Source organism: Apodemus sylvaticus, chromosome 18, assembly GCF_947179515.1.
Source record: "Apodemus sylvaticus chromosome 18, mApoSyl1.1, whole genome shotgun sequence".
NCBI classification, from domain to species: domain Eukaryota; kingdom Metazoa; phylum Chordata; class Mammalia; order Rodentia; family Muridae; genus Apodemus; species Apodemus sylvaticus.
The window spans coordinates 44,118,354-44,262,532 of record NC_067489.1 but is presented as its reverse complement, the minus strand read 5'-3'; the positions used below and the strand labels follow the sequence as shown (position 1 = coordinate 44,262,532).

The 144,179-nt window shown below is 43.9% G+C and overlaps 1 protein-coding gene and 1 long non-coding RNA gene across 8 annotated transcripts; one reads left to right on the top strand and one right to left on the bottom strand.

Annotated features, from left to right (window-relative positions):
• Window positions 1-23,662: 23,662 nt before the first annotated feature.
• On the bottom strand, window positions 23,663-126,091 carry Irf2 (interferon regulatory factor 2). 7 transcript variants are annotated; one of them, XM_052162684.1, is made up of 12 exons: window positions 125,895-126,091; window positions 125,655-125,766; window positions 125,486-125,563; window positions 74,588-74,680; window positions 62,231-62,330; window positions 61,420-61,596; window positions 61,067-61,113; window positions 49,995-50,112; window positions 32,151-32,315; window positions 30,710-30,772; window positions 25,554-25,600; window positions 23,663-24,524 (listed from the first exon to the last, which is right to left on the bottom strand). In XM_052162684.1, the coding sequence occupies exons 2-12, from the start codon at window positions 125,757-125,759 to the stop codon at window positions 24,216-24,218; spliced, it is 1,302 nt and encodes a 433-aa protein (XP_052018644.1). In that variant the 5' UTR covers window positions 125,760-125,766; window positions 125,895-126,091; the 3' UTR covers window positions 23,663-24,215. The 7 variants fall into 7 exon arrangements, with proteins under 7 accessions (XP_052018644.1, XP_052018646.1, XP_052018649.1 ...); XM_052162686.1 differs by lacking the exons at window positions 125,486-125,563; window positions 125,655-125,766 and having other exon boundaries at window positions 125,895-126,090; XM_052162689.1 differs by lacking the exons at window positions 125,486-125,563; window positions 125,655-125,766 and having other exon boundaries at window positions 126,034-126,055.
• Window positions 126,092-126,209: 118 nt separating this feature from the next.
• LOC127668869 (uncharacterized) lies at window positions 126,210-135,650 on the top strand. The gene is made up of 3 exons (XR_007974228.1): window positions 126,210-133,053; window positions 134,054-134,301; window positions 134,434-135,650. It is a non-coding gene; the product is annotated as an uncharacterized LOC127668869 (long non-coding RNA).
• Window positions 135,651-144,179: the final 8,529 nt, after the last annotated feature.

Sequence of the window (144,179 nt, the reverse complement as noted above, 5' to 3'; positions counted from 1 at the left end):
TGTGTGTGTGTGTGTGTGTGTGTATACATCTGCATGTATCTTTCTCTGTGTGTCTCTGTGTATATATCTCTATGTGTGTATTTATCATGTGTGTATGTATCTGTGTATATATATTTGTGTGTGTATTTATCATGTGTGTATGTATCTGTGTGTATATATGTATATCTGTATGTACATTTATTATGTGTGTATGTATCTATGTGTGTGTATGTGTGTGTGCATTTATCATGTGAGTATGTATATATATATATGTTCGTGTATGCATTTTATATGTATGTATGTGTGTGTATATGTAAGTATCTATCTCTCTGTGTGTGTATGTATCTGCGTGTATATATGTGTATGTATGTATCTGTGCATATCTATTATGTTTGTATATGTATCTGTGTGTATGTGTATCTCTGTGTGCATGTATCATTTGTGTATATATCTGTGTATATATATATATATATATGTATGTATGTGTATCTGTGTGTGTATGTATCTCTCTGTGTGTGCATTTATCATGTATAGATGTATCTGTGTGTGTATGTATCATATGTGTGTGTTCAGTGTATGCCTATCCATGCCTGTCTTTGTGTGTCTGTGTGTCTGTCTCTGCCTGTCCTTAACAAAGGACTTTGCTTTGTTGCTATTGAATATCACAGAAGGCATCGCAGGGGAAGGAATGGGATACCTTAGAGACATCTTGAACAAGGGATTAAGTCTCTAACTCCAAATAATCTCAACTGACTCAGACAACAAACAATATGACAGATATCATTGTTTATTAACCAATATCCAAATACTATACTCAAAATTTATGGTGGATATTAATTTTGCAAGGTTGCTTCCAACCTGAGAATTTGCTGTTTCAGCAAATGATACACATGCATTGTTCTGGGTCACAGGCATGGAAGAGCACATAATTTAAGATTACAGCTATGTTTTAGATTAGGTTACAAAAGTTGATTATATGGGACATCTCAGGCAAGAACAGGTGATTGTTACTCTGTCCTCTTAATAGCAAGTATAACAAACAGGCTGCATACACAGTAGACTAGCAGTCTCAAGTCTTCAGTGATTTTAGGTTGTATTATTCACTATGGCCGTGAGGTCCAGCAAGAGTTCTAGTCTCAGAATATAAAGTATTTTCATAATATTGCATGACCTTAGGGCTGTATGTTCATGTACCTGTGTACGTATGGACATGTGAGGCAGAAACCATGGGAGAGGTCAGAGAACATCACACTTCCTAGAGCTGGAGTTACAGGTGGTGTGGAGCCTTTGGGTTTTGGGAAAGGAACTTCGGGCCTCTTCCCGAAGAAGAGGTGCTCTTCACCGACGGACCTCTCCAGCCCTGCTCTTGAAACATCTGCACACTGCTGGTTAAAGTGAAAAATGGTCCCTAACTCTGGGAAACAGCTTGGAGGTCAAATAAAACCAAATATCTACTACCTTAGTCATCTGGAGCTACTGTGATAAAATACCATGAAAGTAATAGCCTAAAGAAGAGGCATTCTCTACAGTCGGAGAAGCTAGAATTTGGCTCAGTGTTGATTTCCAGCAAGGGATCTACTACTGATTTACAAGTTAGCTCCCTTTTTACTGTGTCCTCATATTCAATCTATAACATACACATATTTTATACATAGAACCTCATTCATAGATGTTTTGCCAAGTGAAACAAAAACTTACATTTACACAAAAGCTAGGATAAAAATATTTGGGATGTTTTATTCATCATTATTCCAACACAGCTGGCCTTCAGTGGATGACTGGACCATCAAATTGTGATCTATCTATACACTGTAGTTCTACGTAACAACAAAACAAAACAGATGTCACCTACAACAAGATAGTAGAGGTTGTTTGTCTTAATCAGGATTTCTATTGCTGTCAGGCAACACCATGACCATGGCATCTTAATAAGAAAAACATTTAATTGGAACTCACAGTTTCAAAGGTTTAGTCCATTATTATCATGGTGGGAAGCAGGGTGTCATGGTGGGAAGCAGGCAGACATGGTGTGGAGAAGGAGCTGAGAGTTCTACATCAGGAATGGCAGACCGCAAGAAGAGAGAGACACAGAGAGAATGAGATTGGGCCCGGCTTCAGCATTCAAAACCTCAAAGCTTGCACCCAGTGACACACTTTCTCCAACATTTTCTCCACACATACTCCAGCAAAGAGACACTAAATCCCACCTGCAGTGCTGGTAACACATTTTCTCCCACAAAGCCATGCCTCCTAATAGTGCCACTTACTAGGAGCCTATGGGAGCCATTCTCATTCCAACTACCATTGCTGATAAGTAGATTTTGTAATAATGATGAAGAAGAAAAAGAAGAAGAAGAAGAAGAAGAAGAAGAAGAAGAAGAAGAAGAAGAAGAAGAGGAGGAGGAGGAGGAGGAGGAGGAGGAGGAGGAGGAGGAGGAGGAGGAGGAGGAGGAGGAGGAGGAGGAGGAGGAGGAGGAGGAGGAGGAGGAGGAGGAGGAGGAGGAGGAGGAAGAGGAAGAGGAAGAACAAGAACAAGAAGAACAAGAAGAACAAGAAGAAGGCAACAAGCTAAAAGATGACACACTGTATCATCCTGTAGTCAGGACAGTAAACACAAATCATCAGCAGTGGCACTACCTGACAGAGACAGACAGGTCTCAGCCTCAGTTCAAGTCAGCAGGAGGGACCAGGAGGAATTCCAGGAAAAGTTCTGTTTGCCTCTCTAAGCAAAGTGAAGATCAGCGGAGAAGTAAGGCCAACAGTGTTGCACAGCTAGCTGTACCAGCAAGCCAAGCTCAGTGCAGTTCCTGTCCATTGAGTTATTTTTATATTCCCTCCAAACATCACATGTACTCCACATGTCTCACCTCAGCACATGCAGCTGTCTCGGCTGACATCACTCTGCCAATCAGCCCACGTCCATGGAAGCGGCAAGAAACTGCAGCACAGCACCAGAAGCTTTGAGGTATATTTCTCTCTATGGAGTCCCAACAACTGCAGCTCAGCTACACAATGTAAGGCAGACCAATACATGTGTGTTGTTAGCAAATAAGCAGTTATCACATGTCCTTTCATATGCTTATTATAGCAGAACCTCCTTTCTCCTGTGTCTGCTTCAATGAAAGATTCCTCCACGAGTTTGCCTTAGTTTTTCACCTGTGTCCATTTCAATGAAACACTCCTTCACATATTTTCCTTAACAAAACACCATCTAACACAACTGACTTTCCAAAGAACCCTTACATTTTACTCCAATCCTGCTTCCTGGGAGAAAACAAGCCAAACTTCAGCTATCACTGATTCTGAATATGAAAACTACCCTGATAATGAAGTTGTAAAGCCAGTGAGTCTTTGCCTATGACATTTCAGTAGTGGAAAGGTTTGAAAAGTGACATGTATCTGCCCACAGTTACATCAAATGGATTACCTGGAAGGGGAGCTGGGGATGGATGGGAAGGCAGCGAGGAAAGAATGAGACCAAGACAACAGTTGTTGATCAAGGCCCCAAATTTTAATGGGTGACTCAGAATTTAAGGTTGGGGGCAAAACCCTTCCCCCAAGGTTTGAAGTTCTGCTCGGCAGGTGTTGGCTCCACTGCTCCACAGTGGGTCACCTGCTTAATTCAGGAAATTGTAGATCTGGAAGAATAATGGACTTCATCTTGGTCTGAGTGCTCCACCCTAATGAGATGTGGTCACTTTCCATTGAGTGGAAAGTGGGTGAGATTATGGCTAGCAGTGAGGTCTGGAATTCCTACTCAGAAGTCTGCAGAGAGAGGGGGCCAGGAGGAGAGGGCACAGTGACACCTGAACATAAGATAGGACAAGGAACCCAATACAGTTCAATCAAGTCCCTGCTGGAAGCAATTAGGAATGCCAAAAGAAAGTTCTGGGTCCTCAGCTCTACTCTTGGATAGAAGCTATGCCTGAGGATGTGAGTGAAACTGAGAAGAGGCATCTGGATACTTCATGGTGGGCTCAGCTGGTCTGAGCACCTCCCCATGCCTATCCCTAGTTCTTCCATCAGTGTTCCGAGAGACCCCAGACCAGCAGCACAGTGGTACTCCGTTTCCTGGTACCCACTGATACTATGAAGATACTCTCTGTCTTCTCTTCCTCATAAGCTCCTATCTACCAGTCTGTAAGATCCTTCTTCCTAGGATCCCCTCTGTAGTCCATGAATTTCATTCTTGTGTTTCCAAGAATCCAGAGTCTAATTGACCCATTGGAAGCGACATGCGACTGTGAGCATCAAACATCAGAGTTAAAAGCCCATTTGAGGTGTCTTAGTTAAGGTTTCTATTGCTGTGAAGGGACACCATGACCAACTCTTATAAAGGAAACTCTGATAAGGCAACTCTTATAAAGGAAAATGTGGGAAAACTGCTAATTAAGGTCAAAGTCCACCATGACCAGATAGCCTCTGGGCTCTGCACCATATGGGACACTCCCTTCATTACTGGGGCCTCTCCTTCTCTGACCTTGTCTGGTGAATTCTAAACCCACACATAGGCCTCTACCTTAGGAATGTCCCATAGCCTCAACTAGGTTACAGAATCAATTTCCTTTCTTCTGATAAAACTTGTTCAACCAGCACCTGAGATTCCTGAAATGCTTCCTCGTGCTAATGAGACATTCCAGGTATCTTAAACTCCAGCCATTTACCTTTGCCCATCATGGATGTCCTTATGCTCAGTCCCTCAAGCCTTATAAGCCTTGAGTCACCCTAAGTAAGTTAATCTGCCTCCTGACAGCTAGTCCTGGTATGGTCACTCACTGTACATACTCATGGAGTACAGCTTCTGAACCCCGTTGTTTGATGTGTCTGCTCCCACTGTGCACATGGACCATAAGACCAACAATCCACGAGACCCAGTAGAGCAAAGGGAAAATGTTTAATTGGGGCTGGCTTACAGTTCAGAGATGTAGTCCATTATCATCATGGCAGTAAAGATGGCAGCATGCAGGCACACACACTGCTAGAGAAGATGCTGAGGGTTCAGCAGGCAGCAGGAAGAGAGAGTGACACTGAGTCTGACTTGAGCATCTGAAACCTCAAAGCCCACCCCCCCACCCCCGTGACATACTTCCTTCAAAAAAACCACGCCAATTCCAACAAGGCTATACCTCCTAATAGTATCACTCCCTATAAGCCTACGGGGGAACCGTTTTTGTTCAAACCACCACAAGAGGCTAGAAGAATTTAAATTCTGAAATGGCTCCTATTTCCCATATCAAACATGCAATTTTAAAGGCCTGAGGGATTCCAGGATATGGTCTTCAGTCTGTGCTGGAAGGCTGAAGAAGCCCTGCACTGGGGTGTGGATGGGGTGCTGAGAGCAGGGTGGATGTACTCATCAGTGAGGAGTGGAGGTCAGGAGACAGCAAGCTGCATGGGTCATCTCTCAGAGACCTTCATATCTGGGCCATGAGGAGCTCCTGACTGTAGAGAAGGGTCTTCCCCATTCCGTTCAGCCTTCCAGAAAGTACTGTCACGGACCCAGGCAGAGCTAAATCTCTCACTTGATCCCAGGTCCAATCAAGCTGATGATTAAGACTAACAGTTGCAGAGCACAGGGGAGCTTGTACTTTATAACAGTTTCTCAGATAATCAGCTTAAAATAGTCCTCATGCTAAGGAGGCTTCTTAGGGGGTAGCACAGTCAAAATCCCACAAGCGGATTTCTAGGTGGCACAGTCTTGCTTCCTCAGAGAAAATCTCTCTGAGAAATGGAAATGCAGGCAAAAATGTGAGGGGGATAGGAACGAAAGCCACGTGACTGCTGTGCTGGTTTTGTGTCAACTTGACCTAAACCGGAGTCGTCAGAGAGGAAGGCGCCTCAGCTGAGGAAATGCCTCCATGAGATCCAGCTGCAAGGCATTTTCTTAATGGGGAGGGCCCAGCTCATGGGGGACAGTGTCATTCCTGGGCTGGTGGGCTTCGGTTCTATAAGAAAGCAGGCTGAGCAAGGTATGAAGAACAAGACAGTAAGGAGCACCTCTCTGTGGCCTCTGTGTCAGCTCCTCCCTTGCTTGAGTTCTTTGGTGATGAACATCAGTGTGGAAGTGTAAGCTGAATAAACCCTTTCCTCCCCAACTTGCATTGCAGTCATGGTATTTTGTTGCTGCAACAGAAAGCAAAAGCGATGATAGCCTAGCAGGGTAGGAATGGCTGTCCTGGTGGTGCAGCAAGGGCAGAGGCTCTGTGGCCCAAGGAAGAGCTTTCGAAGCTGTGGGACACCTGGGAGTCCCCTTCAGTGCCAAGGACCTGCAGTATGTGTGCATTTTCTTTAACTATTAAATGAAGATGTTCAGCAATGGCGTGGACATGATTCCGTCCATCTTGAAACTAGATGTCAAGTGTCTAAATTCTTCTCCTTATCATCTTCTGAGGCAGCGCCTTGCTTTGTCACCTCAACAGAACCTATGTGGCATGTTCCAAAACTCCAGTTATTTTTACCTCTATTCACTCCAAAATGGGTTGAAAGGACCCGTCCTTTCCTGGTCCTCCCCACCCCAGCAATGGAAACCCTGACTGTGACACTTGGTTATTTGAAATCACCTTCATCCTTTACCCCCATCATACCCCCCCAATGGTTACAACTAGCCTGGAAAATGCTGGTATTCCTCCAACCTCAGATTCCATTACTTGTATGATGCTCTCTCGATTTAACAGTGGCCTTTTGGTGGTGGAGGGTAGTTCAACAAAGTGAGATTTAAGAAGAGAGAAAGAGAAAGAAAACTGATGGGAGAGAGAGGGCGGAGGGGAGTAGAATACAAGAGGAAAGATGAGGATGCTGTGAAGATTCTCGAGTGCTCTTACCTCATCTACGTGCTTGCAGACACTCCTGCACCAAAGCAACCACAGTAACCTGACTAACCTTTGGCTCATGGTTCATGAAGGAAAAGACCTGGCAAAACAGGGCTACTCACCATAACAGGAGCAGTAGCGAGCTGTTTGTGATCACTTGAAAGACCAAGAACCAAAGAGGGAGGCAGGAGCCAGGGATAGCTGAAAGATACCCTTAAACCTCTACCACTAGTGGCCTACTTCTTCCAGTGAAGCCACATATCCTAAAAGTCCCCAGGGTGACACCACCAGATGGGGAACTGAGCTTTTAAATGGTGAACCTGTGGGAGTTCAAACCATAACACTGCACAGTTATCCGCTGTTTTCCTTTTTCCAGAATTGAACTACACCGCATTTCACAGCCAAACACTAACTCTTCTAAATCATTTCAGACACTCCACAGCCCTGTGGAGGCATGGCTCCTGCCTGCTGTGTTTGTGAGCTTGGTCTCTTCAGTGCACTTAAGATTCATAGCATCATGGAGAATCCTGGCAGTGTGTTAATGTGTTGGTCAGTTTTTATCAATTTGATACAAACCAAGACGCATCAGGGAGAGACTCTCAACCCTGGAATTGATTCCATTGCATTGGACCTGGGGCAGTGTGTTTGCATTCATTTTCTTGATTGATAATTGATGTAGGATGGTCCAGCTCACTGTAGGTGGAGCTATCCCTTGGCTAGTAGGCCTGAGCTGTATCTGTCCTGGCCAAGATGAGCGATCTAATAAGCAGGGTTCCTCCATGTCTTCTGCGTCAAGCTTCTGCCTTGACTTTTTGTCTTGTCCTCCCTTGATGGTAGACTGTCAGCAAAAGCCAAATAAGCCCCCTCTCCCCCGTGTCTTTAGATCTGTGTCTTATCCCAGCAATGGAAAACAAACCAAGACTGTTAACATACTTCTCATTTTGTTTGCCTTTTCTTAAAGCTAAACATCAAGTGATTTCTTTTTGAAGATCACTGGAAGCTGCTGGTAGGATTTGGAGCCCGGATAACTGTTTCAATGATGGCTGAGGTTGCCATGCCAACTCTCTCCAGCTTTCCAAGGGTGCATCATTTATTCAGTTACAAGGGGGCACTGTGCAATGCCACTGTGCAGCCAACGGCATGTGCCAGGCAAGCCAAAGCACACATGGTGACTTCTGTTCAATAGAGTAAAGCAATGTCAACTTTGGGAGGACATTTTCCATGAGAGTTAGGATCATGAATCTGGGCAAACGTTTAGCTACCACTGAAGCAGCGGGCAGGATGGGAGTGGTGTGATCAGCTAGAGATCTACGACATGGGCAAAGCTCGTGTGCCGGAAGGCAGTGCCAACCGTGTTAGTGAGCCTTCACTCTGAGGCTCAGCAACTGGCAACCATTTCTTTTGACGGCCAAGTTTCAAGAAGGTTAACATGTGAACCAATGAAGCGAGACAAACCAGCAGAAAGAAGGCGGTTTCCAGAGATGCGGATGCTCTGAGAGTTTCACTTAGCCAGCGGAGCTAAGCCGTTCCTCAGCTGGAGACTTAGGGTTCTTCATTTTCCATCTTCACAGCATCCCCCTCCAGCTCAAATACTAGAGCTAAGCAAGTTCAAATCTCAGCTTTGAGGGAAAGCCATCTGAAAGGAAGCGACAGTAATTAAGCTTATTCTAAATCTGCTCAAACTTCCAGTAGAGTCATTTCTCAAAGATCGGACTTCATTGCCTGGAGGCTCATGGGTAAATACATATTTTCATGGCTTGCTAAGAAGAGGAGATTCCCCGGTCTAGACTTTTTAAACCTCTGAATTAATATTGACAAATGGCTGTGTGAAATAACCCCCTGAATCTCGTGGAGGAATTAGGACTTAATCCCATGAAAGCATTCTGCAGTGTGTGTGCTCCTGTGGGTGGTTATTTTTGCTTATTGTGAGTACTATTTTTTTTTCCTTCCACCTTCTTCAAACAGCCCTTCTGTGGTGGTTGAAAGTTCACACATCAAACCCCTCCCTTCCTGTTTCACCAGTAATCACTTTGCTTTGTAGATTCTGAAACAATTCCCAGCCAGTTCTGTAAAAGAGGGGGAAGAGGAGGGGGTAAAAACTGCAGTCTGGAAGCATGTGATAAGAAACTCTGGGAGCGTGGGGGTGGGAGACCAGAGCAGGCCAATGTTCAGAAATCTCTGGAAGGAATCTACAAAGTCCTAGAAGGACCATACAATGAAGTTCAAATGTTCCTCTCCCTCAGTCAGCCTGGAGGAGGAATAAGAATGGCCTGTATGTCCGAGATGGCCAGTTGATTCTACAGCTCTGTCAAGCCACAAGCTTGTCGGATCACAAGACTAGCAAGTAGGATCTCAGAGGCCGTGGCTCCTCAACATCAGCCACACTGCCTGTACGGCAGCTCATCCTGGGACAAGTAGACTGTCCCTCCTGGTCACAGACTCCACATTGATGCCCCTCGCTAATCACACAGGCATTCAGATACATCTCTTATATATTTATATATTTAGGTTGATTTCCTTATTAATACAGAGACCCCCCTCCATGTATGTGTGTGTATGTGTGTGTGCATGCGTGTGTGTGTGTGTGTGTGTGTGTGTGCGCGCGCGCGCGCGCGCGCGCGCGCGCACACGTACCAGGGATGCCAGGTCAACATTGGATATCTTTCTCAATCCCTTCCCTCAGCCTCTTATTTCTTTTATTTATTTATTTTTTATTATTTGAGGTGTCTGAGTATTGTATCTGCATAGCACTTGCATGCACTGCCCGCAGAAGCCAGAAAAGAAAGACAGATCCCCCAGAATTGAGGTCATAGTTGTGCAATGCCACATAGGTGCTAGGAAAGGAACTGAGGCCCTCTGGAAGAACAGTGAGTGTCCTTAAGTGCTGAGCCATCTCCCCAGCCCCCTTTCCCTTTGATTTCTTAAGACAAAGTCTCTCATGGGACAGGGAGGCCACCAAATTGGTTTTGTTAACTGGCCAACAAAGTTCAAGGTCTCCTCTGTCTCTGTGTCCCCTCTGCTGGGATTATAGTCACATCCTTCAATTGACTGGATTATTTCATGTGGTGTGGGTGCTATGAGCTCAGGTCCTGTCACCTGACCAGCAAATACTTTACTAACTGAACTGTCTACCGGGCCTCCGAGGCCCCCAAAGTCATTGTTGACATTGTTGACCGTGTCTGTGGCATGGTGGAGTCTCAGACTGTTTGGTCCTATCCACACCAATGGACGTTCACCAGGGAAGATGCACTACTGAGAAGAGTTGAGGCAAGGCACTCAGAGGAACAGATGTTTGATCTAAATAAAAGGCAGTGCGACTTCACAGGACTGAGCAGATTTTCCTTCCACATCTGCTTATGTTATACGTTTCAGCAAAACCTTCTTAAAATAACTCCTAGCTTTTGAGATAGATGCTATTTCTTTAGAAAATTTGGTCCCCAAGTTCTCTTGTGGTCAGTGATATCATCATGGGCCCCAAGGGGAGGGCGGATTCTAAACATATCTTCTGCAAATTACATATTTGCCACCAGCCTCTTTGAGAAACCAAAAGACAATAATCATTTCTCATTAAATGAACACTTATTTATTATTATTATTTGAGGAAACCAAAAGAAAGCAATGCTCTTTCCACTGTGTACATTTATATATTTTTTATTTTTAAAGATACGATTTAATTTTAATTATGTATATGTGTACGGTCTGTGTGGGTATATGCCACATGAATGTGGGTGCCCACAGAGGCCAGAAGAGGGTGCCCTATCCCACTGGAGCTGGAGCTGCAGGTGGCTGTGAATCACTAGACATATTTGATGACAGCCAAACTCTGGGCCTCTGCCAAAGCAGCACAATTTTAGCCACTGAGCCCTCTCTCCAACTCCAAGTACACACTTAAAAAATTTCTACTGCTAAAATTATTTACTAAAAAGACAAGGAATTACTAAATAGCAATATAAATAGTTATAGATGCACATAACTAGAACTTGCAAAACCACTATTGTACAAGTATTTCGTATTTCGTACATGTGCTAAGAAAGGACATCTGCTCTCCTATCTTCCATAAATATTTTATATGCCTCTGACCTACATTTTCCATGCTTCCCGCTGATCCTGTGAATGGAACATGACCACACTGTGCACACCACAGGCCACACCACGAAGCATTAGTGTCCCACGGAAGCATCAAATACTCCTATAACCAGGTCATTTCATGCGGCCACAAAAATCAATGTTCGCTAAAATGGTACATGTGGAAATACTTTCTTCATCTTTAAGCTGTATTATGTATGTACACACACACACACACACACACATAAACAAAACTGATCTATTATTAGTTGAATGGCATATGCTTCTATCTTTACCGTGTACTGACTGTATTGAATATGGGGTGTTAAAATCACCTATTATTCATGTGTTCCTATTTCATGAGATTTCTCTCTCAGATGGTAGCTGCTTCATTTGTGCCACAAAAATAGTTCTAACTGCTGTCTTCATTGTGTGACCTGAACTTTCAACATTTTATTACATGGCTTAAATGTAATCAATGTAGATTTGAAAACCTATGTCACGGAGGTTTGGGGGCTGGGTTTACTTTCCTGATTTGAATCACCATTTCACACTCTCAATGTTTTTATTTTTTGAATCACCATTTCACACTCTTAATTTTTTTTTTTTTGGCATGCTTCTGCTAATCTGGGCTTTTGATTAGGGGCTCTTGAATAAACCTATTTGAGGTGTGCTTGTTAAATATAGTACCTGCTCAGGTTTTCTGTTATGAGTCAAGTTGAAAGTTGATCCATTTGTCACTAAAATGAGAGAAAGAAGGAATGTGAAACCTATTCCATTAATTAACACGACTGCTGTACTTAGTCCCCCACGTCATACTAGTTTCTAATTATTGCATGTGTTATCCCATATTTTCTGCTGTAATTGCGTGTCTTGTTTGCTACTTTTTTTTTCTTTAGGCACTTCAGGATATTTGTACATTTGTTACATGGTTATTTTCGTTTTTATTTGATGTGTAGGACACACCATTCCCTTCATGCTGAATGTCTCAGACTATGTGTAGGCTCCCCATGGTCTACTGTTTGTAGAACCGTCCATGACACCAATTCTACTTTCCTTCCTCTCTTTTGGCCCTGTAATTGTTATTTTTATAGAACATACAATATTTACATATTACTCTGAGCTATGCGAATAAACAGTGTTTTTTTTTTTCAGTGATAGAACTATATATAAAAGCACGTGTGTGCTATCAGTCACTCAGGTTTTCCCAGATGCCTCTTGTTTGGGTAAAAGCCATCTTCAAAGGAGTCAACTGATACCTAGACAAGTCAATAACTTGCTTCCTCAAGTTATTTCCAAGCTGTTTTTCTTTGCAATGTGAGGGGCCACTTGACGTACAAAAGTGCCAACTTTCACTCTTTGCTCTTAAGTCTCTTAAGAAGGTGTTCATATTGTCATTCCTTTTTATGTCATTCATGAGAAGCCCGCAGTTCATAATTTGACCTAGACGTTCCTGAATGAGCCGAAAAATGACCCCAGAAAGGTATATCCAGCCCCAAAGTATGTGTGACTATTAGTGTAACTGAAAAAAAAATAATCTTTGTAGATCTTATTGAAAGACCTAGAGACAAGATGTCCTAGGTCATCTAGCGGGCCTTAAAATCAGAGAAAAATTTTATAACAGGGAGTCACAGGATATAGATCTCATGGGGGGGGGCAGGGGGTAGAGGGGGGAAGAGACAGAGACAGAGACAGAAACAGACAGAGACACAGAGAGAGACAGAGAGAGACAGAAATAGACAGAGGGGGAGGAAAGGGAGGGAGAGAGAGATAGAGAGAAGGACAGAGAGAGACGGAAGTAGAGAGACAGAGAGGGAAAGAAAGAGAGGGAGAGATTACAATTTCAGAGTCTTCTAGAAAAATCCAGGATAGTAAAAACTATTCTCCACAACAAAAGAACTTCTGGGGAAATCACCATCCCTGACCTAAAGCTCTCCTACAGAGTAATAGTGATTAAAACTTGCGTGGTATTGGTACAGGGACAGGCAGGTAGATCAATGGAATAGAATTGAAGACCCAGAAATGAACCCACAAATCTATAGTAATTTGATCTTTGACAAAGGAGCTAAAACCATCCAGTGGAAAAAGAAGACAGCATTTTCAACAAATGGTGCTGGTTCAACTGGCAGTTAACAAGTAGAAGAATGCAAATTGATCCATTCCTTTCCCCCTGTACAAAGCTCAAGTCCAAGTGGATCAAGGACCTCCACATAAAACCAGATACACTGAATCTAATAGAAGAGAAATTGGGGAAGCACTGGAGCACATGGGCACAGGGAAGATTTTCCTGAACAGAACACCAATAGCTTATGCTCTAAGATCAAGAATTAGCAAATGGGACCTCATAAAATTGCAAAACTTCTGTTAGGCAAAGGACACTGTCAATAGGACAAAATGGCAACCAACAGATTGGAAAATGATCTTTACCAATCCTACATCCGATAGAGGGCTAATATCCAATATATACAAAGAACTCAAGAAGTTAGATTCCAGAAAACCAAATAATCCTATTAAAAAATGGAGTACAGAGAAACACCTAAAGAAATGTTCATCATCCTTAATCATCAGGGAAATGAAAATCAAAACGAGCCTGAGATTCCACCTCACACTTGTCAGAATGGCCAAGATAAAAAACTCAGGGGACAGCAAATGGTGGAGAGGATGTAGACAAATAGGAACACTCCTCCATTACTGGTAGAATGGCAAGCTGGTCAAACCACTCTGGAAATCAGTTTGGCAGTTCCTCAGAACTCACCACCTCACTACCTGAGGAACCCAGCTATACCACTCCTGGGCATATACCCAGAAGATGCTCCAACATTCAATAAGGATGTATGCTCCACTATCTTCATAGCAGCCTTATTTATAATAGCCAGAAGCTGGAAAGAACCCAGATGTCCTCTCAGAGGAATGGATACAGAAAATGTGGTACATTTACACAATGGAGTACTACTCAGCTATTAAAAACAATAAATTCATGAAATTATTAGGCAAATGGATGGAGACAGAAACTATCATCCTAAGTGAAGTAACCCAATCACAAAAGAACACACACGGTATGCAATTGCTGATAAGTGGATATTAGCCTAAAAGCTCAGAATACACAAGATACAACTCAGAGACCACATGAAGCTCAAGATGAAGGAAGACCAAAGTGTGGATACTTTGATCCTTATTGGAAAGTGGATCAAAACATCCATGGCTTACACCCAACCAACAGACTGAGCATAGGGTTCCCAATGAAGCAGCTAGAGAGAGAGGACTCAAGGAGCTGAAGAGGTTTGCAGCCCTGCAGGAGGAACAATATGTACCAACCACTACCCCCAGAGCTCCCAGTGACTAAACCACCAACCAAAGAGTACACATGAGGGACCCATGGCTCCAGCTACATATGTAGCAGAAGATGACCATTTCAGACATCAATGAGAGGAGAGGCCATTGGTCCTGGGAAGGCTCAATTCCCCAGAATAGGGGAATGCAAGTCAGGAAATTGTGAAGGGGGGAGTGGTAAGAAGGGGAAGGGGGGTGGGATAGGGGGTTTTCGGTGGGATAACATTGAAAGGGGTTAACCTTTGAAGTGTAAATAAAGCAAATATTTAATAAAAATAATAAAAAATTTTAAAAAAAGAAAATGCCTCACAATTACTCTCTTTAGTAACTGTTTTTTTTAAAATACACAGTGGGTCTTTTCAATGTATAAATGTTCATTTTCTCTTGTTTGTAGAAGGTTTTCTTGGATCACAGTCCTGTTCCATTGATGGCTTCTCTTCTTCTAGAACTTTCGTTATATGTCTATTAGGTCTTATTTGACCAGTACATGGGAGGGGAGTGGTGCTCCATGCAGGACCCACAAAGCAACAGATGAAGGAGGAAGTCTCGCTAGAAGAAACGAACATTTCCCCAGCATTGTAGTCAAATCACAACGAAAACCTTTATTTTCATTATCAAGTTATACTCGGAATGCCCACGTGTCTCCCAGCCGGCACTCACATGAGGCATCCTAATCCTCCAGCTGTCTTCACCTCGGGCCCAGCAAGTGCTACAGTAGCAGCATCTCTGCACCAGAGTCCTGTTCCTCTCTGTGTTCTGTTCTCTGCCTCTGTGGATGGATCAGGGTACTACACCAGCCTCAGAGCGGCATCTGTCCTGGTCCAGCTCCTTGCCTTGCTTCCCGTCAATCATCCCTCACCTAAGGCTTCGGCCTGCTCTACTGTTGTAGTCAGCTGAGGAAAATGTAACAATGTAGCTCAGACTATGTGATTTACAAGAGAAACGTATTGTTGACTTTTTTTTTAAAGTAGGTAAGTTTTAAGATTCAGGTACCAGAAAATGTGTGCCTTGCCTGCTGGAGAGGCACACACAACTCCTTGTGCTTCTTTTATAAGGACGATAGTGATAATTCTAAGAGACCCATTTTCAGGACTTAGTTGTCTCCATTTTAGTCTTGTTGGTCTAGGACAGTGGTTCTCCAACTATGGGATCATGACCCCTTGGGGGTCTGCCTAAGACCATCTGGAAGATATGAATATTTATATTACGGTTCATAACAATATCAAAATTATAGTTGTAAAATATAAGTGAAAATAATTTTATGGCTGGGGTGGGTTGCCACAACATGAGGGATTGTGTTAAAGGGTCACAGCATGAGAAAAGCTGAGAACCATTGGTCCAGGAAGTAGGTTTCAACACACGGAAGGGGGAGGGTAGACACACATTCACACTATAATAGCTACCTATGTGGTGTGTCCTAGTTTCATTTATGTTGCTGTGTTTAAAAAACAAACAAAAAAAACTGATAAAGAACAACTTAGGGAGAATGGGATTATTTGGCTTATAATTCCAGGTTAAAATACAATAGCAGGAAAGTTGAGACAGACACTCAAAGCGTCAGCTGCGTCACACCCGAGAGCAGAGCAAGAATAAACACACCTCACATGAAGCTAGCTTCCTCTTCTCCTCTGCTGTCCAGGAGTCAGACCCAGGCGATGACACTTCTCATCATGGTCTGGGTCTTCCCACCTCAATTAACTCAATTTTGAAAGAAATCTCTGATAGGCCCACCCACAGGACAACTTGGTTTGGGCAGTTCTTTACTGAAGTTTTCTTATCCTAGGAGATTCTAGTGTGTGTCAAGCTGACAATTAGAACAGTCCTATTACACAATGTCTGGGGACTTCTATAGTATAGCCACCAGGCCTACCTTAAGGAAGGTCTCCTCTCTATTTCATAATCACCAAGCTTGGACCACTGAAACCTCCACTCAGGAAGGATAGGCAGAACATTAGCTATCACTCTGAACAATTTTTTCTTCAAGGTTTGCAAGCCCTTCACAGTAGGTGTCATCGTGGGATTCCATAGTCACTTCAACCTGGTACCAACAGTTGCTTCTTCCACCTTCCTGGTAGAGCTGGCTCAAGCTGGCCTCATCCCTAGATTATGTTCGTCCACTGGAATTCAGTTCCTGACACCCTGGGACAGCTCCTTTACCAAGAAGTTCATGTATCCCTCAATTCATTTAAACAGCTGCCGGGGCCGTTTAGATGAGATGTCTCAGCAGTGAAGACCACACTGTGATCTCACAAAGAACCGAAGTTTGGACCATATGCCTGCAACTCCTGCTCCAGAGGATGCCACACCCTCTTCTGGATTCCACAGGCACCTGCGCTTACATTCACATAGCCCACATCTCTCTCTCTCTCTCTCTCTCTCTCTCTCTCTCTCTCTCTCTCTCTCTCTCACACACACACACACACACACACACACAAATAAAAATAAACCTTTGTAAAAAATCATCTTCCTCATGAAGTTGATCATCCTGTCCCTGAGCTAGAATAAGATTCTGTTGGAGTGAAGAAATAGCAAAACAGCAGGAGTTGATGCTTTGTTTTAATAACAATAACAGTGTTAAAATGTTTCTTCTTTCAAAATCACTGGGTCAAGGTATTCTGCATCCACAAATCTGGTGAGAACTATAGCAAAAAGCTTGCCCTCAATGGAAACTTTATTGATGACCCAGAATGAAGCAAATTAGAATATGCCAATTATCTCAAGTTAATGTGATTCTGTCTAGTAGATTTTTATAAGACGTTTAAAATTTTGTTTAAAATTAAAACTACCAGAAAGTTTTTGTCTCTTCTCTGTTTACAATAAAAAAATTTACCCTTTGATTCCTTTAAACCAGTTCCATAATGGAAGTAGTTTTTAAAAATAAAGTTCAAGACATGAGGTTGTGGGTGGGGGTTATATAATAAATTATGTGTGTATGTGTAAGTATGTATATATGTGTGTATGTATGTAGTATACTAGTATATACTATATATGATATATAAAGGGCACACACACATACCTTACAGTCACATTTGAAATTGGAGTTCCTCACTGGTAAGCTCTTGAGTCCAGGAATCTATGGACAATTTGGAACCAATTCTCCAAACTGTAGTCTTAGCTATGTTATACACAGAGTATATAGAGGTTACAAATGAGTCTACAGTATGCTCCATACATTACTAGCTTTATCATGCTTAATAATACAACATCCTTACAAGGAAGGTGTTAACAGCCCCATTTTCAGAAATAAACATTTCTTCTGAAATATCAAGAGGGTTTCCTAAAGACAGTAGCAATTAAGAACTGAGTAAAGATGGTCTAACTTTAAAAGCCTACCCTGCACTTGATGCGGTAACATCTACAGGCACCTGGAGGTACAGCGAGGACTGAGTTCGTGGCCAGCTTCAGCAGCATAGCAAATACAGCAAGTATGAGGCCATCCTGGGCTATACCATGGGACCTTGTCTTAAGAACAAACAAACATCATCCAGAATGGAAAGATTACCCAGAAGTTAAGGACACTGGCTGCTCTTCCAGAGGACATGGGTTCAACTCCCAGCACCCACACAGTAGCTTATAACTGTCTGCAACTCCAGTTCCAGGAGATCCCATGCCCTCTTCTTGCTTGAGGGCACACTCATGGTACACAGACATACATGCAGCCAAAGCAATTATACACATAAAATATGAATATATTTAAAAAAAAACTAGTCAAACAAAAAGCCTTATTCTGGCCACTCTGTAGTATTATTGTTTTGCCTCTGTTGAAGTGTGCAGGATAAAGTTGCGTCTCTCTGGCTAGTTTCACCAGCTTCGGCATTCTTGCGATGGTTTCTTGAGGTTGACTAGATGTCCTGTAAACAGCCCGTAACATTTATTCTTACCCTTCCGTGCTGTGCCCTTCTCCCTGCTCAGGCTGGAGATCTGGAATCTCCTTCCTCATGTGTGATGCTCACTGCAAGATACGTTCAGCTTGTACACAAGTGAGGCAGAAGCCATATTCCTGGCTCCATGGTAACCAGTCCCATAAGTGACAAAGAGCCTGGGGACTTTCTGGAGCACTGGCTCAGTGTTCCGTTACTAAAGTCGGAGGGGTCTCAGGGGACAGCTGAGGTGGCCTATGACAGGAACTCTGTGATGATTGAAGCTGGTGCAGTGTGCCTACAGAACTGATGACCTGATGACCTGGGATCCCACCTCCAGGGATGGAGTTGACGCTAGCCCTACAGGGGCTTGTCCGGGGCTCGCCCACATAAGCACCTGCTTCTCTCTAGTCAATGTCTTTGTGCTTAAAATAGCCCCTGTGGTTTTTGCTTCCTGTAACAGAGCACTGCTGATACGAACCATTTTCCCTCTTTTCCTCTAACTGCTGAGCTCTGCAACTGCCATCCCTGCAGCCGGGTGTGTAAACACCAAAATGACTGGTTGCCATGTGACACCCCCCCCCCCAATAGTCACTGGTTAGAATTTGAGCAATAGCTTTTGGCCGTATTTCACACTTCCCGCTAAAATTCTAATTTCCCTATCGGCTAACTATTGTACAGCCGGGGCTGTGAACCCTCTTCCTTGCATTTCACAGTCACATTAAAAACATGATCTATGGGCTTCCGAGAGCAAAGATTCTACAGATGAAGATAAGAACTGGATTTACAGCCCTGGAGAGGGACCGTTGACAGACAGGATAGGACTCTCTGTAGAGGACATTTGTCAGTGTTGATGCTCCGTGGATAAGGCCTAGCTCATCACTAGCCGTAGGAATCACCCCATTCTCCAAAAAACTTCAGGCACATCCCCAGTACAATCTGTGGGTTTAAATTGTCCTGAAGTTGTATATTGGGGAATTTGGGGGCAATGGGAGCAATCCCAGATAGAAGGCCCAAACCTCAATCAGACAGAAGACATTTGATGTCTTTTCCCATTGACTGCTCCTGCAGATGCATGTGAGTAGTTCCTAGTCTTCTCAGCACATTTGGAGTTTAGAGATGTCAGTGACCCGGACCTTTTCTTCTGGACCTGCACACAAGGCTGTATTGTCACTTCTGTGACACTGAACAATGAACATGCTGGCAGTGACTTCAGCCGTGAGCACAGGGGGGTTAAACAAACAGCATTTGGACAACCAAGTGTTTTCCTCGGGGCCAGCAATCTGCCTGAGCGCGTTACACAGAAGAAAGTGAGCGAACGTTATTTAGAGGCTCAGGCTACACACTTTTCTTTCTTTCTGAAGGAACCTGATGGAGGATTCTAGAACGGGGTCTTTCTTGCCAGACTATATAAGCTCTCTACTTTTAGTTTATATTTAGTTATTTGTTTATTTTTGTTTGCTTGTTTCTGCGTTGCTGGGGATTGCACAGGGTCCTGTATGTCAAACAAGCACTCCACCACTGAGATGCACCCCCCACTCTAGACGATGTGAGCTCTCAGATGGCCCCTCCTCTTGATCTTTTCACAACATGACCAAAGTCCTTGGACAGACTTAACATTTTTGCTAAAACCTGACCACTTCCTTCCGCCCAGGCTCTATTTTCGGACAGTGCCTCGGCACCTGTTGTCAGAATGGCCACAGAAGCGAATCTCTTTAGAGTCCTCATTCATGCTCACAGCAAGGCCTGCAGGGCCCATGTCCATCAGGGAATAGTGTCTGAGTTTTCTAGGGCTGGTAGAGGCACAGAAGCCAGCAGGCTTCAGGAAGAATCCCTCTCTACCACCACACAGAGTTTTGTTTTGTTTTGTCTTGTTTTGTTTTTTTGTATCTCCTTACCCAAAGCACTACACACCCAAGCTCCACACACCCAAGCTCCACACACCCATGGCAAGCCTCTTTCTCCAGGTGTGCAGCTGGTCTCCAGGTCATTGCTGAAGGGAGTATCTGAGGATTGGCATGGTCCTCACGAGCAGTGGTGGGTAGGTATTGGCATAGGAGATGCTGGTGTGATTGTCTAATAGATACATGCCTTGTGCCTCTTCCAAGAATGAGAATGTGATGTTGACTCCACCCAAGGGGCTTTCAGTCCCAGGAGAGATAGAGAATCACCGTGATCCCTCTGGGAGGGCTTGACTGCAACCTGTGCACAGTGGACATGATGCCCCCTGGCCCTCTGACAAGTCAGGTTCCTGTCCCCATGGCTCTGATCATTCACCTTGGCCCTAGAGCTTATCAAGAGGTGGAGTTTCAGGATGAAATGGTTGATTAGAACTGGTTAAAAGTAGTTTCTGCCTCTGTTCCTTTTCTAAACCCAAACTGGTAAAGGTATTGGATACTCTGCATGCCAGAGGCCCATCTATCTACTTGCCAGCCTTTTCCTAGTTTTTTAAAAATTTATTTATTTATTCACTTTATATGCCAATATCAGCCTCTCCCAGTTACACCCTCCGGGAGCTCTCCCCCACCCCGCCCAGTTCCCCCCTCCTCCCTAGGTGTTTTGTTTTGTTTGTTCTGTCATCAGTAAAATTCTGGCAGAAGACTTGGGTTCTGAGTTCCTCCTTTTATCTGGGTCTGTTTGTCCCAAGCTAAAATAACAAGGGGCTCTTAAAGCCTAAGGAATTCAGGCACTCAAAGGACAGCCTCTAGTGACTGGGCTGGAAGGTCTAAAGTTTCACCTCTCAGGTTTGAAGGCAAGAGGCCTTTGGGGCTTAACACTCTTTTTTTTTTTTCCATTCACATAGCAAATACTTTTCAAAGCACCAACTTGAAAACTTAGAATCCTGAAACCAAATCACTAATCTTCCTCATTCCTAACCTGTCTGTCTCAGGAGTGGGTAACATGATAGTGCCCTTTGCATTTGGGGAAACAAAGGGGTATCATTTTAGGACTTTGATGTTCCAAGGGTCTGTATTTCTTAGCCATGTATTTCTAATACACTCAAATGGAAAAAACCTGCCTTTGACACCTAAATTAGGAAAGGCAGCTCCATCTGAGGATGGATGTATTTAAGACACCCAAAACAGCATGGAGGAAGCCCCCCACATTAAGGTGCTGGGCTTGCTCTACCTTAATGCTGTCAGTGAATCCCCCAGATCACAGATGCATAAGGAACTCTGTTACAGGTGTGCCCTACCTACGTGCTTGCTACTGAGAATGGAAGCTATTGTCCCAAGGGCAATTATATAGCTACTAAACACACCCACAGCAAAACCAGTCATAAAAACCATATTGGCACACACAGAGGCTTATTAACTTAATCACGTGTCCCTAGCACTTCCTCTAAGTGACAAGGTCTGGGGCTCCTGTTACTGAGTTGTCCTTCTGGGTTGTGTGCCTCCCTCGTGGCCCTCCAGGCTTTATGTAACTCACTTGTTTTCCTTTACTTGCCTTCCGTGGGGGATGTTTTAAATATCACTCTGTTTTGTCATCTTATTGGCATCTATTGCCAATAAGCTAAGACTCTGTATTTTACCTTGAGCACCTAAATTATGTATCTCTGAACTTGGTGGCCAGTCTGCATCTCACCTCAGGAATGGTTGCACGGGAGTGTGGTGTGGCATCTGGGGGCCTGCAGGACTCATTATGGTTGCGGGGGTAGAGGGGTAGGGGGAGAAGGGGGCACGGGCGGAGTCATAGAGTCCAAGCTATCCTAGACCTGCTGATGACCAAGTGAGTCAGGGCTAATTTCTACTTTTTTTTTCTGTTTTTGTTGTTTGGCAAACAAAACAAAACAGGGTGATTAATGAGATTTTTGTTTTAATATAAATTATCAAAAGGGGAGGCTCGTATAACTGAAGACCTTATGATTAATTACTCCTAGGGAATCAAAATAAACACCTCTTACATCGGGTAATCAATAGATATACCAATTCATCAATAAAAATAATAAAATAAAATAAACAGAAGAAGTAATTGACCACCTGTGTGAGACACTTCCAACAAGGCACCAAACAGTAACAAGTTTCCAAGGACTTATGTTCAGGAGCGATAATTTTATGGCCACAGGTACACATAGCCCTAGACTTAAAAAAGAGCCCTTTGTCCTTTCATAAACTGAAGGGACCTTTTCAAACATTAACTTAGCGATCTTTTCCCAGCCCCCAAAGGTGGCAGGAAGGCAGCTAAGTTTTTAATAACTGAGTTTTCATGGGAGGGGTAAGGGAGGTGATCTCCTCAAGGTCAGGGCTGTACCTTGAACTACCAAGGTGTGTGTGTGTGTGTGTGTGTATGTATGTATGTGTAGGAAGGCAATAAAGGTAAATTCAAAAGGAAAGAAAATAAATTCCAACTAGGTGGTAGAGAACGGTGTTCTCGAAGTCCTACTCATTACGGGCGGGGGCCCCAGGTCTTAGAAGACAGACAAACAGAAAGGTAGACCCTAACAACCATTTCCCTAAGAGTGTTTTGGCTCCGTGCCCGGGGAATGTAACTCAACACAGACTCAAGTCCGTAAGCATGAGCCTACAAATGGAGACAAAAAAAAAAAAAAAAACCTACCAAGAGGAGTAGGCTCGACTTACAATAAGAACAGTGAGCAGGGAACACTCTCTCCAGGGGCCCATCAGCATCCTGGTCTTTTGTTGCCTAGGTAACCCCAGTAGAGGGTCTTCATTTCAGATCTACCATTTCTACCATGTGGAATAGTGATACACACCCTTTCTAGACACATCAATGATGAGTGAAGACGGGAACTCAGGTAGGACACTGTGCGCAGGGCCCACTGCAGTGGGGAGAGGAAACTATTCACAGTCTCACCACGGGAACCTCCTCCTCCTCCTCTTCTTCTTTGTGGCTAGGAGAGGAAAGCATATCTGTCTCCAGGAATAAGCACTTTGTCAGCCCTGATCCGTGACTGTGCTCTAAATAGACACACATAAAGCCAGAAGTGATATCCATTAAAAATTTTAACTATATACCATATTCATTTATTATCAATCCACAGGATAATTTGATTGCTACATGAGCTCATAAAAGTTTTTTTTCACCTTTACAAAATTAAAAAAAAAATGTGCCACAAGGGATGTAATAACAACTGCTGATAAACAAGAAAAGGAATCTTAAAATTATAAATTTGCTGTAGAAAAGATAAAAAACAATTATATTTTTATTTAGAATTTTTTTTTACCTTGAATAAAATATTCCCCTTGTATAAAAAAATAAAAAAGCTTGCTCTGGTTAGAATTAGAGTATTTTCGTCTTCAGATCTGGGAATTTGCATAATATTTCCATGACAGTTTTCCTTTGTACCGCGTGCCATTCAAGCGTAGCAGATTAGAAAGATTTTTTTTTTAATTCAAGCAGTCTTAAAGTGGGACAGCGGTAAAGAAATTCATTTTCTTCTTCTTCTCCTCCAAGATGTAGAGCCTTGCCTTTGAGGAGAGGAAACTGGAGAAAAAGAACCGGGTGGGCTGGGGTAGACTGGTCTGAGGAGAGAGCGTGGGTAATGGGCTGGGATAGAGGAGTTGGGGAGGAAAGGGGTGGGTGGTGGGCAGGGGTAGGAGGGGTTGGGAGGGGAAGGGAGGGTAGGGGGCTGTGATGGGATGGGTTGGGGAGGGAGGGGTGAGTGCAGGGCTAGGATGGAGGGGTGGGTCGTGGGGTAATAGACACAGAAGGGGATGCCAAGTGTGCCGTGAAGAGAGCAAGATTACAAGAAGGCCTACTGTAAGTGCTTCAAGATAAGGTGCAGAAGCAGACCGCGACACAGCTCATACTGCCCTATGTACATATTCACAAGAATAAAAAATTCCAGCTAGTTCACATTTTCTCCTCCGTTCCGAGGCATCCACTCCACCATGCTGGCCTTGACTGTAGGCAACGCAGCACCTCCACTGCCCGTGTGGCTGTTGGTCCTTGAAACTTGAGGGAGTAGCCCTGGCAGATCCAGCAGGTTCTAGAAATACGCATCTACCGAGGGGGGAGGGGGGCTGGAGTCCTGAGTTAAGAAGACGTTCCAGCTCTGGAGTCGGACACAGCAATCAATATTCTATTGTCAAGGCTTTTCCCCTTAGATTTGTCTAAGATAGGTATCATAGAGGGAAAAAAATAAAATACAAACAAATAACAACACAAAGCTAAGAAAACCCAACAACCACCAGGAAGAGTCAAAGGCTTAACAGCTCTTGACACGGGCCTGGGTGATATCAGATGTCTTCTTGATGACGCTGGCCCGGGTCTCCCGGTCTGGCCGACTGCTGCTGGACGTGGGGGTCACTGGGGCAGGAAGGGAGATGTCTGTAAATGGGGGCCAGGAGCTGTTGTAAGGCATCGGACAGCTCTCCTCTTTGATGGTGACTTGCAGATCTGGCTTGTTGGAAGTGACGAAGGTTGCCATGCTGGGCAGCAGATACGTGTTTCGTGTCCCCATGTTGCTGAGGTACTGCTTGCCTTCGACGTTTCTCTTCCGCCAGTGTGGTCTCCCCTTTCAGAGAAAACAAGACACATGCATTCTTTCCCTTCTGTTGAATGTCATATGCCTTCTCTTACTTTTCAAATGAATTCCCATGCGCTATCCCTGGTCAAGACTCAGAACACAGTGGCATCTGGCTCCTGTGCCCAGGCTGCCCAGGCTTGGTACTGGACAGTTTTCATCCATAAAGGACGGCCCACCCTAATGACTTACCCTGACTTTTCAGAGATACAGTAAGGAGTTTACAGACAGACAGCAAATGCCCTCTGATTGCTTTTTAAATGGATGGGGGCAGAGACATGGGTTTTTGAACCACAATTGGACTTACTGGTTGCCAAGTAGAGAAGGAATTAAGATTCTTGAAGAAACCAGGTCATAAAATATGCCATCATAGTTGCCTACTGTCCTCTCAGAATCCCCAAACTCGGAATATTAGGAATTCTAACGAACATCAGCTTTTGGTCCAACTCCCTTTTCTCCCCATCAGCTTTAGAGCCACTTCCTGCCATTGTGTGAGCCTGGCCTACAGAGGGAAGCAGGAAGCGGGTTGGCTGGCAGGGAACGGAGTCTGGACACACACCCTCTCTGCGGGACCACTGAGAAGGGGACCGGGCTGTATGGAGATAATTCTGCTTAGCTCTGTCTGATGCTTACTTCTGTTCACTGCTTTGGGCTGGGCAGGCCATTCTATTCCTGTTGGCAAGTCAGGATGTTTACAGCCTTAAGAATATCAACATTTCCTGGTCCTCACTTCTATTTCCTCTTCCTGCCGTCTTATATTTGTCTCTCTTTGTGAGGGTCACACTGTATTTCCCCTCCTCAGCAGTACATTTTAAGATTAGAATAAAAAAAACTAAGGTGAATTGTGGGATATGTCTATTCTGCCTTGCCTCTGTCTCTCTCAGTCTATCTGTCTGTCTGTGTCTGTCTGTGTGTGTGTGTGTGTCTGTCTCGCTCTCTTACAAACACACACACACACACACACACACACGCACGCACACGCACACGCACATACACAAACACAACTGAAAGCCGGCTTACCTCTGCATTTTCCTCATCACTGGGCACACTGTCGGTAGTTTCGCTTTCTGTATAGAAAGAAAAACAGACAGTCTTGTTGCTCAAGCTATTTTGAGGCTGCAGGAAGTATCTTTAAAAACCTATGCCAGCACTTCAGAAACAAGAACCTGCACGAACCCTCTCCCTCCACTTTGTAAGGCCAAACACTTCCCAGTGGAACATGCAGAAGGAAGTTTCAATTCTCCTCTTGGTCCCCAAGAAGGAGTGGGCTTTGGGGCTGAGTGCGGAGGCTCACTTTCCAAGGCTATGCTGCCACAGTCTCTGCCTTCCAGGGTGGGGTGCTGTCCCCAGGGCACCTCCTCCCCACTGAAGCTCTGTCTACAATAAAACACCATCTTTTCTTCTAGTCCATGTCTCTTGTCACAGGAAGTCCAGACTTGGGGAAATTTTCCAAGAAGCCTTCCCTTGGCTCCTCCTATTGTTACCATCCTCCTCTTAGATTTATAGAGATCCAGCTTCCACTGGAGTTATAGCAGGCGGCCCTGCTGTGATGCCCCAGTACTTTCACTGAGTCTTTATTGTCTCTGGGACCTGTCCTCCTCAGTGCGGGTAGGAGCTGCGACTTGCTTTTAGCCAACAGAACAAACACATCAACGGTGTCACAATTATATGAGCACACTCATGTCATCATATACGATTCAACTCGTCATTTATGGATGCTTTCTTGCCTGATAGCAGTATTAGGAAGGCCTACACAGCAAATTTAAGCTAAATTTAAATGATAGCAGCTTTTCTCTGATTTACGATCTTGGTAAGGGATGAACAAGTAAAAGTGTTCTTCTTACTTGTTCTTCCAGGTAAAAGCTAGCTGTTCTTCCCCACTTGCAAGGAATTCAATTCTGGCCAATTCCTTATGAGCCATTGGCTCAACGGCTGAATCTCAGATGAGCTGCAGCACTAGCTAAGGCCTAATGACAGGTGAGCAAGGCTCTGCTGCAAAGGACCCAGCTAAGCCATACCTGAATTCCCAACCCAGAGACTGTGAGTTTTGTACTGTGGTAAGCCATTGTATTTATGGTCGTACTACTACAAAGCAATAGATAATATAAACCCAATGGGTATAAACCTGCCAGCTATGAGACACCGAGAACAGTTCTTAACCACAGTGAGCTACATCTTCCACATCTGCCACCTTCCAGAGAGGATCAGATGATGAGAGAGAGGGTGTTTGAGCATTTGGAAAGGCCCAGCACAGAGCAGACACACAGTGCCCGTAATGTAATTGCTATTTAACTCTGAGTTTGCATGTTGGGCTGGATTCAACAGAGTCAAATTCAATAACTGGCAACTATACATCATCTGTATGTTAAGCTTTATAAATTTAAAAAAATAAATGATACTGAACAGTTATTTCTTCAGTATTTAACAACACTGCAAAAACTAATGCACAGAGGGTAGACCATCTAAGACGTTAGACTTTTGTAGGTTATTTTGTCTGGTTTATATACTGACAAGAGCCAAGCATTGGGGCAGATCTAAGGCTAGACTCTGCTGCAGCCTTGGAATGCAGGTCTTGTTCATCCTACACCAAGATCCTAAATCAGAGAAAAGCTGCTATCATCTGGCAATATATTCTCTAGATCCTTCTAGCCTCTTCTGCCTTGGGTTCAATGGCTCCAGGTCAACTAGAGCCCTTTCGATCATTCAGAGAATAGCCCAGAGACCAGGCTCTCCACATAGAGCCAATTAAAGAGCAAACTGTACCCTCCAGTGCATTCCTGAAACAGACAACAAGCATTTGAGATCCAAAAGTCTCCTCCAGGAATGAATGTGTTTGCATTACTCTCAGCCACTGTTCTCCAGAGACTTCAGACAGGCTTGGGTGATTGCCACGGGCTGACCAAAATGTCAATCTTTGACCCTCTACCTCACAATGTTCCGCCCCAAACATCCCCGTGTCCCTACATGTCACAAATCCCACAAGTCAGCCTAGGTCTTGGCTGACAATGATCTGAGCTATAGAGACAAATTGACAATAGGCACAAGAAATGTTTTCAGGCAGAAGTAAACAAAGACCAGAAAAGGAAACTTCTCTCCAAACACAAAAGCCACATCAGCTCAGCCTCCAGAGGAGGCAGGACAGCCACTCCCAAGAGGAAGGAAAAAAAATGGGGAACAGAGATGTTGAGAACCTTGCCAAGTGGTGGACTGAGTCAGCAGAGAAAACAAAACTGTACTTCAGATCCCAGAGTTGCAAACAGAGCACAGAGCACAACACCTCCCTGCTGGCAAACCTTCAAGAGCTCCTTCCTATTTTCATGCTTGGCTTTGTTTGTGCTCTGAAGCCCAAGTTTCCTTTCCTTCCACATGCACCAGGCACACTCCCCTCCTAATGACTCTGTGTAAATCCTAAACTCTCCCGTTCCTTTCCCCTTCAAATAAAAGCAAACACAAAGACATCAGGCAGGCTTGAGAAGGCAGGAGGTTGAAAGAAAGAAGCTGTTGACATCAGGGTCCAATCCACATTTGTTGGAAGCTTTGGAAGTTAGATGCCAGGTTAAACTTCTAGGTAAGACTTTGAATCCGGCAGGGGATAAGAACGTTAACTTCCTGTGAGTACCCAGCATTCAACTGGAGGGATAAAGTTGCCGCTAAGGCGCACATTCTCTGCCCTACACAGACACTGACTGGAGAGAATCATTTCTAAATTAAGTTCAGTGGTCTCTGGTGTAGTCATGGAACCCCTCCACTTCAGAAACTTGGCATAAGGGTTTGCATCTTAACTGTCTCCCAAAGACTCAAGCGTTGAAGATCTGGTCCCCAGATGACAGTGATATTGGGATGAGTTGGAAACTATAAGAGATGTGACCACTGCACTCACACTTATGCAGGAAGTGTCCTTCCTGTCTTTCTTTCCCTTCCTATCCACCATGGTCTGAGTAGCTTTGCTCCACCACGTGGTTCATGTTATGTTCCATCATAGTCCCAAAGCAACGGACGAAGTAGCTTCAAACTGAAATCTCTTGAAACTGTGAGCCACACCGTCTTTAGCTCTCTTAAAGCTGACTGCCTCATGTGTTTTGTTACAGAAACATGAAGCGTGCTAAGATACCAGTCTCTAACTCCGATTCTTTTCGAGAAAGTGGCCTTGAGGGGCCTTCAGCCTAGGAGGTGCAGGAGTTTCCACCTGAGTGTCCTAAAGCTTGCTTTCAGATCAGTGACAGTTGTTATAGCTATTACCGAACAGTATGCTCCAAGTCCTCAATTCTGTTCTCTGGATTTCTACCCACAATGGCCATTTCCAGAATGACTTTTTACATGACATATGAGCTCGCTGTAGCTGCAGCTTCCAGATCAATGTGACTGCCAAGATGTCAACGTGCATTATGTCACTTCCCTCTTTTATTAGTTTGGATACTTTTCAAAGTGGCTTCCAATACAATGGGATAAAGATGATGGAAGTTACTTTGCAAGAGTGGTCAGAATAAGCGGAAATATTTACACAGTAGTAGCAGATACATGAAGAATTGATCTAACCTTTCCGGCCTGCTTTCTGACAAGCAGCTAAAAGGGAGGAAAGTGATCTGACTTGGAGCAGATGATCTCAAGGGCTCTTCCAGAGCAACAGTTCCAGAATCCTTAACATCATCCAGGCAAACCCTTCACATCCACCTTGGAATACATATTGCCAAACCACCTGGAGAACGTCCTCCAGAGGGAGATGATATATTTCACGGAACACATTATTGTATTATGTGATAGCTGATATATATTTTCTGGAAGGCTCTATTTCCACCAAATCTGATCAGCATTGATTTCTTTCCGTATAATTGCCTCAGTTATGCTGACTTAGAAGACGTAACTGATCACTCGGTGGCTCAAATCAGTGTGTTCTTAGTTTCCACACTAATATACCTTTGCCTCGTTCACGACATGCATACAGTTCCCGGAAGAATGGTGGGGTTGCTTGCCTACACAGCCTCTCTTCTCTTGATTATATAACCAATTAATTCTTACATGCTTCCTACTCAAACCTGTTTTCCACCTCCTAGCTGCTGAATCACCATGATGGTTTTCTTTTACTAAACCACCAACAATCCTAAATCCTAGTTAGATCCAAAAAAATATGAGATGTATGGCTACATCAAAATACAGTGAGTGCTAGGGATAGAGACCAGCGGTGAAATGTTTGCTCCATCATGCCCAAAGCCTTGGCTTTGATCTTCAGCAGTGCAAAAATAAATAAGTAAACAAACAAAGTGACTATGTCTTCATGCTTCTCCAGGCTGGGAGAAGCATACTTGAAACATACTTCCCCAATTTTGATTTTACAAATCCAAATTTTACAAATCCTTCCACCCAAAGACAATGTCTCAACTCCTTCTCACCCTGACTGTTAAATCACACATCAGAGGACAGATCTTCAAAGTTGAACATGGTTTTGCGATATTCCTAGTGATCCACTGATTATATTTCAGTGAGCTCTAGGAAAAAATAGTCAAAAACAGGTTCCAAACGCAAAGCATTGTTTACTGAACAGGCAAATAGAGGTGGCTGACGTTTGGATGAATAGTCCGCACAAAGGAACTCGTCCACGAGCAGCAACCAGTCTATGGTATTGATGGCCATACAATGAAAGGGTGAGAAGAGAGGACTACGGAATGTTATAAATTTTCTGATGGAAACACTGGAGCTAGCCGAGAACTTCCCATTATGTCTCCAAGTCTAAAGAAGAACTAACAGGGAAAGATTTTTGGCTCTAGCCAGTAAAGCTTCTTCTACAAGATTCTGGAGAATTCTGGCAATGAAAATAATAGATGAATCAAATAAGAGGCTGGAAAGCTGAGCTCTCACAAAAATTCATGCTGCCTCTGACCCTGGAGCCAAGAGCCCTCCTTGGAAATCTATGCAAATGTACCAGACAGCGCGATGAAATTTTCATTTCTCTCTACGCACATCAGCTGTTCTCAGAACACCTCTGCTAAGTCGGAATGCACTGCCCACCAAACAGCAAGAAGGTCTTTTCAAAAATCACTGAGGAAACCTGATACAACAGGTAAACCCAGCTACATTAAGGCTCCACCCCCTCAGACCCCAGCTCCTGTTTAACCACAAGAGCAGCTGGTTACTTAGAAGAAAGTCATGGATTTAGCCTCAGCATAAACATTTTGGTCTACCTCTCTGGCAGGTCCTTTGACAGTCAAATGAGACTACAGCCTGGGATCCCACGGAGTACTCTGCTGTGTGGTTAAGAACATCAGACACTATGTCACTAGTTTTTCATTCCTAGACTCACATTAGCCTTGGAGTCTTCATTTTTGAGAGGAGAGAATGACATTTATTCCTTTGATAATTAAGCAAGTCAATCAGTGCCAGTTCTTACAAGCATTTAGTGTAATTCCCAGAGCACCATAAACACACAACAAAGAAGAGTTACTAGGCCCTGGCAAAGACTATAAAGAGATGGACGCGTATGAGAGTTCAAACCATGTCTGATGAATGAATGACAGCGAGTTGTTAACAGTGGTAAACCTATGTTATATGTGTTTTACCACAATTCAGAAAATGAATCAAAGAGAGAAACCGGGCAGTTGGGCAATATGAGGTTAATCTCTCTGCTGATAATTTACACCTGACGTTGGGATGAACTCTGCCACGGAGTCTGTGCTGTTATCAAGTGGGCTCCAGAGACAGCAAATAAGCTCAGGGAGAAGGTGACCCACTAGCTGGAGCTGACTGGCCTCTGTTTTTTATTTTTAATAGCTGCATGCAATAACAGTGACTCAGGGGTTAGATTTCCTAATTGTGACTGAGTTCCAAGATCTTAAATGGAGATGGTCAGGAAGTGGAAGATGATGGAATGTCATGGTAAAAGGACCCACCATTTTCTCAGTCCCCTTCTAGTCTTGTGACGACTCTATCAAGACTTACACTGCAGTGATGGGACCGGTACCCAGGAGAAGTAGAAACAGCTCAGTTCAAGCAGAAGCAGCACTATACAGAAAGGGAAGGAAGTGGGGAGGGAGAGAGGGAGGGGAAAAATATGTGGAAGTGGCAAGAAAAGCCAGAAAAATGGACTGGATTTAACAATCACCTCAAAGCTGAAGACTGAGTTCTAGTCCTGGCCAGGAGACTTTGTTGGCCTGGTGACCTTGAAAAAAATTCTTTTACTTCTACAAATGGAAACTCTAGAACAGATGATTTCTGAAGTCCTATCTGCCTAAATAAAATCAATATTCCATCAAACCACTCTGCCTGACAAATCCACAAATGGATTAGTGGAGTGGATTTTAACTCATGTGTGCCAGTGCTTTTTTGGTCCTTGTTAGTTCTCAGTATATCATTTGTTGTATGTTTATGATGACAAGGAGGCATTTATCCCAGGAAATGTTATTGGTAGTCCATATCATGGGCAGTCTAGTAAAGGAATGCCATGAATACATCTTTTAACAAACGTGTCCCAAGACATTGTCAAGAACATAAGAGTAAGAATAATTCCATAGTAATAATTCTAATACAGAACAGAGATCTCCTGTGGTGTGGCGAAATAGGATGATGCTAGACTTGTGGTCTGTTCCCCATTCAGTCTCCAAGTCACCCCCGGCCTCAGCCCCTTACCTGCATAGGAAGACACAGGAGAAATCTGTAAAGGGTAGAGTTCACTCATGCTGACTGGCTGGTCATCACTCTCAGTGGTCACTTCTACAACCTGACAGATGTCTGGTGGGTTAGTGACGATCTCTTGATCTTCGATGTTGCTGTCCAGATGGGACTGTCCTACAACTTAAAAGGACAGGAGACCATCATCCCTCAGACATCATGATTACATCACACTCCCAAAGCAGACAACCTTCCCCAGCTCAGGCCTGCTCCCAATTTGGGTTCAGACTTCAGACCTCCCCATGCCACCTGTCAGGAAACTGAAAACCAAGCTTGAGTTCTGTGTTGATAACCTGAAATGGGTTGGCCCAGGTGTGTCCCCAGCATGCTTGTTGGTGGTCCATCCTGGGGACAATGTCCCGAGTCTCAAACTCAACCTGGTCATAGCTAAGACCTCGGGCTGCATCTCGACCAAATCTCAGGCCAGATATCCTAATGCTTGACACACAACCTACTTCTCTTCTCTGCTTGTGTTCTACAGGAAGATACTAGGCTTATTTTCAGAATTCTGTAGCTCAGACAGACACCATCAAACCTTTACAGGAAGGCGAAGACACATCAATCCACTCACTGAGCCATTTTTGGCTGAATGGAAAGGGAAAGTTCTGCTCATACTTTCTTCCGGATCTGAACATAACCGACTGTCCAAAACACCAGACCAATGAATCGGTTCCTTGATTCTAACAAATGGTAATAGCATTACCTGCCCAAACACTGATAAGGTGAATCTAATTAAGCTTGGTCTGAAACAGCTTCTATTTTTTTTTTTAATTCAAATCTTCAGTTTGGTGAAAAGAACAAATGTCGGTGAAATACCCAGACTCAACTGGTCCATCTAGCACCCAGCCCTACACCGTGAAATACCCAGACTCAACTGGTCCATCTACCACCCAGCCCTACACCAAGGCTCAGGCAACATCACAGAAGAGAGGGCAGCAAGACTGTGAGAGGCAGAGGACTGTGGCATCTGCTGTGAGATGGGTTCTTTTATAGAAGACAGGAAAGTTGCACCTATGAAATCTCAATAATATGGTTAACTAAAGAAGCTCTGAACAGAATAACAGGTGATCCAACACTGTAGATGGTGGAAATCTTATGTGGTCCTCACCTCTAGGTAATTAATGACTACTCAGAGAGGGGGAATCAGTTTTCTCACCTAACTGGTTATCCAGTCCAAAGTGGTCATCCCTAAACACACACACACACACACACACACACACACACACACACACACACACACACACACACAAGCAACACTAAATGGACTCAGAGAGGCATATTTAGTATATATTTGTGTATATATAATTAAATAATAAGAGGTAAATAAACTAAAATAACATTTTTATTTACAGACAGTAAGAAATTTATATGGTTATAAGAATCAATTAAAAAAAAAAAGATACTGTCTGGAACCTTTACCCAGTTTGCTTCAGGCAACACTTTGTGAATCCAGTATCTCCACCACAAGACTGACAATCCACCATCTTGGTCAGACTGCCTCATCTCTACCTGGATTCCTAGGTGTATGGTGAGTGTGTGTACCTCCTTATAATTCTATCACATATAAAGTTTCACGTACCGACCACCACCACAGCTAGAAAACTGACTTCATGACCACAGGTGCCATTGTAGCTCTGTAACTTTAACTACCCTTCTTTAATACCCTCCCAGACACCTCCTGTCCCTTGTCCCTGGCAGTCGACAACCTGGTCCACTTTTCGGTAACTTCCGTCATCTCGAAGATGTTATACAGACAGATCTTCACAGCAATCCACTCAGCTTGGCTTTTTGCACTTAACATAATTCCCCAGTGAGCCACCAAGCTGTGTGTAGCCATAGCTGGCTCTCTATTGCTGGTGTACATATTCTGCTATTCAACTACTGCAGACTGTTGGAGAACATATTCCATCTGTTTAACTAGCCGCCCGCCCATTGAAGGATGCTTGGGTGGATACCAGTCTTTGCCTCGTACAGACAAGGTTCCTGTGAACATTTGTGTTCAAGTTTTCCATAAACATGTTTCCACTTCTCTGGGATAAACATCGGAGAGTGTAATTGCTGGCTCATACGGAAATTCCATGTTTAGCTACATGAGAACCAGCCAAACTATTTCCCAGGGAGGCTGCATGTTTCACATTCTCCCCAGCCGTGTCAGCATGATCTAATTTGTCTACATCCTTGCCAGCATCTGATGTGGCTAGCATTTTTTTTTTATTTTGACCATTCTTCTAGGTAAATGGTGAAAATCCACTGTATCTTTAATTTCAATGACTCTGGTGCTATGTTCTAAATTTAAAGGAAACTGAGCAAGCGTATACTCTTGCTGGCAGCAGATTGAATGTTTCTGGAAATTGACTGCAATTAGTCAAAGAGAAGAAAGCAGGGTGTTAACACATTTTCCAAAGGTCCTCAAAGCACGAGGCGGCCATAATCAGCATTGTACTTAGGCACTGGGAGGTTGTTTTAACATTTCTGTCATCAGAATGAAGCATTAGTATCCTGATATTGACAAAGGAACTGGCTCACAGAGAGACAGAAAGACTTCCCCATGGGCTCACAGTGTGGTTCTGTGCATGCTCTGTTCCTCTCCAACTGCCCTATCCCTATCCTCTCCAACTGCGAAATGCTCAGTTTTTGCCAAAAGAGGCCACACTCCAGTCTCCCTGGAAGTTATTGACTGTCAGCGGTTCTGGTTTCAGCCACTCAAATCATCTCTCTGGCTGACAGATTATCCATAATGTTTAGAACACTTTTAAAGATTGATTTGATGACTAACTGCATGTGTGCATGTGAGTGTAAGTACCATCAGTAGCTAGAGGCTTCATATGGCAGTTGTGAGCTGTATAACATGGGTGTTCAGAGCTGAACTCAGGTCCTCTGCAAGAGTAGAACACCCTCTTACACTGAGCCATCTCTTCAGCCCCAGCATTTTTTAAACATTTATATCTTCTGGGCTTGGTGGTGTAGACCTTTAATCCCAGCGCTTGAGAGGTAGGCACAGGAAGATCTCTGAGTTCTAGGCCAGCTGATCTATAGAGTGAGTTCCAGGCCAATCAGGGCTACATAGTAAGATACTGTCATAGATAAATATGCTCTCGTGTGTGTGTGTGTGTGTGTGTGTGTGTGTGTGTGTGGTATGAGTTTCTGCAGAGGCCAGAAGAAGGCATCAGATGCCCTGAACTTTGTAAGGCATTTGTGAGCCTCCCAGCATGGATGCAGAGACTTGACCTGAGGTTCTCTGGAAGTACATCTCTCTAGCCCAGGCTGGAGAGTTTGAGTAAACAGAAGGTTTGAGTAACTTTTCGTTCTAACTGCTTTAGGAGGACGGTGAAGATATTATTGTCTGGTTTCTACTCTGGAAAGCTTCAGAGATGGTGAGAATTCACAGGATCTTTAGTAAAGTGAGGTTGGGAAAGGCGGCCATGCGATGGTGTGAGAGCATCTGAGTGTGGGGCACACAATGGAAGGAAACTGGATACTGTTTGCTTCTCTTTCATTATAGTGAAACAATTAAAGAGAAGAAAGAGAAACCATACATGGAGGCAGAGACCCAAAGTCTTATTTTATGCTTTGGTGCACCGTGTTGGGGTCAGGGCTGGGGGTGGGACATGAGTTGTGTAATTCACTAGACTCTGAGTGACACCCAACTCAGGGGTTTCCTCTGCCCCTTCCTCAAGCAGAGGGAACAAAAGGGGAACAGGAACAGAGAAAATGCCAGTAAGACCAAGTCTTATCCTACTGAAAGTCCTACAAAGTAGGTAGGTGACAAGAAAAAACAAGCAGAGGGATGTGTGTGTGTATGTTTATGTAAGTGTGCATGCGTGTATATGTATGTGTCTGTATGTATATGTCTTTTGTATGTATGTGTCTATGTGCATGTTTGTGTGTGTTTTATATGCACATATATTTGTGTATATGTGTGTATTTGTATGTGTATGTGTGTATATGTCTTTTGTATGTATGCATATATGTGTGTGTTTGTGTGTATGTATGTTTCCATGTACGTGTATGTGTGTATATATATGTGTATATATGCATGTCTTTTATATGTATTGTGTATTTGTATGTATATGAATGTGTATTATGTGTTTTGTATGTATGTGTATATTTTTGTTTATGTATATATATGTATTTTTGTATGTATGTGTGTATATGCATGTATGTATTTGTGTGTATGTTTACATGTATGTATGTCTATGTAGGCTTTTGTGTGTGTGTTTGTGTATATACAGTGCATGTGTTTGTGTGTATGAGTGTGTTCATGCACGTGTATGTGTGATTGCATGTAGATGCATGAAGCATACAGTCAATGGAATGAGGATCATACAATAACGTTATTAAATCAAAGCCCCTTCCACTGCAGTGCCCCAAAGCTCTATCCTCCTCATGCTGTCATTCCAAACAGAACAGCGACAGGAAGCTGGCTAAGACTATCAACAATGGCGCAGCAGCTCAGGTGTCCATTGCATCTGTCCTTTTGTTCTTTCTCTCTGTTCTCTTCCTCACAATGGCCAGCTTAGTTACTCAAGCTACCCAGACAGGTGGAGCGCCTGCTCAGCACAGACGCTGCTGTCTGGTCCTGGCAGGGGCAGGGAGGACGCTATGGAGACAAGGATCAGGTCTGTAAGAAGTCTAGAGGGCAGCAGGCCAACAAATAAATACCTAGGGAGGAAACAGAAGACAGGGAAAACAGAAAGGCAAAAAGCAAGGGACTAAATAAAAGGGACATCTGCACTGAGGGAGACAAGTATTTTTTTCCCAGCTAGAAAACCAAAGGCTTCAATGAGATAAGACTAGAAGAAACTGAGTGAGCTAGGGCTACTGCTCAGAAGGCCCTGTTTCCTAGCACCCTTCCTGAGGCTGACCCACAGATTCACGTGACCTTCCCCTAAGCATCTCTCACACCCTAGAGATGGAGCTCAGCCCAAACGGCAGGAGCTTGTAGCACACCTAGATTTTCTGCCACAGTTTCTAGTGAACGCTAAACATCTTTACTTGACCTTTCACTTGGATGCCCAGTATCTCCCAAGAGCCGAGAAATGCTCTCAGCACTTCCTGAACTCCATCATGGCCCATGCTCATGGCTGGCACCAGCAAAGAGCTCAATGACTTCTCGTCAGATGATTAGTGGTGGGATCCAGACAGGCAGCTGCAAGGAGTCTTCGAGGAGTTAGTTCAGAACAACTTGCAAAGGCGGGGCATGCCTATCAACGCTTTCTAGCAAATGTCAAGACTTGCAGTGAGTGGGCTCATTTAAATTTTCCAGAGTGAAAAAGATGCAAGAGACTATGCTGCTATGAAAAGTTAGGGGCAAAAGCCTTCCTGGTTGATGAAAGCATTCTGTCTGGCTGCTGCTTGGCAGCAGTTATAGAACCGAATGCATTTGTCTGAACTCGTGGGAGAATCCTGGGGCTGGACGTATAACTCAGTGGTAGAATGTTGGATTATACACCTAAAAGGAATTAATTTTGTCCCCTATTTCATTTAACGTCTGTGACTTGAGAGAAAACACAGACAGACAAGTAGCTGTTTAAATTATTAATGGATCCTAAACACTAGATACTACTAGGAAAGAGAGCTAAGTTTCTGCCTTCTGGACAGATACTAGATCTCTATGGGCAAACTTCCCTCAGAGATCTGTGTTGTTTGGGGAAGAAAGTAAGGTTCTCTATCCACTCACTGATGAGAGCCCTTTGGAGATGCCCCAACTCTCAATGACAGGCCCTCCATAGAAACAGGGGAACCCCCATATCTGAGAAGCTCTGTGGGTGTGCGTAGGTGCTATCAGTCATTTATTTGCCTCTTTCGATGGCACACCTCTAGGTGTTAGATAATGAGTAACCCTGACTGAAAAACAGCAATAAAATCCAACTTTCTGAGCACACCCTCTAAAAAGCCTCCCGACCCTAGGAAAGCAAAGGCCGTCTGGCTAGAATTTGACAGGATTTAAGAACAGCTTTACTTTGAGTCCAAATTCAAGTCCTCTGTGGCAAGGACTCCCTAAATAAAAGCAACCCAGCTAGTTCAAACTCCACTGTTCTTGCTCACTAAGCCCTTTTGAGACAAAACCTTTCAAATCTCACCCTAATGAATCTTGGACCCATGGCCAACAATGAAATTTCTTCGCAACAGCTTCCTGTTTGGTGCCAAAAATTCTCAACTGGGTCAGCAAGCAAGAAATCTACCAAGCTGGTCCAGCTCAGAAGGGTGAGCCCCTCATGCAAAGTCACCCCGGGAACATAACCTTATCTAACTAAGTCTAGTCCCTAAGAATCCCAACCATATTATTCATAGCCAGTTAGCGATGGACAGACCGGTTTGACTGCTCAAAAGGTCATTCTTGCTTTATTAACAATTGTTGAGTTGGTGCAAGGCCCTGACTGAGAAAGCTGCTTGCCCTCAGCCTTCAGACAAATTGCTTTAAAGCAGGGACTATTGAAAACAGAAAGGCCCTTGAGGAGGACTGGTCCTATCATTTTACAGTTTAAAAGGCCGAAAGGCTGGGGTGAGGTAAATTGCTGGGGTTACCAGGTAGCTACAGGACCAGGCAATGAACTTACTGGCTGTGTATATAAAAACCAGACGATCATCATCACACTATAGGAAGAAATGTGTTAGATGGTTTGAGGGCTAAAACTGCTAATACAGGCCCTGCTGATACAGCCTAAAGGGACACACTTCACCTACTCTGGAAATGCAATCATCTATACCCCTTCTAAACAGAGCGTGATCAACTACCTGCTTTATTTGATCCTCACGACTCCATGGAGTAAGTAAACTCACGATCATCACCTTCATTTTATATAATATTGTACTCTCCCTTTTACAGATACTAAAGCATGTGCTGCTTCCAATTCACATGTACACTGTGTAGTGGCTTAAATAAAGATGGCCTCCACAGACTCATAGGGCACTGTTAGGGGGTGTGGCCTTCTTGAAGTAGGTGTGGCTATTGGAGGACATGTGTCACTGGTGGGGGTGTGGTCTCAGAAGCTCAAGGCAGGCCCAGTGGCTCGAGTCTCTTCCTGCTGCCTGCCATCCAGATGTAAACCTCTCAGCTACCTCTAGCACCATGTCTGCCTACATGCCGCCATGTTTCCCGCCATGACGACTGTGTGCTAAGTGTCTGAACTGTAAGCCATCCCCAATTAGTTGCCATTTGCCTCATGTCTTCAAAGCAATAGAAACCCTAAGACACACAGATTTTAAGAGGTACGAATCAAACACTGTAAAAGTAGGTCTAGAATCTAAGTCCACCGAGAACTAATCTAGTGCCCCATCTCTATCAAATACAGTAATCATTTTTGTAAAATACCAGCCACTGCTAGGTTGGGAGAGAAACAGTCATGGTGTAGTTAGGAACACAAGGCCAGGGCTGAGTCCTACCCTGGGTCAGTTGTCTGGGTTATTTAGCATCAGGGTTAGAATCTGGCTAGTAGTAGCAGTAGGCTACTCCTACCTCAAGTAGTTGAGCCAGGAGTAAGAAGAAGCAACAGTTTAGCTGATGTAGAGGGGACTCATCAACCAGAGTCTATGCTATTGCATAGAGCAAAGCACACAGGTCTCCTAGTAAAACTCTGCAGGGTTAATCAGCACCTCAGGGGTCAATGTTCTGGAAGCAAAAACATGAGCACAATGTTCTAGGCCAGCCGGAAGTGAGAACCTAGGTGTGGTGCTTGGTCCTTAGGTCTCCCACCAATCTCTTCCTCTACAGCTTGCCACACACTGTCAGGTTGTTCAGGCTTGCTCAAGCTCAAATGCAGGTCTGGACATGATGGGCCAACACGATAGGCAGGGACAGGTGACGCCACACATGAAGGAGACTCCAGCATGTTTTGTGTTGGAGGCAATGGTAACACGGTACTAGGGGCACTTAAAAAAAAATCACCATGTGACAGAATGAGCAGGAAGAGGGGAGAGTGTAATCAGAGCTCAGGTGGGGGGCAAAGTCTGACTATAAACAGTATCAGAAACAGAGGGAGACGCAGAGGGCACAGGATGAGGGTGGGGCACCTGATAGTTAATTATCAACAGGTGGAGGTGAAGTTATAAAACTTCATAACTCTGGCAAAACAACAGCCAAGCCCCACCACTACGGCCCCTGCTTAGCAGATGGTGACTATCCTGCCTGTGTGACCCAAGCTTCCGAAAAATACAACATATTGTATTTTTCTTTTGTTTCCTGTGGACTAACCTGTCCCTGGATGTTGAGACTTAGCTTAAAACAAACACAACAACAACAACAACAACAATAACAACAACAAACACTCCTTAAAGCTAAAGTTGTATAATTCAGTACTGGAGTGTTTGTCTAACATACACAAGGTCCTGGATTCACTCACTCCCCAGCAACTCAGAAACAGAAGAAAATGGAAAGATTAAAAGGCCCCTGAAATTTGATCTTTGCTTTACAGAAGGCTGATCAAATTGGAAGAAATTGCCAGAAAGGAAAGTCCTCCAAGGTGCGTTTTGAGTAGGTAAAATTAAGAGAAATGAGATCATTTCCTAATTGTCCTGTGTCTGGTCACTTTAGGTAGCTGCATGCCCATCAGTGTTGAATAATCAATGCCCCTTGTTTCTGGTGATCGCTGCCTTATCAAAGGGTGCGGTTCCTTTCTATCAAAAAGCACAATGGGGCTGGAAAGTGCTGCCTCACACGTTGGCCAGAGCAACGCTTCCCCAAAAAATGTTGATGTGGTGGCAGATGCTTTCAGTAGCACAATGAATTAATTGTCCCTACTGTGTGCACATCGATCACAACATCATTCGGCATCCTTTATAAATTCATAATTACCACTTGTCAATTATAAGCAGGTAAGTGGCGTTACAAACGATCACGGAAAAGCACGGTACAACCCTAGCTTTGGTTTGGCAGATCATTTGAGGCTTACTTCACCTAATAAATGAAGGGAAACTCCAGAATCATCCAACACATTCAAAGGGAGGTAAGTCTTAAGAAATTGAGCCTGGAGTTTGGGGGGGCGGATTTTTTTAAGGGCTCCAAGAGGCATATGTAAATACTCCAAGCCTGCCTAGTAAGAAAGCTAACTGGTTCCCCATAAGAGACAGAAACGGATCTACTTCCACAGGGGCAGGAGACAGGAAAGAGGGGATACCTCCAAAAGAGGGGTGAATCTCCAAAATCAAGGGGGATGATTGGGTACTGAGTTTCTGGCTGGGGTCTCCTGTCAGTCAGTGTGCAACCAGGAATTTGACAGAAAACTACCTATTTGAGAGGCTTGGTGTATCTTTGTTGGTTCTTTCAAGTTCTTAGTAACATCAGAAGGCCAGAAGTTTTGTGGATCAGTAAGTGTCCCTTGACCACGAAGCCTCAGCTCTGGATTCTGTGTGCATATTCGAGCTAAGTTCACTGCCAGGCCTCTGCCTTTGCAAGGTGCACCCAGAGTCTGTTCATCACGGTTTCTCAGCAGGATGGGACTGGGAAGTAATTCACTATCTGACACCCACTTGTCTGAAGACCTGAAGGCATAATGCCTGCTTTGGGGCATTTAATGGGTCTATATTATGCTTCAATGTAAAAAAAAATATTTTCGTTTATTTGTGTGTGTGTCTGTCGGTCTGTCTATCCATATGCGTGCATATTTGTTTGCAGGTACCCACAGAGGCCAGAATTCACACTAGGAACCAAACTCTAATCCACTGAAAGAGCAGCTAGAGCTCTTAACTGCTGACACAACTTTCCAGCCCCCAAATCCTAATTTTAAACACCTTCCCAATAATCTGAGTAAAATCCAACTTTCTTACCATAATCTACTAAGTCCTTGCCTACTTCTATTAATCATGGTTCTCTAGAGGAACAGAATTGTGTGTGTGTGTGTGTGTGTGTGTGTGTGTGTGTGTGTGTGTGTGTCTTGGAGTGGCCTATAGGCTGTGGTTCAGATAGTCCAACAATAGCTATCTACTAACAGAAAATCCAAGAGTCCAGTAGTTGTTTAGCCCACGAGGCTGACTATCTCAACTGATCTACAGCATATAGCATACTGTATATACCAATACCAAAGAAGTGGTCTGTAATGCCAGTGAAGGGATGGGGTTGCCAGCAAGAGTGAGGGCAAGCAGGCAGAAAGCAACGAATCTTCTTCCTTCATCCACTCCCTTATACGGGCTGGCAGCAGAAGAAGCCGAGATTAGAGGTGAAACTTCCCACTTCAAAATTGCTGGATTAGGTGTATCATTCCACATCAGAAATTCAGATTAAAAATGGATCTTCCCACTTCAAATTTATTAAGTAAAAAACTCTCACAATGTACCCAGACTCTTGGTTTTGGTTCATTTCAGACATAGTCAAGTTGAAAACCAAGAATAACCATCAAAAATCCATCCCTTGTCAACCTGACATGAAATCATATCTCCTTCTGCCATGCTTAATTTCCAAATGAAAACAATAACCAGGTCATAATTATACCTAACATGATATGACTATGATACATATAATTGCAAATATATATTTAACCAGGTCATAATTATGATATACTTATCCCTTATATAACCACAAACACAGGATCTGAAAAGACTTGGGAATGGAATAAATATGATCAAAATATATTTAAATTTAAAAATTATTTTAATAATAAAAGTATAATCAAATGATTTTGATTAAAGATAAATTTATACATTATTTTTTAAAGGTAAATAATATTTTGTTTTAGACATAATATGTTAAGTATTATTATAAAGTGAGTAATTATGTACTAACATTTATTAAAGTATTTTGCAATAGGTAGCAATGTGCCTTAATGGACATTCTTTTGGTATCTCAGAACTTAAATACAATGACCACTGATATTTTCTTAATTGATGCTAAATTACATGATAAAGAAATCAAGGAAAGAAAACCCAGATATCTGCACAAATGCATTCCTAACAAAACCTGACAGAAATGCTCATGTATATTATAATCCTCATTTCTGCAACTGGTCACGTGGCCTTAGCAGGTATTTATAACTACCTTCCTCTACTACCCATTCTGTATTTCCTCCACCCTTGGTAAGAGCCACACCAGGTCTTGGCCCTTTTCCTGGAGGAGTGACCCATACTTTCATTCCTGAAGGGTCTGTGCCCTTTGTCATCCTACCTGCATTAAGTTATTGTAGTTTCCTATTGACTTTAATAACAGGATGTCGTCGCACAAGAGATGCCCTAAAGGATCTCCTGCACTCCAGACATAATCCTTCTTACCTCCATTGTGTAGAAGCAATCCAATTTCCCCATGGTAATCTGGATCAATCACCCCTCCTAACAATGTTATTCCTTCCTTAGCCTTGGCTTAAGGGCATCAGAAACCCTAAGGAGGCAGAAGGGAGTCTGAGCATTCAGCTCAGTGGAATGTTTGGTGTGGCTCCTGGAGGGAGCTCTCTCCTACCTGCAACCCAGATTTCTAGGCCAGAAGAACTTAAGGCCATGGGAACAGAAAACAAAAATTGTCACTAGGGGTGATAGTGAGTAGAACTACCTTTTCCACCCCCTGATGCCTGAATCCTGGCTATGGGAAAATTGTACCATATCTTAGATGTTAATTCAAAGCATATAGCACCTCTGGGAAACCCTACCCAGTCCTTCAGGCTTCTGTTACCTAATTAGTGCTATAACTGTGTTTTCAAAAGGCCATTCCATCTTTCTATCAGGCTAGCCGCTTCAGAATGGTAGGAAACACGGTAAGACCAGTGGACCACAATTGTGGCACCACTATCACATTTCTCTGACTGTAAAGTTAAATTCCTTGATTAGTAGCAATTCTGTGTGGAATACTGTGATGGTGGATAACTAAGGCATTCTGTAAATCCATGGATCGTAGTTTTGACAGAAGCATTACATGAAGAAAAAAACCAACCCATAACCATAATAAGTAACTACTCTGTTAAGAACAAGCATTGTCTTTTCCACAGAGGAAACGGTCCAATATAGCCAACCTGCCACCAGGTCACTAGCTGGTCACCCCAGGGAATGGTGTAATGTGTGGGACTCTGTGTTGGTTTCTGATGTTGGTAGATCTGGCACTGAGCAGCAGCTGTAGCCAGGTCAAAGTTAGCGTGTAGAAGTCTTTGTCGAGCCCATGCATGGCCTCCATCTTTGTTCATGGGCCCATTGGGCAAAGATTGGGATGGCTGGGGAAAGAAACTGCCTGTCCACAGGACGGGTGATCCTACAGACTTGATGACTGAAATCTTCCTCTGCTAAAGTCACCTTTCGAAGATCATTTACGTGGGGCACAAGTAACTTCACACCCTTCCTCATGTAGAGAGATCTATCCACATATGTCTTCCCTGAATGTCTTTTTCACCACATTTCCAACCATGCTTTTTCCACGTCCCTGACCATCCAGCAAATCCATTCACCACAGCCCATGAATCAGTGACAATTCACATCGGGTCATTCTTCCTTTCAAACAAACCGTAGGACCATGTGCACTGCCTGAAGTTCTGCCCACTGCGAAGATGTACCCTCACTGGTGTCATACAGGGCTGTCATTCAGGGCTGTCATTCAGGGCTGTCATTCAAGGCTGTCATTCAGGGCTGTCATTCAGAGATGTCATTCAGGGTTGTCATTCAGGGTTGTCATACAGGGCTGTCATTCAGGGATGTAATGCTGCAGCGGTCCACTTCTGGGCAATATCTACATAGTGTGTAGAATCAGGCCCTAGTCTTCTCTTCACTCAACTGATCATAGGGCATACATATCCCATGATTCTGCATGTGCATGGCTGGGAGAAGACGGCATTGTAACGGGAGTAGAAAGAAACCTTAGGTGTTTGAGAAATTTCTGCACCTTCAGGGCTGCCTAGGCCTAGTCATATATATACCACTTGCATTTGATGATGGATTTCTGCTGTACACACCCTGCTTTGTGACTTGATAGGTCAGATAACACCCAGATCATGACAGAAAGCTCAGCGTGCATGGTAACTTTGTGGCCAATTGTCATCCATTTAGTTTCCACCAAGGCCCAACAGCAGGCGAGGAACTGTCTCTCAGAGGGAGAATAGTTGTCTGCCAATGATGGTAGAGCCTTGCTCCAGAATTCCAAAGGTCGCTTCTGTGATTCACCTCTAGGGACCTACCAAAGGCTCCAAGCAGCATCGATACCTTCAGTATCACTAAGTCTGCTGGATCATATATGGTCCAAGGGGTAGAGCAGCCTGCACAGCAGCCTAGACCTGTTGAAGATCCCCCTCCTGTTCCAGGCCTCATTCGAAGTTAGCAGCTTTCCAAATCACTTGGAATACAGGCTGGAGGAACTCACCCACATGAGGAATAGAATCCAAACAGGCCCACCAAATGTCACCGACATTTAGCACTTCTTTCTTATTGGTAGCAGAGGCCAAATGCAATAACTTATTCTTCACTCAAGAAGGAATATCTTTATATGACACACACTGCTGGGCTCCATGAATTTTTGGTTGTATTTATTTCTCATCCTTTAATGAGAATGTGTTACAGCCAAGCACAAAGTGGTTGCTGCCTCTTGCTCATTGGGTCCAATCAGCATAACGTCATCAACATAGCACACCAATGGGATATTTTTTGGAAGAGACGTAAGATCCAGATCTCTTTGAACAAAGTTATGACACGGGGTTGGAACAGTTCTTATGTCCTTGAGTAAAACTGTAAAGGCATATCACTGGCCTTGCCAACTGAAGGCAAACTGCTTCTGATGGTCCTTATGGACAGATACTGAGAAAAAGGCATTTAATAGATCAACAGCTGCATACCATGTACAAGAAGATGTGTTCATCTGCTCAAGGAAGGATGCACATCTAGGTCAGATGCTGCAAAGTAGGAGTCACTACCTGATTAAGTCTTCATTAATCATTCTCCATGATTCATGTGTCTTCTGCACTGACCATATTAACAAGGAAGTTAAAAGGAGATGCGGTGGGAACCTCCATCGCTGCATCTTTCAAGTCCTTGAAGGTGGCACTCATTGCTTAATTCCTCCAGTTATGTGAAATGGTCTTTGATTCATTATGTTCCCTGGTTGAGCCAACTCCAATGGCTTCCATTTAGCCTTTCCAACCATAATATCCCTCACTCCACAGGTCAGGGAACCAATATAGGAGTATACCAATGTCTAAATGGATCTATCCCAATTACATGTTCTGAACCTGGGAGGTGAACTACAGGATGAGTTCAGGGACCCCTTGGGGTGTGTTAGTTGTATTTCAGTCAAAACTCTGTTAATCACCTGACTTCCATAAGCCCGTTCTTTAAAGTGAGGGCCACAATGTTTCTTGGGATCTCCCAGAATCAGCATCAATTCAGAACCAGTATCTAATAGACCCTGGAAATTCTGATTGTTTCCTTTCCCCCAGGATACAGTCACCCTGGTAAAAGGCCATATGATACTCTGGGGGAAGGAGTGGAGAAAGACTAACAGGAAAACGCTTAGGTATTTTATCAAGGTCCTTCCTCAGGTGGACCTGGCCATTCCTTCATTCAAAGGATTCTGGGTCTGCAAACTGGCTCAGGTTTGAAAATTGGTTTATAGGCTGAAATTGCCTTTTGCTATGATCCAATATAACCTCTCCTTCATTTGTTTGAGAATTTTTCCACTTACACATAGTAACTACAAATGCAGTGGGCTTTCTATCTACTTCATGCCTGGAAACACCATATTAATTAGCCAGCACCTAAAGTCCACATAAGTCATCCCATTATAGAATTTACTTCATCTGCATCGCCCCCCCCCCCATTATCGGTCAGGCCATTATGAACATTGCTTTGTCTATGCTGGCCATTATGATAACTATGATCACCTTACCTCTGGCAATTCAGTGTCCCTTTGTGCCCCAGTTAAACCTACTGCGTTTAATTCATCCAACTGAGCAGTAGTGTCTCCGACCCTAAGGTTTGACACAAGGAAAGGAAACAAAGCTCTTCAAATGTGCCAGGGCCCTCCCACCAATTCAATCAGCTTGCATAAGATTATCGAAGGACACATCTTCTGGGCTTTCCCATGTGAAAGATTGTATATCCACTCTAGCGCTGCAATTTCCCTGAGTTGTAAAAGCTCTTCATCAACACTAAGCCAAGGGATATCAGGCATCTCCAACTTCTTCTCACTAGGCCATCTTTTGACAAATGCTTTACCAACCATTCAAACAAAATTTTCACAATCGTTTTGTTACTTTTTTTTTTTGAGACAGGGTTTTTCTGTGTAGCCCTGGCTGTCCTGGAACTCACTCTGTAGACCAGGCTGGCCTCAACCTCAGAAACCCACCGGCCTCTGCCTCCCAAGTACTGGGATTAAAGGTGTGAGCCACCACCGCCTGGCTTTTCATGGTCCTTTTAACTAAGCAAACTTCCATATTAAACCTAGAGCCTCCCTTCAGAGGGACTGTATCAGTAAACTCAGTTTTATGTTCCTTCTGCATTATCTCACACCCTCAAAACCCCACACATATTTCCTACAGTTCTGCATAAACGATTAGCAAATTTGTCTTTAGTAGTGTATGTGGTGACCGTCCTTGTGATCCACACGCTCTAGATCCCATGAGGAACCAGTTTAACCTTAAGTCGTATTATAGGTCTAGAGGGAAGTATTGGTGGGCTCTGAGGGACACCAGTATTGTCTTGGCTGGCCTTTCTTTCCGAGAAAGTTATTGCTGGTTTAGCAGACAACGGAGGATTAATTTCTTTGGTCAAAGGTGAAAAGGGCAATATTTCAGAGGGGTTGGTATGAATCCATCTGCTGAGGGTAGAGAGATGAAAACCTCTGGTAAGGTAAACCCTTGAGAACCTGAGGGTTCAAAGTTCTCAGCTTCAATATAGTCTTCCCACATATCTCCATCCCAAGTTACAGGATCCCATTCTGTACCAATTACTGCCCTTACTTTAACGGCCAACGCCCTCCAAGTCTGGGACTTAAATTTTCACTGATATTCCGTCCACCTTACAGTGAGGGCTTTGCTTTGGTTTTCTGCAACTTGTGCTCAGTGGCTGCCAGAGAGAAGGTTCTCTTCCAGGGCACACTTAGAAATCTTTAGGGTGTTTATGTGCATTTGGAGCAGGTCAGTTTTATCACTGACATCATTGTTCTTCACACTATCCTGAGACACTAGAAGCTGGCTCATTTTATCTTAGAGCTCATTATTTTCCATTGTTAAGTTATCTAGAGATGCCAGGAGCGCTCAACAATTGTCATGGTCCTCGTTTTTTCCATAAATTGTCAAATGTTTTCTATACAGGGTCACCAAATCTGCGGCCTCTCACTATTGGAGAATCAGGATAACCAAATGCACTTATTTCTTTCAGTTTATAAAACAGCTCACACATTGGGCTTTTAATATTCTTGGAACTTCTAGGAGAGGCTTCAATGACTGTAGGTTTTGGCATATTGGAAAGCCTATTCCAGATATTTTAAAAATGCATTATTATACTTCTGTTGTTCTAGAACCATTTCTGGAGACAAAATCTTTATTAGTCTGGGTTCTCTAGAAGAACAGAATCAATAGACTATATATACACATATATATTCTGTATACATACATATATTTGTATATATACACATACAAAGAGGATTTTAGAGTGGCTTATAGGCTGTGTTCTAGCTAGTTGGGCAATGTCTGTCTACCAATGAAAAGTTCAAGAATCCAGTAGCTGTTCAGTCCATAAGCCTGGATGTCTCAACTGGTCTTCAGTATACTCTAGAATCCAGAGGAAGTAGGCTCTAATGCCAGTGAAGGGATGGAATTGTCAATGAAGGTGAAGGCAAGCAGGCAAAAAAAACTAAAAATCTTCCTTCTTCCACATCCTTTATACTGGCTGCCGGAAGAAGGTGTGGCCCAGATTAAAGGTGGATCGTCCCACCTCAAACAATCTGGATTAAAAGTGGGTCCTCTCACTTTAAATGATTTAATAAAGAAAAAGTCATCCCTCAGCTGCTTGGGTTTTAGTTAATTCCAGACGTGGTCAAGCTGTCAACCGGGAACAGCCTTCAAAGAACCACTATCTCTGAGCGGACGTCGTGAGCAGTCACCATACTTCCAACACTGCGACACCGGCTGCTTTCTGTTCCTTCAGATGCTTGTCTACCCAGTATCCTGCCAGCATCCTGCATGTGCCCCCATGTCACCTGCTGCTCCTCACACAGGCTCTATGGCTGAAAGTCACTCTTCTGAGGACACCCACCCTACCATGAAAATCTGGTTTCTAGGTTATTCCTGGTCTAGATATTCCTCTGTTTTCTTCCTTTGTAACACAGATTACAAACGGGGGTGCTATGCTTCCCTACGGCTTTGCCTGTTTACTGGTTCCCCACAAAAATAGGAATAGAGCCCAGCTTGTTTTCTATTTACTTCACTCCCAGAACTGCGTCTTTGATGGTGGAAAGGTCCCTGCAAATCTATTGAGCCAGTCAGTCCTTTGACAGAATGTTTCCGTGCCTCAGTGTCTTGGCCTGTAAAATGAGTGCCATCTCTGGGCAGATGAACACCAGGCCAGTGCTGAGGGGACCCACAGACACAGCCTTTCCTCTCCTTGGTTCCCAAGTTAAACAAATGACATGTTTTTGTCCACACGGCTGACAGTGATTGATGAAGAACTGCTAACCACTAGCCACGGGAGAGGAAGCCTGAATGCCTGGCCTTCTTTTCTTGGTTCTGACTTCCCTGCAAACCTTAATCTCATCGTCGAAGCCCTAAAACCTAGGGGATAGAACTGGGATGTGGACGTGTTCCAAGACCTCCTCTTACTGACTGTGTTATTTCGAGATTACTGTTTTTACAAAGTTTAGACCTCAGAGGCTGCTGGTGAGTATAAAAAGAAGATGTCAAAACAGTTTACCTATGATGTTCACCGTACTATCCACTTCATTTTTTATAGCTGAAGTCAGGACCGCATACTCAGGAGAAAAGCCACTCACTCCATTACTAAGCCCCAAAGATGACTCAACTGGTTCTTGCTAGGAAGAAGAAAAGAAAAAAGAATTGAGAACACCTCCTTCCTCTCCCCCTTCTTAGCTTCAATTCTCCCCCTGTCTAATTGGTTGAATCCTGGGGTTATTCATTCATTCATGTCATGTCCCAAATGCATCCCCTGTCGCTTCAAATCATGCTGACATTAAGGAAGCTAGCTATTCAGTTTCTTTCATTTTCCTTCAAGAAAATGTTCTCAGCACATCTGGAAATACCTGCAGCTGCAGAGGCACAGAAGACTGTTCTGTGGTTGGACGGAGCTGCGGCACTGTCACATGAACCCCTGCATGGGTCCCTAAGCCTGAGCCTCCTCCAAGGGAACACTCAGGAGAACCAGCTCCCGGATTCCTGCAGAGAAGGCAGGCCTCTGCTTTTGCAATCACTTCTTAAAATAATCTCTGCCTAGTTGACGAGTCAGTGACGGGAGCTCAGAGGAAGATGGAAGGGAGTACTTGGGCACACCTACATCGTGATGGGTACGGCCACTTGAGCACACTGCACTGGTGGTCGGATGATAACATGAGCCACTACCTTAGCTGAAGACGCCTCTCACTGGTCTATCAATCACCAGACAGGTAATCCCACCTCCCACAGCTTCACGCTAACGTCTCCCGCCCATCCCAAGAAAGTACACAGTGACATTGACTAGGACAAAGGAGAACACATTCTTTTCTTGTTTTAACTCTGCATCTGTGCTTCCTTCAAGTGTACTTGAACCCTCCTCTCCCTGAGAGTACAGACCATTCAAAGAAAACCAGTTCTAAAGCACGCTTGATTCTCAGAACTCTGATGAGGGGACTTCCTTCCGGTAAGACTACATTTGTTTCAGAGATAGCAATAAGCCAGACAAAAGTCACATATTGGGACAACTCCAGAGGAATCCAAAATGGAAGAAGTAGCTGGAGGAGGAGAGTGGAAAGAGGGCTGCAAGCAGGGAGCACTGTGGGTAAAGTTGGGAGTACTGGGCATTCTAAGCATTCGGGGCATTCTCATCAATTGGTCACACTGGGGAATTGAGATCAAACTCCGTCCAGTCCTCGTGATCCTCAGGCAAACTCCCTTGATGATTCTGTCTGGAGGGCATCACCTTGATGGTCAGCTCAGCTTAAGCAAAACAAAACAAACAAAAAGCCCTCACTGTAGGGTTTACCCACTACAGGAAAGGTCAAATACCCAGAAGACCCCAGGACTCTCAGCAGCTTATATTTTCCCCCATTGTTACTATGTTCCGATAGAAGGCTTGTTCTCTCAGGGTGTGGGGACCTTTCCAGTTTTCCTTCCTTTATATCAAACATCTACACAAAGCCCTGCCTTTGCTTCCTCCTCCTTCTCATGCACACCTTAGGAAGGCCTACAGTCCTGTCTCGCCTCCATCTGCAGAATGAAGGCCCCAGAGGAAGTGCTAAGGAGAGGACTTTGGAATCAGACCAGGTGACCAAGCCTGCCTCCTCTGCTTCTCACAGGCTGAATTTAACCCTTCAATCCCCTCTCGAGTCACTGTAGTCGCGTGGGAGCTGACAGTGGTAATGGATACCACACCACAGGGTGAGAGGAAGCTCCAAGGAGATGAATATAGCCAAGACATTTATTCTTAAATAACACTCGCTACCATTAAAGGTCACCGGTAAAACTGTTCTTCACAAATCCAAGGCCCTCTCTCAAGCCCTTCCCCTAAGCTCCATCCTCAGGCACAGGACAGCGAGAACTTTGCCTTCCTCTTGCAGCTGCTGCGCATGCGCACCTCACTGTGGCCCCATCTTTTCTCCACGGCTCTCTCAACAGCCCCTGGTCCATTTTCCTCTTCCCAATCACGTTCCACGTTCCGTTATGCCACCTCATCTCCTCAATTCCTCTCCAAGAAACTAAGTACAGGATTCTAAACAAAGGAAGAACAGCTTCTGTGTGTTCCCGTTTTGTCTCCTTTTTTTACAAGTCATTCTATATTTTAGACTTCTTATCAAAGTATTAAAACAGCCAGGTTTGCGTTATTCGAAAATTCCATTATTCTGCCTTTGCAACGGAGACCTCTATGTGTTTCACATGGTCTACAGTTTAACTACCAGTGACAAATGATACTTTTCTTCTTGTAAAAAAAAAAAAAAAAAAAAAAAAAAAAAAGGACTCACTAAGTTAGCTTTCTAAGATCATGCTACTTTTAGCCTGGGATTGTGATGCAGGAGCTAAGCTGAGCCTTTGCTTGTGCTGTCTACTCGAATGTAAGAGCCTCATCTTCTGCATCCACCCAGATGGAGAACAGGAAGGACGGAATAGGCTGCTGCTTCTCTCTGCCTACCTGGTGTCCTGCCTGGGGCAGAACATTCAACTAATGGCTATGGAGAGACTATTACCCTGGGAAGACTCTCATTGGTTCTGTCACGCCAGAGCATCCGTTCTCCACCTGTGAGTCATGATCCACGTGGAGAGGTCAATGACCCCCCTCACGTCATTGGCTATGGGATAGCCTGCGTATCAGATGTCTACATTATGACTCATAAAAGTAGCAAAGTTGAAGCCATGAAGTAGCAATGAGAACAATTTTACAGTTGGGGGTCTTCAGACCACGAGGAACTGTACTAAAGGGTCACAGCATTAGGAAGGTTGAGAGCCACTGCTCCAGTGGACAAGATGGTTGTGTGTAGAACATCATGTGCTGTGCTGGCTCCCGGAGAAGTCTCCTTCCAGGGTGTGGAACCTGGGACCATTTGATGACAGGAGAGAAGCTTCTTCAAGAACTCAGCCAAAACTTTTGAAATAATTAGAAATGGGGGATATCAAAAGCTAAGAGGTCAAAAAAATAATAAACAGGGTGAGGGGTTCTCAGACCTCCACTATATACACTACACACTGCATATTTGGGCACATGCATGTGCACAGGTACACAAATAGATACTAAATAATGGAACACAAACACCTTTACAAAAACCCTAAATAGCATTAAAAACTCAAGGGTTCCAAACTGTGGAAAGAGGTGACGGTTCTCCATGAACACACAGAGACAGTGTTGAGCATGGTTCTATCCTGCTCATGTCTGGTGGCTCACCTCTGCCTGTCTCAACACTCCCCCACTCTACCACTGCACTAGAGCCTAGCCCAGCGAGTCCTGAGCGTCGCATCAGAGGTTCTCTTATAAATCAGCTTACCTGGGGACTGCACTGGTTTCTAAGCCCTGGTGTGATGCCAATAAAAACAAACAAACAAACAAATCACTCTCAGGCAGTTTCCCTCTGCACTGCCAAATTAACCCCGCCAAATATTTAGGCTCAAGGACATCTTCTGAATCTAGGTTGGTGTAGCTTAAAAGATTTTTAAGTAAAAGGAAATGGGTACCACAGAGAATTTTAAGGGTGAGAGGTGGGTATCCTTAACACCCATAAACTAGGCTCACTTTGGTTGTTCTCCGGCCTTGGCTTTCGAGATGGGTTCAGAGTGGACCTGAGGTAGAGGGGCAGAGGAGCCAGTGGGTGGGGCACCTTAGCTCTCTGCTTCTTAGCTCTCTGCTTCAAATCCCTTTGGCCTCACTCTTATGCTAAAGCCCTTTATCTAGCTCTGTCCTCCCAGGGCCCCGTGGAATGGCCTCAAGACCATTCCCCACCCCTACCGACCTCCTGTCTCAAACTGCTCTCTCAAAGTCAAGCTGAGGACCTTAGATCTAAGGGTCTCTGCTAAAAGGGCCAGGCTGAGCTTCATCAACAAAGTAGGGAAGAAGCTCAGAGGGAGCAGAGGCCCACCTTGGCAGTCAGAGCATCATGGAGAACAGACGCTACCTCACGGCCTCCTGCCTGCCTTCACCTTTCCTTCCCTGAGGTAAGGCCATCTTCACTCATCTCTCACTCTCCAGCTTCCCAGGGCTCATTCTTCACTCCTTCTTTCTTTCCCTTCCTCTCAGAGAAGAGAACTTCTGCCTTAGAAAAAGGCCTGCTTTGAAGATTCTAATGTTCTGGAGTAAAGAGTCACACCTGTGGGCCTCAGACACTCGGGGTGACATTGCTTGCCAGGGATCTCTCTCATTTCACTCACAAGCAAGCTCCAGGCCTAGTGTCCCCTCACCATATCTTCCTCTTTTAACCACTCCTGTCTTCTCCCTCTATACTCTGAGAAATGTCCCCTGGGCTCCATCCCAATGGCCACCATCTACATCTATACTTGCTACTTGTGTAGTCTGTCCTTTTCTTCCTTTTACTTTGAACCACTGGGTCCCAAACCTTTGCCCCGAGTAGTTGAACTTTATTTCCTAAAGCTATCTATAGAAGTGTGACCAAGACCTCCTGGCAAGGAGCTTTGTAAGATATGGGGATTAGTAAGATAAGGGGATTGAGCAATGTAGGACTAATTAGCTCATCTTGAGCTAGCTTTAGCCTCCTTAATAGCTATCCTTGTCCACACTCTGTTCAAACGAACATGGTGGGACTAGTCAATGAACGCTTTGTGAACTATGCTGCCACAGCGCAACACTAGCGTCCAACAACTCCAACAGTAAGGATGCCATCAGCTATAAGGCCTGTGGGAAAGATCCCCCAGCTCCCCGATAAAGCCTCTCTGATGTACCCCCCAATGTGTTTGAAACTTGCCTTGACTCAGGATTTTCTTGATTCTGTGTAACTATAAAACTTCATAAAGCTGCTTCCACAGCGGAACATGGAATCTGGACTCAGATTTAGCTCTAGGATAAACTATCTCTTCTTTCCTCTAAGGTGAAAGCTATCCTTTCTCTGTCCAGAGAAGTGACTCAGCTCACCAGTGGGGGAGGGGTGGGGGAAGGGCCACCTGCTTCACCCTCCTAGCCAGCTCTATCCAGAACAGCTCTAATGTGTTTTCAAGTAGAGCTGGGATACAGGTTCCCTGGTGATCACAGTTTCAAACCTGAAGAGCCTTCCCAAGCAAGGATGGAGCAGAGCTGCGGCTGCCCCAACAGTCCTGTCTCAACAGGGACTGCGCTGCTGCAGGAAGCACTGTTGTGAGAAAGGTCTGCAGAGAGGGTACCAGTTTTTCTGTACCTTCTACCTACACCACACGGCTGCTGCCCTCAGAACTAACACAGACCAGTGCCTTCCACCAAATGACATTAGGCCCCTTTCTAGTCTGTTTCCATGGGAACGCTGATGCGTTGATCTGGCAATGCTTGTGTTTTCATCTGCAAACAGTCCCCCTCCCCCCAGGCAGGAAGCGCTCCTTCCTGTCCATCTTACCTCTGTTCTCCCTTATCCATCTCTCACTGTACTCCACACAAAGCCCATGATTAAATTAAGGCAGTTTCCATATTCATTCAGAGAAAACCAAATAACTCTTGACCTCCGGACCTTCACTCCTGAAGCATCCCCTCCTAAGAAGGGAGGATTATCTGATCTGGGCGACATGTCCCTCCCCAGAGTCTGGTTCAAGTTCTGCAGCTTCCAAAAGGCAGAGGCATGGAGTTCACAAACTCCAGAAAGCTTTGTCATCTTGGGAAAATGACTCAGCCCCTATGCCCGTGCTTCCTTGATATGGAAAAGGGGAAAACTCTGGCCATCACAGGAAGAGCTAAATAAAAGAATAATATCATTTAGAGGAGCTAAAAATTGTCTACACCTACTGTTCTACCTACTTTCAGCCTATTGTTTTTGGTCTTGCCCATATGGAACAGAGCAGTCTGTTGTAAGAGAGCAGTCTGTTCCCTGGTATATTTTGAAACGCATACATTCACTGATGTTTCTTTTATTCTAATTTCCTTAGGTTAGACAGGTAGCACCACAGAGACAGTTTATTTCAGTGACGTATGGCCCACTAAGCACATAGGATATACTCAGACATAGAAATGAAAATATTTTAGAGGCACATCTGTCCCAGTTAGATGACCTTACAAAATGTAACTGAAGCCCAGAAAATGATGGGTCACTGGTGGGCAGGATCACACCTTGACCAGCACTGTATAGATATGTAGATGTTCAAGTTCTCAGCCCTCTATTTATAAACTTTAATTGCCTTTCCAGACCCTGAAGATGGTAGCTTTTCGGTGACCTAAACATGGACCTGAGGGTTCAGTGATCTTTTTGTTCTTCTTCCCAATGTTATTATATTGAAAAATCAATCTCAATTTTCTGTTTTCTACTATTAATTTGGCTCTTTTAAGTGGCTATTGAGGATAGATGACCAAACACAGCTTGGAGAACAGGCTTCGAGAGGAAAACATAGCCTAACAAATTATTAGAACTGTGTGGAATCTCACTGGGAGACAAGTTTCCCATTGGCTGGGGCTTTTCCTTCTCCCAACAAGAGATTTCTGGGAAAGTTCCCATTTCTTTGGAGTTCGCTGTTTAAATTGTCTGGTCATTTCTCTTCAGAATACCTTCATTTCAGCCAGGCCACTTATAACCCCCCTCCCCCCAGTTTCTGTTTTAACTCCTCAGTCTTGAGGTAGAATTTGTCTATGTTTAAATGAACACAGATTGGAATAAAGGAAGATTACAACATTTTTAATGTCAGCTACCCATGCACAAAAAGCATTTTCTTCTTACCCCTTGACACTGGGAAGAGCTGGCACACGCAACTTCATCTTGGTTTGAGAAAGGGTTTACCATAAAGCCCAGACTTGCCTTAAACTTAATATCCCCCTGCTCCAGCCTTGTCAAGGCCAGACTAACAGGAAAAACACTACCATGCTCAGTGACTCCATTTTAACTCTGACAACGGCCCCCCTTATCTCCACTTATACTACACAATCACAGTTCTTGGAGAAACTATTTTCTGGAACAACAAGAAACATACAGTAGACATGTCTGTACCCCAGTATGGCTGGTGATTGTTTTATTTTATGAACCAGAATTTAGTGTAGCACAGGCTGATCTCAAACTTCCCAAGTAGCCTAGGCTTACCTTAAAATTCCTGGCCCTACTCCCTCTGCTTCCCACTTGCTAGGATTACGGGTATATGCCACCAAACCTGGCTCAGCTTACAAACTTTGACTTTTAACATAAAAGTAAACTATTAAAATCCTTTATTAAAGAAACTCTTTTGACTATATGATCCCAAAGCCATCGTGGAATTAACTGTGGAAACACTCTGCAGCTCAATCAATGTCTTCAGCAACTACAAACCCCAGAATTGGGAAAAGCCCACTGGCCTGATTCCTGTTCTAACATAACACTGCATGCAAGACATATGCAAAAGATAGCTACGTCCAAAGGTTAAGCTGTACAGCGCGTGACTCCTCAGCCTTCCGCTGAAGGAACAATGTCCCTGGAGGAACTCGGTGTTAATCATATCTTTGTTACACAAGGATTTCATAACAGATGCTTCAGAGCAGGAGCTTCACCCACGTGACTGCACTTCAGGCCCCTCACTTCCTGGATCCACATGGCCAAGCCTCGCCAGGACTGTGCCTTCCACATTTTGGTGGCCCCACAAGGCTGATGTAACCCCAAACTACCCTTTCCGTATGAGAACCCCACATACCACCCACCCTAGGAAGCGCATTTCCTCACATTCCCACAGCCTTGCAAGGCTGCTTGTCTCAGCCTCGACTGGACTGCAGGTCCCAGCTTCACAGGAGGCAGTGCAGTTTGTCTGTCTTAAAGAGACATAACATAATGGCCTGCCACTTTGGTATGTGTAGGAAAAATATACTAAAAAGTAGACGTTGTTTTGCTGTTGGTTTTCTACTAATTGCCATTATGAAATTAAATCTGTACTCATGTAAAGCCCGACTCCCACCATATAGAATAAATATATGTGTTTATGTAATAAATGCTCATATATCCACTCAGTTGCCAGATATAAATTGTTTGTTCTATGCTGGTCACTGAATGCTATGAAGATAACAAATATGAGACAATCATACCTAAGAGTGCAGTGAATTCTTCAAATTAGATATTTGTGGCAAAAAGTTGTACATTTCTTACTGTGATGTATAGATATATATTTATAGATGTCTAAAAAATATCACTATGGAAAATAGTATGGCTAAGAAATTAGTTTTTTTATAATCATAGGGAGAAAATAATGGTTTTTGTTGTTGCAGTTGTTGTTGTTGTTGTTGTTGTTTTAATAAAAAGAGACATAGAAAAATCCCACAGATTGAAAACAAGACCACTCGAAATGGCTGTGGTGGCTCTGGTCCATGAGTCTAGCACGAGAGAGGGTTGAAATTGCTACAAGCCTAGGGCAAGCCTAGGCTACACAATAAGACTTCTCAAAGAAAAACCAACCAAGTAAGCAAAGAAGGAAAGAAGATTCTGGGTTCCAGAGGACCCCGGCTCAATGCCCAGCAACCACATGGCAGCTCACAGCTGTTGGTAACTCCAGTTCTAGACATGACTGCCTCACGCGGACATCACATAGGCAAAATGCCAATACACATAAAGTGAAAATAAATCATCAAAAAATATTTTTAAAACAAAAGAAAAATTCTTGAGATACAGCAAAAAAAAAAAATCACATGGGGTTCTCAGGTAAATTTCTTTTTCTTTTCAGAAACAATGTTTTCTTCAAATTCTATGGAACAGGACAATCACCCTCAAGATCTCCCTAACTTAGCCTCTTAGATGCTGGGATTATAGGTGTGTCCTCCCTACCACACCCAGCCCACGGTGTGGGTATTAATTAAGGTAATATATACATATACACTACAGTATATATATATAAACATTTCTGTGATAATAGGAAACCTGAGCATTGCCTAAATATTTAGTGATAATGGGAGATCTCTGTCAAAATCATCAGCTAAAATAATGAAAACATGGTATTTTTAAAGGGCATATATTTTTTAAAAAAATATATGGTGAAGTATTTGTGGAAGAAACATCATATTTGAGATTTGCCTGAAAATGTTTTGACAACTATCACAAATTGTTGCTGTAGTCAAAATGGGTCAAATATTGATGATGGCATTGAAAGTGAGGGAAAGGATGGATGGAGGTACTGATGGAGCAAATCTGGTCAGGAATTGATTAATATTAAAATTGGGGGATGATCTAGAGTAAATTTTACTCCTTCCTACGTGTATAAAAATTTTCCACAATAAAAATTACAACAAAATTCATCATTAATCCTATGCTATTTTTAAAATAATATTTATTTATTTATGTGTGTGTATGAATGGAAGAGAGAGAGACAGGGAGCGAGGGAGAGAGAGAAAGAGAAAGAGAGAGAGAAAGAGAGAGAGAGAGAGAGAGAGAGAGAGAGAGAGAGAGAGAGAGAGAGAGAGATGTGTACATGTCTGTAGAGGTCAAAAGGCGGCTTTGGATCTCTTGAAGCTGAAGTTAAGCGTAGTTGGGAGCCACCTGACATAGCTGCTGGGAACCAAACTCAGGTTCTGTAGACATAGCCTTAACCACTAGGCTACCTCTACAGTCCCCAGTCCTGTGCTATTTTTCAAATACATCAGGAACTTTAAAAATATCAAAAATGAAACAGTGTCACTGCTAAATAGTCTACCTAAAATATTTATTTTCCATTACAGAGATAAGCATCTGTCAACCGTGAACAGCTAGCTAAGATATCCTCAAACTCTACCTACAGGGGCTGGACAAATGGCTTTGTAGTTATGCGCACTCACTGCTCTCCGAGAGGACCCGGGTTCAATTCTTACTACCTACATGCAGGCTCACAACTGTCCTTATCTCCAGCTCCAAGGGAACTGAGGCCTCTGTAGGTACCAGGCACGTACATGGTGCACAGACATACATGCAGGCAGCCTATACACATAAAGAAAATCTAACAACAGATAGCTGTATGTATTCATAATTCTATACATACGTATAATCTACATATTCAACAATTCACTGGTCTGTACAAAATATATAGAGACTTTTCTTCTTATTATTCTCTAACTAATACAACACAACTTTTATGTCACATTAGGTATTCAAAGGGGTATTAACCAAATTAACCAAGAGGTAATTTAAATTAAATAGAAGACGTGGATAGGTTCTATGCAAACACTACTCCATTTTCCATAAAAGTACCTGACAGGGCTGGAGAATCCTGGAGACCAGCCAGGCACCCTCATGGTACACAGAGGACACTATTCCTTCCAAAGTCTCATAAGATGCCTACATTTTGTCATTGTGTGTATATGTGTGTGTGTGTGTGTGTGTGTGTGTGTGTGTGTGTGTGTTTTGTTTTTTAATAAATCAGAATGTCCTACATCTACTTCATGTTCAGTTCTACAGAGCCATGGGACCTAGCACAAAAGCCAGTCAACTCATACTTCAGTCCCTTCCTCTACACAAAAGCCAGTAGCTTATATCATCTCTTGGGTGATCTTTGCATCTCTAACTGTGCTGTCTGCTCTTGGCTTAACAACTGATAGGCCTCCCCAGTTGGGCATGGGATTATCTGACACCTCCCTCGATATTTAACAAGGGTTAATATCCCTCGATATTTAACAAGGGTTAAATATCCCTCGATATTTAACCTTCTGTGCACTAAGAGATTATTGAAATACAGGGGTATGGGTAGACCACCTAGTGGACTGAAAACCTCAAGCAGAGACCTGTCTCCGTGGGACTTATATGAAATGATTCACTCACAAAGCAGAGAATAAACCACTGAGACTCTCACTAATGGAGTGTATGAGCTACTGTGTTCCAACCTAATAGCTTGTGACAGAGATAAACAGAGTTAATATATATCTGTATTAGAACTAAAAATTTCTCTAGTTTCAAACATATTTCTGAAATCATATTTCACAGCATTAGATAGAAGCTGGTTGCTGGAGCTGAGAGACTGGACCGCCAAGATCTGTGAATCAGTGATGTCATCGGCACATTTGTCTCTGGGACACTGCACTAGGCAAAGTATCTGTGTACTTGTGTCTGCAGGTGGGTACATGCAGAAGAAATGCAAAAGGCAGGTAAAACACAATAGCAGAAGGAGAAAGGCCAAAGCCTCTGCCAGGGTCCTAATGAGACAGAACAGGAATCATGGAATGGTCACACATGGGCTTTCCAAACAACCAAAAATTACCTTGATGTGCTTAACTCTCTCTTCTTTTTCTGTCTTTGGTTTCTTTCCTGTGGCAACAAAAAGGTAGTTCTGGATCAGTTCACTGAAGGACAAAGAAACATGGATTTTTCTGTGTTAAACTCTTTAGGAAACCTGCTGCCTCATCTATACGAGATCAAAATTCCAAAGGCATCTTGTTTGTCTTTGGTGCCTTGAAAGTCATTTTTCCAAGGCCAGTAAAAACACAGTCATCCCCTCTAGAGTGGACAAGTATTCTACCCTTGAAAGTGTCTACAGAGGCAGAAATGAAAAGACCAAAAGGGTACTGTTATGGACACTGAGGGATCATTTATTTAGTTGGTAAACAGCTTTACCTTTCTTGGAAGGCCGTTCAGATAAGGGCAGCATCCGGTAGACTCTGAAGGCGTTGTTTCCTTTCTTTATGCTTCTGTCCTTCACCTCCTCAATGTCAGGCAAGGAATTCATGGCACATCGAAAATTTGCTTTCCATGTTTTTGGATCTGGTTTATCTACTCCTGGTTGATGCTTTCCTAGCAAAATAGCCAAAGATAAGGAAAAGGGGGAGGGGCATTAGACGAGAGGGGGAAAATGTCTAAAACCAGTCTTGCTTTTGGGGGGAGTGCAAAAAGCCTTTCTGTTCCAGTTGAACAACAATCCCACTTTACTGAGACATTTCTAAGGCATTGCTACTTTATTTTTACAAGCCTAGACAATGGGAGCCACACCGTGACAAGCTGGTCACTCTGGCTCTACCATATAGTTTGAGGGGGAAAATAAAATGGTAGAATTAAGGCACCAACTATACACAGGACTAGCCAACAAGCAAAATTAACTAGCTTCAAATATGACATAAAGCGTCTCCACATCTAAAGATAGCTCCCTATAGAGTTTTTGTAATAAATAAAGTTAACAGTGTTAACTTCCCCTGGTAACCATGAAGAACTTATCAGAACACCATGTCTATGGGAAATTTAAAGCCTGGGAATCTCTGGGATAGGTGGGACATCACTTCTTCTGAGTGATGCAGCCTATAAAGCTCATACATCTCCTAGATCACAGGATTTTCAGAGCCATCCTTACAAGATCATGAGCCAGGGTAATTGTATAATGAAAACACAAATATACAACAGCAATTGTGTGGCTACACAAGGCAAGGTTTAATACCTGTATGGATGGCCCAGTTTCTGAAGAGTGGAGCATCCTTTTCCACATCCCACCCGTGCCTAGCTGCATGCATCCAGGGGATCTGGAAAATCTTCTTCTCCTGAAATGAAAGAAAAACAAAAGTTAGGTAAACACTGAAGCTATGGGCTTTGGCTGAAGATAGCATGGGCTTCTAAAGTTCTCAGGCTCAATGTCACAACTAGGCAAAACTGAGTTTGTAGAGTATCTGTAGGAAAGTAGTAAAACAAGCCCATGGGCTGGGGATTTGTCTCAGTTGGCTAAAGTGCTCACCATGCAAACACGAAGACCCAAGTGTAAACACCCACATAAAAACCTAGGTGTGGTGTGTACCTATGTCTTAGTTAGTGTTACTATTGCTGTGATAAAACACTATGGCCAAAGCAATGAAAAGGGTTTGTTTGGCTTACACTTCCATATCACTGTTTATCACTGAAGAAAGTCAGGACAAGAACTCAAACAGGGCAGGAACCTGTAGGCAAGAACTGATACAGAGGCCATGGAGGAGTGAGGCTTACTCCTCGTGGCTTGTTCAGACTGATTTCTTAGAGAGCGCAGGACTACCAGCCCATGATGACACCGCCCACAATGGGTTGGAGCCTCCCATATCCATCACTAATTAAGAAAATTCCTACAGGCTTGTCTGTAGCCAGACCTTACAGAGGCATTTTCTTAACTGAAGTTCCCTCTTCTCAGAAGATTTTAGCTTCTCACGAGTTGACATAAAACTATGCTGCACAGCCTGTAATCCTAGTGCTAGTACAGTCGGGACCAGAAGATTCCTGGAGTACGCTCAATCTTACCCAGTCAGTAGGCTCCAGGTTGAGTGAAAGAATCTTTCTCACAATATATGGTGAAGAGCTACTGATGAGGACAACCAACAGTAGACACGCACAATAGGAAACCCATGAGCTGTTGTATACAGGCAACATACACAATTTGAAGAAAATTTAAATAAAGTAGAACTTAAAAACCCCACTGCCCCACTGGGTTCCTAATTCTGACAATTTGACCAGGAGGAAATCCAGAATCTTGCATGGCCTGACAGAACATATGTATATTCTCAGGCCAAAGGTGAAGACTTACGCTACAATGCTTCTTTGTCCCCCTGTCCTTACACCTGACAACTAGCCATTGGCTGAAACTTCTCGTATGCATTTTATTATTTCTTCTTGCCATGTTGCTAAAGGAATGTCTAGTGTATTGGAGACCACTGCTTCAGAAAACAAGTAACTTCAGTTTTACATGGATATTTACTAAACACTGTGTGTGTGTGTGTGTGTGTGTGCATGTGTATGTTTACTGTTCTAATCTCGCTCAGGTCTAAGTCCTATCTTGGACATAATAGACAGAAATGCAAAGCTATCCAGTTTGGCAGTAAGTTCAATATAAACTTTATACTAGACTCTACCTTTCTGACCACAACTCACAATGGCGGCAATCAACCTAGCAAACACACGCAGAGACTCATGCTCCAGAAAAAGGTCAAACTCATGTTCCAGAAAAAGGTCCTACTCATAGAGAAACTTATGTGTGCAAAGGAAGGTGGGTATGCCTGTCCACTGACCATGCCCGTCCACTGAACCAAGCCTCCATACTGGCCATGCCTGTCCTCTGACCATGCCCGCACACTGAACATCTGACTATGCGTGTGCACACGAGGCTCGCTTGTGTCTCTTGCCATTGCCTAAGGAGTTAAGCTTATGGTTCCATTTTACAAGGAGTCAATTATTTCACCAAGGAACTCTTGGTTCAAAGTATCTAAAATCAAAGCCAAGGTCATGTGACACCCCCCCCCCCATTACCCCACACTGTCTCTCACCTTTTAGATTTGCATTCTCTACCTTGTTGACTTGGATTCTGTGGCGATTAAAACCCAGGAAACTGGTGGGGTTTGGAGGGGAGAGGGGGTATGGTTTCTTCCTTCCTTCCTTCTGTCCTTCCTTCCTTCCATCCTTCCTTCCTTCTGTCCTTCCTTCCTTCTATCTTTCCTTCCTTCTGTTCTTCCTTCCATCCTTCCTTCATTCTGTCCTTCCTTCCTTCTATCTTTCCTTCCTTCCTTCTGTCCTTCCTTCCTTCTGTCCTTCCTTCCTTCCATCCTTCCTTCCTTCTGTCCTTCCTTCCTTCTTTCTTTTTTTGCTTTCTTTCGTTCAAGTTTTTGGGTACTCCTGATAATTGCTAAATACCAGGGATGCCAGCATCCTAGGGGGTGGGGGGAGAAGAAGGTCAGAAGGGAATTTCCACCACCTGAACTCACACGGGAGCTCTAGAAAGGGATCCAGCTGTCTCAGAGGGACTTGAGGCCTCTACACAAAACCTCACAGAGACTGAACTGACAATATTTCAAAATGCCGGAGAGTTTCCAAAACTGTTATTGGGGTGGGGGGGTGGGGAAAATCAACTGTGTGTATGACAGGCAGTGGATAAAGAAGAACTGAAAGTGACAGACATTCTCACAAACTCTTTGCTGTTCAGTGTGTTGCCCACAGGTGGGGGATCCCGAAGAAGGCTGAGTGGGATTTTAATTTTTTAATGTGCATGAGAAAGAGAAAAATTACTTAATGTGGTTTCTTATTTTCCTGTGAAAATGAATGAGAATGAAAAGGAACTGACCCGATGGGAAGGTTTCCCTGATGCCTAGATTTCAAAATGCTGCAAGGTGCTACCAAGATGCTGGGGAGGAAGCACATCAACGTCTTAAACTGTCCGCGGTCCAACACTAGACTCCACATACTGTACTGCAGACCAGCCGGGCAGCGTGTCCACTGCAGTGTGACAGCGACATCAGTAATCAGCATCTCTCTGCTTGCATTTGAGGCCTGCTCCACGGGTGCGGATGTGTGTCTGGCATTGTAAACCTGGTCAAAAGTCCATGACTATCAGAGTCATGGGCCCTAGTTGGGAACCCAGTACATCTCTTTTTGTATTTTTCCTAAATTGACATGTTTCCAAACAGCCTTCTAAATATTTCTGTTTAGAGCCACAGAATAGTGCCTGCTCTCAGCCTTAGCTAGAGAAGTTCCTTTGTGCAGTGGGCAGCACTCAATACAGACTTGTAACTAGTCAGAGTCACTAAGTCACTAAGAATAAGTGACAATTGAGTGTTTGGTCCCAAATAAGTTATCCACATTGAACTTCTTGGACCTCAGGTGACATCACGGGCAAAGGGGCAGAAAGACTGTGACCCTGGGAGAGTAGGGAGGAGGGCTATGACGGACAAAGGGGCAGAAAGACTGTGACCCTGGGAGAGTAGGGAGGAGGGCTATGACATGTCAGGACCATTGCACCTGTGAGCTATCCTCAGTTAGGTCTGCCATGAAAGACCAAGCCAGTCAACCTTGAGAACAGAAGGGAAATAGGCTCACAAAGGCTCACCGGCTGAGGGGCTATGCTGTCAGTGAATGGCCGCTCAGGTGGGAGGGCCATCTTTCTTCTTCAGAGGTATGGCTGCTAATACATCACTCATGCTCCAGCCGATGGCCCCATACCCGTGTACTTGTGGGTGGTGCTAATGAAACTCCATGATTGGTTTAAACAAAAGAGTGAACATGAAGATCAGAGTGGGACCCAGGAGGAGCAAGGAGGAAGATTAGGGATGGATGTGGTCAAAGTATATTGTTTACATGTGTGAAACTGTCAAAGAATGAGTATAAAAGGTTTTCTAGGTGAAACGAGTTCTGATGTAACACGGCCTGAATTCCCAAGGCAGCATCTTATCAGGCACTGCGTGTTCGTGGATGTGTGCGTGTGCGTGAGTAAAGAACCCAAATAGACCATTCATCAAAAAATTTAAAAGGTATAAATATATGATTTTATATATATATATATATATATATATATATATATATATGATTGGTTGTTACCAATCACTGAAGAATTGTAAACTAAAACAACAAACACCTCACCCCACCAGAATGGCTAGAGGGGGAATAAAGGGAAACTAAAAGCAAGGATTGGGAGACACAGGAACTGCCTCACACTGTGGGGAAATGTGGAATAATACAGCCACGGTGGGAAACAGTCCAGCCGCTCCTCAGAAAGGTAAGCACACAGTGAGGACAATGCCACACATTTGCTTAATGTCTGGATGTGTACTCAAAGAATTGTAAGTATTCAGCAAAAATAAAAATAAAAACACAACAACAACAACAAAAGATATGTGAATATGTACATGCTTATAAAACCCAAAGATGGAGGCAGACCAAACACCCATCACCAGCTGATGAGTCTGTAAACCGAGTGTGGTACATGGGGGCTATCAGTCTACTGAACTTCATGTATTTCACTGAATACCATTCCACTGAGTTTGCACAGATCAGGAACGAGGTACTGACACACACCGCTTCATGGGTGGACTTTACAAAGACGGTTCTAACAGAAATAACCCAGATAGGACAAAAGAAACACAAAGGGTACAAGCATCCAATGGCCCCGTTTATATGGACTACGAGTAAGTCCAAAGCTGCAAAGGCTAAAGTTAAACACAGCAGCTGCCAAGAACTAAGGAAAGAAGAAACAGGCACTGACTACTTAATGAGCACGGTGTTTTCTTTGGGAAGGGTGAAAAAAAGTTCTGGAAGGAGTTGGTACATGGCTGTGGAATGCCCTGCAGGTGCCTAATGCCTCTGCAATGTACCCTCTAAATTAGTTAAAGTGGTAAGCTTTTAAAAGCCACACCTAGCTTTTAACTAGTTTTTCATATTACATAAAAACCACTGCTGAATAAATATATCCCAGAGTTTGGAAATACTTTCATGGGAAAGTGTAAGTTTCATTCTAGATCAGCATTTTATTTTGTATTTACATGTATATGTACATGTCTCTATATGCAGGTCCAGGGGGCACTGGAACCTGAGGAGTTGGGGTTACAGTTGGTTGTGAAGCACCCAGATATGGGTGCTGGGAACTGAACTAGAGTCTCTTTCAGGAGCACTATACTCCCTTAACTGCTGAACCGATCTCTCCAGATCCAAGATTCATTTTGAAATTGAGATTTTTTAACAAGGATTCTTGTCAAAGATCCTTTTGTTTCAAGGGACATGACTGTGTTGCAACATGTCGGCATAGACCCTGAGACACCTTCAGAGTCCAGTGACCCAATCCTTCACAGTCCTGAACACAAATGGAGACTGCACACACTTCCAATAGAAAGACTGCATCTGAGTCCTCCCCGTGTGTGCATGTGAACAGACCTGCCCAACTGAGGGAGAACTAGCTGAGACTGAGACTGTCTTGAGCAAGGTGAAAGGCACACACACACACACACACACACACACACACACACACACCTTGGTCACCATAGAAACCAGTTTTGTTATCTCCTTCTGCTTCCCACCCCACCCCCACACACACCAACACTGATAAGATGTTCTAACAAGTTTGTTCCTTCTGTTTGGACTTTTTACCCTCTGCAGAGATAGTCTGATATTTATAAAAACACAAGCTTGTTTGAAAGTGAGAAAAGAGAAAGGTCATTGGTCCAAGGAATGGCTGCAGTGCCTTGGTCTAAACAAATCTCTACTGTGAATACCAACAACCAGAATGGAAATCACAGAGAGCTCCAAGAGAAATGATGAGCTGGGCAGTAAATGCTTCCTCCATTTCTAAATAAACGGCCTGGCAAAAATGACAAGCAACCATAGAGATAAATCCAGAACACGATGGAATTCTTCAACCAGCCAATGACAGAACACACGGTAAACAGGGCATTTACTGCTCACAGTTAGAAGAGGCCAAACACAGACATACATTAAAAGATTATACACCACAGTCAAGTTTGCTGTATCCCTGAAATCCAGAGATAGTCCAATATATCCAAATCAATAAACATAATAAACCACATAAGTGGACTTTAAGACCAAAATCTCATGATCATAATAATCAACATAATAAAGTCTGGAACATAATAAAGGCTATATGTCATAAAGTCAAGACAACATCAACCTAAGTGAAGAAATGCTTGAAATGATAAGACAGAAATCAGATGTCCACTATCCCTATTCTTTTTCAGTGCTGTGCTCAAAGCACCAGCTAGAGCAACAGGGCAGGAGAAGGAAATTAAAGGGATACAAATAGGGAAAAAAGCCAAACTAGCTCTATTTGCAGATTAGATGATACTGTACATTAGAGAGCCCTAAAACGTTACCGAACAACTTCTAGAAATGATAGATTCAGCAATGTGGCAGGATACAGAATGGAGAACACATCTTCCTTCAACAACTTGGTTCTGGGAAACTGTCCACATACAGAGAAAAGAAAACAAAACCCACATCTATCACCGTTCATGAAAACTAACACCAAGGGGATGGATCAAAGACCTAAAGGTGAGACGTGTAAAACTGAAACTTCTTTAAGAAAACACAGGCAGTACCTACATGATATAGGTGTAGGAAAAGACTCCCTGAATAGGACTTCATTGGCTTACATATTATGGTCAACAAGTGACAAGTGGGATTTCAAACTAAAAATTGTGTCTTCCACCCAGCTAAAGAAACAGTCAGCAAGGTTTAGTGTAAGCTCAGAGTGAATGAGAATCGTTGCCAGCTATACATTGGACAGAGAATTAACATCCAGAGTATATAAAGAACTAAAAAATCTGAGTCAAACAAGGAAACAAAAGACCCATTTAAAAGACAAACCTGAATCTGAACCCTGAGTTCTCAAGAGAAGAAAAAAAAAAGTCTAAGAAATGTCTCAAAAAAAAAACTTCTCCAACCCTAGCAATTAAGAAAATCAAAACAACTCTGAGATTTAATTGCATTCCAGTTGGAATGTCAAAAATTAATAAACAATTGACAGCAAAGGCTGGAGAGGGGATGTGGAAAAAGCAGAACTCTCATTCACTGCTGGAAGGATTGCAAACTAGTCCAACCAGTCTGTAAATCATTGTGGGGAAGCTAAAAATAAATCTACCATGTGACCAAATGGTCAACCTGAGAACGCACATATAAGTAACATTATACAGGCTGAACGGGTTATATTTATTATGGTTTAAGAGCAAATATCAATTAAAGAAAAAGAGGCCATGAATTTAAAACGTGGGGGGCGGGGGATGCATGGAAGAGTACAGAATGGGGAAAGAAAAGGAGGGAGTGATGTAATTGTATTTATAATCCAAAAAATAAATTATTTTTAAAAGGTATCTTGGGAATACACAAGGCATCTGAATGTAAGTGGGACAGTGATACTAAAAAGAAATATTACTGACTTTGTCCAACTGACAATGATATAGTAGATAAGGAGAGATCCTTAAATCTTACAGATATACACTATCATCCAATGACTTTAAGATAACACCACTTTCTATACCCACAGAAAATATAAAGGCAGATAGTAAGAAATCTGGATGTGGGCAGGTTGGGTCTTCTATTCATTCCAGACAGATAACTCAGCCATATTATGCCATCTGCAAACACTGTCATAGAAAGTAGATGGCCCTTCCGGGGTCTCTTTCACAAGTGGTAAGGATGCTGTTCTGGCAACTTCTTAGATGTTCATTTGGAGTCTTCCACTGTGGCTGGGCCCTGTTACATAACAGGTCTCCTTCAATTTTATTAGAAGTAGGACATGGAAACAAATTAAGACATAATTAATTAGTGGCTGGACTTTTCCTTGGAGATAGACATGATAGTGGTCAACCCATTAATCCTAACAGTAATCTCTCTTCTTTTCTTTTCTCTTTTCTCTTTTCTTTTCTTTTCTTTTTTCTTTCTTTCTTTCTTTCTTTCTTTCTTTCTTTCTTTTCTTTCTTTTCTTCTCCTCCTTCTCATCTTCCTCCTCCTCCTCTTCTGCCAGGGTTTCCATAGATAGCCCAATTAGACTCAAATGTTCAGCAATGCTGAGTATGAAGGTTATAGGTATATACCACCAAGATTGATTAGCTTAGTGTAAAACAATAGCCATGAATTTGTGTTCCTTGCCTTCATTCACAGATTCACAAGCCATTCCGTATGAAGCGCCTCCTGTTTGATCAGATACTAGCTTTGGCACTGCACATAGACTAACCATCAGGACAGCTATACTGTACTGTGCTGGCAGCTTGTAGGCATGGCTAAAAATGTATCCTGGGCACCCACTGCTATGGTCTGGATGGAGCCTGAGTGTGTTTTGTGAGGCTCCTGTTGTCTGCAGCGTAGATGGGTTAAGTGATAGGAGTCCAGTGCAGTGTAATTAGATCATAGGCTCTGCCCTCCAAATGGGTTAGTGCTGTTTGGAGGAGTGGATTGAGTCTGATAGGAGTGCTCTTGTTCCTTAAAGAATCTGATGCTATTTTTTTAACAGCACGTTGAACCCTGCCCAGATCTTTTCTCTTAGCTTACAGACTTGCGTCTTCTGCCGTCAGCCATGTTTTAAAGCAGCCCTTACCAGGACTTGGGCTCCTTGCTGTACAGAAGCTTCAGCCACCTGCACTGAGTCAGATAAATTCCATGATATGCAAATTAACACATTCTGTTACAGCAACACAAAGTGAACCAAGACACCAACTGTGGTGTAAGAGAATCACGAAGTCTTAGGGAAGGTTCATCTGTTTTACTAGAATTCCCACAGTCTTCAACGGGAAATGAGGTTTTGGAGAGATGTCCAGCCACTCAAAATACTAACAGGGGTTCTTAGAGTGCTTGTGAATAGCAAGTAAAAGACAACGGACCCTCAATGAAGGATTTATGTTGACAGATGAATGCCAAAAGGCCTCAGTTACAGGAAGCCTATAAAATGATGCCCGTAGTAGTTTAGGTATGGATAGAAAATACCCTGACCCATCTGAGGCCTCTACTGTCCATGTTCACAGACACACACCTACTGCAGCTAAGTCCTTGTGCATTACCTGCCTAGCAGAGACCCTCAGACATAGAGTGGCCTAGGCACTCCTGTGCCAACATTGTCCTGAGAAGTGGAGGAAGCTAGAGATAGTGGCATGCTCCTTTCAATCAGACAGCCTCAGGTCCAGCCTAGTAGAAGTCTTCAAGAGATGACCAGGATGCCCCCCTTCCCCGGCCTTCTTTTGGAAGAGAATTGTGGTACCACAAGCCAGAGCAGGGAAACCAGCAGGGAAGGGCCCACTGAGCATGGTGCCTCTGGCTCTAGAGCAGAAAAAAATTGGACAAGGCTAGGGATGAATCTCAGTGACAGAGGATTTGCCCAAGGTGCACAAGGCCTTTTCATCCCCAGCACTGGGGGAGTGGGTAGCATACAAGGAGCCCCCATGAAAGAGAAGTACCTAGTGGGAACACCTGGTCTCTAAAGCTGTTATAAAAAATGACTATACCCTAAGTGGCTTAAAAAATGCATTCTATCACAGCTCTGAAAGTCAGAAATCCAAAATCAAGGTGTTGGCAGGCTTTCAATGTTTTAAAAACTTCTAAAAGAGACTCTTTCAGGCTATGATAGCTCCAGGCACTCCTGGGCTGTGGCTTCACCACAACTCCTAGCTCCGTAAAGCTTCTGTGTGTGTGTGTGTGTGTGTGTGTGTGTGTGTGTGTTCTTCAGTCTCTTCTAAAGATACCTGTCCTTGGACTTAGAGCCCAGGCAGATAATCCAGAGGTTCCCATCTTGAAGTCCTTAGCTGCATCTGAAACCCCCAAATAGGGCCACATTCCCAGATTATAGAGATTGAGATAGGCCTTTAGAGCTAGAGACTACTGGTCAACCTCCTGTACATACCACCCAACTACAGGTTTCCGGTGTCTAGTTGACACAAAAGGAATGATGACACTTTGTGTTCTCCACATACAGACAAGGTTCAGGAGGAGCAAAAGAGAGAACAGGAAACCTTGGTGTCCAAAAAAGTCAAAACAGACCATTTGCTTTTCTTGAAAATTAAGAAACACATGCTTCACTCTCACATCATGAATCCAAACTGGAGCCTTCCTTATCTCTCTGTACCTCAGTTTCCTGGTCTGCAACATGGAAAATAACAGCCCTTTCTCAGAGTAAGGATTAATGTATGTATGTAGTGAGTTGACGTATGTAACACCTTGCTTGGATGAGTAAGTAGCAAAAACTACTGAACACATGCCAGCTATTACCCGTTACCCTGCATCTCCCTACACTGTCTCTCAACTGCCATCCTGCTCTTCTTGTACCCTCTTTGGACTGATGCTCACTGAGCAATCAAGGGTGACCTGAGCTCTGGTTTGTGTTTTTAGAAGAGATTAAGCACATACCTGAGCCTCAGCTTCCAAGCTTGGAAAGAACACACATACTGCTTGCCACAAAACCTTCCAGGACATGTCAGGACACGTAAAGCAAGTATGTAGTTTATTTATTTCTATTTTTCTCTGTGTCCCATCCTCTCTGAAAGAAAGGACTCAAGCAGAGATATTCGATTACAGTCTTCTTAAATTCAAAATAAATATGTGAAGGAAAGAAAAGGATTCAAGAGGAATCTGAGAAGATAAAATGAAACCAGAAGTTTGGTTTGGTTTGGTCTGGTCTTATTTTGTTTTGTTTTCTCCCCAGTATCTTTTTCAGGCATTAAAAGCGGGCCACAATCTGCTTTCTGATTTTAAGCTCTTACACCTGGTGCAAAAATAAAGCCTGAACTATTATTAAACTATTTACCATGTCCTTTAGATTAAAAAATGAAGGGAAAGTACAGTGAAGAAGAGGAAAGAGAGATTTGCTCAGAAGTTTTGGTGTTCTTGGCAAAAGAAAAAAATATTCTCCCTTGGGCCTCCTTAGAGAAGGCATAACGTGTTCTACCTAGCTATTTGTTCCTCTAAATCAGCGGTTCTTAACCTGTGGATCAAGACCTCTCTGAGCATCGCATATCAGACATACTGCATATCAGATATTTACGTTATAATTCATAACAGTAGCAAAACTACAGTTATGAAGTAGCAATTAAATAATTTTATGGTTGGGGGGTCACTACAAAATGAGGAACTGTATTAAAAGATCACAGCGTTAGAAATACACATACACATACACACACACACACATGCACGCACGCACGCACGCACGCACGCACACACGTGCATTTGAGGAAAGGTAAATGACTAACAACTATTTTGCTAGGGCAGGTAGACACACAAGTAGGTTTTCATAGAAAGACAGTACATACATGGCTTGTTTGTTTGTTTGTGTTTTCTGAGACAGAGTCTTTACTTTGTATTCCCGCTGGCCTGGAGCTCACTCTGTCAAACAGACTGGTCTAGACTGGCCCAGATCCCCACCTGAGTAAGTCCGCCTCCCAAATTCTGGGATTAAAGGCAAGAGAGACCACCCCCAGCAGACAGTACTATTTTCCTTTTAAGGGAGAAGAGCAAAAGGATCTCTGTGAGTTCAAGGCCAGCTTCCTCTACAGAGTTTCAGGATAGTAAGACTACACAGAGAAACCCTGTCTTAAAAACAAAACAAAAACAAAAATAAAGCTTTTTAAAGGTTAAGGTCCTCCACTCAAACAGACAACAAGCAAACAAATATACAACACCATGGAGTCCCCGTATCCTTTAGTGTTTGCGGAGTAGGAGAAGCAAAGAGGGGAGGGTCACGGGAATCTCCCCATAAAGTCACCTGGAAACCAAAGGTACTCAGGTTGAGGTGAGAGTCTGAGAAAAGGATGAGAGAAAAAAAAACTCTTTAAAAAAAATAAAACTTTATTGTAAAGGACTTGGAGTGAGATTAGCCAGGCCCAAAGTCTATACACTTCAGTGACTGTGTGTATAGTGTGAACAGCTGAGCTGAAACGGCGGGGCTCCACAACTTTACAACTTCACTATCCATTCTACTTTTATGTACTTACCCAGGACAAAGATAACTACATGAAAAAAACATAAATCAATATCAGCTCAAACTAGAAAACCAATTAGCTTTATACCCCCTTCAGGACTCCCACTACCCATAGTTCATCGTTCCTCCTCACTTAAAATTCACCCTTTCCCTGTGTCCTGCTGTCTTTCAGAAATGTGGCCAAAACCTTTTTGATATCATGAATTTGTGTTTTTATAATCACTGTTATCTGGCTGTTTCTTGTAGGAATGAGCATAAGATTTTGAATACAACTTTATTTGGTGGCCCAGTAGGCATACTTTCATCAAGAAATACCCACCTTCTCTTCACTTTTCTCTTCTTTCCTCTTCTGCTTCCTCTCTGTCTCTCTCTAACTCTCCCTGTCTGTCTCTTTCTGTCTCTTTCTATTTCCCCCGAACACACATACACACATATGCATACACACACACATTCACACATATGCACACACTCACATATACAAACACATACATACATATGCATACACACACACATTCACACATATGCACACACTCACATATACACACACACATACACACATTCACACAAACACACACATACACACACACACACACAGCACAGCACACCTACCTTGTTCAACCACTTTAGCCCTGGTATCGTATTTGAGTTTATCTGCTCCTCCAGCCACGGGCGCATTCGCATCCGTTCCACCGGCATGGTACCCTGTGGCAGAAGAGAAGCACAGCGTTTGGTATTTCTGCGACTGACTTGTCTCATCTGCACCGTGACGTTCTAGACCCCTGGCACAGCCCTTTCCCAGACACCTCTTCCTAGGCAGGAGTTGAGGTAGAGTCAGCTCCCCTGCCATTTGATCTTTCCACAACCCTGTTCTCCCAGTGAATGTCAAAATGGACCGGGCCAGACATCCTCCATGTTGACTCTCAGCTGAAAGAAAATTTTCATGGACATGGTATGCCATCCACCCAATTAACTGTAGGCCCAGACACCTCTTAGTGACATTGTCTCCAGTAAACCTTTACGCTTCCTCTCTGCCCTGTGCTTACAGAAGACACTGGCAGCATATCAGACATTCAAGGGCCAATATTTTACCTTCAAAAGGGAATCAAATGCCAGGCAAACAGTCCTGAGGCAAAGAACTATGGTAATCAATACATTCCTTGAGGACCTAGGGTGTATCAATACTTTGACCTCTCAATACTGGCACTAAAGTACTGATTAATTTAGTCCACTACAGGTTAAGGTTCGTTACTGCCTAGTCATTCCTTGCAGACATACTCTCTGTTCAGGGCTCAGCAGTGACTTCCTGTTCTCATCTTTACTTCCTCATCTCCCTAGTACAATCTCTTAGTCACCGCACCCAGCATTTTCCTTCCTTCCCAGCCCCCCTGCCCTGACCTCACTTGCATGCCTTTCTCCTTCCCTCATTTTCCCTTTGACAATCACTTGCATGGATGGAATTATCTTCCCTCCACCAGGCCACACACTGCCCACCCCCCCGGCCACACACACACTCCTATCAGACTATACAGCCGTCTTTTCTTTTCCCACCTGAACGCAGCCGTGTGGAAGAACTAATAAAGCTGCTACCCACTCTCCACCCAACACCTTCCTACTTTCAGTCTGACACCTGGAATTGAAGGAGACATCGACACAGGCTTCCACTCTACAAGACTTCACGGGCAATGTGACCTTACAGTCCTCTCTCCAACCTGCAGCCTTCTTATGTCTCTAGCTCCTTCCCTCCAAACTTAACTGAAAAAAAAAAAATCTGTACATACAGGCGAATGTGACTCGGGGTGATTCATAAGGCATAAGTCTCTCTTCCATCCTGCCAAGCAATCCTCTATTCTCTATGCTCTATCCTCGATGATCTGTCCCCAGATGGTGCCAAGAAGACAGGCACCATGGCATGAATCAGCCAGGGCCTCACCTTTGCACATGGGAGCCATCCCCCCTTTTCTCAGTACTCTGCCTACACACAAAGCTCAAGTCCACTGCTTGTCTTGATCACACCCAGCTCTTCCTTCCTCCTGGGCCTTGTCAATCTTTCTCCAGCTTCCAAGACCCAGTCTCCACACGTCTCATAAAGGTCATTCTGGAGCACTCCAGCCTGAAGCAACCCTTCCTCACCCAACTCCCACACCATACACAGAGCTTCCTCCGATTATTTGGAGAAGCAGACACTGCTTTAGGGCAGTTGTTTCCGTCCCAGCTTTCATCTCATCTCGTTATGCCCATAGTTTCCAGCTGTGCAGAGCCTCACTTTCCCATGCAAACTGGGAGCTCTTTGAGAGGATGAACTTCACTCCTCAGAGCACAATGAGAAATCTTGTAAAAACCCAAGTTCCTCCTTCTACACAGTAAACGTTCGTTCGACACAAGGAGCAGACCAGTTCTAAGCAAGCAAGGCAGGGCCGCCATGGAAGGGTGGCCTCGCCTCGTGCGGCATCTGCAGCCTCCAGGTGGCCATCCTTTTGAGGCAGTAATAAAAACCTTGGAGGCGTCACAAAAGGACGCGGGATGGCGATGAGCAGTCACCAATACAGCTGTTTTTCATGAATCTCAAATTCATTCCGTTCATGCATTCATTCAACCTCTTAGCCATTCATCATCCATCCATTCAACGATCTCGGATTGCAAAGGAGATTCTGTGAGTTGGACGGGATAAAACATCTTGATTCCTACGGGACTCTTTAAAGATGGGAATTAGAAACATGGAGAGTCCTGTGTACAGGTGTAAGGAGTTGCCAAAGCATTCTGGGAACCCTGGGAGAAGCTAACCACACTGCTGCCACCACAAAGGCTCTGCCTTTCAGAGTAGTGACCACAATCTCCTCAAATCTTCCCTGAGAGGAAGACCTCAAGGCATGGAACGGGGCCAGAATAGAAAACGTGGGGACAGCTTCAGGAGTCGCAAGTAGAAATCAACGAACGCTAATTCTGAGGTGATGTAATAGAAGTGCTCCTGGCAAGCCTAAACTCAGCAGCAGGGCAGGGTGAGGGGCGGGTGAGTAGCCGTGCTTCCAACGCGAGAAAATCTCAGTACCTATTTCCTTCCATGCTTTTCCCCCCACAAATAACCTAATTATGAAAAAACTGGTAATCACTTGAACTATTTCATGAATATTTCTCTCCTTTAAGCAACAGCTCATAAGGAAAGATATAGCTGGTGTACATTATTTCCAAGTTCTGTGCATAGGAAATAGCTTACTAAAAATGTATTAGTAACTGTGAAACACATCCTTAACATTGTTTCCATAGTCGCTGCAGACTTGCGCGAAAAGGGGGAAAGTCTGGCCAACCGACCGGCAGCGGGAATACACCCAGCTGAGGTCAAATGGAGCAATTCTCTATATTCTTGCCACCCCTCTCCTACTTCAAACTAAAGTCCTTCCTGCCGTCTACTTAGGATGACATTTTTCACATCTCTGTGTTTTTTGTTGGTCTTCTCATTTAAGCATCCCCAAAAGTAGTGCTAAAGTACTGAGCTGTAAGTAAGTCTAGCAGTTGATTGGACTTATCCCTGACCTTTACAATAAAGTCATCAGAAGGGGACAGGAAAGTGAAGGCTTCCCTATCAACCCCTCATCCTATACACGCTCATGAACTGAAATGCCCACATACACTGAAATGTACCCACACGCTCACACTCAAACACACCTACAGATTTATCCACCTATATGTGTAAAGTCATGTAATTCAAACATACACATACCACACTTTAATGTACACACGTGCATCAAACACATTCATTCTCCCAAGCTTATGGTTTCTCATACCAACATACGCAAACATGCAAATACGCACACTCACCCACCCACTGTAGTTTCATTATTTTTGCCCCCTCAAATTTTCAATATCAAGACCAGAACCTTAATATATCAGCGTTGGGTATTGCAGTCTTTGAGGATGTATTTATTTAGTGGGAGTTATACCTTCATATAAACACATTTAAATTTCAGTAAAAGTGCTTTCAAGATAGGTTCTCTTGCTCTTACACACTTCTGACATGTGGAGATTCAGGTTTTGTCACCTTTGTCCTCTGCCTTCGGTCATGTGGAGACACACTAAGAACATCCTCACTAGGTGCTACTGCTTTGATCTCGGATTTGCCAGGTGAGACTTAACGGAAGAATGGATTTCTGTCCTTTACAAATTACTCAGTCTGTGCTATTATAACAACACAAAACAATCCGAGATCACACACACACACAGACACACACACACACACAGAGGCTGTGATGTGCCTCATGCAGAAAATAGACATAATCAGACAAGCTTACTCAAGAGACCCAGGCATGAGTCGTATCAATATCATATGTCTTTGGCTGTGAGATCATTTTGTTGTGGTGGTTTGTTTATTTGTTTATGTATTTATTTATTTGAGGCAGGGTCTTTCTATGTAGTCCTGGATACTCTGGAACTTGCTATGTAGACCACACCAGCATCCTCCCAGAGATCCCACGCCTCTGCCTCCTGGATGCTGAGATTAAAGGTAAATACCACCTTGCTCAGCATAAATTCAGTGTTAATCAACAGGGTATGTTAAACAAGTTCTCTTAAAACATAAAGGCTATATATTTATCTACTGATGAAAATGTTCTGAGCAGCATTTCACCAGAAGCTGATGTCATTGTAAGAGGGAACTGAAAATACAGACATATACAAAGAAGGAACTATGGCTATAGACAGGGAGAGAAGACAGCTACACAAAGGCAGCAACAGAGACGGGGAGAATCTCTTCCCCCAAACCAAGGAATGCCTACGGCTTCCAATATCTGGAATCAAACAAGATGGAGCCTCTCCTATAATTTTCAGAGGAAGCACGCACCTTGATTAATGGCAAATACCCTGCCATGGTGGCAGACCACACAGCTGATACTGTGTTATGGCAGCCACAAGAACTAACACAGGAAGAAGACACAAAGACCTTGAAGAAGAAAGACCAGCAAGCAGACACCAGGCAGCAGCAGGAAGTACAAGAAAGACCAGCCTGACCCTACAGGTCCTGGAAGTCAGTTGTTCAACAGCTCAATTGCCAGAGAGAAAACTAACAAGCTTATAGGTCCCTGGACCGTGCTCTGAGAAGCCAGGATCCAGATACCCTTTAATATTTACGTGTGAATTGCTTGGGTGTTCTGTGGCATCCTACAACGTCTGGTCTTTCCGGCTGACAGATCTTTTCCATTCATCTAATTGCCAGGCCCTACTGCTTCATCTGCCTGTTCGCCCATCACAAACAGGAATTCAGCTCAGCCCAGAGTCAATGTTTATCTTGTCCCTAACCACAATACTGTAGCTGATTGTTTGGTCTGTCCCTCCAAGGTTCATAAGCTAGAAACTTGTGAGGTACCTCTTACCTAGTGAGGTAAGAAAGGGAGGGAGGGAGGGAGGGAGGGAGGGAGGGAGGGAGGGAGGGAGGGAGGAAGGAAGGAAGGAAGGAAGGAAGGAAGGAAGGAAGGAAGGAAGGAAGGAAGGAAGGAAGGAAAGACAGGAGGGAGGGAAGGAAGGAGGGAGGGAGGGAGGGAGGGAGGAGCTGGGTTTGGGAGCACACATCTATAAACAGTTTTGGGGAAATGTAGGCAGAAGCATCTCTGGGGCTTGAACATTGGCCAGTTAGTCTAGCAAAACTAATATGCTCCAGGTGCAATGAGGGGTTGTGTCTCAAAGTATATAAGGGAGAGCAACTGGTAAAGACATGTGATGTTGACCTCAGGTCTCCACATGCATGCAGACACATGTGCACACACTCCTGTATGCACACACGCACGCACGCAGGCATGCATGCATGTACACACAAAATAACCAGAGTAGACACAGACTAACTCCAAGCTAAGATGGAAGCTCGGTTTTGAATCACCTTGACCTCTGATCAGATTAAATTAGCCTAGAGCTTCTGAAAGGTAAAAGTAAATCTTATGTTGAGGAAGATAACTCTATCAAAGGGTTAACCATTCTGTCTGGAGCTCTTCTGATGAAGGCGCCATAGTCAGTCACTATAATTAGGAATATAAAGATCAATGCAAAAAAAAATATATCAGTGGAAACAGATGCACAGGATACAGACACAGGCCTTAAGCAGATAGAATGGCATACAGAGACACAAAGACCAAACATCTTCGGGCATTTATTTGAGACAGGGTCTCATTATGTAGACCAAACTGTCTTCAAACTCACATAGATCCACCTGTCTCTGCCTCCAAAATTCTGACTGAAAACACAAACTACCACACCCAGCCCTCAGGTAGTTCTAAAACCAGCTATAGCTAGCATGTTTAGGAAAACAAAAGGCAAAGGTGGAAACATTTTGTTAGATAAATGATTAAACAATTTAAAATTTAAAAAATTAAAATGATAGAATTAATGGATGTCATTAAAATTAAGAACTTATTGGATGTGCCTAAAAATAGCTTTGGTTCCTGGATGGAGGTGGGGGCATATGTGAACCAGAAAACAGGTCAAAGGAAATTCCAGAGTGAGGCTGGAAGGTACAAAGATAAGAAGATGGAAGAACGGCAGGGTTTAAACTGTGCTTAATCTGAAAGTCAAGACAAAGAAAGACAAGACAAAAAGTGAGGCAAATTTTTTGTGAATACCACAATGGGACATTTTCTAATCACACATCAAAAGTCAGTGAAAACCACAAGTGGTCAAACACAGATATAAACCACACCTAAGCCCAAAACAGAGAAAAATTAAAAAGAAAAAAATCGTCCAGAGGGCAAGAGATGTGTTACCTTTGAAAAGACAAAACCAATCCCAAGACATCCCAGACCCTTAAATTCAAAGTCAGGGCTTCACAGAAGCAGTGGAAACCAGAAGGCCTTTGAAAGAAGTCTTGGGCCAGCATGGCTTAGCAGGCAAAGGCCACGCCAGCAAGCCAGATGACTTGAGCTCAGTCCCAACAAGACCATGGTAGAAGGAGAGAATCAACTCTTACAAGTCGTCCCCTGATCTCCAAACTGCAATATGGCTGCATGCGTGTGCATGCACACACACTGGCACACATGTACACACGTGTACACACACACACACACACACACACACATGTGCTCTCTCTATCACACACACACACACAATGCCAAAACTAATTTTAAAGAAACAGTATTAAAGAAAAATGACCACCTTGTGAATTTTTATGCTCAGACAATATTTCCTCCAAGAGTAAAGATGAAAACAAGTCTTTTTTTAATTGGAGGGGGAAAACCATACAGATTCCCACCACAGACTAAACATCGTGGGACACCCTATAACCCCAGCACTTCGGAAGCCAAGGCAGAGAGTTGAGAGAGACAAAGACAGACAGACAGACAGACAGACAGATATTAAAATTAAAATCCAACAACTCTAACCTTCCAGAATTTTCTATACACAGTTTATTGGCTCACTACAGTATGAGTCTTATCAGACACAATTAAAGAAAGATGCAAACTAAATTACGCAGGAAAGAGCTAGGTTTGAGTCTCTGTCCTAGAAGCTGACAAAGGTCATGCCACGCCCTGGTTCTTCAGCAGCTACATCATTTTTGCCAAGTGCTCCTGAGTGTTCTTGTTACTTACCACGTCACACAGCCATATCTCCAGCCTACTGGTCTTTAGGCACCTGCTGTCTGGGTTCCCATTTACCCTCAACAGATAGTTCTTAAGACAAGGCATTACAGGATTACAGCTTGTGCCCATGGCTGTAGTGGGGGTAGGTGTACCTGGAGATATGTGAGCTGTGATTGCTACCCTCAGGGAACTCCTAAGTTAGCTAAGGATGTGAGACATAAATCATATAATGCTAACTAATAATTCTGTAATTATCATAATAAAACGATGCAGTGGAGACCAGAGAGCAGTCTGCCTTAATTGCCAACTAAGTTAGCTAGTTCATAAGGAATACATAAATCACTATTAACTGGATTTCCAAGGAAAGCATTTATGACAGAGGAAGAGCAGATTGGATCAGAGGAAATGTCTGGCCAAAGAGAGTTCAACAGACAAGCTGGGCGAGATAAAAGAGGGTCAGAGCAGGGCTGTGGTGCTGATGAGGACTGAGATCCTGCCTCAGGCAGCATCTCAGATGGAGCTCCGGAGTCACCCACCACTGGAGAAACAAATCCTAGGTATTTAAGGCCAATCTTCAGTAACACATGCACATACAATAGCCTTAACCATCAGATAATGTTATTTCCATTTTAGAGATGAGTAAAAGTAGCTAAAAAGGAAGCCCATCTCAAAAGATGTGTTAAATACATTAAAAAGAAAAAAATCAATAAGAAAGGGGGAATGGGGTTGAGGGGAGAGGAAGACCAGAAAAGAGGGGACGATGCCCCCTCTAAAAAACAGAAAGGGGGAAATTATCATAAAGTTAAAGGACTGTAATGTAATAGAAACTTCCAGTAGTAATTCTTCATTAGCATGAAATAATCCTTCCCTAAACCCACATTTACTTCTTGTATGATATTCTAGACTCCTCGCACAGACTGATGTGTGTAAGAACTTCCATGCAGAAGCACGCAGATGGGGAGAAGCAGGAGGTGAGGAACTACAGCCACCATGGTTTCCAACACCATGGAATGAATATTCCAGAGCTTACAGACCCCAGTGCTTCCCACACATGACTTCATTTAGCCTTCCAAGAAGCCATCTGGGTAGAGGTTCTCATCTCCATCTTGTAGCGGAGGAAATGAAGCCACTTACTTAGCCTGACCTCAGAGAAGAGGCAAGGCTCAAGATCCAATCCAAATCTTTCTGCCTCCAAAGGCCACGCCAAAGCCCCAGTGCTTCTCAGACCTCTGGTAATAGCTCACTGAGGCACTGTGCAGTGTGTTTGGTGTTTTTGCTGTTGTTTGTTTTTACTAAGATTGGTATTCTTGGTTTATGATCAGCAGGTTTAACTTAATTTTAATGGACTGGAGACTAGGATAGAAAATATAAAAAGGCATTACAAACAGAGTCAACAAAGTTGCAAGAAACTTCCTCCTGTTTTGAACCTCATCATAAATAGTGCTGTAGCGTTGCTGATATTAATACTGTGGCTGATAAAGTTTAAAAAGAATTGCATTTAGGCTGAACTGCCCCTTAACAGTGTGTGTGTGTGTGTGTGTGTGTGTGTGTGTGTGTGTGTGTGTGTGTGGAGGTCAGGTAGGGAGAGAGGATATTGGCAAATATAAGGGATAAAAGAAGACAAAAATAAATAGATAGATAGATAGATAGATAGATAGATAGATAGATAGATAGATAGATAGATAAATGCTACTGGGAAATAGAAATGAATGCACAGGAGCTGACGTGCATGCACAGAAATATCACCTTCAGAGCTCAGACAATCTGCCATGATTGAGACCCTCATTCTTGGCTTTCTCCTGTGTCTCTGTCTGGGGCATTTGCACATGTCACTCCACACATCCCCAGGGAACCCTGGAGAAGTAAGTCAACAACTCCCAGCCATGAAAACAGAAAGATGTTTTGTCATTTCGATGGCACAGCAGACATAGGGAGAAAAAAAAAAAAAAAAGCTAATGCTATCTAAACCAATAGAACACTGATCCTTTCAAAGTTTTGTCAAACTTCATCTTCGTTTTCTAATTTGCTGTTTTACGAAACTTTTAAAAGGTGTATGTTGTCAGATCCATCAAAGAATAATACATTCCAGGGGCTGGAGAAAGAGCCTGGAGGTGAACCACCACAATGAGCAGCTCACGCCACCTGTAGCTCTAGTTCCTGGGAATCTGATGTCTTCCTTTGGCCTCTGCAGGCACTGCACTCCCTTGGGGCACATACACACCCCCAGGTGCACACAGATGCACATAAAATAAATGCAAAGAAGAAGTTTCAAGTTTGTTCAAGTATAATGCTTACCAAAACAGCATGAGGACCCAGTCCCCAGAATCTCTGTGAGAAGCCAGGCATCATACCTCTGTAGTCCCCACACTGGGTAGACAGAGACAGGGGGATCCCTGGAATTGGCGGGCCAGCCAGTCTAGGTGAACCAGTTCTAAGTTCAGTGAAAGATTCTATCTCAAGAAAGCCAATGGCAAACTCTGGCCTCCATACACATGTACACACTGGTGCACACTTACCCATACCTTGCAATACACACACACAGAGAGAGAGACAGAGACAGAGAGACAAAGAGAGACAGAGACAGAGAGACAGATAGACAGAGACAAGAGACAGAGAATGAATTTCCAGTCCATTGTTTTCTCCACTAAGTTAAAAGCAGCACAATCATGAATTCTATTACGAGGTAAACGGCCACCCTGAAGCATTACAAGCCACACACACACCCACCCTTTCTGTTTTGCATGTATTCCAGTCTCAAAAACAATACTGTGCAATATTATCACCTGGCGAACTTTGAAGGAGAATTCCCTAACCCCAGTCTTGTAAGACTCTCCAAGGCAAAGAACAGGATTCACTTTCATTATCCTGGAGTAATTTTGATATACCGCTAAGTGGGGGTAGGGAGGAGAACCACTGTCACTTAATGCCCATTAAGCTAATGGCCTTCCGCATCCCTGATGGTTAACAAACATCTCCAAATGAGTCACAGGACAGGAGGAGGCTAATGGTAAATGAAGTTCATGACTAATGCAAAATGAATGCACATGAAATTAAAATTCCAAAATGCCTTTATCCCAAAGCAGGCTTCCCATGCTGAGAATCACACAGATATAGTTTAGTATACCTGCTTTCCACACAGAATTTTTTGATTAGATGAGTTCTGGGTCCTTTTGGAAGATATTATACTACCATAGCAATTTTACAAAAACAAAAACAAAAAAAACAAAAAAACCGACACTGTCTCTAGGCACAGACTATCCTAATACCCAAGGAAGTTTGACTTAGCTTCTGATCATAAAGTGTAGTATTGTGTGACCACCATAAACACACAGCAAAACTGCCTTAGGGTCTCCATATGTATGCTCAAAAGACACTAATGTCTTTTGGGGCAGGACAGGTGATACAGTGGTCATATCCGAAAGTGGTTCTCATCACAGCCTCACAAGAACTTACAGGGCAAGCCTTGACAATGTATGTAACTCGCGATGCTCCTGCCCCTGTGATTTGCTCAGAGGCCCCACCCCCACTGGGTTTACAGGACGGCTCCTCTGAGGCGAATGTTAAGAGGCCCAAGTTAAGTACAGTCCAAACAATATTGGATGGTCAATTAGATGCATGAGACTAGAGCTCTGGGAAAGGCCCAGTCAGAAAACAGTCAATCAACCTTGCGCACATTTTCAAATGCTATCTCTTCTACAATGTCTAACCTACAACACAGGACTCAAAAAATCACCCCGTGAACTCATAACACAAGCTCTGACAGTTATTTAACATACAATCACACTGCCTTCCAGTGTTCATTTTATTTTTCTATGCTTTAACCCATCAAGACAGAGGCCCCCTGGAGCTGGAAGCCTGCACTGAGGTTGCTATATGTGTAAATACATATGACCATGACCACAGCTTTACACATTGCACCTAAGAAGTTATAGATCGGTTCTACCCAGCAGACTTTTGCAACAATCGACTTTATCTACAGGGTCCAATAAGCTACTTACTGGTCACTTATATGCACCTAACACCTCACCTAAGAATGAAAGACAGTTTCCAAGTCAGATCTAACCTTCCCTAGTCAGGGTCACCCACAGAAGCACGGTGCAAACAAAACATCTGTCCTGACAGCCCTGTGGAGGTGACAGAAGAGGCTAGCCACTAGCCATTGAAAGTAGACTCTATTGAGAAGCTTGGTTTGGAAACAGCCTGAGTCACATTCTACAAGCTTAGTCACCTCTTAGAACACAACCTGTTGCTAAATGGAGGACCTTTAGTGTGCATAACTAAGTGATCCTGGTCTACACCTGCAAGCTCCTACAAACAGTCCCGCTGTCAAGTTCAGCATTTCCCCACACTCAGCGGAAGACTAGTAACAACAGCTACCAAGTCCAAATGCTTAGTGGTGTTGTGCAAGTTATAGGTGTAAAGACCATTGGCTCTGTGTTTTCACCAGCATGAAGGTGCTACTGTGATTTCTACTCTACAGCTGAAGAAGCAGGCCTTCGGCATTATACAAAGTGTCCAAGGTTCCAGCACTCCTGGTCATTAAAGCTGAGATTTGAACAGTCATCTTAGATCCATATCATTTCCCATCTGGGTAAGGAACACATAAACACTTGCAGGCCAAACTTAGATCCACAAGGCCTGGATGTCACCATCTGACCCCCATTGGGAACCTGTGCTGCAGGGGCCTCAGGTGGGGCAGGAGGATACAGTAACAAACCCAGTGTCAGCCCCAGGGGCTGAGCTCACTGAATAGGAAGCCATTTTCCAATCTCCTTAATCCAGCTCCCGTCTGGTGCCTTCCTGGAAAATAGAGATGAACAGAAAGCAGCCACATACCCTGTCCAACCACAGCTTGGCTTTTGTAATTTTCCAAAGGAAAACAGTATTACCCCGCTCTCTGTGTGCTAAGAAGCAAGTCTCTTCCCTCCTTCCATCTCTTTCCTTAAGCAACCGGAAGAGGACCGAGCCAGAGGAGGCTTTCCCCATTACATCACTCCACTAGGGTACACTCTCTAGTTGCTTCAACAATGTAACTTCCTGCCTAAAGCAGGGTCACCTGGCCAGTGCACGCACTTCCAGGTTCTCAAAGGAATGAAAGCAGAAGAGGAGAAGCACGTGTCCTGCCTGGCCCTGTTTCTGATTAACCTGGAGAGCTATTCCAGGAGCATAAGTCCCACAGAAAACTAATGTTCCACCGCCCTGATGTTAACTTCACGTTAACACTTATGGAAGGCGCTGGAAGCCACAAAGCACCTTTCTGATCTGCCCATCTCTTCCTCCTGCCAGTTGATATGGAGAAGAAGAAGCTAGGGTGCCACGTTGCTTCCTACTCCAAAATTAGGAGCACTTCACAAGAGTGCCAGATTCCCAAGCCTGAGAACGACTTCAACCACTTAAAGATCTCTTCAAGCACTTTGCTTGACCTGCACTTCACAACACCAAGAGACTTCTTAAGGCTTTCTGAGGAAGATTTGAACGTCTACTCCTGTCTTTAGAGTTTTACTGCTGTGAACAGACACCATGACCAAGGCAAGTCTTATAAAGGACAACATCTAATTGGGGCTGGCTTACGGGTTCAGAGGTTCAGTCCATTATCATCAAGGCAGGAACATGGGAGCATCCAGGCAGGCATGGTGCAGGAGGATCTGAGAGGTCTACATCTTCAGCTTAAGGCTGCCAGCAGAAGGCTTTCAGACATCTAGGAGGAGGGTCTTAAATCCCATGTCCACAGTGACACACCTACTCCAACAGGGCCACACCATCTAATAGTGCCACTCCCTGGGCTGAGCATATACAAACCATCACACCTCCCAAGGACTTTTATGGCCAGTGGAGTTCCAACTGTTTCCATGGGCCTTCCTAATCTGGTAACATTCTGAATTATCTGGATGCTGATAGTAAGCCATCTTGCCTGGTTCACAGCTAATTAATTTGACAACTTGGATTTTTGCTTAGAAATAGGGTTTCAATATGTCACCATATAACTCAGATTAGTCTCAAACACCTGATCCTCCTGACTCAGTCTCCTGGGGATCACTCAACACTCAGCAACATGGAACTTTCCTGGGTGTTGTTATTGCTGTTGAAGAAGAGTTTCATGCTATGTAGTCAAAGCTGACATTAAATTGGCCCTCCTGCCTTTACCCCTTGAACATTAAGATTACAAAAGTGTGCTACCATGCCCAGAAGCCTCATACGTGGAGCACACGACCGGCTACTGAACCACATCCTCAGCCCAAGGTTTAATGAGATTTTTTTTAAAAGACAATTATTATCTAAGTTATCCATGTGCGTGCAAGTATGCAGGTAAATGTGCTTGTGTGTAACACATAGAGCCCAGGAGGAGTCAGGTGTCTTTCCTCTCTGCCTATTCCTTTAAAATAAAGTTTCTCCTCAACCCTGGGGCTTGTGCCTTCTTGCTAGGCTAGAAGTCAGCAGGGTCACAAGATCCTCTTGTCTCTTTCCCACTTGGAGCTGGGGTTCCAAGTGTGCACAGGTTTGTTGTGTGGGGGGCTGTGATAGGAATTCTGGTCCTCAGATTGTTCTACAAGCACTCATAGCCATGGATCCATTTATCTTGTCCTAATATGGAATGTCTTAATGAGTCATGATCTCCGTGGGGCCCAGCACTGTCTTTCCTTATCCTGGTGTAAGATAAGTGGCCTTTAAGCAGGATGTGGGATGATATTTGGTGTCTTAGCCACCATACCTCCAGCATATGCTAAGTACCCAAAGGCAAAATGGGAACCAGGGGAGACCTCCTTGGCTCCTATGCATGTTATAAGTGCAGGGTGAACCTGTAGCTTCTCTCTATGTCTATACCGTACACGAGATAAGAATTGGGATTTAGTAGATGAGAAATCAGCCTACCATTATAAAACTCTCTGCTACTCTCTCCACAACTTAAAAGCTGTCAGGCGGCCACTGTCAACGACACCTGCTTCCTAGGATACTACTTCCAGAACCAAATGCAGAGGGCAGCAGCAGCCAAGATCTTATAATTCCATTTTTATCTCCTGAAAAAAAAATGAAACCTCCTCCAAGTTTATGATAACTAACTTCTGAGCATATAAATAAATAGCTTTTCGCAAATAACCACTAATTTCTGCAGATACAAAATTTATGGTTAAAGATATTTAAGGAAAGATTGGGGATGTGGCTTAGTCAGTGAACACTTTTCTAGAAAGTACAAGGCTTTGTCAAAGAAAAACAAAAATGCTTAAGGAACACTGTTTATACTTTTAAAGCATTAAGTTGATTGAAAGAAATACCAAGTCTCCTGGAAGATGTTTAAATAAAGTGTGGCAGAGTCGAATAATGAGATACTGGGGATGTATATTGGTTTGTATGTGCTTTGCCCAGGGAGTGGCACTATTAGAGGGTGTGGCCTTGTTTGGATTAGGTGTTGGAGGGCCTTGTTGGAGTAAGTGTGTCACTGTGCGTGTGTGCTTTAAAACTCTCATCTAGCTGCCTAGAAGTCAGTATTCTGCTAGCAGCCTTCAGATGAAGATGTAGAACTCTCAGCTCCTCCTGGCTGCCTGGAAGCTGCCATGTTCCTGCCTTGATGATAATGGACTGAACCTCTGAACCTGTAAGCCAGCCCTAATTAAATGTTGTCCTTTATAAAACTCGCCTTGGTCATGGTGTCTGCGCGCAGCACTAAAACCCTAACAAGACAGAATGCCAAAGTATGATTTGTATGGGAATGTTCAAAACATTGTAATGCGAAAACGCAGGTTTTTCAGCTGTCAAAGTAATTAAAAATCATGCATAAACTACTGGAGGCTCTGCACCACAGGTTACATAGCAGGCTTCCCTTGGGCACTGTGGAAAGGGACTGTTGTCATGGGACAACAGAGCCATCTTCTACTTCTGTGTTAGTGACAGTCATGGCTGGCCCATCCCAAATGCTCCAGCTAAATGACACTTGTGATCCTTAGGACACACACTTGACTGGCAACTGAAACCAAGGGATAGTTGTTTGGCTTCAAACCAGACAGCTGGGGGACAGGGTCATCCCCTAACACTAAAGTGGCCAGCACAGAAGGTGCAGACGTTTCCTGAACAAAGTGAAGTCTACAATATCTTGAAGGCAGAAGCCCAACGTCTTCCAAACGGATGCTCGCCTGTGCTCACTCTGAGCCCTGAGCTTCCTAGACTGTTCTGATAACAGCAGAAGGCCTGGACTTTAGATGAGAAAACAGGTCTTATCTCTAGAGGATACCCTCCTGAACACACAGGAAAGAGGTCCCCTCTCCCTGCCTTCTTCCTTCCTTCTCATCTTATGTAAATAACTTAAGCCAAGAGTGCACTCAGCAGAGCAGAGCAAACAGAAACACAAGCTTGAAAAGTCTCCCCCCACCTCCCAGCCCCACAACATTCTCATCTACCAAAAACTGTGAGTATGATTTAAAAAAAAAAAAGGATATCTTTGAAGATGTACCCACATTAAAAGGAGTCTATCCTGAATTAAAGTAGACCTACCTACTTTAGGGAAGGAAATGGGGTTTTCTTCTACTTTTCTAGACTCTTTGGCTGGGCTACAAATTAAGATGTCATAAGGCAGATTAAGAAGAGAGAAGCCCTATCTGAAACCCTATCTAAACCATACACACAGGCATCCCACTGAACGCAAGCCCCAAAGGAAGCAGGTGATTGAGGTGTAAATAACATCTTGAGCTACAGAAGCATTTGAGGCTTATGTGGGGTTATGGTTACGTACACATGGAGAAGTGTGTGTGTGGAGTAAAGTACTGTTGGCCAGATACAGTCTTGATAATAACAGTGGTCACGTCAACCCTCTCTGATGCTAACACTCTCTCCAATACATCTTTTCTTTTTCTCTTTTACATGTTTTAGGTTACTTTTACAGAGCTTCCCAGACCTACTCCTGTGTAATAATACCTGAGTTTCCCAGAGTAATCACCTTGAAAAGTACCAAAGAAGTCTATCTGGGGTGGTATATTCAGGCACTTATAATTACATTTGAAGTGGTATAGAATAAGCCCCAAAAGGCTCATTCTTCAAGTCCCACATGATCGATGTCTTCCTCTATAGATGACATCTAGACACACTCAAGAGAGACAGAGAGATGGGGGGTGGCAGGGATTGGAATAATCCATCTACAAACCACAGAATCAAGCCTGCTAGCAACCACTAGAAGAAAACCAAGGCACGCACCCACCAGCGTCTCCCTCAGGACTGCAGAAGGAAGTCATTTGGCCAACACCTTGATTTCAGGCTTCTGACTTCCAGAATTGAGAGGATCCATTTCTGTTGCTTTCAGTGGCACCGTTTGTGGTCAGCAGAGTGTGAAGTAGAGTAGGCATGGATGAAGAGGTGGTGAGCATGGAGACTGGTGTAGAACAAGCTTCAGCAGGGAGAGAAGGCAGCAGAATCCTTGCATATGAAAGAAGGAAAGTCATGGGGGCAGGGGGAGAAGAAGACAGCAGCCTTGTACAGGAGCAACAACGGGAGTCAAGGGACAAGGACGGCAACCCGGCTGCAGTTAGACAAACACAGACTTGACAGTAACGTACACACAGCTAGACAAATACAGAATAAAAACAGACAGAACACAGGGAGGTCCTGCGTTCAGTTCCCAGCAACCAGATGGTGGCTCACAACCATCTGTAATGGGATCTGATGCTTCTGGCATGCAGATGTACATGCAGATGGAACACTCATATACATCAAATAAATAAATCTCTTTTAAAAATACAGAAATAAATGTAGATGTGGAAAAGCATATTCATGTAAGTATGCACATATACACATTGGAAATACACATGGAAATATACATGGACGTCCATGTGTGTATGTGCTGTCTATCGATGTCCTCTCAAAGGATCTGGGATGAGCCACAGAAACATCCAGAACAATGCCCTGCTCAAATCTTAGTTTCTGAAGACTCCATTAACCAGAACCAGAGATTCTTAGAACAATGGCTGATCCCAAGGCCAGGCCAAGGAACACAAAAGACAAGCCTTAACCAGAGTGTTTGCTTACTTACTTGGGGCAAAAAGAAAAATAAGGTCTTCAAAGGATAACAGAACATATAAGAAGAGAAGAGAAGAGAAGAGAAGAGAAGAGAAGAGAAGAGAAGAGAAGAGAAGAGAAGAGAAGAGAAGACTAGAGAAGAGAAGAGAAGAGGAGACGGGAAGGGAGGGGAGGAGAGAGGAGGGGAGGGGAGGGGAGGGGAGGGGAGAGACATAGCAGCAAACTTCAGCTTAAAAGGCCCACACTGGCCAAATCAGACAGAATATGAGCATCAAATAAGTAATAACAAAAATACAAGGATCCACGAATAAGTTAACAGAGAGTAAGCTTTTCCATAAAGAAGAATGTCAGTCAACCACCCAACAATGGGAACTGGGCATTAACATTCGGTACCTAGCAAAGCAGTAATTCTTCAGTTAGGGACCATCACGGAAAAGCAGGGCACGTTGGCAGGCACAGCCTGTTCTCCAGCACCTGCGAGGCTGAAGCAGGAGCATCATCACAAGTTCAAGGCCTACAAGGGCTCCATATTGATTCTGAAGCTGGCCTGGGCTATATCATGAGATCCTGTCTCAAGAAACAGTAATCAGGACTGGTGAGATGGCTCAATAGGTAGAGGCACCTGCCGCCAAGTTTGATGGCCTGAGTTCAGTCTTGAATGGGCCAGAACACACGGTAGAAAAACAGAATGGACCACGTCAAGTTGCCCTACGACTTTCACACACCTATCCCAGCACATACTCCCAATAACTGTAAAGATGGAGGAGGAGCAGAGAATGAGGAGGAAGAGAAGGGGGAGGAGAAAGATTAGTAAATGCTAACTTGTAAGGGAAAAGACTGATAAGTGGGGCCTCTGCATAGTCTTAAAAGTTTCTCTCACAAAATATTTTTACTACAAAGGGGGGACTAACTTTACAACAACAACAACAAAAAAAAGGCTAACAGCTCCTTAATCAAGCGAGGAAACAAACATCATCGGGAAAGGGACAAATCAGAGTCGTGTGTGACCCACAAGGATGCTAGATGAAAGCATCACACCCGTGAGGATGTGATTTGGAAGTGCCTGGCCTGAATAACATCACGAGGAAATGCCCTAGGAGGCCAGATTGGCAGATATTCTATAGGATAATAGCCTCTAATTGTCAAAAAAAAAAATGTCAAGTTCACGCAAGCTGAGGACAGATTAAAAAGGAAGGGTTCCTGAATGCAATGCCTGGCTCTGAATCAGACTCAACACAAAGGCCATTATTGAGACATCTGGCAAACTTGAATGGGCCTGTGGATTAATGGTACCAATGCACCAGAGCATTTCCTGGTGCTGGTGGTCATGCTGTGGTGATGTGTCTTTGATGTAGGAAAGACTCAAGTATGCTGGAGAGATGGGACATCAGAGTTAAGAGTAACTTTCTGAGGATCCTGGAGATGGGAGGCAGTTGACCAAAAAAAAAAAAAAAAAAAAAAAAAAAAAAAGGATTCTCTTTACTATTCTTGTAAGTTCAGTACAAGTCTCAAATTAGTTCAAAAGGAAAGGACTTGGCAGAGAAGACAACTGCAAAGTATATAAGTAATTTACAAGGAAGGAAGAAAAATTTCTGCAAATATAACCAACCCTAGAAAACTCTTTCTGGGATGCCTCAGTAAAACTTTTGTTTCTTCCTGTTCCAGGCACTGTACATCATGACCCACTTATCATGCCTGGCTTAAGGGATGACCCAATGAAGCCACAATTACCTGGTCAATGAGTCTCTGAGATTCTTTTCCTGGGAAAGATAGGTAGTCCCCATTCATAATTTACTTAAAACTGTTACTATGCAGGAAAAATTAAAAAGATGACGGAAGGGGGTTTGCCTGCTTACTTAGAGAAGTCCCACAAATTTAGACATCAGAGATGTACCTCTAGTGAGATGCCTATGCTAAAAGAAACAAAAGAGCAGCTTTTTACATTTTAAAACACCACTGATTTCTCAGAAGCATTGAGTGGCCTCATATAGGTTAATTTGGTAACAAAGAAAAACACAAAGAGCATCCCTTGCTGGGCAGGCACCACAGGTTGCATATCTTAGAAGCCCCACACACACCGAGCCCTAGTAGTCAATTTCCAAAAACCTCTCTATTTTCCACCAGCCCCTAAAATTGTCCTTCCCATTATCCCTTCATCTGGAGCATGGGGGAAGCTGCCACTCGCACAGCCTTTCAGATACTTGGCTCCACAGAGGCCCACCACGAGTAAGGGCTGCACTCTCTGTTTCTCATTTGCAACTTTTCCTCATTTGCAGAAGGAAGCCTGAATGAACCTTCAGTTCTACTTGTTCCAGCCAGGCTGGAAACTGCAGTCACTGCGCTGACCTCAGAGAACCAAGCGGAGTACATATAACCATTGTCTGGGGGGAACAGCTAAGACTCTGTGTGCACGGAAAGTGGAGCCAGTGACTCAGGAACAATGGCTGCCTTCTACAAAGACTGTACCAAGCAGCCATCCCGACTGCCCTCCACCACCCACGAGCCTGCTCAGCCATTGGCTCTGCAGCCAGAACACTCTCTCTAAAAACACAAGTTACGATCTTGTCAGTCTGCTGAAAGCCCACTGGTGTCACATGCACTGACTCCCTTCCAGCCCCTGTGTGGGTCATTGCTTCCCAAACTGCTGGGGCGGGGCCAGCGGCAGGGAGTGTAAGTGTGCTTTCATTTGCTGCTACTGTCTGAGAACGTGTCCACCACTGGTTCTGTGTGTGAACTTAGTTCCCAGCTGTCAGTGCGGTTTGGGGAAGTTTAGGAGATTTGCTCTTTGGAACCCTAAGGAGGCAGCACTCAGCAGGAGGAAGTACTCTATATGTAGCACTTGGGGTTTCTAGGCCAGCCCCACCTCCTGTTCCCTTGATGCTTCCTGATCTATCCAGATGCGAGTGAGCAGCCTCTTACTACTATGGTTGCAACAAATAGCCATTTCCAGCACCATGCCCTTTTGCCTCAACAAACTATCCATTGTAGCTAAATACAATGTATCCGTATGACATTATATCCAAATGTCAGTCAAAATAAGCCTTTCCTCCCTGGATTCTTTCCAGGTATTTGGTCACAGCAGAAACAACAACTAACCCCTGAGACAGAGGCAGGTGGATCTCTGTGAGTTCAAGGTCAGCCTGGTCTACTTAGTGAGTATGGCAACATAGTATCTAGTAAAAAAAAAAAGTGAGGAATACACTGGCTTGCTCAGTTTTCTGATTTAGTGTCAAAATTACTTCCTAAACAAGATTTCTCAGCCCTCCCAAGGATAGCCCCCACAAATCTGTGTGCTCCAACAGTCAAGAAATCTCCATGATCAAAACCAAGTCTTTCATAGTATATGGCAAGGGCAAAAGCCAGAGGTTAATAGATATTTTTAAATAAATAACAAGTAATTTACTACCGTTGCCTCCCTTATCCATTGTTTCTGTGATTTTTATTACTGAAGGTCACACACTGTCTGAAAATATTAAATGGAAGTTCCAGAAACAAACAATTCATATATTTAAAGTAACCTATTATAGTATATCGTTAGAATTGTTCTATTTTATTATTGACATTGGGGGGCGTTGTATTATTTATTTGTGTGTATGTGTGTGTCTAGGTGGGGTGGATATGTGCAGGAAACTTGCAAAGAGCCAGAAAATGGCACCAGATCCCCTGGAGTTGGAACTTCAGGTGGCTGTAAGATGTTGGAACCCAACTAGGGTCTTCTGGAAGATCAGAAAGCACTTTTAACTTCTGAGCTCTCTCTAGCACTTACTCTTAATATCCTCTTAGCATCCCACTGTGCCTAATTCATAGTTAAACTTCAGAGGTATACATGCATAGGAAAAACTACATGTATGTATATGTGTGTGTATATACCTATACATGTATATCTCCACAAATGCAAAGCATCCATAGTCAAAGGAGTATGACATTAACATCAAACATGATGGCGAGCAAAGGCAAATTAATAGGCAATATATTTTATCTATCTATCTATCGATATCTGCTGTAGAAAATTCTCCTGAAGAAGGGAGTAGGGAATATATTTTTAATTACTTCTTATAAATAATATGTTACATTATTTTAGATTTACAAGATATCAGTCTTGCCTGTTTTAAATTCCATATATAGAAATTCACCAAGAACTTAATCATTCTCATCGGTGGTGCCTATAACCAATAATTCAGGGTGGTCAGCATGATGACCATGTAACTTATTGGCCAAAATGGGACAGTTTAAGTACAAATCAGGCACCTATGGCACAGATAAGTGGCTATTCTGGAAACAGATATTAAGAAGAACTATCCGCAAGTGAGGATCCAAAAGTGAGGCCAGCCTATGCTACGTAGGTGAGACTTTGTCTAAGAAAACAAATGGGGTCATTCTTGGAAAACCAGAATAGGAGGATCCTCTGACTGTGAAAAGCCACTGTGCTGGAGTAAGCTTTTATCCAAGATTTTGGGGCTGGGAATGTCTCAGCATTTGACAGTTTAAATTTAGAAAGAAGAAAAGAAGAAGAGGGTACACACACCATACAGAACACAGGACCCCCAGCTATGTCTAGGACAGGCCCTCATAAACCAGCACAATAATATTCTGCAGCAAAATCAGACAGCTACTGTACTGACCAGGGCAAGAGAAAGCTATGGAGAGCTTCATGTCACTCAGGGCAGGCTGTACTGCCTGAAGAGTTATGAGAGCAACTTCCAGGATTCTCTCCCCTCGGAGTTAGAAATAAGGGCAGTGGATCTCAAGTTATTTCCATCCTTGGAATATACTTGTTTCCCTGCTGTGCAGGAAATGGGCATCCTGGTTGTTAAACTATCCTCACATTACAAATGTGTGTGTGTGTGTGTACAAATATACTAGGCTTAATTTAGTGAATGACCGTATTTTTTTAGTTCTAATATGCAAGAATTTAATGCAATCTCTGTCCCTATTAGAAAGTAAGAAAATATGTTTCCTGAATATTTTTACAAAATTTGAATCCTAAGTAACCATTTAAATGATCACTTCCTTTGAATCAGGTTTACTTAGCCATGTGAATAAAGGTACACTCTTTCGTTCATCTAAGTCATGAAATGTTCATCTATAAAATAAGAATGAAACAAGATTCAAAATGTCCTAGAGCTTCTTTTTTTAATGACATTTGCCATGCCCTTGTTTGTTCTCCATGAGCTTTAATACTTCTTCAGGGCCAGCAAGATGACTTAGCAAGTAAAGGCACTTGCCACCAAGGCTAACAACCCAAGTTTAATTCCTACAACTCACATTGTGACAGAGAGAATAGACTCTGTAAAGTTGTGCTCTGATCTCCACACTCACACCATAGCACACTGTCTTAGTTGGGGTTCTATTGCTGTGACGAGACACTGTGACCACAGCAACTCTTATAAAACTAGCATCTAATTGTAGCTGGCTTACAGTTCAGAGGTTCAGTCCATTATCGTCAAGGCAGGAGCATGGCAGCGTTCAGGCAGGCATGGTTCAGGAGGAGCTGAAAGTTCTCCCTCTTGGTCCAGGAGGAGACTGGCTTCTACATTGGGTGGAGTTTGTGTATAAGAGACTACAAAGCCTGCCCCCAGAGTAACACACTTCCTCTAATCAGGCCACACCTACTCCAAAGAAATCCACACCTCCTAATAGTGCCACTCCCCGTGGGCCAAGCATTCACACACGAGTCTATGGGTGAGCAGCATACTTATTCAAACCAACACACACACACACACACACACAGAAACCAGGCAAACAAACCAGCAAGTAAACATAAATGTTTTATTCCAAAAGTTATCACAAAGGCAATCTATCATATACTTGGGTGCTATGTGTAACAAATTAGATTATTATTTGTTTCTGTATACATTTGGGCGAGGTCCATATCATGTATGGAAACTGGGATCTATGCTTCTACTGGGATAAGCCTCAAGCCTATGCAAGCGCCATGGAGTGATGCTAAAACCAAACGTGGGTGGTAGGCTGAGTAAGATTTAGAGCACTTCTTTTATAAAAGCCTGGGAAGCTTCCTGGCCACATGTCTCTTATCATCCAATGCTGATGGAAAGGAGAAGGACATCACAGCAATGGGGGAAGAATGGAGCCCTGCGAGCACTTATGTTCTGTGGCATCCCTGGGCATACACCACTCAGGGTGGCAGAAGGACAGTAACACCAAAGGGAATCAGGGGAGAGGTCCTCAGGACTCCTGAAAGAGCCCAAACACTTACGCTAGCTAAGCCTGAACTGAACTGCATATATACACATATATGTATATGTGCACATATATATGTATATATATGTATATTGTGTATGTATGTGAATATATGCATATACATACATATATACATATATGCATGTGTATATACATAAATGTGTGTATGTATGTATATGTATATATGTATATATATATATATATATATATATATATATATATGTACACATTACATAAAACTTTCCTCCAAACCATGCTTTCCATATTCCTCAGGTGACCCTGGGGTAGGGGATGGGCACAATAGCAATGGCCAGGCACTGCCTATCTGCCATTCAACTCAGCATGACTTCTCAGTGATGTTACCCTGTGAGGTCACTACCATTGCTACCTTTCTTCAACAGAAGATTCTGACTGCGTCTCCGTCTATGTCTCTCTCTCTCTCTCTCTCTCTCTCTCTCTCTCTCTCACACACACACACACACACACACACACACACGCCTGATGCATGGACACCAAACTCCATCAGCATAGGCACTGGGTAACCAACACCGATCTTAAGCCTTCAGAATAATACTGCTAACAGGAAATCCCCCACGGGACAATTTTTCCCTACGTGTGCCCTGTGGGCCCTCAAACGTTAATGCTGGGAAATGGGGTATCTGGCCGTGCCTCTCGCTCCAGCAAGTGTCTCCCAGGGTCTGGTACCTGAAATGTATCATCTTCCCAAGCTTACATATCACACAGAAGACAGAAGGCCACAGTGTTCACTGGGCCCAACGCATTTAGCTTTGTTTAGGTTGAAGGAAGGACAAGGAAAGCTGCAATCACCCACAAACACAGACGGAACAAGAAGATAAGCAAACTGTCTGGGACTTTTCCTAAAAGAGGAAGTCTTGTAACCTTATGTAACCTCAGGGTTGTGCAGATAAAAACAAACTTTTTTGCAATCCATCACGACAAATCCAGCAGTCAAGGGAGCAAGGCTTTAGAGCCTGAATCCCACTGTGGCCTCTCCTTTAGAGTGTGAAATCCCACACACCCCAGGGTGTCCATCACACTGAGCCAAGGGGTGAGCCGTGAGGGACCCGACACTCACCCTGTCCATTTGAGCTTCCCTGGTGAAACACAGGAAGACCATAGCACTGTCCCCTGCCTTTCATGGCCTGGTGGCCAGCAGAAAAGAGGGAGGGTTAAGACACTGACCAGGGACTTGCCCTCCAAAGTGACTTTTGATTGATTCCAAAAGAACACTTTCCAACTTACAATTTCCCTATGACCAGAGGTTTGTTGGATTATTTTCGTTTTGGTTTTGGTTTTGGTTTGCTTTGTTTTGTTTGAGATGTATTTTTTACATGAGTGTGTGTGTGGATACTTGGGGTTTGCTGGCCAGCCAGTCTGACTTAATGAAGGAGCCAACCAATAAGAGAACCTGTCTCAAAATCCAAATTCTTTCCCAGTCAAGGAAACCTCTCTTCTGGACTAATGACTCTGAGATTAAGGACACCTCTGAACTCCGATTTGGTTCCTAGAACCCACATGGCAAGTCACAAGTGTCTATAACTCTAATTCTAGGGTGTCTGGTGCCATCTCTCCATGTGTGTACTGTGCACACATGGTTTACATGCATGCACACAGGTAAACACTCCTACACATAAAATAAGAATAAATAAGTCTTTGTAATTATGTTGTAGGGTACTTGAACAATTGCATTCAAGGTTGTCCTCTGGTCTACACACACACACACACACACACACACACACACGCATGCATGCATGCACACACACAAAAGGAAATATATTAGAATACTTTACATCTCGCATGCATTATGGACTATAAATAGGTACAAATTTTCCTGATAGAAACTTGGCAATAAACACCAAAAATTTTAAATGACACTGTGAATCTCAATGATGTCACTTCCAGGAATGTTTTTCAAGTAATTTAGTTGTGTGTGAAACCTGTTTTCTTTAAAAAAATAAAAAAACTACAATTATCATTGAATTTGTTGCAGCTACAAATGTAATAATTTTGCAAAACTAAAAAGATTTTTTTTAAAAAGCTGTGTGGGATTGAACAAATTATTGTCCAGATATAACAATAATCCAATATTTTTATTTTATTCCATCCGCTTTTAAAATAATTGTTTTCTAGAACAATTCTATACCTGTCTTTAGGGAAAGTTAAAACCACGCTGGGGGCACCTCATGTGCTTGGCCCCTAGACCCAGACCCTAGATGACAACAGTTTGGGCAATTCAGGAAAGCAAGTACCACAGCCAGACTTCCAAACATACGGATTCAAGCTCCTGCTGTATTCTCAAGTCTTCTCTCTATGTGAAAAATGTGTTTTCCCCAGAACCCACATCTCCTCTGAACATTCAGAGCCTCACAGAACAGGAGAAAGAAAAGGAGGCCTAAGATATAGCTTCTTGTTCTAGGAGTCGAAAGGAGGACGACTTAGCACATCTCTTTCCTTTTCTGAAATGAAGGTGCTCTGGCATGGGCAAGCTCAGATAGGAAGGACTGCGTTGTCTTCACACACACCCGAAAAGTGGCAAGATGCTCTGCAGCTCTCGTGGGTGGGAGGCTGCACCCCAGGGAGTCCTGGCCAAGTTGAAAATGATCTGTTGTCATACCTAACGTATGCGCCATGGTTCAGCCACAGAGCTTACTGCAGCATGCTGGTAGACCTTCTTGTGGTCCTGTAGCTAGCTAAATAGGAACTGTGGTGAGCTGCACTACCAACAATCATGAGAAAAGATACTGATGAATATCACTATTGAGTCAACAAATCATAAACCAAGCCATCGTAAGTCATGGGCAGGCCATATATGGAAAAAACAAATTACGATGAAACCTAACAGGCCCGAACAGATGGTTCAGAAGTCAAAAGCAATTATTGCTCTTCCAGAGGTTCCGGGTTCTGTTCCCAGCACCCGGGTAGCAGCTCAGAGCCATTGGTAACTCTAGTTCCAGGAGATCTGAAACATTCTGCTTTCTTTCCTCGGCATGCATGTTGTGCAAAGACATACGTGCATACAAAACACCTGTACACATAAAACAGAAATAAGGAGGAAAGGACGTGTGTGCGCGCGTGTGGTACTAATCCTAGTAGATGTGCTTTTTAAGAAAAGGGTGAGGATACCTGAGGAGGAAGGGTAGACATGAACTCAGAAGTTGAGAAAGCCAGCATGGCAGTGTACAGGCAGAAGCTAAAAGATCTGAGCTGTTCAGGGACCCACGGCCGTCTTTAACAGATCTATAAAAAGGTCTGTTTAGGGCTCCGCTAGATACAACTCAGTGTAGAGCAATTGCTTAGCATCCATGAAGCCTTGGGTTCAGTTCCCGGGATCACAAAGACAAAGAAAACAAGAAAAGCAGGGGCTAGAGAGATAGCTCAGCAGTTAAGAGCACTGTCTGCTCTTGCCAAGGGCCTGGGTTCACTTCCCAGAACCCGCTTGACTGCTCACAACCATTTGGAATGCCAGTTCCAGATGATGCAACACGCCCTTCTAACCTTCTGTGGCACTAGGCTTGCATGTGGTGCAGAGACATGCATGCAAGCACAACACCTACACACATTAGAAAGAAAGAAAGAGGATTGAGGGTATATTTGGAGGGGAGCAATCTGCCACACTAATATGTTCAGTGCATGCATTAGAAAAGCCAAAGAACAGGGTGACTAGAGGGGCCACTGAAACTTACCAAAACTTTGCAAAAAGCTTCAAGTTGTTCATTGCTATCTTTTTTCATGCCTATTGCTTACAGAATGCAGTGAAATCAAATGGCTTCGCAGATACAGAGAAACACCTGCTGTAGAAAAAAGGCTGCTGCACTGCCCCCTGGGAGATTAAATGATCCCCTTCTTCAATTAGCATCCAAGTTCATGACCACCTCCTTCTTGCCAAAATTCCTTTAAAGGTTTCCTTTAAGATGCCCTTCTAGTAATCACTTAGGAAAGGGCATCCACTTGTTGTTGTTAATTTCATCATCATCATCATCATCGTCATCATCATCATCATTATCATCATCATCACATCTAACACAGTGCCTTACGTTCAGATGAAGCTTGGTTCCAAGATAAAAAGGTGAACTATAAACAAAAGCACTTTCAGAGCTTGAGTCTATTCTTGGGAGAAACCATCATCATCACCAATGAATTCCAACGGTAAAGAGCTAAAATGGCTCCCTCTTCTAGGTACAAGAATCTCTCTTGACACAGGGACACACGTCTCTTGCCTGTAAGCAGGAGTGCCTTAGCATACTTTTAAATGATACTCACTGCCTCTCAATTTCCAAATGGTTGCCAAAAGTTGAAAGTGGTGTGCACTGCAGAGTTGCCAAATTCTCCTCTGAAGCAAACTCCTTTCAAAACCACAGTGAGGCACAACGAGATGCTTCGGTGCGCAAAGGCACTTACTTCCTGCCAAGCCTGATGACCCCAGTTCAATCCCTGAAACCCAAATAGTGGAAGGAGAGACTTGGCTATCGCAAGCTGCCCTTTGACCTCTGCACATGCAGTGTGGAGTGTGCCCAGAATAAATAAGTAAAGCTTTAGAAGGTTTTAAATCCACAGCAGTTTCCTTCTTTCACCTTATTACAATCTAACATGGTAGAAACAGCTTGGGTTTGGTGTCAACCACACAGAGATTTGAATGCTGCCCACGTAGAACCTGTAAGCATGTCTACAGTCCTCGCCCATCAACAAAAATCTTACTAGAATCATGCAGAACTACTGTGAATCTGAACGGATCTCCTCTAAGATTTCTTCAAAGAGACATCAAATGACAGGGCAAACTCTACCTAACTGAGAGGAGACAAGTACAGACTCTCCACAGAGAGCCCGAAGGCATCCATGGGACAGAAGTATATCCCCTGCCCTGAACAGGGATGACCAGATGAATGTCCCCAACACCTCCTTGCTCAAGCTCTTTGACTAGTTGCACAATGTAGACTGAGAGTCTCACCCGGCCACTGTAACCCACCTCCATCCCATCTTCCCAACCCTTTCTTCCTCTGACTCCTCCCACCTAAAGACACCAACATTCACACCCCGGACCTGAAGGCAGGCTTATCACTGTACAAAGTCCTTATGCGCAAGCGTCTGACCTTACACACTGTTGAACACCCTTTCAGCTTATCAAGCATAGCACCTTGTGCATAACGATATCTACTGATTAGTAATCAATAAGGAAGTAGATGAATCCCTTTTGGGGAACAGATGGGACAGGGAGGGGAAGGCGCATAAACATATTAACTCTATGCTGTGATAAATTTGCCACGGATGGCTGATAAGGAAAGAAACAGTTGCACATAAGCATAAAAGCTAAGAAGGGAACCAGTCTACTCTTTTCACATTATCCAGGAAATTCAAAGTATATTAGCAAGCTTACGAATTTATTGAACATTTCTTTAAAAAAAAAAACCGTCATTGACTCATGCACCATGAAGAGGAAGTACCATGCATCAAGCATTAAGGAGAGCTCTGTGAAAGACCCAAAGATGGCTCCCAGGTTCAGTGAAAGAGGCAGGTGCAGCCAAACCAAGACAAGCCATGATGCCCTAAAGGTGCTACTAGGGAATCCTACTGGGGGACGCTGGAGTCCACTGAGTCCTCTCCTGCTACAGTGCATTCCCGTTGTGGGCATCTAAAACAGCGGACCAGCACAAGCTCCGTGCCACACTCACGCCCACCAATGTACAGGCATCTCACAAGACTACCACCCTGTGTTGTCCGTAGGTGGATGGTCTGGAAACTGCGTTGGGAAGAGATGGACCTTCTTACAATAAAAACTCAGAAAAAATGAAGGTCCCCAGAAGGTTTCAAAGAAGAGGAGACATTTGAACTAAGCCTGAGAGGTAGATGATCCTCGGGCGAAAAGGAAGGAAAAAATAGTCTCCAGAAAAAGATAAGAAGGGAGAAAGACAAGAGTGAGGAGGCATAGCGTGCATTTGAACCATCATTAGTAAGAGAAGCGTTGCCACTGGGCAACAGACAGATGTTGGGAAATGACTGCCAGCCTTGGGTGAGCATGGTTACTCAAGAGAGCATGGGGTCCTTGTGCCTTAAAGGGGTCCTTGTGAGCTGGAGGAAGGAGACTCCCAATTCAGACAGAGGGTGTACAGACAGATGTGACTGGGGGGCCTTCCTACCCGCAGTCTGCTCTTGTGTCTCTTTCCAGGAAGCACAGGCCATGACCTCTATTATCCCTCACCTATAATGGACAGGTAATAAGAACTGGAGAACTGATCAACCGGCACGGTTCAACTCGACCCACATTTGAGGACTGTGTCTAGGCAAGCCACTTCGCTCTGCCCTGTGAAAAGCACTTCACTGCCCTCTGGAATACATAACTGGCTTCAAAAGGCAGTTATTTATAATTGAGTGTAAAATGAAATAAATTGAAATAAGCCCCAGAAACAGGTAAGGTCTCCAAGTCAGATCTTCACGTCTTATTGCTACAGCGAAGAGTTCAGCGAATACCTCATAAATGCTCTCATTGCAGCCCATCAAGCTGACCACCACAGCCAAGGGGAACACTGCAGGAGTGCATAACACAAGGAGCTTCCTCCAGTCTTCCAGTGTTTAAGCCCAAACCCGAGGTGTGCCGCCTGCCAGTCTGTGGCTAGCACTGTGTAGTCTGAGGAAGGAGGCAGAGCAACTGCGAAGAGGAAAAGCCAAATGACTCCCCCAGCGAAGAAAGTCCCATCCTGCAAGTGTCTGCCCTGCTAAGGTCTTCACTGTTCTTCTTTCCCCCACCCTAACCTTATCCAAACTCGAGGCACTGCCCTAACCTGTTCTTCACTTTGAGTATTATAAACCGACTCAGAATTGCTTCACTTCGTAATGAATCAATCCAAGACCAAAGACAGCACAAGAAATATTCTCCCGTCTTTGTATTACTTCCCCTTAGAAACAAACAAAGCAGTCAAGCTAAGGTGTTCTTCAGGGAGGGTACTTGTCCCGAATGTACAAAGCCTCTGGTTTTTATCCCTAACATTATGGGAGGGAGGGAGGGAGGGAGGGAGGGAGGGAGGGAGGGAGGGAGGGAGGGAGGGAAGGAAGGAGGGAGGGAGGGAGGGAGGAAGGGAAGAAAGGGGAATCAATCTAAAGGATGAGCCTGGTTATTAACACAGTCAGGGTCCAGTCCTCTCTGCACTGCCCATCAAGTCTGTGGCCTACGAGCACACACACCCTTTATCGCTTCTCACACATCCCAGGTGCAGCGTTCTGATGACTCAGCAGCAGTCATTATCCTCTGAAACGTGAAAGGGAAACATATTCCAAAGCCTTGGTAATATTCTCAAGAAAGAAAGAAAGAGAAGGAAGGAAGGAAAGAAAGAAAGCGAGAGAGAGCAAGAGAGAGAAAGAGAGAGAGAGAGAAAGAGAGGGGGAGGGAGGGAGGGAGGGAGGGAGGGAGGGAGGGAAGAAAGAAAGAAAGAGAGAGAGAGAAAGAGAGAGAGAAAGAGAGAAAGAGGGGGAGGGAGGGGGAAAGGGGAAGGGGAAAGGGAAGGGGAAGGGGAAGGGGAAGGGAAGCCTTTGTTCTAACTCAGATAAGACCTTTCCTAACTGGGAAAGTAGAAACCATGACCTCACTCACACGTATGTGCTGACACACATATGTGCTGCTGGGCACAGACCATGACAGCCCGTGCTGACTCATCTGCTCAGCCACACGGGACAGCTCTGCAGAAGGAATTTACAGCCTTCCCTGTCTTCCTCTTCCCTTCTGTTCTTCTGAGCACAGATTGCCCTTGCCCGTCTTGCCTGTTAGTTACCAGCGGACACTGTCTCTCTCCTCCCAGCTGTGGATAAAGCCCACTCCGCGGTCTCACCTCCTCCCTCACCCTTGAGTCGCTTTATACTTGTTCTGCTTCTCTGATGCTCACATATCTTCATTTTTCCTTTGTCACCGCAGATGGTTATGTTACCTGCGTCCTCCATTGCTGGGCGATGATAAGATCTTGGAGAACAGGGCTTGGAATTTTTCAGCTTTCTGTCTTCACAGCGCAGTGCCTCACACACAGCTGCTAGCAAACATCTGCTGAGGGAATGAACTCCAGCGAGGATTTTCCCTAAACTTGTTTGCAGAGCCCGTCTTCGGCTTAATTTCCTCCCTGTCATGTTCATTTGCACAGTACTTACAGTTAATTTTAGGGATTCTTGGGGGCGGGGAGGGGATTTGCCCCTGGTTTGAAGAAATGGCGATTCAGAACACTGGCTGCTTTGGCAGAGGACCCTTGGTTCCTAGCATCCACACTGTGGCCCACAACCATCTATAACTCCACTTCCTGGAGGTCTAATGCCCACTTCTGACCCGTTTAGACATGGCATGTACTTAGTACACAGAGGCATACATGTGGGCACATGGTCATGAATAAAAATAAAGACATATCCTTAAAGGGGGATGGGAAATACAAAGTTCTGAGACTTCTTTTCCTACTCCTCCAGATGCAACAGTATACATCTTCCCCACACTTACAATCTACTGAGTTATCATCTGCACTAACTTGCCAGGCTGTGTCATTGAAGAAAATCAATTTTCCAAAAAGAATGAAGTAAAAGTTGAGCATAAATGTCAACTAACAATGAATTCGATATGATAGGTCTTCATCCACTATAGCTCTTGGAAGAAACAGTAACAAGTTCCTCATTGTGCGGCTGTGCACAGCAGCACCCACTTGTACAAGGAGGCCGAGGCCATAAGATCACAACCTTGAGGTGAATCTGAACCTCATACTAAAACCCTGTCTCATACACAAAAGGTTCCTCATCCTATTGATAACTCACAACAAATATTCAAATGTCTCGATTTACTTCAGAGATCTGTTATTACAATACATTTTTCCCATCCACATAGTATAATACCGAACCATTGCAAAGAGGACTGTCCTAAGGCTGAGCTGACGTACGTCCCCTGGGGACAGTATACAAATGCTGGTCCTAAAATGTAAAGATCACATCTGAAGTGAAGCTGTCAGTTCTATGGAGAAGCTCCTAAAGGCTCGGGATATTAAACAATTCACCAAGTCTCAGGAAGTCCTGGAAATGTAACAGATTCACAAGACCTCTTCTTCCCCATAAGCAGTAAGGACAGCTGAGGAGAGATTATAGCTAGGGTCCACTAGCTATAGGATAGAATATAAGGTACAGTACTGTAGGATTACTGCTGTAACAGCTCCGAGGTTCCGCTCCTGGGAGTCACTCCCATGCTAGGATGGGATTTCAGTGCCTCCCTCTGAATAATCCATGCTCCTGGGAGCAAACACTTCGGTGAGTGACACCAATAAATTATTGCTTCATGTTGAACACGGATGACATCCTTACTTGGGCCTGTCATGGTCCTCTGTCCAGGATGAGCAAAGCTATGTTCAAATGCCCCTGGGACAGTGTCATAAACAGACACAGGGTCCAGTGGACTTCCCTATCAGTCCCAAGCAGTTACCCCAAAACTGACTGCTGTTAACCAATGTTCAGACATCTACCCCCTGATGTTTAATTGTCTCCCCTTAATAGAAATGTGAGGGCTTGATATAAGAGTAGAAGAAATTATTTACTACCCAGACCAACAAAATAAGAACCTGGGCAGTAAGACAACCTATAATCACCAAAGAAACTCATGATTTGCAGGCTGGAGAGATTAGAAGTTAAAGGCACTTGTCGCTGTTGCAGAGAATCTGGATTTAGTTCCCAGAATCTACATGGTCCCTCACAACCACCCATAACTCCACTTCCAGGATATCCAATGTCTCTTCTGACATTCACAGAGAACACACACACACACACACACACCCTAGCGTGGGTGATGACTCATGCGAGTGAAACCTTAGAGCTTGCGCACAGTTTGCCAGCAGCTATTCTGCATCACTCTACAGGATACATCCTACCCTACAGCCAGTGTACCCTAGCTATAATCTCTCCTCAGCTGTCCTTGCTGCTTATGCGGAGGAAGGGGGTCTTGGGAATCCGTTTGTAATCTGTACTGAACTCTGGGCTGGAGAGATGGCTCAGTGATTAAGAGCACTGATTGTTCTTCCGGAGATCCTGAGTTCAAATCCCAGCAACCACATAGTGGCTCACAACCATCTGTAATGAGATCTGATGCCCTCTCCGATGTGTCAGAAGAGAGCTACAGTGTACTTGTATATAACAAATTAAAAAATCTGTACTGAACTCTATATTGTAAAAAACAAACAAACAAACAAGACCACCCACTAGACTCACACCTTCAAGCCATAGCAAAAGCATGGGCATCCTCTCCTCTGTCCAGAAGATTGATTGGACAGAGATGTTCTCAGCACAACGAGAAGTGCTTTTAGGTTTATACTTAGAACACAACAAAGGAAATCTAAACTTTTGTTTGTGCCTACGATAATAGGATCAGTACCTCACCCAAGTTAGATTAATGGCTTATCAGATTAATATACTACATAGAGTTGCTACACAGAAGAAATCTGAAATTTCCGATTTATCACATATCTTGAAGCACTTCCCGTAGACCTTCACCAAATTTGCATTTGCACACCTTAAATCGCCTTTTTAGACCTTCCCAACTTACTGGAACTTTAAAACTCACATTTACATATGTTATGTTACTTTCTTAGACCCTCACAACTTAACACTAAACTTCAGACCCGTTCTTTCCACTCAGTCATTTACCATGAGACACGGGTGGTTGATTGCTGAGAGCGGTCACAGCAAAGCTAGTTCCTTTAGTAAAAAGTTACAATGAAGCCTGCTTATGTGAGTTTACCTTTCTCTGTGTGATGTGTGAAGGCTTCCAGCATGGTGGACTGTGTCTGTATCTGTCTTTTTCAGCAGGAGACCTAGACCCTCTAGAAAAGTGAGGCCTGAGGTCTGAGCTTACATATGAAACAAACTTCCGGCGCCACTGCAGCAGCCTGAGTGGGAGAAGCTGTTTTGCTTTGATGCTGTTAAACTGCTGAAGCTAGTTAGCCGTCAACACCATCAGAGATCTGAGGCAGATAGATTAGAGCAGAAGTATAATCCAAATGATCTATGTATCAATTAAAATGACAGAAACTTATCGGTTAGCTACCCTAGGCTCCCAGATGGGTTTGGTTTGGTTTTTTTTTTTGGGGGGGGGGGGGGGGGTAGGGAACACAGTGTAGGGAAAGGGTGTCAGAGGTCAGTCCTCAGCTGCCACACAAGACAGCTCAGGGCTGCCGCTGCCCAAACCCAGGTCAGAGATGTTCCTGTGGAGAAGGAACTTGAAAAAAAAAAACTGACCTATATCAAAGAGGCAGAATACAGCAGTCAACTCAACAGGGTCCCCAGTTTGGGCAGGGCCCTGGCCATGGGTGAGGCATGGGACAGTCTTGGTCCAGTGGCTGATGTTACCATCATCCAGGTAGAGTTGTCTGTATCCCATCATCTTTGGGGACCTTAGGGTTGTCACTAAGAGCTGGCATTTCTATCTTTCACGGGAAGCTTTTTACACTGAACCCTTTAAATGCTATATTCGGGAGATCTCAGAAGAGTTTGAGCACCAAACTCAGGTATCTATCCGATATACCTGATTTTAAACAAACTTCATTGTTAGTACTTGTTTTAGGCTTAACCTTGCAAACCTAAAGAGGAAGCTAAAGAAAGCTTGTCGCTGTAAAGGAATTACATTTGTACTCAGCATAACTGTTGGCATGAAGATAAACGTGAGCATTTACAAGGTGAGCATTAACCTGCACATCTTAATTATCTTTAAGCTTTTACAACAAGTTAGTAGCTTTCATAAAATTAGTACTTTAAAGCTTTATCCCTGTTAAGTCTGAGCCTTAAAATTTGAGTTGAAGATCTAATTGAAGATCCTTTAGCATCAAAATAAACCCATAAATTCAGTCTGTAGAGAAACTGGGAACTTTACTAGAGCAAAAATAAAGTTCACAAAGACTGGACATCTTACCTTTCTGACTCTTACATAGTGCACCATTACGGAGTACCACAGTTTCTTGTATGACTCAATTTACCCAAATATCTAAAGCTTAACAGAGTTAGCAAAGACAGAGAGGCTAGACATAGACCTTTAAGACAATTACTATTACCCCAAGTAGACCTTCAGAATTTAAACTTTATTTATCAAACATAGGTTGTTCTTTACCTAAATTTTTTAGAAGTCTGGCATTAAGAAGTTAGCCAAGACATAGTAGTTCAACAGACACCTCTAAGTCAGTTTCTGCTAACATGAGTGTACCTTTATAACCTTAGAATAAAGCATGCTCTGTTCAACAAAACCTCTTTTCCTTATCTAAAATTTTATAGAGTCCTGGTATAGAATAGTGATTAAAAGCATGGCTGGCTAGGCATACATCTCTAAGAATATCTTTATAACCTTGGATATTTATCATAATACAGACATCCATCCCATTCCAAGATATCTTAGAAAACTTCCGTTGCCTCCTTTGTCTAAAGGGAGATTCTGTGATAAGCAGAGAGCTCAGGAGGACTGACTGTGAAGTTCTATGGGTGTTGCCTTTGCTGGGTTATACCATGTGGTCGTCTTAAGGGAGGTGGTGGTGAAGCTACATTGCACTCTTTTAACTTTAGTAAGGATTACTGTCAGGCACGCGGTTGCTTCCCTTCTGGTGAGGTCATCGGCCAAGATGGAGGCGAGCCACATGGTTGCTATTTAAAAACATCTATTTCCCTAGTAGATCTATCTTTTTAAACAAGAGTTTAATCCAAGTTATAGATGCAATATATCCTAGGATATATCCTGAGAGTCGAAACACATACATAGTAGGTTAGAGCAAATTAAGATTCCTTTTGCATAGACTTTTAATAAGCCTTTGTTGTAGATCTTCAGTTAAATTTTGTTACAGATTTTTAAATCATGCCCAATCAACTTACAAATCTTAAGACAGTTTTACAGGGTAGTCTTAAAAGATTATTTGGGGACCTAAAGTCAAAGAAATGATAGAGATGAAAGATTATTAAAAGTGGAAACATAGAAAAACCTAAAATGTAAGAGACTTGGAAGTGTGTGGCAAGTTTAGATCTAAGAGATGGGCGGGGTCATTTGTGTGTACATTGGAAGGAGTGGTTACCAGATGCTCTGCAAACCAGGAGTGCCAACTTTTGGTCATTCATTGAGCTGTATTGTACTGAAGCGAAGCCGTTTGTGGTAAAACAAGAAGGCTTTAAGAGAATCTCTGGGTCCAAGAAGGAAAAGAGAAAAGGCCATATAAGGCCTGGGAGGTTGGAAGGAAGCTACAGGCCCAGGAGTGCACACAGAAGCAGTGGGAGGAGGGAGCTGAGAGACTCAAGGGGCGGGGTCAAGATAGGAACTCCATCTGAGGGAGGACTTCAGTATCATAGCGGGCTTAAGAAAGATGCATGGCTTCAGCTCCTCAGCTCCATAACTCCTCCTGGAGGGAGCAGAGCGGGTAAGAGTTGTAATGACCAGCTTGCAATCCCACCAACACTGGAAATCAGTCTGGCGGTTCCTCAGAAAACTAAACATGATACTACCAGAGGACCCCGCCATACCACTCCTGGGCATATACCCAGAGGATTCCCCAGCATGTAATAAGGACACATGCTCTACTATGCTCATAGCAGCCCTATTTATAATAGCCAGAAGCTGGAAAGAACCCAGATGTCCCTCAATGGAGGAATGGATACAGAAAATGTGGTATATTTACACTATGGAATACTACTCAGCAATTAAAAACAATGAATTCATGAAATTCTTAGGCAAATGGGTGCACCTGGAAAATATCATTCTAAATGAGGTAACCCAATCACAAAAGAACACACATGGAATGCACTCACTGATAAGTGGCTATTAGTCCAGAAGCTTGGAATACCCAAGACACAATTCACATATCAAATGATGCCCAAGAAGAAGGAAGGAGAGGCCCCTGGTCCTGGAAAGGCTTGATGTAGCAGTGTAGGGGATTACCAGAACAGAGAAGCAGGAGGGGGTTGATTGGGAAACAGGAGGAGGGAAGGGGTCTTATGGGACTTTCGGGGAGTGGGGGAACCGGGAAAGGGGAAATCGTTTGAAATGTAAATAAAGAATATATCTAATATAAAAAATAATTGAAAAAAAAAAGAGTTGTAATGACAAGAATTTCAATCTGGGGCTTCCCCGAGCAGACTGAGAGGCTTGTGGGAGAGAAACATCCCAAATCATAGAGGAGAAGCATCCCTCTCCACACCACAGGGGCCGAGCACAGTGAAAGGAGCATCTGTGGTAATAACTGTAGACAGAGCAGGCAGCTTATCGAGCAGAGGAGGGGGACCAGTGGTTAGAGCAGGTAGGGGAGGAGCCAGCTGAAGTGGCCTGGGAGAGCCTTTTGGGGCAAGGGAAGGCTCCAACAGAGGAAGCGGAGCAAACATCTTAGAGAGCTACCCACAGGGGCTTAGCGGAGCAGAGAAATGGAGAGGTGCCCAGGTAAAAATACCTCAAATCGCTATTTTTCACAGTGATATTCAAAGCAGCATCGCTCATGAGAGCCAAGAGACAATAACAGCCCCAGTGTCCACCAACAGATGAATGGATTAACAAACCTTGAGGCAACCAACATCTTTCATTCAAAAATCAAGATGAACTCTGACACGCGCCATAGCAAGGCTGAGCAAAGCAAACACATGCTGCCGAGAGACGTGCGTCAGACTGAGAGGCAAACGTGACACGCTTCCACCGACACCAAGAGTCCGGTTCCCTGAGAAGGGAGAACAGCGGTTTCCAGGGGCCGAGAAAAACGAAGTGACTGTTAAATATGAATCGAGTTTCTGGTGAGAAGACTTTTTTTTTTTTAATTCAGGAAATGGTTAGTGGTGAGGGTTACACAATGCTGTAAATGAACTCAATGCCACACCACTGAACTGTCCATTTAAAGATGACTGGAAAGGCAAATTTTATGACTTGAAATTTGCAACCGAAAAGAAAGAGTGAGAAATAAGGAGTGAATTTGTTTATAAGTTTGCCACTCTCCTGCCCCTGTTTTCTTCAGTCTTTCTGGTAAATGGTAATTATTTTTAACACATATGACTTGAAGTCTTCACTAAAGGCATACACAGAGAAAGAGAAAGAGAGAGGGAGGGGGAGAGGAAGGGGTGGAAGAGAAAGAGGGAGGGGAGGGGGAAGGGGAAAGGAGGTATTTTTTGAATTAACTGAAGGCCAGATTTCCCTTCATGTTGACATTCTCTCAGGCCAGGTGAGAAGAAAGCCCATGAATCACTCCACGGGGCAAGTTCTCTCAGCACAAGCCTCCAGAAAGAGACTGGGGCAGCATTTCTTCAGGACCAGTGACTGCATCTGCCCCAGGGGAAAGGGAAGCATCAAGCAGGGACAGCCATCTGTCTGGGTCACATCAGTTTTCCTCAGTGAAATCAGGCCCCTGACAGGAGCTCTACGGGCCTCAGGTACATGTGGACGTGTCACAGGAAAATACCAGTAACATCAAGACAGTCTATGTTTTTTAAGCCTGTATAACAATCTACCAATAATCTGGTTTCTAAAGCAATCAGATATATCTACCCGGTCAAAAAGTCTGTCCTGTGCCCATTGTGTCTTCCCAGACAAGATGAGAGAACTGTGAAGAGGCCCTTGGACTCACAGACAACCTCTAGTGGCTGCTAAAACCATTCTCTTTCTTTAGTTGCCTAGTTGCTTGATCCTGCTATAGATAACCTAGGCTCCTTGCTGTGGAGAATGGAGATACCTAGCTAAGACAACTTGGCTCCCTCTTCAGTTTGTACCATATGATGCCCAAGTAAATGACCCAACACATGATCAAAACAGTTTGATCTGAGTGTCCCATCTTCCTCAATCCCATCTACCAAATGGTTGCTGTACCCAAGAACTGTAGCTATATTCAAGAACTATACAATCAATCATCAGTCAATATTTTTTGATGCTCTAAAGCCATCTGCCCCTAACAATTCCTCTCCTATATTTTCTAATGACTCTAAATACTCACATCATCAGTGCAACGTATCTCAAAACGGAAGAGCCAACTCATCTCCCGTCCCTGCTAGGGCTTCCTTTATGAGCTCTCAAGCTTTGGCCTTCCTTCTCTAGTGGAGAGAAGAAATGAGAGCTTCAAATATGGCGGCCAGTACCAATGTGCCCCACATCCCTAGACGCCTGCTGTTGGAACAACAGCCTCAAGTCTGACTCCTCTATTACAGCTTTTCTTTCCTCATTAAGAAGTCCTGAACTTGAAAGGTGAGACCAACCATGCATGAAAGTTAAATTCTCCCATACAAGGAAAATACCAACCCCACCCCCACCCCTAAGAAAGACTCATCATATAGACTAGCCTTCCAGATTATTATTTTAAAGCGAGATTATATATTTTTTTCTCCGTTCTTCTGTCGGTTGCAAATCCCTAAACCAACAAGAATTCACTTAAAACTAATCTGCTGTGTTTTTATTGGAAGAGAACAATCGGGAAAGTTCTACCCCACTGAACAGCTGGGGATTTTGTTGCTGAACATTTCGGTTTAGTCTTTATTTTTCTAGCTGCTGGCCCTGCTAACAGGATTCCGTGAAGGTCACATTTAATCTTGCAGCGACAAGCTACCTAAGCATTTCTTAGGTTGGCGTCAGGAAGAATAAATTGCCTTCGCCTGTGCTTCAGCCCAACAATTAAAGTCAAGGGGACAAATGGACGGGGCCATAAAACAACACGTTTGATTTCAAAGGACTTTCACTGCACAGGTTAAGGGCTGGAAGTCCACGTTAGGAGCATTAACAAAGGCACAGCTACTTTAATCCACATAGAAAACTGTAGTTCTCAGAAGCTTGTCTCCAGTTTACCACCAAATAGATTTATATTTGTGAAAAGGTGCAAAGATCACAGTTTGGAATGAAATGTCAGGTTCTTTCAAACGTCTTGGTATGAAAGAGAAAATCTGAATGGTTTTTCCACCTCCTGAGTGTTGAACCTCTTCTGCATAGTGACAAGTCTCCTTGCTAAGTGACAAGACGCCATGCCTCTGCGCTAGATGCATGCACCTGTAGGTTTCTAACACCAAGCAGACCTGCGCCGTCCCTCCTGAGATGGACTTCAGCATTCTGAGCTAACCTTTGCCCTAAACGGACAATCAAAGCAACAAATATTTATCTAGTTCTTACTGCGTATCAAGTGCCCGTGAGGAATGCAAAGAAACACATGACGCAGGCTCTCAAATAACACATCACAGAGGAGAGGGAAATAAAACCGTCCAAATAGCCAGAGCCCTTCATGGCACACCAAGAGGCCCACAGACACTCAGGTATACACACACCCCAGGGCCATGGGAACAGTACGTACTATGCGCTGCTTTGGGGACACTCGGAATATTTATTGGTTTTGGCTGAAAAAAAAAATAAAGGCCTATGATGAGAGGACAAAGGAGAGCTGGGAGGTTCTGAGAAAAACAAGACTTCACCTGCCTCTCTTCAGTTTAAAAGACTCCATTTCTTGTATTAAAACAAGCTCGCTCTCTCTCTCTATCTCTATCTGTGTGTGTGTGTGTGTGTGTTGTATATGTGGTTTTTGTGTGCATACATGTATGCATGTGTATGTATGTGTATTTGGTCGGGGGAATTGTGTGTGTACATGTGTATATGTGTATGTATGTATATTGTGGGGTGTGTGTATGTGTGTGTGTGACAAGGTGTCAGGGTGTCAGGGATAACCTCAGAGTACAGACTAACTTTTTTTTGATACAAGGCTTGTCATTGGCAGTTATCCTCCTGTCTCCACCTCTCCAGTGCTGGGATTACAAATGTGGATCACCAGCCGGGCGGTGGTGGCGCACGCCTGTAATCCCAGCACTTGGGAGGCAGAGGCAGGCGGATTTCTGAGTTCGAGGCCAGCCTGGTCTACAGAGTGAGTTCCAGGACAGCCAGGGCTACACAGAGAAACCCTGTCTCAAAAATCAAAAAAAAAAAAAAAAAAAAAAAAAAAAAAAAACAAACAAACAAAAAAAAAAAAAACAAAAAAAAACAAATGTGGATCACCAAGCCTGGCTTTTACATGGGTGCTGGGGATCAGACTCTAGTCCGCAGGCTTGTGCAACGGGCACTGCAGCAACTGAGCATCTCCCCAGCTCCTCTCTCTGCATCTTTCATCCACTGGTCATCTGATAGGTAGCTGCTAGCCCCTCTGTCTGCTGAGCAGGCAGAATGCAGATAGGTCGAATTAAGACAACCTGCAGGTTAAAAAACACCGTACTGGGCTTTAAAGGGGAATATAAAATAACATTGTTTTTGCACTGATTATATTGAAATAATAATAATTGGAAAATAATGGGTTAAACAACTTTCATTATTGATTTCACCTCTTTCTTTTACTTTTCTATTATAGATTCTAAAAGCTAGAAGTAAGTAGGTGTGTCTGAAGAGATGGCTCAGCAGTTAAGAGCACTGACTGCTTTTTCAGAGGTTCTGAGTTCAATTCCCAGCAACCACATGGTGGCTCACAACCATTTGTCATGGAATCCGATACCCTCTTCCAGTGTATCTGAAGACACCTGCAGTGTACTCACATACATAAATATTTTAATAAATATACATACATAATAATTAGTAATAATCATAAGTTTATATTCATAACTGGAATGAAACTGTTCTAATAGTTCATCAGCTTAAAAAAAAATAGGCATTCGGAGTCCTCTTCCACTGAGAAAAGGCAAAGATCACAGAGTGACTACAGCTTCCTAAGTGACTGTCCTTGAGGAGTTCTGTAATATCGGTGTGGCAGGAACAGCTGCCCTCTCCTCTGGGGACAAAGGAACAGGTCTACTATGAAGTCAACAAGGAAGGGATGCTTCACCAGGCCTCTTACTTTGCATACACCCTGAGAATTAGATCTGTGGCCATTTGTCTAAGTTAACTGCTCTTATCTGATAGGAAAAAACTCATCTCCTCAATGGGATCACATTAACACTGCCTGGTCCAAATCTCTTGCTTAATTAGTGTCTCAGGCTGCTAAAGCTAAGAAGACCCCCCTATGTGCCCAAGCATTTAGACTGCAAAAAGGATAGGGGACAGACCAGAGAAGAGATCCCTTGATGTGAGCAGTTGTGTATGTCAGCAGAACCCTGGTCCTACAGGAAGGAGAGAGGGACAGGTTCACCACAGAGTGAAATGTCCCAACCATGACCCACCGGGATCTAGGTATGTGGACCATCACTGCATGATCCTCCTGTTAGCTTTCTGGTAAATATCAGTAACTCTTGTCCCCTGTTCAGATGATGTGCGTTTCTATGGTATTTACAATCATGAAAGGCAGAACTGTCAAGTGGGGTAACATCTTAGATCATTACTAATTCTTAGCAGAGTGAGGCAATCGTGTCTCCCAACCTTGGCTAGAAGAGGCCACAGCTCTAGACCCTGAATCTGCACAAGGAGGCAGAGGAAGCTGAAGAATAGCTAAGTCTATAGGTAGTAGCATCCCCAGAAATGTCCAATGTCCTTTTGATTGATCGATCGATTGACTGACTGACTGATTGATTGATTGATTGATTGATTGAGAGGGGAAGGAGTTTGGTTTGAGACAAGGTTTCTCCTTGTATCCCCAGCTGTCCTGGAATTCACTCTGTAGACTAGGCTAGCCTTGAACCACAGAGATCTGCCTGACTCTGGCTCCATCCAGAGTGGCAGGACTAAAGGTGTGCACCACCACTGCCTGGTTCAATTTCCTAATCTCACATTTGCTAGAGGTGGATCAGTGGGTACATATGAGCAATGTCTTGAGAACTCTTTTTTTTGGGTGTGAAAATAACTATGATCTAAATTTGATTCAAATTTGGAAAATACAAAATGTCTCAAGAAATACTAAAAAAAAAGAATAAAAATAAAAAATAAATAGAACATAATCCTACCATCAAACTTTTTTTCCACCATATTTTAGCATTGGATGAACAAAACACATATAATTTTTAAAATAAGAGTGGTGCACAATCTGATATCCTTTTCTCCCAGCCAACTAGCATGGGATAAATATTTCCCCTCTTTAAATACCATTCAAAAGTATGAATTTTAAAAAACTACCTATCTTTCATATATACCATAATTTACACATGTTTTGCTTGTTAGATATTCCAAATTCTATATAAAATCCAATTCTAGAAACACCCTTAAACATAAATCTTTGTTCTAACCTCTAGTCACCTCCAGGAAGTCGGTTCCTAGAAGCACCGTTACTGGAACAGAAAGTTTAACTCTTGCTTGATTGAGGTTTGTTTGTTTTGAAACAAAGTCTCACTGTGTATCCAAGCTAGCCTGTGCTCACTATGTAACCCAAAGCAGCCACAACTTTGTGATAATACTCCTGCCTCAGTCTCCTTGGTGCTAAGATGGCAAGCATGCACCACTGTGATATGTGAAATGTTCAAGCATGTTAAATTTAACATTCAACACCATAAGCATATACCACCAAGTCAAACTCCAGAAAATTCTTCTGTGTAAAGCCTCAACCACATTATGATCCCCATAGGTTGTCCAACAGTAGGTGGCCTGTGGTACCTACATATGCTACAGTCCTCACAGTTCAACCTCCACCTATACTTGAAGAAAGCACGATACTAGGCATTCTATTTTTATGCTTTCACCCACTGTGATCTGACAAGAGTAACATCCAATCAAAGAACAGCATGGAGGCAAGGAGGCAGGCCTATGAGGGCTGCCATATTGTCTTGGATTCATTGGGTTGCCTCCTATTTGCAGGGAAGTTTTGTTTTGTTTAGAGAACATTTGGTGGGCCTACAGTGTGAATCTCAGCCCTTCAGTTTCCAATACCTTAACATCAACACCTCCAAAGTGACCTCAACCATGCTGAAGTGACATCTCCTCCTGTAAGTCCAGGAAGTCCCCTGTAAGCTCCTGCCGGTTCCTGTCACAATCCATCTTCCACAGGGTTCAAAGGTCTAACCCCAAAGACAACAGTAGGAGCAATTCAGCATTTCAATTGACCCTTGACTAAGTACTTGCTCCCCTTCCCTTCCTTAACTCCATAATGTAGCTGAAGATTTCTAATGAAAAAAAAAAACCCAAACAAAACAAAACAAAAAAAATCTTTCCTGGAACTTTACTTAGTGGCATATAATGCTTAAAACATTAAAACTTCCAAACGTGGAGTCGGAAAGATGGCTCAGGGATTAAGAGTGCTTGGTGCTCTTCCAGAAGCAACGGTTCAGTTCGCAACCATCCGTAACTCCAGTTCCTGCCACCCATGCCTGGCCTCTGCAGGCACCAGGCATGCAAGTGGTACGCAGACATACATGCAGGCAACACACTTATGTACACGAAGTAAAAATGAATGTCACCAATCCGTGCCTGCTGTGGCAGTAACAGTGAGCGTCTCTGCCTGCCTAACTGTCTCTTCCCTCTCTACCAAGAACCAGCCATCCTGCTCCCTTCTTCTTCTCCTCCAATTCTCCCCTGGCCACTGGTCCACCCTCCGCCCTACCAACATCCTGCTTAGGTGTGGGGATGCTATTCTTTTTCTCCAGTAAATCTAGGGTAGGGAAAACAAAAATCAAAACACACAGCTGACATCGGCTGCATATTTCATGGCTAAAATAAGATCATCTGTATGCAGTTCCTTTTCATTCGAAATGTCAATCCAACAAGATGTGGAGCGAGTCAGAGATGAGAAGCCCACAGGCCAAAAGAGCATCTTCTAACTACAAATGATGTCTTTGGATTGTCTCCTAAATCTGACAGACATAGGCTGGCAAAGGCCAAGTTAGAGCATAAGTTCACTTTCCTTCGGTCATCCAAAGCTGGTACAAAGATAGCAGTAGATTGATAAGTACATTTGAAAATACATTATTTAAGGAAATGACACGGGAGCTACTTCATTGTTCAAACAAGGAATTTTGTTTAATGAAAACTGGACAGACTTTTATCACACAAAATCTTAATTTAAGATCGATGTTTGACCACATTGGTTGTGCTCTCAAGATTTAAAAGCAAATGCTAAGGAAGTGCCCCCAAGAGCCTCTTGTTTTTCTTATGGATCCCAACATATCTTTGTTCAATTCTAGTTCTTTCTGGCTTATCAGAGCTGATGAGAGGAAATATAAACCAGAACAGAAACAAAACAAGTCAGGAAAAATAACCCACCCTAACTATCTATGGCCTTCCTGCACATGAAGGTAACAGCATGCAGGACAGTCTTTCTTAAAATGAAAGAGTCAGAGTAGGAAAATCATGATGAGAATACCATTTGGGGTATGAAGATCAGGTCAATAAGGACGGACCCAAGACAGGCGAGTCCTATTCAATGCATTATGGACCATGTAGACGCAAGTGGCTTTTGCCTGCTGTTTGGTTGGCATAGCCTCTAAGCCAAGGCCAAGACTAAAAGCTAGGCCTGGGAAAAGATCCTTGAACAGTGAGTGGTTCTGAACCTTTGCCCTGGCCTCACAATGGAGGGAGTCTGGGATGATGGACCTGGCACAGCACAGGTAACAAGAGGCTCATACTGAGTGAGAGAAGAAGCGAGAGATGATATACTGTAATATACCTTCATACTATGGATTGGAGCCAGCCTCCAATCTAAAGAATCCTGAATGGTTTCTAAATGTTCCTTTCCCTTGGTCACTTAATAATAAACAAATGTACTGGCTTGGTCCCCTGAGGACTGCAGAACTATCTAACCACAGTTTGTGGGATTAAGGTTCCAAAAGGGGAAGTTACTAACGAATGAATAAAGGAGATAAAAGTCAATTCCAAGGTTCTGGGTAAAACTTAATAACACAGACCTTGCTTAGCACACTCAAGGCTATGGGTTCAATTCAGGGTATATCTACATGTGTGTGGGGGTGTGAGTGTGTGCATGTGTGTGTGTGTATGTATGTATTTGTATGTCTATATTACCTGAAATAAATCAATTTATACAGTTTGTGTATGACTAGACCTTGAAATTAAGCAACTTATATACATGTAATACGTATTTGTGTGCATATAAATTGTGTGTGCGTGTGTTGTGTGTGTAGGTAGTGAATTCTAGGCTTCTGAATTCTTCACCTTTTTTATACACAACCCTGTATATGAACAGTTGTCTACAAATGTTTGAGAAGTGAATATGTTTGTGGGTCACTACATTTAACTAACTATTCACTTAAAGTAACGGTATGGGATTCCTGGATCCCCAGAAGAACTCGAAGTTCTAAGGGAAGTCCTCAGTGGTTCCAGTATGTCAGGACTGAAAGTTTAACACAGTCCTTCCCAGAGCGCCAACCCATGGGTTTCCCTGTGTTTGGGTAGAATAAGATTTGCTAGATTTGGTGCAAATTACATTTTTTTCCAAGTTGATCAGAAGTTCTGACTGGAAACCACAGGTATCTAAGTCGTGAAGAGAAATCACACAAAGGCTTCCTAAAGGAAAACAGTTTGTCCCAGAGACACTGTCCTAAGATGAATCTTGTAAGGTGTAAAATCAAGTTAAAGGCTCCCTGACAGTGAAATGCTGGCCATCATAGGCCTACAGCCTGTTCTGAATTCAGAGCGAGCCTGAGGAATCTTCACAACACGGCCACAGTTGGGTGTCACCTACCTGGGGCATGCATTTCTCTGGGCAGTTGTTTTGCTTGCTATTTTATTTGAAAAATAATGGCTTCATGTTTAAATCTGATACCTATACATAATTTATTATTCGTTTGGAGCTAAGTCAAAGTTTGATCAACCCTCCTTAGTGACAATCTCCACTGACACACCCACTCACCTCAGCCCATTATACATTAAGCTGATATTCTTAACTAAATATTAATCCACGCAAGGCAAAGGGTAGGACATGAATAGGGTAGACAGAGGCGGAAAGTCCTACTTGCCTCTCCCCCGTGTTCAGGAAGGAATATGGAGTGCCATACGGATGACCATAATTGGCTTTATTGTTAATACTTTGTGTTATTTCACAGCAATTTATTTGTGCACATATCATATATTACAAATATATACTACTGATGTTTATTTTCGCCTGTAATGCCGCATTATTTTACACATACAGTATTGAGCACTCCGGCAGTCAGTGAATCCAAGTCAACCAAGTCCCTTTAAGTGACAGCACAAGGGAATATAGACAGGAGCTAAGCCGTATCTATAATAGCAATAACTTAATGAGAGTGACACAGTGGTGAAGAAAGTTCAGACCACAGAACAGTGCCACCTGTGTGAGTCATACTCAGATCCTAACCTATGTACACACATACGTATGCACACAGCTTTAAGTGTGGGGGTCGTATGCTATTTAGAAAAGAGACCAAGAAAGAGTAATATTAGCTGATGGGGAAAGACAGAATGCAGGCAAAAGGACCATGACTCAGGAAAGTGGACATAAAATTAATGGTTTTCTAGGTTTTAATTTTGGTAGTAGGTGTAACTATGAGTGAAGTGTAGACCCCCCAGCTGATGCCCCTTGACTTCAGAGAGGCTATTCTAACTGCATAGAGGCTCAGAGAAATCACAGAGACCGGGATTGGGCAAGTGTTTCTCTGGATGGTTACCTTCATCTACCTGTATGATGTCTTTATGGGTGAGTTCATCACAATAAGTAATTTAATGTATAAAGAAGTGGAAAAACATGCATCCAAGTCAGTTATTCCAGTATCATTCGATTTCCATGGATACCACTCAACTTTTATCCTAGCAGACAAAAAAAAAATCCTTCACATATTTCATTGCTTAATATTTTTTTGATACTTTATCCAATATTTCATTCTTTGCCATTATTTGTGTGCCTCAGAGGTACTGTTCTGATTGTGATTCCCCACTTTTATTTTAAAGACAGGCTCTCAGCCTGTATCTGAACTTGACCACAATCCTCCTGCCTCAGCCTCCTTAGCGATGGGATAAAAGGTATGTACCGGGACACTCACCTCTCAATATATCTTTTAGCTTTAGCAGAACTATAGTAGAACTTAGAGAGTCAACGTGTAACACATTTGTGGGTTACTATAATTTACACAATGTTCTTTCATATTCAGTATCACAATTGTTCCCCCAAAGCAACCCTGTTAAGTATAATATACTATTCCCTTTCTTAGACCAATCCCCAGAGGTAATTACTGTTATTTATTTTTGGTTGTTGTCAGCTCACAGCAAGAATGCAACCTCTGTAGAACCTGAAGAGGCTGTCTGTCCCTCTTGGTTCCAGTTGGTTCCACACAGCCTGCCACTGTGTCTGGTAGTTCATGGCCCACAAATATTTGTCCAATATATAAATAAGTTCTCCAGATTGCTTTAAGCCTGTTTGGCAGGAGGCAGATAAGGGACCTGTAATGAGATGTACATTTCAGTAGTCCGGAGTACAGTTTAATAGTCTGTTTGCTATTTAAAAAATTTAAAAAAAAAAAAAAAAAGGAAGGGAAAATGCTGGAAAAGAAATCCAACTTTTACTGAATAAAGTTGAGATTAAAGGGGTGGTGCTTTTGCGTATGTGAGGAAATCAATGCACATCAAGTGACTATCCAAAGTTTTAAGTCTTTCACTCTTAGATTTAAACAGCGTTCCCTAGCTCTGGTATATTAAATATTTACTTAATGAAGTATTTCAGGAGGTGATAGTTCCTAGAGCCTTCAGGAGTTTGTGCCAATTCCTCTTTTGCCTCAATTTGCATCCAATTTGATTACAAGTCCTCCTTTTTGTTTCATGAAGATGACATTTTTACAGGTAAGTCATTCTAAACATGTGCAACTCTTCCTAACCTTTGAAGGTCAACGGGGGGGGGGGGGGAAGACCACTCATTGAGAATGAAATATGCAAGTGTTTAATTTTAAGAAGCAGTAACAAATCATGACAGACAAGATCTCTTTAAGCACAGGCCAAAATCTAACTTCTTACACAACAAGCTAGGCTATAAATTATAATCATTCACCAATTACAGTGACGTTAAGGACTTTGCCCCATCGATCAATAGATGCTCTAACGTTACCCCATAGAGATGCCAACTCGAGCCCTAAATATTCCATTTGCTTGAAGCTGACTTAGAAAAGCCAAATGCCAGGATTTTATTGGTTTCTATTTTTGTGACACACACCACTCTAACCCCCCCCCCCCAAAAAAAGAATGAGATTTGAGAAAAATAATAGAATCCTGCACTTGGGAGAGTGATTTAGTCAAACGGGGCAACCTCTGGGGCTCTGCCCTGACCAGGCAATGTACATCTGTCTACCATGCAATCAACCACCTTCTAGAAACAGGATGCTAAACAAACTGGTCCCTGCACCTGCCCTTAAGCACCAGAAGTGCAGACTGCTAACTTGAAATGTCACTTGCAGTCGGTCAGTCGTAATAAAAAACAAAAACAGCAAACAACAAACAAACTAATAAATGACTTCAGGCTTGAAGGCAAGCGCCCAAGCTCCCGTGATTCCTGAAAATGCACAACAGGAAATGTAACTCTCCTCCACCCTCCGGAGCCATTCATCTAAGAGCAGCCCAGGAGTCCCAGCCACAGGGAGGCCAGTGGCAGAAAGCTAACCCCAGCACCACTTTGCCTCCCTTGCACAGACATGAAGGCCAAGGAGTGCCCACAAGGGGGGGGGGGGGGGACGAGGAACATGTCCCCCAAGTTTCAAACACACTAGGTTGTTAAGGACCTGCAAACCAGTTGGTAAACCAGTGACAACCTCGCCTGCCAATCCCCGGGGTCTTATTTACATCCGACCACCAAGGATCTCGCCTCCACCGACTGATCGGGGCGTCTCACCTGGTGCCTGAGCACAGTCCAGGCTCGCGGCGGAGGCTGGCAGCCTCCTTCCCTTCCCTGCTCCTAAGAGGCGAGGGTGGCAAACGGTCCGAGACCCGGGGCTCAGCGGACAGAGGCCAGGAAGCCGGAGCCTTGAGCTCTCGCGAAGGCTTCCAGGGCCGCTCAGGGGAGCCGGCCCCCGAGGCCGAGCTACTGGGACTGGCCGGGCACTGCGATTGGCCGCGGCCCGCATCGCTCGCCCAGAGAGCCAGGCTGGCGGGGCGGAGAGGAAGTGGTGGCTGCCGCTCTGCACCAACCATGTTCGGCCGGCGGGCGAATGTCACCCGGCGCCGGGAGCGGGTCGGAGGGCACAGGGCGGGCACTCGGATTCCCACCGCGTTCCGGAGACCCCCAAGCGCTCGCCACCCCCCCCTACCCTATGCCCGCCCGTGGGGCGCCGCTCGGTCCCAGGAGGCTCCCCGCCCCCACACCTCTCCCGTTCCGTAGCCAAGGCGGGTCCGGGCCCAGCGCGCCAAGCCGGCCCCGGGGGCGCCCGCGGGAACCCGGAGGCGCTCGCAGCTAGGCCGCGCCGGGGTGGGTGACCCCAGAGCGCGGAGCCCTCCTGGGACGCGCCTCCCGGGCGCCTCACGCGCTGGGACAAGTGCAGTGACAAAGCCCGGAGGCCAGGCCAGGCGCTGGCCGGCGGGGAGGAGGACGCGACGCTCCTGGCGAGTGGCGGCGGCCCAGTCCCCAGGAAGCCGGGCGCGCCGGCCAGGCCCGCGCCCAGCCGCGCGCGGAGCCTGCCCGGCCCGAGTGGCCGCTGGCACCCGACGCCCGTCACCGGACCCCAAGCCCCGCGGGCGAGCGCATCCTAGGACCGCCTCACGGCTGCCTTCAAGTTTACAGTGGTCACTGCCCGGGCACGGGCATCTAGGGACCGTGGGTGCCAGTCTATTTACACCAGAGACCGCCGGGAAAGAAGGGCCGCTGGGTACCGAGAGGAACCCGGCTCCCTTCCTCGGAGCTGGTGGCGACAGTGTCTGTAAACACACACACACACTCACACACACACACAATTTTATTTTAAATGAGGCCGGACTCCAGCGGACCTGTACCCACAACGCACGACACCTGGAGCGCAGAATCACACAGAGCAGATCTGTGTCCATGGAACCACCTCTTCGCATCTGCAAATCCAAAAGTGAAATTAAACCTCCACTAACCTCCTCCTCCCTCTCTACCTCCTCCTCCTCCTCGCAGCCTCAGCAGCCCCAGTACCAGCGGCAACAGCAGCAGACCCCTGCTTCCCCTAAAATCAGATGATCCATAACTGCGCCGACTCTTCCTCCAAAAATCGGTATTAATATTTATGAACCCCGGCATTTTCCGTCTGCAAAACATCGTGTCAAAGCATCAGGACGCACATACAGACAGGGCTCCTCCTGTCCCCCACCAGCATGCCCTCAAGAGAAAACACACGCACAGCCACAACTATTATTTGAAAAAAAAAAATGTTACCTCTCAGTGTGCTTTTTTTTTTCACGCTACCAATACAATCCCGCAAGGTGTGAGTGTTGTTAAGGTGTATGAAATGGAAATGAAAGCCCGTCAGTTGAATAATCGCAGGAGCAAAACTAAAAGTTAGTCCCCGGCTTGCCTGAGAACAGTCCAGATCGAAAGCAAAACAAGGAGAGGAAACTGCGAGGAGCCGAGGCTGGAAATCCCCCCCACCCCCGCCCTCTCCCGGCCCCGCTCCCTCCCTCGCTCCCCCTCCGCCCTCCTCCCTCCCCGCCCTTCCTCCCCAGTGTTTGTTTCAAGCTTGTGCAACCCGGAGGTGGAGGCAGAGGGAGGGCTCCAGCCGCCAGCCCGGGAGGTACGGAAGTTCGCCGCCGCCGTTCATTGGCGGCGGGCGAGGCTTTCATCATTTCTCGGAAAAGTCAATTTCATTTTCACTTCCCCACGTCGCGGCCGCCGCGGGGAGCAACAAGCGGCAGCGCGTGGAGTGTGTGGCTCGCGCCGAGGGGCGCGCGCTTTTTCCGCCGCGGCCACTCTGGGAGTGTGGGCTCCAGAAGGAGCGGGCCGGGCCGCTGGCTTGCGAGCTGGCCACCAACAGCTGGTGGCCCTAGGGAAGGAAGGAGATCCCTGACTCTGCGTCCTACCTGAAGGTGGAAACCAACCAGAGAGAGGGAGCGAGAAAGCCTGGGAAGCCCGAGGACCCTTCCTGACCTGTGGGTTAAGTGTTCAGAACCGCTGTGCTCAGGCTGCACAGACAAAGTCGTCTTGGAAAATCGCCCGCTGCAAAGGAATGTCAGGAACGACATCAGCTGAAAAGAAGGCAGTACTTGCGCCCCATACTTTATTGGATCTCCTACTGGGGGACAGGGTTGGTGAAAGGGGTTGAAGGGCCAGCCTGGCACTCTGTGTGGAAACTAGGATGGTTAGGAAGGCCTTCCTCTAGTAAGTCACTCTCCAAAGTTACTCATGCCTTGCCAAAATGAGACAGGCAAGGGTGTGAGTTACTTGAACTTAAAATGTCTTGATTGGGACTGGTCCTGGAGGGAAGGCTGCATATTAACTCCTAGCCGAGTTCAAATTTAGCATCCCTCCTAGTTGGACATCCCTGGCCGCTGTCCTCTGTGCTGTTCGTGGAGGCTCTACAGAAGGCGAGAAGAGGGCCCAGGACCCATGACAGGTGCATCGCTGATGCCTATTGGCTCCGCTAGGCCACCGCACTTGGAACCTCCTGCTCCTTGGTCACATCACTTTGAAAGTATTCCCTTACATTTAGTTACACCTGCTTCTTGCCTGGCTTACAGTTTCCTCAGCCTGCCACCTGCCTTCTCTAGCCACTGGGGAAAGGCCCACCCTAGGAGACTGTCACTACCTATGAGTAAACTTCTGAAAATTAATTCTACCTCCTCTTTGTCACAGAGTTACTGGATTCCACAGACAGGGACAAGGGAAAGCATCCAAGCACCTGTGGAAGGATGACAGTGAGATTAAGGACCCTGTTTTATGGTCTCAAAATAGTTTCCTCGTCCACACAGTGTCCTTTATCCCTCCCATAATAACACTGGACAATCCTTGCATTTATATTTCATATATCACAAGATATATGTAACCACAAGAATGTACAAACTGCATGGTAGTTGGCTGTCTTTGCCTACCAGGCACCTATGTTAAAAGCCTAATAATCATAGGTCAGTTTTTTTTTTTTTCTGGCTTTTTGTGTGTAGGGGTGAGTGTGGTGCATGTGTGCACGTGTGTGCTCACTGAGGCCAGAGTGTTCTGCTCAGCCGTTCTCCGCGTTATTGATTTGAGACAGGGTTTCTCACTGAACCTAGAACTAGGCTGGCAGCCAGCTGCTCCAGCAATTCTCATGTCTCTGCCAACCACAGCCCTGGAATGAGGTGGGCACAGAGCCAAACCTGGCTTTTCAAGTGTATTAGGGATTTGAACTCAACTCCCCATCGCTGGATTAGCAAGCACCCTTCCCCCATCTCTGCAGGCCCCCGTTGTTGTTATTGTTGTTGTTGTTTTCTTTGCTGTTGCTATTTTTATTTTTTGCTTGTTTGTTTGTCTGTTTTTAGACAGGGTCATCTTATAGAGTCTTGACGAGCCAGAACTGTTTTCCATTGTTAGTCTGGGAACTAACAATGTTCCTGCCGTAGCTCTCGAATCCTGGAATTATGGGTCTGTGTTATCGCTATCTGTTTATTTTAATCTGTGCCCAAACCATTGTCTTCTCTTCCCCAGAACAGGGAGAGGAAAGGCATACATGAATAGTTCCTCCAGTCCCCATCAACATGGCTTCTTTCTGAACCTTTTATCTCCATTCAGCAGACCCAAGGAACGGAAGAAACAATGAGGTCTGGTGAGGCCAACCGATGTCTCTTTCCTGGTCTCTATGATAGGAGCTTCCTCACAGGTGAAAACTCAGGGGAGCCAGAGAGGACCGTGCCCACAAATCTCTACCCTGCACCCTAATGCACAGAGGCTAGTCCTGGAAAGCCCGTTGCCAGGTACAGAAAGCATCCTGTCTCCGTGATGAGTGGCCTCTCATTTGTGCCTTCCCTAGACTCTCCATCAGGAAATCATCCTGCCTGCTCTAAGTGCAAGCCAATCTCACTGTTTCAGAAAAAGCAATGCCCTACTTATGTGTGGCCTTTAGTCAGCAACAAAAAGTTTCTTGGACTGTTTAGTTTTTTGTTTTTGTTTTTGTTTTTTTTTTTTTTTTAGTTGTTCCTGATACCTTCCTTCCCACAGCATCTATCAATCCATCCATCCATCCAGTCCTATCAGAACACATCCAGTTACAATCACTCATGTCCTAGTTAAGGGTCTGTGCAACACCCCAGTGTCTCTGGATGAGACCGATCATTGCAACTCCTTGGGTTCCTCCACACCAATAGACACATGGTTATCCAAATTAAGCAGAAATTGACTTCACTTAAAGCCCAACTCTTGTCCTTTTGCCCCTCAGAAACCCACCATTCTGGAGCTTACAGAATAAAGGCCATATTAGTTATAAGATGTAAAATCAGTTTACTGTGGTGGCAGACTACTGCCCGGCTTCCCTTGCTCCCAGTGCAGGTGCCCGTGTGCCCTTGTAAGCCAACAGTCTTTATTTACAGAACATCAGAGTCATTCTCACATTCCTTATTTGTCATTAGCCTGGGGACCCAGCACACAGAGGGTCAGATATTTTTGAATCCATTATTCCTTGCTCTTTTCTCTGAGTTCATAGAGAGTAGTCTAGAATTTGTTTTATACTTCAATAGCATTTTTAAAAGGTACGTTTAGGGGCTGGAGAGATGGTTCAGTGGTTAAGAGCACAGCTCCTCTTCCAGAGGTCCTGAGTTCAATTCCCAGCACCCACATGGTGACACACAACCATCTATAATGGGATCTGATGCCCTCTGCTGGTGTGTCTGAAGACAGCTACAGTGTACTCACATATATAAAAATAAATCTTTTTTTTAAAAAAAGTAAAAGATTGTTTTTTTTTATTTTGTGTGCATGAGTGTTTCGCCTGTAGGCATGCGCACTCTGTGTGCTGGAGCCCACAGAGGTCAGCAGAGGACAGCAGATCTGGAACTGGCCTGTGGATGGTTGAGTTTCCATTTGGGTACTGGAACCTGAACCTGGGTCCTCTGCAAGAGTTGTAAGTCCTCTTAACTGTTGACCCATCTCGCCAGACCCCTTTAATAACATTCTAAGACAAATGTAACATTATATGGAAGCCAGAAAACAGAGAAGTTGAAAGAAAATAAGAGTTGCTGAGCGTGGCAGCACATGTCTGCAGTCCCAGCATTTGGGAGGCTGAGGGAGGCTGACCCCGAGTTCAAGGCAAGCCTGGGCTATATAGGGAAGCCTTTTTTAAAAAGAAACAAGGTTGAAGATGTAGCTCAACTGTTAGTATTTCCTTAATGTAAGCAAAGACTGGAATCTGGCTTCTACCATGTACATAAATGTACACACACACACACACACACACACACACACAGAGAGAGACAGAGGTGGAGTCCCACAATTTTATTCTCAGAAATAGACCTATCAATATTTGTATGTGCTTCCCGTTAGTAATCTTTCGAATGTGTAATTTCCCATCCTCATCTGTTCATCTTTCCTGGTGCAGCCTGCACTTCCCATCCCCCACTGGGCTTCTGTGATATCTTTCTGTCCCGTTCCACTTCTTGGCTGGCTCTTCCTTTGCTGCCAGCCTCCTAAATTATGGTGTTCCCAGGCGTTCTATCTTCAACCCTCTTATTTTCTCATTTTATATGTTTTTCCTCTTTGGACGCTCTCGTCCACGCCCAGAGCCTGAGATATCACTACAGATGGTCCTGAACTTAACAATCATTTACTTAACAATTTTCCAATTATGCGGTGGTACAAAAGCAACAAGGACTCAGTAGAAAGCAGACTGCAAATCCTGGGCGAGCACTAGGTGGTATATGATACTTTGTTGCCATGTTGGGCAATGGCAGACCTTCTCATCTCCCAGTCAACCACAAGGTCACCAGGTGAAACAGCCCACACCCGGTAATGTCTCAGTTGCTACACTGTAACATTCTCTAAGCTAGGTATATCAATAGCGTTTTGGGATACAGTGCTTCCACTGATAATGTGTTTATGGGGGGGGGTCAAGCACCTTACAGGTTGAGAAGCATCCATATTCGGTGATGATTTCAAAATAAACTCTGACACATATTACTGACACATATTACTGACACATATTACTTCCTAGACGTCAGTGAGATTCGTATATATTCCCAATTCAGGTCAATACTCACACTAAGAAAACACAGAGGGTCTCAAGCCCAGGCTGCCTTGAAGGCAGGATCCTCCTCCCTTGGCAGCACAAGTTCTGGTATTACACTCTAAAACTAAACTCAAAACATCTTTCCCTACAAACTCATATTTGTCATTTCATCGGGAGCCAGGAATCTGGGGAACATCACAGCACCAACACACACACACACACACACATACACACACCTTGTTTGAGCCCCCTGGGGCTCCCCTAGACATAGGTACTATTTGCAATTTTCCAGACCCTTGAGCTCATAAAACCTAGAATGAATAGCACTGTGTACTTATACCCTTGATGAAATGTCACTGTAGATCAGAGATATAAATATGACTCAGAACATCCACATGGTTCTGATACACAGTCACAAAATATTCCTTGGCTCTTTGATGATACACACACACACACACACACACACACACACACATCTCTGTGGAAAATTAATCAATATAGAAAAATACAATCTTTTTGGTAGCCTATGCTTTTATAAACCACCATTTGCTTTATAGTAAAATTAGAATATATTCTTAGGTATTGCATTTTTCATCTTATCTGCAGCCTGGGCATCATACAGAATCTCCCGGGGTGGGTTCATCGTGATCTCTTCAGAGAATTAAGAAGATAGGTATTTAAACAGAGTGTGGGTAGATATTTCTCTATCTTGGCAAATGGGAAAAACTGAAGACACACTCAGAGTGAGCCCCCTTTTAAAATGGACATCTAATTTATCTTACTGATAAATGAGATACTTTTAATAAAATCATCACCTAATTAGCAAATACTTGCTGGGTGTCCAGAAAATGCTTCTTAGCACCAGCTATATAGCAATGTACCAAAGGAATCAAAAGCGCAGTCATCTGAGACATTTTTTTTTACAGTCTAGTCAATTACCATGTCGATTTCCAATATAGCATCCCTGGAAAGGCAGGGACATGGCCTCTAGCTATAATCACAGCTCTTAGAATTGCGCATCACAGTTCTAAGAAGGTGCACTGTATATCTTATTAACTCCAGTCTAAGTACACTTGAGATGGAGCCAGAGACCCTTGCCAGACTGCCAGCTCATGGTCCAGTTCTGCCCACAGAGTCACTGGGAGCACTTCTGGGCTAGGCACTGGGGCACTCCTCCATGATCCTAAAATTCAGGCAGGAAGACATAAGGCGATGCCCAGCGAGGGTTCCACCCTTGCCAGAGCATATGCTCAGTTAAGGCTAAGTCCACGCAGAGAGGTCACTGCAGAGCTCATCCTGGTGAGGTGCAAAGAGAGTAAAGACATCGAGGGTAAAGGTCAAATTCTAGCAAAGGCATCGGAACTCGGTGGTGTGCAAGCCTTTAAGGGAGTTCTGTGGAACTGGAAACACATTGGACACATTTTTTTTGAGCACATTTGCTCCTTCTAGTTCACTAGAAACAGAAACTAAGCTTAGTTTGTTACAAAATCATGAAAATCATGAGTTTACATGGGGCAATAAATTGCCCAATGCTTAGTAATAAATATTCTGATGAATAAAAGGGAAACATAGCTCTATAGCTCCCCCTTCTCCTATCTCTTTCTCTGTGTGCATCTGTTTCTGCCTCTCTCTGCTTTTTGTGTCTGTCTCTCTATGTGTCTCTGTCTCTGTGCCTGTGTCTCTCTGTTTGTCTCTGTCTCTGTCTCTGTCTCTGTCTCTCTCTCTCTCTCTCTCCCATCCCCTCTGTGTGATGAGTGTTCTTGTCCAAAGGGAAGGCTTGCCACTTTAAAACCTGTCATGAGTTGTTTTTGTTTTTGTTTTTGTTTTTGTTTTGTTTTGACATCATTTCCCAAGCTTCTACCTTTAAAGCTAAGTGAGGATGGGTGCAAAGCTGTATCTTGATGTTCATTTGAAAGGGCTGCTGTGATGCCTTTCGGGATTAAGGAGAGAAATTTCAGATGTGTAACCCTAAACTCAGCAAAGTAGAGCTGGAGATACGGCTCAGCTGGTAAAGTATCTCCGGTGGGAGCACGAGGACCAGAGTTCAGATCTTCAGCAGTCAGCTAAAGGCTTGATGGGATGGTGCATGCCTGGACTCCAGCAGGTGGATCTGAATGTGAAGCTAGCCTGGTCTACATAGTGAGCTCTGGGCTAGCCAGGGCTACATAGTAAGGCCCTATCTCTAAACAAACAAACACATAAGTGTGTAAATATAAGGTCACATTCTGGGTAGTGGAAGTTAGATTTCAGCGTGTAAATGGGGAGGAAGCCGTGACTTAAGCTGCGACATCACGTACCAGTTGTGGATGAGGAACCTGAACAGAGGAACAAGCTGGGGACTGAGACACAGAGCTTCGGAGGCCTGGCATCGTCTCAGAGTTGGCAGAAAGAGTTGGGAGGACAGAAAATGTGGTAAGAGGTGGGCAGAGCCAGACTGAGGAATCTGGACTTTATTCTATGAGCAGTGGGAGTTACGGAATCCACCTATGGTTTCAAAACTCATTTCCAAATCATCTCTTAAACATCATAGAAGCACAAAGATTTTAACTTGCTGGCCCTCTAGAGGCATTTGTGACTGTTCCCGCCTTGCCTCTTGATCCATAACTGCAGGGATTTACTGAGAAACATGCTGATCTCCGGTCAGTGTGTTTACTTCTAGGTTATAAGTTCTTAAGCAAAAATGCTCATTTCTGTCCAACTTCCCATCTGATGCCCTTCTCCATGGGTAAATGATGTGAATCTAATGACTCGAATAGCCCATACCCAAAACAGAATAGCCCATACCCAAAACACCTTATGGTGGTGGCGGGGGGTGGGGATGGGGGTGGGGGTGGGGGGAGCACACAGATTTCAGGCATACTCCATTTTCCTTGGATTTTTGGGTGAAAAAAATGAGAAAATGTTTTGATTGTGTCATAATAAAAGTCATTCATTTCAGAATTGTAATGGTTCTGGGATGTGTTTTGTATTTTTGATTTCTAACATTTTTTTAGATTTTTTTTTCTTTTTTGTCCACGAGCAACTTCTTTTGTTCCTAAAATTTTTTTAGTTTTTTGGTCATGTGTGGAACTTTGCAACTGAACAGTGTCTATCACGCTTGCTGTTGTTGTTGTTGTTGTTGTCGTTGTCGTTGTTGTCGCTGTTGTCGTCGTCATCGTCATCGCCTCTTTGTTTTTGAACTTCTAACTATAGATCCTGGCTTTGAGCTCCACTTTGTATGTTTTTGTTTTTTTGTTTTTTGTTGTTGTTTTTTGTTGTTGTTGTTGAAATTAGGTCTAGAGAAACCCAGACTGGCCTTGAGTTTGCTATGTAACTGATGCTCATCTCCAACTTTTTATCCTCCTGCCTCCACCTCCAGAGCTCTGGGGTTCTGTGTGCCAGCCTCTACCACTTCCCTCTCCTTAACAAATAGGTTTACTTCTTACCTGTTTGATCCTGTTCTGGGCTGGGAAGACAGTCAGCTGATTGAAAAGGCAGAGAGAAGAAGGTAACAGTTGCCATTACCATCTGCTAGTCACACTTCAAGTTCAGACCACCAGAGATGAGAAAGAAAACACAGCCGGCCATGCTCAAGCCACCACACAGAGGAAGAGAGAAGGAAGTGTTTGGACCGGGCAGCACAGGGCTCTGCCAGGGGCACCGCTGAGGGAGTCACTTGGGGTGAGCTTGATTACATTCACACTGTGAGCCCAGCCGTGTCAGGGTCACCAACTTAATGAACCCATCATTAGTCGGGATATTCTCCAGCTATCTCCATTTTATTTGTCTTCATGTCTTTTCTTGACTTCTCAGTAATGTGATGCTGGCGGAGCTATGGCCTTGTGCTTCCACAGTACACATGGCCGACCCTGGAGCACTTCCACGAGCTGTCCTCATAGAAGAGGACCATTTCTTCCTGACTGAGAAACTGGAGGACTCTTACCACCTGCTCTATTATCTCTCCCAGCACTTACCCGGACCACATAAATCCTTTTTTCCCCCCTGTGTGGATATTTCTGTTTAGTGTTAACTTAAGTGTGGCACACATTGGAGGTAAGGGAAAATTAAAATTTTATATGAACACAGTGTCAACACCTCAGTGGCATCATGCATGAAACCCAAAGGAGATACTTCAAAATGTCAACCGCAGTTTGCTTTGAATGAGTTATTTTTATCTTTCTTCCCGGAACCTTCCTGTTTGTTCCTCATACCACCTATTATGCAGCCTAATGATTTCCATGTTTACTGTTTCTGTTCAAAAGTAATACTTGATTATAAGTTTCATTTTTATGAATGTAAAATTTGGGATATTTTTTGCAGGTAGTTTCAGGAATTTACTCCAGGGTACTTTTATGAATTGCATATAAACTCCATGGGCATATAAATGGTCCTCGGACATGCAGGCAGGCAAAACACCCACACCATCATCCCTAAGGCGTTCTTCTGCTCAGACAATGCAGTTGTGGAAAAGAACAAACAGACAGTAGAGCCCAATCCACTGGGTGCACTTTGAGAACAAAGGACTGTGTGCCGTTCTGCTCGGCACAGCTTGGAAGGCCACAAGTCCAGATCTGGACCATTACTCTCCGGGAGGAGATACTTGTCTCAGAGTTGTGACACATGTCAACCACAAATCTAAGCAGCCACAAATCTAAGTGGCGCTGGTATGGCTACAGCTTTGGCATATGTGTGTGGTTATGAGTCTACCTCCTTCTACCCCACTCCTGGCCATAAGATGGTGTGCTGGGAAACTTGGCAGTGCTGAGATGGTAAATAAATAAATAAATAATAAAATTAAAAATTAAAAAAAAACTACCTTTCAGAGCCGGGGCTCAGTAGATGTTGATTTGGTCTTAGTTGCCAGCCTTAAGAGTTAATGTGGGGGGCTGGAGAGATGGCTCAGCAGTTAAGAGCACTGACTGCTTATCCAAAGGTCCTGAGTTCAATTCCCAGCAACCACATGGTGGCTCACAACCATCTGTAATAGGATCTAATGCCCTCTTCTGCTGTGTCTGAAGACAGCTACAGTGTACTCATATAAATAAAATAATTTAAAAAAAAAAAAGAGTTAATGTGGTTCTTCGGGGACCCTGATTGGTTCCAAATACAGTGGGTCATCATAGGAAAGAAGAGGAAAGAAAAGCAAGCCTGTCCCCTGAACCTGTCTGGCTCGCTGCTATCTTGCTAAGTCCTTACCTCTTCCTGTGTGAGTTCCTACACTAATGCCATTTGCCATATTGTGATGTGACCTTAACTGAACAGTTCCTGGAACCTGCTTTTGAATGACCAGAACTGTGAGTTTAATAATTAATCAATAATAATAATAATAATAAATAGTTGCCTTTTTAATTATGTGTGGTTTCTGGGTGCATTGGTGTGCATATGCACATAAGTATGGGTGCCTGGGAGGCTCTGCAGCCCACAGGAGCCAGTGTGGGTGCTTGGACCAGAAACTCTTAACCCCTAAGAAATCTCTCACCAATACCCCCACAAAACTCTTCTATAAAGTGTTGACTGCCGGGTGTTCTATCGCAGCAGCAAATGCCAGCCTCATACAGATAGATATTAAGCAGAGAAGCGTAGCACAAGACGGCAGAGCGAAGGCTCATTGGGGCCCAGCGCAGAGTGGGTTTCGAGCTCAGTCTTAAATAAAAACTGAAAAGTAATCAAAGAAAGATTTATAGGTACGTCATCAATTATTAATATCCGGCATCAAAAAACCATGGCGGAGTTTTCAGGCTTCTTAAAGATCCACTTCCCTCGACAAAAGAGCACTCACTGACTTGACAAACCGATTTGGTACTGTGACCCAGTACACCTAGTTTTAAACCAAAGCTATTTTCTTAAAACATATATTCAAGGTATTAGTAGAGAGGTGAGCCTAGTTTTTCTGTTTTCCATTTAAAAGTTGGAAGTGGGAGGAGGAAGAGGCCTGGAACCAACGTGGGAAAAATGTGTGCCTTTAAAAAGATCTGCGAGATCTCTTAGCCCCTGAGACCACAGATTGGAAACAGTTTTCCTTGTGACTCTTCAACTGAATCACCCAGAATGAAAGGGAAAATTTACAGTCTCCAGATGGAGGCCCGCAGACGTGAATTCGTCGACCCTCTTAGGGCGTCCATTACTAGATATGCAGATGTAATGATAGTGGTGGCCTTATTCGTGGTCACATTCGGGATGAACGGAAGATTAGCCTCGAGTTATTTGTTAACTCAGCATTTCACTCACAAGTTACTTTAATTACATGCCTGTGTCTATTCCATAACAACAAACATCTGGTGGAAACTGAAGAAAATGTCTTCTATCCAGATGTTTAGCTTATGGCCATGGAGGCAGAACACCTGTGGACTAAAATAGCATTTTGCCAGATGTTTGATGGTGTATGTCTTGAGGCCAGCTCCAGCTCTGAGTTCGGGCTCCCATGAGGTGTCCAGGCCACCATGAGGGGTCCACATAAAGACTCTTTATGTTTACCAAGTCAAGGACAGAAGGACTTTCATAATCCTGGGCTGTGAGGCACACGTAGGGCTGTCCTCTGTACTGCTTGTACAAATAAACCTGAAAAGGAAAGAGTAAATAACTGAATGTGTTTTCATAACAATTGAAGTTCAGCAGTTTTGACGTCTCAATACACTTTAAATAGCAGAATAAGATTTCACTATGTGAGATGCCTCAACAAAGCATGAATATATATGTATATTCATACCTTAATATTAACACATGAATATATGCACATATCCATATATGATATATGTATATTAACACATGAATGTATGCACATATCCATATATATATAATATATGTGAATATATATGTATATTTATACTGTGTGTATATACAAGGAAGGAGATATTTATTACAGGTAATTAATTGGCCCATGTGATTAAGAAGTCTCACCACTTGTCATTGACAACTGGAGACCCTGGGAATCGAACACCAGACCCATGCTGGTGGTAGCACTAAGCCAAGCCTGCAGGCCTGAGAACCTGACACGATGATGTATATCTGTGGGCCTCAGCCTGAAAGTTCATGGACCCTGAGTGAGGTGGAGATGAAATAGGGAAGTTGACTTTACCGTTTTTCCTTTATACATTATCCTGACCTTCCCTCAGCAGATGGGATAATTCTCTCTGACATCACTGCGACAGATCTGCCCTATTCAGTCTACTAATTCAAGAGCTAGCCGTTGAGCAGGAGGGAAAATAAACAAAACATACTGGCACATATATATGAAAATATCATAATGAACCCATTACTTTATATAAAACCTTTTCCAATACTCAACAAGTATTCATCCCCAAGAAACATTGCCAGACACACCCAAAAATAATGGACCTCAAGTAATCTGGGTACCTTTACCTTTGTGACATTGATGTGTGATCCTGACCATTGTATGTGTGAACATGCATGTAAAAACGTGGAGTCATTAACCAAGCATACACGTGCGTCTGTTCATTTTTATCACTAATATTTGACATTTTGTAGAATGACTTTTTTCTGAGACTGGGGGAAATTTGAACCCAGAAAAATGCTTTACCATCAAAGAAAGAAGAAAATTGTGTAGATGGGGCATTAGTCGAGTGTAAAGCAGGAGCCCTCTTGCTGTAGGGACTCAGTTTCCCCTCCTGCAGGTCAGGCCCTTGGGGGCTGAGGATCTACTTCCCAGCTGGGCATGCTATCCCTCTATAGGATCTACGGGAACAAGGTCTTAACTGGTGTCTCAGCTGCTACCCTTGTTTCCAAACATTGGCTCTGCTCAGACGTACCATAGTGCTGCTCAAATACATCAAGTGTTCTGCATGTAGTCCAGCCGGGGCTCCCCACCTCCTCTACAGTCTCCCCTCTCACTCTTTTCCTTGTCCCTTACAGTACACTATAGTATACAGGCAAAAAAAAATCTAGCTGGGTGCTTGTCTTCGTATAGCCCTTTGGACCAAGAATGATGTTCATGTTTTTTAAATGGCTAAGCTGGGGCAAATATCAAATAAATGGTACTTTGCAACACATGAAGAATCTGTGTCTCTATATCCATAACCAAAGTTGTGGTGCACCACAGCCACATTTCTTTGCTTATGTGTTCTCCGGGGTTGCTTTTGTGCTCAGATAACAGTTACAACCAAGACTGGATGACCCACAGAGCTTAAAATACTCAACCAGTTGGCCCTTTGCAAAAGACGTTTGCTACCCCCTGTTTTAGCCACCCTGTCCTCCCTCCTACCTACAAACTCAGCCTGTATAGTCCCTCCTCTCTGAATGCTGGTTCCACATTTTTCTCTTTCTAGAATGTTTGTCTCTATCATTTCCCATGGTTTTTGTTTACATAAGATCTCACTGAACTCGCATAAAACCAGCAGAAAGTCACATGATCAGAATGTGTGTCTTTGATGGAAGAGTTTGGGTTGAGATTTTATTATTATTGTTGTTGTTGTTGTTGTTATTATTATTACTATTATTTCTCTCCAGCAATAGCAAGGGTATGAAATGCTTTTTGAGAGTGTCGTTGGCTCTGAATTCCATTAACATGATGACACCTTCTGCAGAGGGTGTGAATGGCTGCCCCCTCTCATGCTGGACACACATTTAGAAGCTGAAAGAAAGGGCTGCCTATTCCAAGACCCAGATTCAGGAAGCCAAAGGACATATTCCTGAAGCTCTCATGTACCGTCTCAGCTGCACCTCCAGCCTGTGATCCCAGCAAGAAAGGAAACTTGGCCCGGGATTGTTTTCTGTTGTTCCTGAGTCTGTTAGTGTGACTCTGAGCCTGGGCCTCCAACATTTCGGCTGATCTACTAGGAAAGAGACCAGGAACACCTTCGAACAACAGTTAGGTCTTTCAGATTATGGTGTGGTCGGTCTGTACGGATCTGAGATTTCTTCTCTGCATGGTCACTGGACTGTACTAGAGGCCCACCCCAGACTTTGGTCACTGAGCTTTTTTACTTTCTCAGCTGCAAAAGATGAACTTGCCTAATCCTCTTAGAGATTAGGTAAAAATCAGATGCGAAAATACCTGTAAAACTGCTTTTTAAACCAAATCTTAGAGGAATAAATAGCATTTCCTTAGTTCTCCCATAACCATAAAACAGCAATACAAAATTCTATATAAGGAATACTCTGCAATGAACATACCCTTACACACAGACACACAGAGACATACACAGACATACACAGACACACACAGACACACACAGACACACACACACACACATGCAATATCAAAGCTCTTAATGAAATTCAGCTATGTTTGCACATTCTCACATGCATACTTTGTTCCTTAAACTACAGACAGAAAAGAGAAGAGATGTTTCTAGGTCACAAATATATTCAGTGAGAGTCACGGTGCTGCCTGGGGTGCTGCCTGGCCTAGGCAGAGAGGAGAGTTAGAAAGACCGGAAATGGCAGAGAACAGAGGTCAAGGCCAAGCCAGAGAGACTCCCCTGGATGACAGTTTTAACTTAGAAAGTACACACTTCCCAGAGCAATGGGGGGTGGGGGGGGGAGAGTCCTCTTAAAGAACTATTTTAATGTTACTTCGAGTGGCAAATACCAGGGGAACATTGTGACAGAGGCTGTTGAGGGACCCTTTGAACTGGCTCTTGGAGAAGAACAGTCAGAGGAAAGTGACAACCAGGCTGAGCTTGGGAGAGTGCTTTTAGCACCTGCCAAAGCTGGTGTGAGGAGGGCCTCGGGGTGCCACAGGCTTGGAGTTAGGATGTGTGAGTGTCTCCCAGTGCTCTAACAGGGTCCTATAAGATCTTGATCTCTGAGAGGCAGTTTTCCCCTCTATAAAATAAGCACACACATATGAACACATACATATTACATATTTTTTTGAGACAGGGTCTCCTGTAGTCTAGGCTGGCCTCAGACTCTATTCAGTTGAGGATGACCTTGAACTCCACACCCAGGTTATGTGGTGCTGAGAACTAATCCAGGGCATATACATGGTAGACAAGCATTCTACCCATGACTGAGTCTACTCAGACTCAGAACGATAGATTCTTTTTCTCCCATGGGATGTTAAGCTAATAACTAGAAAGCAGCAGCCTACATATCCTGTGTAAGGGAAGCCGTAGGTGCTGCTCTGGTTGGCCGAACAGTCACTGCCAAAACAGACCCTTCATTCCCATCACGACAGCTTCCTTAGATCTCTAACCTCAGTGAAGATGTGTGGCTGCTCTCATGAGCTGAGATATTCTCTCCAGGCATCTGGAGGTGACTCTGGAGAAGAGCGCAGGAGGAATAGAGAGGGCCACCCGCTGGCTTGGGTACCTGGGCTGTACCCCATGTGCCATTTCAGCTGTAATTGGCTGGAGTAGATGTAATTCTGAGGCCCGAGTCAGAGGCCTGATCCAAGCCAATGCCAGGGAAGGAATTCCCAGTGAGATATCAGAGCCTGCAGAGAACTTAACTGCAATGGGCAGAAAGGAAAGCCGGAATGGCTGGTCTCAGCATCTGGTGAGATGCTCAGAAGTCAGAAACTGAAAGTAAGCCAACGAGCAGGAGACACCTACCTATTGGGAGCATAGCCATGGCTGTTGTGGGATATTTGGTGCTAGGGTGTGGTGGAGATCCAGTGCAGGATTCGTTGAGCGTCTGAGGCCAATATCCTTATCACAGCCACCTGCTCTGGCCCACGCCTCCCTCTGCGTCCCTGCCCAGCTGGTCTACATGTCAGTGGCATCCACACGTCTCGTTTCTCATCTGCAGAGAACAAGAGGACAAATGCACAGTACTAGTTAGACCAGGCAGGAGGCTGGTACCCAGAAACAAGCTAGAAATTCCAGGTCTCCGGCATCTAGAAGGTTCTCTTGGAACAGATAGGAGGGTTGAGTCTACCTAGTGAGGACCAACAGTCAGATCCACTTATAAATTCCATTCTCCTCAAGTCTGAAGCTCATAGGTAGCAAGACCAGCATGGCTTCTAATAAGACATGGGCCCTCAGCTCCACTTCCTCTCCTCCGGGATCCAGTTGATGCTCGACCTATGACTTAGCGTCAGATCTTCCCTTCTTGACTACTTGCCAGAAAGTATGGCCTCAATGGCTCAACACGATGAGTCGGTGAATTAAAGAAGATCTCTTATTGATCAATAATATATAGGGTAGGAAGGAGTATGAAAGAAAGTCATGGTGGTATTCACACTGTGGAATATTTCAATGAGAATTTTTGTTTCTTTTTTTAAGAATTAAAGAACATGCAGAGTTCCCAAACTCAATTGCCCTTCAGGAAAATACCAGAGTCTAAATTCTGCCCCTTAGCCCTGAGTTTTTATGTTGAATTTCCCACCCCAGCCCTTCCGGATGTGACTGTATAGAGAGACACGGAGGTAATTAAGGTAATAAAGAGGTCATTAGGGTGAGCCCTAATCCAATATAACTTGTGTCCTTGCAAGGCATAAGATTAGGACACAGAGATAGACAGAAGGCAACTGCAAACACAGATAGTACCTGTGAAAACCCACAGTTAAAGAGTGGCTATTTGCAAACCAGGAGAAAGCAAGCTCTGTGAGTCTCCTTTGTAAGCACCTAGCCTCCAAAACAGCAAGACAGCCCATTTCTGTTGTTTAATCCACCTGGCCTAGGATATTTGGTCATGGTAAGCTTAGCAGGAGCAAACTGACACATCTCAAAACATCTTGACGTCTCAGAGCTCCACGGGGGTATGCTGGGATACTAATAATATTTATTTCAATATTATCCTTTTTAAAAAAGATTTATTTATTTTATATATGCGAGTATATTGTTGCTCTCTTCAGACACACCAAAGAGGGCACTGGATCCCATTACAGATGGTTGTGAGTCACCATGTGGTTGCTGGGAACTGAACTCAGGACCTTTGGAAGGGCAGTCAGTGCTCCTAACCCCTGAGCCATCTCTCTAGCCCATCAATATTATATTATTAAAAACTTATTCTAGGGCCAAAGAGATAGATCAGTAAGTAAACATATTTGCTGGGCAAGCCTGGGTCTAGCTCCTTGTGAGAAAAAACAACTAACTCCACAAAGTTGTCCTCTGATCACTACAGGATTCATGGTGTGTGTGTGTGTGTGTGTGTGTATGTGTGTGTGTGTGTTTACAGTAAGTAAATCTTCTAAAACTAAACTTATTCTAAAACCCTTTCATAGACATTTAAACGCTGGTCTATTTTTATTTATTTGTTATTTAGTACTGATGATTTATGAATTAAATTTGCCCATCTTTGAATGAGTTGTTTTCATTTTCCTGTGGTTTGACGAGGGTTACCCTTCCAAAGCTTGCTGATAGGGAAAGATGGTAGGTTATCTAAGAGGCTTCCGGCGGAAAGAATAAACATCGGTGTGTTTAAGTGAGTTTGCGTCTATGAGAAGGTAGTGGCACTTAGGTGCTGGCTCATTTTATTGGCACAGACAGCCACTGGGCCAGCATTTCTTCTAGCTCACACCACAAGTGTTTCTTCAGCTTTCTTGGAATCTTGGATTGAGATTTCTAGAAGTTCCTTGATTAAATGCACTGGCTCTTTACCATCCAGGCTAAAGGGCTGCGGCTGAAGAGATGGCTTGGTGACTAAGAGAGCGTTATGCTCCTGCAGAGGATCTGAGGTCAGTTTCCAGCAACCATATCAGGCGGCTCACAACAGGTTCTGTCTCCAGATACAGGGGCATCTGATGTCTCTGACCCCACAGGTACCTATATTCATGCATACACACACACACACACATAATTTAACAAAAGCAAAATAAATCTTTTTTTTATTTAATGCCCAGCACCAAAATAAAGCAAAGGAAACAGAAACATGGCAAAAGCTGGGAGGCCTGAGGGCCTGAGGGAGTCAACATGGACGGCATCGGTTCTAGTCTGGCCCCGGTCTCCCAACACAAGCTACCATTCACTTCCCAGCCAGTTTATCTCGAGTATCCCGCACTCCTGGCCTCAGTAAAGGACGGACAGATGGATTTATAATCAGCTTCTATAACCATAGAGTAGGTTTGGGTTATGGTTGTGGTTGTGATTGTTGAAGTTAGTTTTGCTCCTCTGATCAAACTTTAACAGAGAGAAAATTGAGGACCAGAAAGAATGGCTATATAAAAACCTGAAATGTGTGCTGCTGGCTTCAGGACTGGACCGTGGATAGATGGTAGAGGGGCCTCGAGAGGACCATCAGTGAAGGGTTAAACTGACTCGGGGGAGACACTGGTGGGAACTAGATGGAAGGAGAACTTTTCAATAGACTGAAAAGTTAGCAACATTAAATCCTGGAGTGAATTAGAAAATAAGAAAGAAAAAAAAAAGACATTGGAGTGGAACTGGGGAGATGCCTCAAGGAAAAGCCCTGTTGCACAGGCCTGAGGGTAGAGTCTGGATGCCCTCACCCAGGCATGAGGGTAGAGTGTGGATGCCCATCACCCAGGCATGAGGGTAGAGTGTGGATGCCCATCACCCAGGCATGAGGGTAGAGTGTGGATGCCCATCACCCAGGCATGAGGGTAGAGTCTGGATGCCCATCACCCAGGTATGAGGGTAGAGTCTGGATGCCCTCACCCAGTCTTGAGGGTAGAGTTTAGATGACCATCACCCAGG

Coding starts and splice junctions, on each gene's coding strand:
- Irf2 (XM_052162684.1), bottom strand. CDS start 125,759: ATGCCGGGGTTCATAAATATTAATACCGATTTTTGGAGGAAGAGTCGG. Junction 30,773..32,150: donor TCCTGTGTCTTCCTATGCAG/GTAAGGGGCTGA, acceptor TTAACCACACAG/CAGAGTACTCCGTGGGATCC. Junction 25,601..30,709: donor TCAAAGGACCTGCCAGAGAG/GTAGACCAAAAT, acceptor CTTTCTATACAG/AAAGCGAAACTACCGACAGT.